Source organism: Trachypithecus francoisi, unplaced genomic scaffold (assembly GCF_009764315.1).
Source record: "Trachypithecus francoisi isolate TF-2019V2 unplaced genomic scaffold, Tfra_2.0 Lachesis_group15, whole genome shotgun sequence".
Taxonomy (NCBI): Eukaryota; Metazoa; Chordata; class Mammalia; order Primates; family Cercopithecidae; genus Trachypithecus; species Trachypithecus francoisi.
This window is the reverse complement of record NW_022681460.1, coordinates 106,400,892-106,545,070: the sequence shown is the minus strand read 5'-3', so window position 1 is coordinate 106,545,070 and position 144,179 is coordinate 106,400,892. Positions and strand designations below refer to the sequence as shown.

Genomic DNA, 144,179 nt, shown 5'->3' with positions numbered 1-144,179 from the left:
AAATCTAAGACCTGAAACTATGAAAATCTAGACAATAACATTGGAAAACCCCTTCTAGACATTGGCTTAGGCAAGGATTTCATAAAAGCAATGCAATAAAAAGAAAGATAAATAGTTGGTACTTAATCAGACTAAAGAGCTTTTGCACAACAAAAGGAACAGTCAGCAGAGTAAACAGACAATCCACAGAGTGGGAGAAAATCTTCACAGTCTGTAAATCTGACAAAGGACTCATATCCAGAATCTACAACAAACTCAAACAAATTAGCAAGAAAAAAACAAACAGTCTCATCAAAAAAGTGGCCTAAGGACATGAATAGACAATTCTCAAAAGAAGATATACAAAGGGCTGACAAACATATGAAAAAATGTTCAGCTCTACTAATGATCAGGGAAATGCAAATCCAAACCACAATGTGATACCACCTTACTCCTGCAAGAATGGCCATAATCAAAAACTCAAAAAATGATAGATGTTGGCATGGATATGGTGAACAGGGAACACTTCTACACTGCTGGTGGGAATGTAAACTAGTACCACCACATGAAAAGCAGTATGGAGATGCCTTAAAGAATTAAAAGTAGATCTACCATTTGATTCAGCAATCCCACTACTGGGCATCTACCCAGCAGAAAAGAAGTCATTATATGAAAAAAGACACTTGCACATGTGTGTTTATAGCAGAACAATTAGCAATTGCAAAATCATGGCAACAACCCATCACTCAATGAGTGGATAAAGCAACTGTGGTTTACATACTTACATACAATGGAATACCACTCAGCTATAAAAAGGAATGAATTAATGGTATTCACAGCAACCTGAATGCCTGAATGAACTTGGACACTATTTTTCTAAGTGAAGTAACTCAGGAATGGGAAACCAAACATCATGTGTTCTCACTCATAAGTGGGAGCTAAGCTATGAGGATGCAAAGACATAAGAATGACACAATGGACTTTGGGGACTCACGGGGAATGGATGGGAAGGGGGTGAGGGGTAAAAGACTACAAACTGTGTGCAGTGTACGCTGCTAAGGTGATGGGTGCACCAAAATCTCACAGATCACCACTAAAGAACTTACTCATGTAACCAAACACCACCTGTTCCCCAATAACCTATGGAAATAAGTAATTTTAAAAATAAATAAATAAATAAACACAAATAAAAGGAGGGTCACCAATAAATAACAGTAGTTAACTTAAGGATTCCAGTGAATTTGTACTTATTCACATACTTTTATATATTATTCAAATATTTTAGAATGAGCATGAACTATTTATATCACTGAATGAAAGTAAAGTATTATTTAGCCCCACTCAATCAGACCAGTAGCTAATTTATTCACTTATCAAGTACGTGTTATGTGCCTACTACATGCCAATCAGAGTGCTGAGAAGTTTGCATACATAGTCTCATACAACCTGCCCACTATTTCTGAACTGTCCTATTATCTACATTTTACAGATGTGGAAATGAATGCTTAGAGCTTGCTCAAATCCCCAAAAAAAGGTTGTGGTGAAGAAGGAAATAAATCCATGAGTCTCTGGACCAGTATCACACAATAGAAATATTATGTGTGCTAAATGTGTAATTTTACATTTTCTAGTAGCCACATTTAAAATTAAAAGTAGGTGAAATTAATATTAATACTATCTTTTATTTACTCCAATATATCCAACTTATTATTTCAACATGTAATCAGTATTTTAAAAACTGTTAATGAAATCGTTTACAGTGTCTCTTTCACTAAGTCTTCAAAATGCAGTATTTCACACTTCAGAACACCTCATTTCAGACACTAAATTTTCACTGTAAACATCTGATCTATAGTTAGATTTCATAAAATGTATACTTGGAAAGATAGATTCACATGCTGAAGTTGTTTCCGGCATACACATTTTTGGTTGTCACAACTGAGGTATGAGGCGAGACTTGATTCCAGAAGCAAGGCTCAGACACTGGACCAAATTGAGGACTAGCTAAAACAGGGATGAGGTGGAAGCAGCTTTCCAGAAGACATGCCCATCCATGTCCCATGTCAGTTTACCATAGCCATGGCAACACTCAGGATTTACCACTCCTTTCTATGGCGACTACCCAATGACTCAAAAGCTCTCACCCTTTTCCTAGAAATTTCTGCATAAACTACCCCATAATTTGCACATAATTAAAAATAGGTATAAATATGACTGCAAAACTGTCCTCAGCTGCTACTCTCTGCCCTGCTCTGTAGCAGCAGTCACGGAGCTGTAACACTGAGGCTTCAATAAAGCTGTTTTCTTCTACCCTACCACCGGCTCACCCTTGAATTCTTTTCTGACAAAGCCAAGAACGCTTGTGGGCTAAGCCACATTTGGGAGCTTGCCTGCCCTGCATTACAAGAGGAAGAGGGGAGTGCTACTGTCAACTGGGGGATAAAGGCCAGGGGAGCTGCTAACATCCTACAATGCACAGGACACCCCCCTCCCCACAATGCAGAATTATTGGGCCCAAAACATCAATAGTGCTGAGGTTGAGAAACCCTGCTTTAGACCAATTCACTCTTCTTTCGTTTTGCTAAATAAAGCACCAAATAACCTGAGTCCACCAGTCACAGACCCACATCATCAGCAGGGAAATTGCACAGAGGATGTAGCATCTCACATACCCACAAGGGCCACACGGCTCAGGGAACGACCACCAGGCAGCCACCCTAGTGATCCATAATCTCCACTGAAATAAACTGGGCTGGGAGTGGCCATGAACAGCCCAGACCCCTTTCCCACCTCTGAGCCCAGAGCTACAGCTCAGCAGGAAGCCAAGTCTGTTTGACAAGTGTAAGCTCCTTGTCAATACTGCTAAAGGTTTCAAAGCCTCTCTCTCCAAGATGGAGGTGTCCTCTGAAGGAGAAACTTACTAGCAGTCCCGGCCAGCACAATTCAAACGGCAGTAGCTTCCTGGAGCAGAGCCTGACCTTGTGCGGGCGGGAGCTCAGTAGAGCGGGGAGCAACGTTGATTTCTGAAGACTGTCAAGTGAGAGCTACTTTGGGCTGAGTTGCAGGGAACTGGAGATCTATAAACCTTTTTATGTGCAGAGAGAAAGGAGCCAGCATGGTTTCCAATGACTTTCCCAGGCGAGAGGAGACAACCAGAAGCTGAGTGACAGTCGGACAAGGAGCAAGTATCCCTTTTATTAACAGGCTCATAAAGCTACTTTAAAAAATAAATTAAAGCTAGAAAAATATCCTTGGATTTCCCGCTGGAAGGGAAGGAGGATGGGGGCTGTGCTGGTCAGCCTGGCAGTGACATTGCAGGGACAGGCTCTTGCAAGATCAGCTGAATGTTCGGAGGCTACAAAGCATACCCTAGGGCAAGTAGCTCCTGAGCTTTGACCCCAGGTAATTGGCACTTTGAAGCCTCAGGTGAGTCCTGAGACAAAAAGCCCATCCCCAAGCCCTGACTCTACAGTCTGGAGGAGGGGACCTCTGAGAGTTCCTTCTGTACAATTCAGTCAGGCCCTGAGATGGAGACCTGTAAATCACCATCAAGCCTGTCCTGAGACTCCTCACTCATCTAGAGGCAAGCCCTGGAGCCTGGTGTCAAATGGATGCTCCAGCCATTTTTCTTGCCTGTCCTCTGCTCCTCCTTTCCCCAACTCCAGTTTCCTTTCGGTCTCCTTTCTGTTCCTTTCCCTCCTTCCTTCTGTTCTTTTTTCCCTTCTCAAAGGATTCCAATTGCCACTGTGTAAAGTGAGGCATACCTCATTTCTCATGTGAGCAGATAGAACCATGACATGTCACTCCACCGTATATAATTCTCAGTGGCTTCCCCTGGGGTCAAGCAAGCTCCCTAGCATGGAACACAAAAACATCATAGCTGATTCCAGACAGCTTTCCAATCTCACCCCCAATACCACTGCACACAAACACACACACACACACACACACACAGATACATCACTTTCTGCCCTTCCCAAGCACAGCATATCATTTTAAGCCTCTACTCACAATTATAATAAGCTAACATTTAATAAATGGTTTCCTCTATGCCGGAAGATTTCTATTGATTCATTCATTGAATTTTCACAGGAATTGGATGAGGTTAATTCTGTCGTTCTCATTTTTCAGATGCAGAAACAGGGGTTTAATGAGGCTAAAATGACCATCGGAGATGACGTAGTGCTACAGATGGGATTTGATCCCAGCCAGGTCCAACAGCACAACCACAGTGACCCTTGCTGCCTCCACACCTATGTCCCTGGACCTGCCCGTCTCCCCATTGGAAACCCTGACTCTTTTTCTAGGTGAAAGAAAACCATTTGCTTTTTTTTTTTTTTTTTCTGTATAAACTGACTCTGATATGTATGTGCCCTGAAACTGTCTTTTTTTAATTTCGCTTAACATATGTATTGAATGCCAAAAACCACGAGAGACACTGGCACTACGGTAATGAATAGAAAGCAACCTTCAAAATGAGGCCACTGGATTTTAGATTTTATGAAGCCAGGCACCAGATCTGCATTGTTTGCTAGGTCCCTGAGACCTAGCACGGGACTTGCTATGGAGGAGGCATTCAAAATCCATTGAACCTGCACATTGTGCACATGTACCCTAGAACTTAAAGTGTAATTAAAAAAAAAAATCCATTGAACACAGACAGTGGAAGATTGAATAAATGAAGGCAAATTCAGAGGGAGGTGGCACCTCCTTGCTGAGATTCCATTTTGAAAATAACCCTGAGGCAGTGTCCTTAGAGGGACGGTCCCATAGCCATAGCCCATCAGCACTGCGGATGCCATCCTTCATTCATTCAATGAATGTTAATCGGACTCCTGTTAAACGCTGTGCCCTAGGTTAGGTGCTGGAGATGACAAAGAACAAAACACAGTCCCTGCTCTTGAGGGCGTTAACTGGCAAGAGAGCAAAAGACAATTACAGTGTGGTGTCCTGAGTCTGCTACCACAGGAGTCAACTATGAAGTGAGGATTTTGAGAGTACAGGGATGAGCTCCTAATCATATGTGAGAGATCATGGGAGGCTTCCTGGAGAAAATGACATCTGAGCAGAGACTTGACAGATGAGAAGGAATTAGCCAGATGAGAGAGAGAGAGAGAGAGAGAGAGAGAGAGAGAGAACACCTGGGGATGGTATTGAGAAACGTGCTCCAGGTGGAGGTGTCAAGATACATGGGATGCAGAGGCGAGAGAAAAGAGAAACTGTTCATTATGGCTTGTGCATGTGTGGAACATAAAAAACTGGTAGGCAATGGTCAGGTACAGTGGCTCACGCCTATAATATAAATGCTTTGGGAGGCTGAGGTGGGAGAATCGTTTGAGACTCGAGTTCAAGATCAGCCTGGGCAACATAGCAAGACCCTGTCTCTACAAAAAGCCTTTTTTAAAAAATTAGCCAGGCTTGGTGGTGTGTACCTGTAGTTCCAGCTACTTGGAAGGCTGAGGCAGAAGGATCCCTTGAGCCCGGGAATTCAAGGCTGCAATAAGCTGTGATCATGCCACTGCGCTCCTGTCTGGGGAACAGAGCAAAACCCGCACCTCTAAAATTAAAAAAAAGAAGAAAAAGAAAAAAAAAAGATGTTGGGCACTAACACTAAAGAAAGAGTTCCTCTCACGCTATGTGAAAGGCTTGAATTTTATTCAGAAGGATTATTGATCTCATTCACACAAGGTAAAGAAAGAAATAAAATAAAATAAAGAAAGACCTTGGTTTGATACTCCGGAAGGAGAATGGGATTCCCAGTCTGCCAAATCAAAAAAAAAAAGAAAGAAAAAGAAAAAAACTCCAAAAAATATGGCAGCAGCACCACAGCGGGTGGCCCTTTCCCTATGTTTCTGCCTCTGAAAATTTTCCTGGGACCCCAGTTCCCTTCCTGGTACGCCCACACAGAGGCAGGGGTGTGGTGGTCAGTAACTCATCTGCCTCAGAGATTCCTATCCATCAGCCTCCCTTTGACGATATTTTGCTACTTGTCACCTTTGTCAAACAAATTCCTATTTTTAAAATTTTTTATTTATTGGATTTTATAATATTGATCAGATTAAAGCAAAATTTTAAAAAGGGGCAAGTAGGGTGAGGAGAGAAGGTAGGAGATTAAGAGAAGGTACAGTGTCAGTCCTCATATATCGCGGCTGAGTGGCAGCCTTGTCTCATCTTTGCACTCCTAGGAGCAATAAACGCCAGAAATGCTTGGGCGAGGAAAGAGCAAGTTGAAGAAAATGATGTTAAGTTTGACTCGGTTATTGCTAGAGAAGCTGAGACTGTTATCACCACTTTGTGACTGGGCCTTCACTCTGCTTGGAATATTTTTCCTCCTCTCTCCTCTACTGCACTTTTCAAAACTCAACACAGTTATCTTCAATTCCGTTGACATTAATTAAGTACCAACTGCATGCCAAGTCCTGGGAAATCAGAGAAACATGCCCCATTCACTGTCATTGAGGATCTCAAAATCTTAAGCCATAATCAACTAGAATGGGATTACAGGAAATTTGCTTTCAATAGTCATTACCCTTGATAATACCCTTTGCAGCATGCTTTAAACATGTGTTATCGCTTCTAATCCTCACAGCAACCCCAGGAGGTAGGTTTCCACTGAGCCTCGCTTTATGAATGAGGAAACAAGCTCTTAGAGGCTTAAAGACTTGCCCAAGATCACCCAACCAGGAAAGGGTGAAGGTGGGATTCTTAGTCTAAAGGTTCGGTCACCACAGTATACATTTTGTAAGTGGCAGGGCTAAGTCTTGAGTCATTGTCTGCAGGAATCCAAACTCCCTGTAACTAATCATCAAGTAATAGCACTATTTGGAAACTAGGTTTAATGCTGGTATGTGGTTTGAACTCCAATACCGCATTCTTCCCACACAACATGAAGATATACTCTGTGTTGTGAGACTATCAAAGGAGACTTCAGTCATTCCATCCAGGACTGGAGAAGGCTTCAAAAACAAGGGGACACTGAAAATCAATCCCGGTAACAGTCTCTACCATTTAGTGGGCACTTACTGTGAGCTTGATGCTGTACCAGGCTTTAATACATCATCTCATTTCATCCTTAAAACAACAGTCTATCAGCTCCATTCTGACTGCCATAGCACAATACCATAGACTGGGTGGCTTACAGATAACGGAAATGTATTTCTTACAGTTCTGGAAGCTGGAAGTCCAAGATTCGGTATGCCAGCATGATCTGGTTCTGGTAAGGGTCTTTTTCCACGCTGCAGACAATGATTTTCTCATTGTCTCCGTACCCAGAAAAAAGAGAGTGAGAGAGTTATTTGAGGTGCCTTTTATTAGATCACTAATACCATTCACGTGGGCTCTATACTTATGACCTAATCACTTTCCAAAGGCCCCACCTGCTGATACCATCACCTTGGGCTTTAGAATTTTAAAATATGAGTTTGCAGGGGACACAAACATTCAATGCATAATACTCTCTAAGCTAAATTCCTGTGATGAAGACTTGGTTTCCCACCCAACCACTATGTACCCTCTTCCTCCTTGCTAAAAGAGCCGGCATCTTCTTCACTATCCTCCATGCAGCCAGTGAACTTTAGATTCCCTCCCAACCCATGAATCTCGACTTCTCTAAACCAAGCAATCTTCAAAGCACAAGCACGTGACTCTGCTCTGGTCGTTGAAATATGATGGAAATTCTGCCATAGAGCTTCTGGGAAAGGTTTGCTCGCTGTGAAGAGAAAAAAAAAAAAAAAAAAAAACATGGCGTGGATGTTTTCTTTGCTCTATCTGGGTATTGTCACCTGTACATACTATTTAGATAAGCAGCCTTCATCTTAGATGATGCAGGATCCAGCCTAAGAAGAAAAGCCAATATTGTGTAGATGTCAGCACAGAAAAACAGAGAACAAAATCAACAAAATAAAAACCTGATGACTTGACAACACGGCTGACCTGCTGACTTAGTCACCTCTGGGACCACTGGACCCCAGTCTTTTTGTATAAGCCACTTTTAAATATGTTTTCAGTGGCCAAGAGCATCCTAAATGAAAACAGGATCACTGACCCCAATGTATAGATGACCACACTGAGACTCACAGAGACTGATAAGTGTCAGAACCAGGATTCAAACTCAGGATTTCTGGCTTCTCATCTTGTGGTCCTTCTGTTGCACACCACAAATGAGATGAAAGTTAAGAGGCAGAAAATGGGGTGGGAGGGAGTTGAACAGCCCAGGCTGGGGAAATAGTATCAGAAAGGTTTGGAAATCAAAATGAGAGGAGAGTGTGCTTGTGTCGAAAGAAGGCTGGTTGGGCTAATGGATGCTGAAAGGTTGGGAAGGTGGATTCACCCCCAGTGGGGCTGAAATACCAAGACAGAGTGGATTCCATTCATTGTCACTGATGAAAGGGGTAGAGAGAGGCTTGCTTGCTTGCTTTTTCTTTTTTTTTTTTTTTTTTTTGACATAGAGTCTCGTTCTGTCACCCAGGCTGTAGTGCAGTGGCATGATTTTGGCTCACTGCAACCTCTGCCTCCCACATTCAAGCAATTCTCCTGCCTCAGCCTCCCCAGTAGCTGAGATTACAGGCACCCGCCACCACGCCCAGCTAATTTTTGTATTTTTAGTAGAGAAGGGCTTTCTCCATGTTAGCCAGGCTGATCTTGAACTCCTGACCTTAGGTAATCCACCTGCCTCGGCCTCCCAAAGTGCTGGGATTACAGCCATGAGCCATTGTGCCTGGCCTATAGAGAGGCTTTCATCTCATCTGGTGGTGTACAATGGAAGGAACACAAGATTAAAAGCCAGAAATCCTGAGTTTGGACCTGGTTCTGACACTGCTGCTTAAGCAATGTGAATACTTTATAGTTATAGGCTGAAAGAGATTGGGGGCACCATAGGGAGCCACTGTCACAGCCCCAGTTTGAGGGACTGGCTCTAGGGCAGTGGGGGTGGGTATGGAAAGAAGGGAACAAGAGTAGGAATCACTATTGATACCCGCCAATGAATTTGGTAAGTGGCTGACAGCAGCAAATAGGAAAAGGTCAAAGTGACCTTCCATCAACACCCATCCACCCTACCGAAGAAAAGCTTTCTTCAGCTACGCTGATATGTGTTCCCTCATCAGCAGGAAGGATGACTTGTGTATGCATGTCTGTTTCAGATAATGATTTCTCCAAGTCTCTATGTTCCAGGAATCTATATCAAAAGTTCTTCTTGGCACAGTGGAATGGCTCATATCTGTAATCCCATCACTTTGGGAGGCCAAGGTAGGCAGATTGCCTGAGCCCAGGAGTTTCAGACTAGACTGGGCAATAAGGTGAGAAATCCTGTCTCTACAAAAAACACAAAACAAAATTAGCCAGGCATGGTGACATGCACCTTTAGTCCCAGCTACTTAGGAGGCTGAGATGGGGGGATCACCTGAGCTCAGGAGGTCGAGGCTGCAATGAGCTGAGATTGTGCCACTGCACTCCAGCCTGGGTGACAGAAGGAGATCCTGTCTCAAAAACAAAAAAGTTCTTGTGCTTGCAATGGCCTGCACATCTGCCTTGTTTATGTGTCTGATGGAGGGTTCTATCACTCCCCTGCTCTCTCACTATGTCCAGCCCAACCCACCTTCTTTCTGCTACTCAAATATAGCAAGAGGGTTCCCAGCTCATGGATCTTACCCTTGTTCTTCTTTCTGCCTTAAATTCAACTTCCAGGTTCCTTTTTTTCTCATCATGCAGGTCTCAGCTAGAATTTCACCTCCATAGAGAAGCTTCCCTTGAGCACCTACCCACCTCCCCCAGAGAACTGCAGAGAGAGAAAAAGAGAAAGAGAGAGACTGACTTTGTCTTCTGCATTTGACATTATGAGAAAATCCTGGATGCTTTAAGAATAAACATTGTAGACAATAGAAGTAACAAGTGCAGAATGCCATTTCCATGTAAATGACCCAGACAAGCAAAGCACTGACTCACCCCAAGAAGAATCTACCTGGGGGGAAAAAAATGTTGTTTACAAGAACAATACCAGATGTTGGACTTGGAAGGCCGCGTCTTGACATTTGAAGGCTACCAAGGGAGATACAGGGACTCGAGGGCAGGCAAAGAAAAAGCAGCAGAACAGAGTTCATTTAGAAGTGACTTTACATATTAAGTTAATTCCCAGTATAATTCAAGAGTCTGATGGGGGATGGAGGAATAATGGAAAAAAAGGAGTCCTTTAAAAGTGCTGAAGAGGGAGCAAGACCCATAACTCCATCTACAAGTAATGGTAGTTGAAATTGGTTGTCCCTGATTTGAATAATCTTGATGGCATCGTTATTTTTAATTGTGATTAGTGGTCGTAATGTGCTAATAAATAAGACGAGAGACAAGGTACAACCTTGCCTTGTCCCACAAATGAGTTGGAATTGAGACTGCTGGAGGCGGTCAGGCTCCGGACTGGAGGAGCCCCAACCAAGACAGGTGCCTAAGAACTAAAGGATGATTTTCGTGAGCTTTTGACACAGAACACTTATGAGTAAATTTCCTCTACTCCGAGATCAAGCCATTCCACCAAAAAATAAGGAAGCACTGGGTTTGTTTTTCCTTACAGTAGCTCTTCTCTGGAAGAAAGTCACTCATGTGTCCCACGCACCTCACTAGAAAGAAGCACTCAGAAAGCTGTTTTCCCAGCTTGTTAACAATATCATCCATCCCAGAGCAAGGCATGGGCACAGTGACCCACTGGAAGGTTCTCCTCTAAATGCTTTGAAGATATTATCAGTGATAGGAAATTTTTGAAGTGGTTAAGTAGGTAGGTGAGAGGTTAACTCCAGAACCAAGATGGCCAACAATCCAGGACTCCAGTACTGGCATTATATGTGTCCCCAGTAAAACCCTAAGGGAAACATATTCATTTCCTAGGACCCCATGACAAAGGAGTGCAAAGTAGGAGACTTAACACAACAGAAATTTATTCTCTCAAAGATCTAGAGGCCAGGAGTCTGAAATCAAGGTGTGCACAGGACCACCCTCTCTTCCAGATTCTTGTGGTTGCTGACAACCCTTGCGTTCATGGCTGGAAGCTGCCTAACGGATGTCTGCCTCCACGGTCACAAGGCCATCCTCCCTCTGTGTCTCTGTCTCCACACAGCACTCTCCTCTTCATGTGTCTGTCTCTGTGTCTCTTCCCCTCTTCAATGACATCTGTCATATTGGATTAAGGGCTCATTCTATACCAAGATGACCTCAGCTTAGCTTACATCTTAATTACTCTGCAAAGACCTTGTTTCTAAATAAGGTCACACTCACAGGTACCAGCGGCTAAGACTTCAGCATGTCTTTTGGAAGAATGTGATTCAACCCATAAGAGGAAGTGAATTGGTGTGATAAGGGGAAAAGCTGATGGGAAAGACAGACAAAGACAATGAGAAAGAAAAGAAAAGAAAAGGAAGGAAGGAAGGAAGGAAGGAAGGGAGAAAGAGAGGAAGGAAGGAAGGAGGGAGGGAGGGAAGAAGGGAGGGAGGGAGGGAGGGAAGGAAGGAAGGAAGGAAAGAAAAGAGAAGAAAAGAGGAAAGAGGAGGGAAAGAGACAGGGAAGGAAGGAAAAGGGGAGGGAGAGAAAGAAAAAGAAGGAAATAAAGCTGGTGGGAAAGAAAGAAGAGGAAGGAAGGAAGGAAGGAAGGAGATACTGCAACATGGAAAGGAGTTTAATTTATGTAAAATTTCGTGTGGACATTTACAGCTTTTTGATGACATATCTATTTCCATCAAGCAGATCAAGTCAATAACATTTCCTGAAGTTTGGCAAGTCATATGAGCCTCTGTCTACTTAGCACTGCCCTAGGATCCCTGATCAGAGTCATCAGGGGGATACACAGCAGCAGTGGATTCAGGCCACCCTAATTCACTCCACCTGAGGCTTAGGAAGGTTGTCACTTAACCCAGCTCTCAATGCTGGCAAATGGCAGATAAGATTTTAATCCAAAGACATGCTCTTTTCATTGTGCTGCAATGCTTTCCTGAATGTTAATTTTAGTTGAATGAATCTGTAAATAAATTAAGGAATGAACGAGTGAAGAAACTATTCAGTCACACATGTAGTGGCCTCCAGTGCTTCTGGAGATGTCTTGGGGTCTGGAATAACACAGGAAGGGTTATCTCACTCACCCATGTGATCCAGAGCTTGGTGGAAGTGCAATCAGTATTCTCTGCGAGGATCCAATCTCTTCCAACGCCAAGCCACTGATTAAAAATAACCCTTCTGTCCCATCTTCTTCTTCTCCCTGAAACAGATGCTGGGCTCAGCCTTGCCCTGCAACTCATCCTAATTTGCCTCTTGTCATTCATCCACTGTGACTGGTCCACAGTAATGTTCTACTTTTAGGACCAGAAGAACTTGGGCTGCTGTCAAGGGAAGAGACTATTAATATCAAGTTAATGTGTGTAATAGGCTGGTCACCATGTTCCTCAATAAAAGATAGCTGCTATGAATAGTAGTAGAAATATTGGTATTCACATCAGCAAGATCATGACCATTTATTTGGTTGATTGTACTACTTTGCTAGGGCCGTTGTAACAAAGTTCAACAAGCTAGCTGGTTTAAACTACAGAAATTTATGTGCTTACAACTCTTGAAGGCTAGAAACCTGAGACTGAGGTGTCACCACGGTTGGTTCATTTTTAGGGCCATCAGAGATCTGTCCTGTGCCTCTCTCCTGAGCTTGCAGTTGTCTGTCTTCTCCCTATGTCTCCCCTCTGTTTCTCTGGGCAAATTTCCTCTTTTTATGAGGACATCACCATGTTAAATTAGTTCACCCTAATGACCTCATTTTAAATCACCTCTTTAAAGAAACTACCTCCAAATACAGTCATATTCAAAAGTCCTGAGGATTAGGACTTAATGGTACTAGTTTGGGTAGGGATTCAACTTATCCCACAGCACTGTTTCTACTTGCAATATGGAGACCTAAGGCAAAGTCTTTTTAAAAAGGTTTTGTTTTCAGACAGAGATTCACTCTGTTGCCCAGGCTGGAGTACAGTGGTACGATCTCAGCTCACTGCAACCTCCATCTCCCAGGTTCAAGTGATTCTCCTGCCTCAGCCTCCCAGGTAGCTGGAATTACAGGCACCTTGCACCACACCTGGCTAATTTTTGTATTTTGGTAGAGATAGGGTTTTGCCATGTTGGCTAGGCTGGTCTTGAACTCCTGACCTCAAGTGATCCGCCCGCCTCAGCCCAGCCTCACAAAGGCGTGGGATTATAGGCATGTGTAATCCCACCGCACCCAGCCTAAAATCAAAGTAGAAATTACAGATCCCTACTTTCAAACTACCCATAGTCACGGACAAACTCTAAACTCCGTGTTCCTACCTCCAAGTACAGACTGAAGTCAGGAGATGTGAGAATGAAGTGGAAGGAAAGCGGCTTTGGAAGAATTATCTGGGCTTTGAAGAGTGGGTAAAGTTGAGGTGAATGGAGGAGAGGAAAAAAGTGTGTGCTAGACAAGGGCTAGAACACAAATAACAGATCAGAGGTAGAAAGCCCATTTTACCTCTGTTTCTGAGATTCTAGTAGTAACATTCTCCGCTCCTAGATTTGCCAAAGGAAGTACTCAGTTTGGGGTGCGCCATTCAGACTATACTTTGGAATTCAGAGCCCTTAGAGACACTAGCTCTGTCCCATTTTGTAGCACCTCTCCGTCTTTCAAGAGTGAGCCTCCTCTTTCCGTGTGTCTGCTCTGGGGGATTATCAGACCCAGCTAATGGAGGGGAGTTAACAGAAAGTGTCAGGGAGTTTTATAAAATTATCGTGTCAACTCTCTTCCTGTCAGTGTGCATAAGGGAAGAAGACAAGAAAAATGATATTGTCGTTTAATAGTTCACTTTAGATCTTCATCTCTTATCACTCATCATTGCTCCATATTAATTACTCTGTATTGGCAATCTCTGGCTGTCAGTTGTTCCATAAAAGATCTTACTGAGCTCATGGCTGGGCAGCTTTCATTAGGAAGCAATTTGAACCACATTTAACTGGAGAAGATTAACAGATTGACTGGGACCATTACCCCACCTGCCTCTCTGCCTCCAGTGAAGGTGCAACATGGTCTTGAATCCTGGCATAGCCACCTCCTGGTTGCATTGCACTGAACGTGTCACCTCACCTCTTTGATCTCAGTATCCCAATATGCAAAATGGGGCAGCACGATCCTCTTTGGAGGACTATTGTAAGGTTTCTGTTTTGTTTTAAGACAGGGTCTCCCTCTGTCACCCAGGCTGAAGTGCAGTGGCACAAATACGGCTCACTGCAGCCTCAATCTTCTGGACTCAAGCAATCCTCCCACCTTGGCATCCCAAGCAGCTGGGACAACAGACACAAACCACCATACCCAGCTAATTTTTTTTATTTTTAGTAGAGACAGGGGCTCACTATATTGCTCAGACTGGTCTCGAACTCCTGAGCTCAAGCAATCCTCTCACCTCAGCCTCCCAAAGTGCTGGGATTATAGGCATGAGCCACTGTGCCCAACCAAGGCTTTAAATAAATGTAAAAATATGTGACAGTCATTGGTACGGAGCTGGTGCCAGCAAATGACACTTGTTAGTATTTATACTTAGTATAAATGGAATGAGAGAAGGTTCAATGGACTTACTCCAAAATGAGGCTACCTCCCCTTTCAAAATATTACACCTGCTCTCATTTTTCCCATCAAGAAGGGTTCAATTCAGCTCAGCAATCATTTGCCAGGTGCCTGCTAAGTGCCAGATGCGATGTCCACTCTAGGGATAGAGAGAATAACCTGGGATATCCCTAAGTCTTTGAACCTGCCAGCCACAGAACTACACAGTTTCCTCTGCCTGGAACATCCTTTCCTGTTGATCCACCAGAAGGGGTCGCTCTCTCTGAATTCAGTCTACATGTGCCTTTGTCTGGGAAGCCTGTGTGATGCTCCGGAGTAGCACCTGCCCTGCCTCTTTACAGCTGTTATCACAGTGGTGCTCATATACCTGTGATGTGACTGTGGGATTGCTAGCCTCTCCTGCGGATTTGCAGCTCCCAGAGGGCAGGACCACATTTGTTCTGTGCATTGTTGAATCCCTAGTGCCTGGTGCACTGAAAGGAGGGAGGATTCAAAGAGTTCACGAAGAAGAGTCAAATACAAAAACGGGGCAAAAAGATGCAATTACACCTGAGCGGAATCAACCTAGATACCGCTAAGACATCAGCTTGTCCTCCTCTGGGCCATCAGCTTAGCAAAACGCAGCTCCAGGCCAGGTGCGGTGGCTCACACCTGTAATCACTGCACTTTGGGAGGCTGAGGCGGGCGGATCACCTGAGATCGGGAGTTTGAGACCAGCCTGACCAACATGGAGAAACCCCGTCTCTACTAAAAATACAAAATTAGCCAAGCATGGTGGTGCATGCCTGTAATCTCAGCTACTTGAGAGGCTGAGGCAGGAGAATCACTTGAACTCAGGAGGCAGAGGTTGGGGTGAGCTGAGATTATGCCATTGCACTCCAGCCTGGGCAACACGAGCAAAACTCTGTCAAAAAAAAAAAAGAAGAAAGAAAGAAAAGAAGAAAAGAAAAGAAAAGAAAAAAGGGAAGAGAAGGGAAGGGAGCTCTACCTTCTATTTCTCAATTGTTCTTTTTTGGGAGAAGGTGCAAGCAGCCCCAGAGTCCCATGGAAGCAGCTTCCTCTCAATACTCGACCCACTACTTCCCCACCAGGAGAGAAACTCCAAAGAGAGAGGGCCCTTTATTTCTCTTGCTCATTGCCATAGCAGATGAGGCACCTGAGGCTCGATCCAGAGCCAAATAAGGAAGGAAAAGCAGTACAAAATTAAGATTCTGAAGACCTGGGTAGAGGCCTTGGCTTAATCACTTAGTCATGGTGTGATCTTGGGCAAATCACTTCATTTCTCTGAGCCTCGGATTCCTAAGCTAGAAAATGGAAAAAAAAATAAAATAACACATACCTTAAAGGATGGTGGTGAGAATGAAATACAACGAGGCGTGTAAAAATATTTCAAACCTCGGCCAGGCACGGTGGCTCACGCCTGTAATCCCAGCACTTTGGGAGGCCAAGATGGGCAGATGACTTGAAGTGAGGAGTTCGAGACCAGCCTGGCCAACATGGTGAAATCCTGTCTCTACTGAAAATACAAAAATGAGCCGAGCATTGTGGCACATGCCTATAGTCCCAGCTACTTGGGAGGCTGAGGCAGGAAAATGGCTTGAACCCAGGAGGTGAAGGTTGCAGAGAGCCAGGATTGTGCCATTGCACTCCAGCCTAGACAACAGAGCAAGACTCCGGCTCAAAAAAAAAAAAAAAAAAGAACCTCTAAAGTCTAGACATCTAGGGGAAATCTTTTTTCATCATTATTGCATCAGTGCATGGGTCTTTGGAAGGGATTTTGAATGTGATTTCAACTCATTTTGCTTCAACAAACATATAGGAGACTCCTGCACGTTTCCAAGCTCTAGGCTTTGCCACAGTGGCCACAAACAACAATAACAATAGTAAGAGAGAGGGGGCGGAGCAAGATGGCCGAATAGGAACAGCTCCAGTCTCCAACTCCCAGCGCGAGTGACACAGAAGACCGTGATTTCTGCATTTTCCACTGAGGTACTGGGGTCATCTCTCTAGGGAGTGCCGGACAATCGGTGCTGGTCAGCTGCTGCAGCCTGACCAGCGTGAGCTGAAGCAGGGCGAGGCATCGCCTCACCTGGAAGCGCAAGGGGGAAGGGAATCCCTTTTCCTAGCCAGGGGAACTGAGACACACAACACCTGGAAAATCGGGTAACTCCCACCCCAATACTGCGCTTTAAGGAAACAGGCACACCAGGAGAATATATCTCATACCTGGCCGGGAGGGTCCCACGCCCACGGAGCCTCCCTCACTGCTAACACAGCCGTCTGCGGCGATCTATACGCAAGGCAGCAGCGAGGCTGGGGGAGGGGCGCCCGCCATTGCTGAGGCTTAAGTAGGTAAACAAAGCCGCTGGGAAGCTCCAACTGGGTGGAGCTCACAGCAGCTCAAGGAAGCCTGCCTGTCTCTGTAGACTCTACCTCTGCGGACAGTGCACAGCTGCAGTCCATTAGGGGAAAGAGCGGGCCGTTGCAGACGCGAATGACTCTGTCTGACAGCTTTGGGGAGAGCCGTGGATCTCCTAACACGGAGGTTGAGATCTGAGAACGGACAGACTGCCTGCTCAGGTGGGTCCCTGACCCCTGAGTAGCCTAGCTGGGAGACATCCCCCACTAGGGGCAGTCTGACACCCCACACCTCACAGGGTGGAGTCACCCCTGAGAGGAAACTTCCAAAGAAAGAATCAGACAGGTACACTCGCTGTTCAGCAATATTCTATCTTCGGCAACCTCTGCTGCTGACACCCAGGAAAACAGGGTCTGGAGTGGACCTCAAGCAATCTCCAACAGACCAACAGACAGTCCTTCTGACTGTCAGACGGAAAACTATCAAACAGGAAGGACACCTATACCAAAACCCCATCAGTACGTCACCATCATCAAAGACCAGAGACAGATAAAACCACAAAGATGGGGAAGAAACGGCAGAAAAGCTGGAAATTCAAAAAATAAGAGCGCATCTCCCCCTGCAAAGGAGCGCAGCCCATCGCCAGCAACAGATCAAAGCTGGTCAGAGAATGACTTTGACGAGATGAGAGAAGAAGGCTTCAGTCCATCAAACCTCTCAGAGCTAAAGGAGGAATTACGTACCCAGCGCAAAGAAACTAAAAATCTTGAAAAAAAAGTGGAAGAATTGACAGCTAGACTAATTAATGCAGAGAAGATCATAAACGAAATGACAGAGATGAAAACCATGACACGAGAAATACGTGACAAATGCACAAGCTTCAGTAACCGACTCGATCAACTGGAAGAAAGAGTATCAGCGATTGAGGATCAAATGAATGAAATGAAGCGAGAAGAGAAACCAAAAGAAAAAAGAAGAAAAAGAAATGAACAAAGCCTGCAAGAAGTATGGGATTATGTAAAAAGACCAAATCTACGTCTGATTGGGGTGCCTGAAAGTGAGGGGGAAAATGGAACCAAGTTGGAAAACACTCTTCAGGATATCATCCAGGAGAACTTCCCCAACCTAGTAGGGCAGGCCAACATTCAAATTCAGGAAATACAGAGAACGCCACAAAGATACTCCTCCAGAAGAGCAACTCCAAGACACATAATTGCCAGATTCACCAAAGTTGAAATGAAGGAAAAAATCTTAAGGGCAGCCAGAGAGAAAGGTCGGGTTACCCACAAAGGGAAGCCCATCAGAATAACAGCAGACCTCTCGTCAGAAACTCTACAAGCCAGAAGAGAGTGGGGGCCAATATTCAACGTTCTTAAAGAAAAGAATTTTCAACCGAGAATTTCATATCCAGCCAAACTAAGCTTCATCAGTGAAGGAGAAATAAAATCCTTTACAGATAAGCAAATGCTTAGAGATTTTGTCACCATCAGGCCTGCCTTACAAGAGACCCTGAAGGAAGCCCTAAACATGGAAAGGAACAACCGGTACCAGCCATTGCAAAAACATGCCAAAATGTAAAGAACATCGAGGCTAGGAAGAAATTGCATCAACTAACGAGCAAAATAACCAGTTAATATCATAATGACAGGATCAAGTTCACACATAACAATATTAACCTTAAATGTCAATGGACTAAATGCTCCAATTAAAAGACACAGACTGGCAAACTGGATAAAGAGTCAAGACCCATCAGTCTGCTGTATTCAGGAGACCCATCTCACATGCAGAGACATACATAGGCTCAAAATAAAGGGATGGAGGAAGATCTACCAAGCAAATGGAGAACAAAAAAAAGCAGGGGTTGCAATCCTAGTCTCTGATAAAACAGACTTTAAACCATCAAAGATCAAAAGAGACAAAGAAGGCCATTACATAATGGTAAAGGGATCAATTCAACAGGAAGAGCTAACTCTCCTAAATATATATGCACCCAATACAGGAGCACCCAGATTCATAAAGCAAGTCCTTAGAGACCTACAAAGAGACTTAGACTCCCATACAATAATAATGGGAGACTTCAACACTCCACTGTCAACATTAGACAGATCAATGAGACAGAAAGTTAACAAGGATATCCAGGAATTGAACTCATCTCTGCACCAAGCGGACCTAATAGACATCTATAGAACTCTCCACCCCAAATCAACAGAATATACATTCTTCTCAGCACCACATCACACTTATTCCAAAATTGACCACATAATTGGAAGTAAAGCACTCCTCAGCAAATGTACAAGAACAGAAATTATAACAAACTGTCTCTCAGACCACAGTGCAATCAAACTAGAACTCAGGACTAAGAAACTCAATCAAAACCGCTCAACTACATGGAAACTGAACAACCTGCTCCTGAATGACTACTGGGTACATAACGAAATGAAAGCAGAAATAAAGATGTTCTTCGAAACCAATGAGAACAAAGATACAACATACCAGAATCTCTGGGACACATTTAAAGCAGTGTGTAGAGGGAAATTTATAGCACTAAATGCCCACAAGAGAAAGCAGGAGAGATCTAAAATTGACACTCTAACATCACAATTAAAAGAACTAGAGAGGCAAGAGCAAACACATTCAAAAGCTAGCAGAAGGCAAGAAATAACTAAGATCAGAGCAGAACTGAAGGAGATAGAGACACAAAAAACCCTCCAAAAAATCAATGAATCCAGGAGTTGGTTTTTTGAAAAGATCAACAAAATTGACAGACCGCTAGCAAGACTAATAAAGAAGAAAAGAGAGAGGAATCAAATAGTCGCAATAAAAAATGATAAAGGGGATATCACCACCGACCCCACAGAAATACAAACAACCATCAGAGAATACTATAAATGCCTCTACGCAAATCAACTAGAAAATCTAGAAGAAATGGATAATTTCCTGGACACTTACACTCTCCCAAGACTAAACCAGGAAGAAGTTGAATCCCTGAATAGACCAATAGCAGGCTCTGAAATTGAGGCAACAATTAATAGCCTACCCACCAAAAAAAGTCCAGGACCAGATGGATTCACAGCTGAATTCTACCAGAGGTACAAGGAGGAGCTGGTACCATTCCTCTGAAACTATTTCAATCAATAGAAAAAGAGGGAATCCTCCCTAACTCTTTTTATGAGGCCAACATCATCCTGATACCAAAGCCTGGCAGAGACACAACAAAAAAAGAGAATTTTAGACCAATATCCCTGATGAACATCGATGCAAAAATCCTCAATAAAATACTGGCAAACCGGATTCAGCAGCACATCAAAAAGCTTATCCACCATGATCAAGTGGGCTTCATCCCTGGGATGCAAGGCTGGTTCAACATTCGCAAACCAATAAACGTAATCCAGCATATAAACAGAACCAAAGACAAGAACCACATGATTATCTCAATAGATGCAGAAAAGGCTTTTGACAAAATTCAACAGCCCTTTATGCTAAAAACTCTCAATAAATTCAGTATTGATGGAACGTACCTCAAAATAATAAGAGCTATTTATGACAAACCCACAGCTAATATCATACTGAATGGGCAAAAACTGGAAAAATTCCCTTTGAAAACTGGCACAAGACAGGGATGCCCTCTCTCACCACTCCTATTCAACATAGTGTTGGAAGTTCTGGCTAGGGCAATCAGGCAAGAGAAAGAAATCAAGGGTATCCAGTTAGGAAAAGAAGAAGTCAAATTGTCCCTGTTTGCAGATGACATGATTGTATATTTAGAAAACCCCATTGTCTCAGCCCAAAATCTCCTTAAGCTGATAAGCAACTTCAGCAAAGTCTCAGGATACAAAATTAATGTGCAAAAATCACAAGCATTCTTATACACCAGTCACAGACAAGCAGAGAGCCAAATCAGGAATGAACTTCCATTCACAATTGCTTCAAAGAGAATAAAATACCTAGGAATCCAGCTTACAAGGGATGTAAAGGACCTCTTCAAGGAGAACTACAAACCACTGCTCAGTGAAATCAAAGAGGACACAAACAAATGGAAGAACATACCATGCTCATGGATAGGAAGAATCAATATCGTGAAAATGGCCATACTGCCCAAGGTTATTTATAGATTCAATGCCATCCCCATCAAGCTACCAATGACTTTCTTCACAGAATTGGAAAAAACGGCTTTAAAGTTCATATGGAACCAAAAAAGAGCCCGCATTGCCAAGACAATCCTAAGTCAAAAGGACAAAGCTGGAGGCGTCACGCTACCTGACTTCAAACTATACTACAAGGCTACAGTAACCAAAACAGCATGGTACTGGTACCACAACAGAGATATAGACCAATGGAACAGAACAGAGTCCTCAGAAATAATACCACACATCTACAGCCATCTGATCTTTGACAAACCTGACAAAAACAAGAAATGGGGAAAGGATTCCCTATTTAATAAATGGTGCTGGGAAAATTGGCTAGCCATAAGTAGAAAGCTGAAACTGGATCCTTTCCTTACCCCTTATACGAAAATTAATTCAAGATGGATCAGAGACTTAAATGTTAGACCTAATACCATAAAAACCCTAGAAGAAAATCTAGGTAGTACCATTCAGGACATAGGCATGGGCAAGGACTTCATGTCTAAAACACCAAAAGCAATGGCAGCAAAAGCAAAAATTGACAAATGGGATCTAATTAAACTAAAGAGCTTTTGCACAGCAAAAGAAACTACCATCAGAGTGAACAGGCAACCTACAGAATGGGAGAAAATTTTTGCAACCTACTCATCTGACAAAGGGCTAATATCCAGTATCTACAAAGAACTCAAACAAATATACAAGAAAAAAACAAACAACCCCATCCAAAAGTGGGGAAAGGATATGAACAGACATTTCTCAAAAGAAGACATCCATACAGCCAACAGACACATGAAAAAATGCTCATCATCACTCGCCATCAGAGAAATGCAAATCAAAACTACAATGAGATACCATCTCACACCAGTTAGAATGGCAATCATTAAGAAGTCAGCAAACAACAGGTGTTGGAGAGGATGTGGAGAAATAGGAACACTTTTACACTGTTGGTGGGATTGTAAACTAGTTCAACCATTATGGAAAACAGTATGGCGATTCCTCAAGGATCTAGAACTAGATGTACCATATGACCCAGCCATCCCACTACTGGGGATATACCCAAAGGATTATAAATTACTCTACTACAAAGACACATGCACACATATGTTTATTGCGGCACTATTCACAATAGCAAAGACTTGGAATCAACCCAAATGTCCATCTGTGACAGACTGGATTAAGAAAATGTGGCACATATACACCATGGAATACTATGCAGCCATAAAAAAGGATGAGTTTGCGTCCTTTGTAGGGACATGGATGCAGCTGGAATCCATCATTCTTAACAAACTATCACAAGAAGAGAAACCAAACACCGCATGTTCTCACTCATAGGTGGGAACTGAACAATGAGATCACTTGGACTCGGGAAGGGGAACATCACACACTGGGGCCTATCATGGGGAGGGGGGAGGAGGGAGGGATTGCATTGGGGAGTTATACATGATATAAACGTCATGCACATGTACCCTAGAACTTAAAGTATAATAAAAAAAAATAAATAAATAAATAAAAAATAAATAAATAAATAAATAAATAAATGCAGTAGATCTATCATTCAAAAAAAAAAAAAAAAAAACAATAGTAAGAGCTACCATTTGTTGATCACTCAAGGGTTCCAGGCACTATGCCTTGTGCTTTCAATGCATTGCTTCATTTATCCTCACAACCCTATTAAATGTGTTCAATTATTAATCCTGTCTTTGCAGATGAGAAAATTATACCCCAGAGAGTTAAAGTGACTCTTCTAGGGCAACACGGATAAGTGGAAGGACCAGAATTTGACCTCTGAACTCACTGAATCCAGAATCCATGCTTTTATTCAGTACCCAGAATAGACAAGCAACCCAGTGTAAAAAAGGGTCCGTGATTTTAAAACACACTCTCCAAAAAAAAAGAAAAAGACAAAGTGCTCAACACGATTAGTCATCAGGAAAACAAAAATTAAAACTAAACAAAATATCACTTTACATCCACCAGAAAAACACATTTTTTTTAAAAAAGAAGAAGAAAATGAATGAGACCAAATGTTCATGAAATTGTGGAGCAACTGGAACTCTTATAAGTTGCTTTAGAAATACACTGCTTACATAACTCTTTCCAAAAATGTTAGCAGTTTTTCATAGAACCAAATATATACTTATTCTATGACTCAACAATTTGACTTCTGGTCGGGCACAGTGACTTACCAGGCCTGTTATCCCAGCAGTGAGCTGTGATCATGCCACTGCACTCCAGCCTAAGTAACAGAGTGAGATCCTGTCAAAAAAGAAAAAAAAAAAAAAAAAAAGAGGCTGAGGTAGGAGGATCGTTTGAGTTCAGGAGTTTGAGACCAGCCTGGGAACATAATGAGACCACTTCTCTACAAAACAAATTTAAAAATTAGCCAGACGTGGTGGCATGCACCTATAGTTTCAGCTACTTGGTAGACTGAGGCAAAAGGAATGCCTGAGCCCAGGAGATCAAGGCTGCAATGAGCGGTAATCTGCACCAAACTCCAGCCTGGATGACAGAGCAAGACCCTGTTTCAAAAATAAAACAAAACAAACAAACAAACAAAAAAAAAAAAAAATATATATATATATATATTTACCCAAGATAAATGAAAATACATGCTCACAAAAAGATTTGTACAATGTTCATAGCAGCTTTATTCATAATAGTTGATGACTAGAAACATCCCAGGTGTCTAGGTAAATAGGAGAATGAATAAGCAAACTGTGGTATATCCATACAACAGAATACTATTCAGCAATAAAAGGAAATAACCTCCTAATACATGCAACATAAATGAACCTCAAAAACATTATGTTGAGTGAGCGAAGTGTTAGACAAAACAATATACACGCCATGATTTCATTTATGTGAAATCCTAGAACAGTGCTCTATTCCACTACGGGAAGAAAAATCGCAACAACACTTACCTCTAGAGGGTAGCTTAGGAACCCACTGAGAAAGAGCTTGAGGAAACTCTCTGGGGTGATGATAATGTTCTATACCAAGATAAGGGCTTGTAGGCTGGGCACAGTGGCTCATGCCTATGATGCCAGCACTTTGGGAGGCCAAGGTGGGCGGATCAGTTGAGGTCAGGAGTTCGAGACCATCCTGGCCAACATGGTGAAACCCCATTTCTACTAAAAAAAAAAAAAAAAGCCAGGCCTGGTGGCATGCATCCGTAGTCCCAGCCACTCAGGAAGCTGGGGCAGCAGAATCATTTGAACCCGGGAGGCAGAGGCTGCAGTGAGCCAAGATTGCACCACTGTACTCCAGGTTGGGAGACAGAGCGAGACTTCATATCAAAAAACAGAAAAGAAAAGAAAAGTAAAAGATAAGGGCTTGCATTTATCAAAAATTGGCTAATATACATTTAAGATTTTACTGTTTGTAAATTTTATACCAAAAGAAAAATCTTTAAAAAATATGGAAATAAATAATATAAGCAATATCATTAATGACTGATTACTCAGAAAAGGGTCAATATTTTTACAGTACCTTCCATAGTGTGATGATAGACATCAAAGATCTATCCCAAGATGTCTCCCCCAACAGACCTGCAAGAAGGACTACAGCTCCAGGAAAAAAGATCCATCCATTTGCAATAGCAAGCTGTAAATACCTGTACAGGAATAAAACTCTCTGCAGACAGAGATCTCTTTCCTGAACAGCACATCTTAGGGGCCCTGGGGGTTGCCCATCAACCCCCAGCCACCTTGTTTCTCTTCCTGAGCTCTGGGTATGGCTCACGAGAGCTTCCCTGGCAGAGGCAGTCGCCTTGCCCTCTGGGTGCCCAGCCCACACTCCCAGCACCTGCTAATTGCAAGACACAACATATGGCAGGCAGCCTGGTTGCAGACCCCGCGGCTCCCCTGACTTGCAGCCCAACCGTGGAGGCAGGCTGCATGCTGAGCTGCTGGGATCGAAGAGGTGTCATTAGAAAATGATTCATAGCCCTTTGCCTTAATGAGGACTCACACCCGAGGGCTTCCAATTACCCAATCGATGGCTAGAGTGCGGCTCCCAGCCAGCGGCCTCTTGTTTTCCTTTCTCTTCTTTAAAAATATTTGCAAGAGGGTTCATTGAACTCTTTCTCTCCTCTCCTTGGCCGACCCAAGCCCAGGGAGGAAACCAACCCAGACAACCATCCCAGGAAGTTCCCTGGGGCAGGCTGATGAATCCTGCATGGCTCAGCCTAGAAGACAGAAAACTCCAGGTGAATTCCCCACCTAGACAGGGCCAGATCTGGGAGGTGACATGTGAGCTCAAAGACTGGGAAAACAGCAATGTGCAAGGGATCAAATGCCCTGGTGTTGAAAATAGCTTGGCACATTTGATGAGAGGCCTGTTGTGAGCCAGGAGAGAGTGGAGGGAAATGATGCTGGAGACATGGACATTAGCTAAGAGTGAGCTGAAGGAAGAAAACACAAGAGCTTTGGACTCAGTCTGGGCATAGATCCCTGTTCCCCAACTCCCTGTGTGCATAATATAGGCATGGTGAAAATTATTAGGTATCCACCAAAATTCATCATTCCCTTCTGTAATAACGATATATTTATAGCTGTGATATAGCTGCCCAGCCTGAAACTCACTATTTTCTAGTCTTTCCTGAAAATAGATGGAAGATCTTGCCCAAAGGATGTTAAGTGAAAGTGTGTGCGTGTGTGTGTCCATGTGTGTGTGCATGTACATGTACAGCTTCCAAGCCTGGCCCATAAAATCTTGCATGTGTGATCAACCTGTATTTATAATTTACCACTTACTGGGAATAGCAGTATGACCCTAGTGGATGCCAGAACCACTGGTAAATGTAAAGAACTGAGACCAAGAATGACTGAGTGGAGCCCAGTACCTACCTTCCTGGACTCTATCAGCAGAGAGAATCAAACTTCTTTGTTCTTTAAGCCTCTTAATTTGGCATTCTCTCCGTTATACCAGCTTAGCCTAATCTGGGTAACACTATTTGGTGAACATTTTATTTTCTGTATATTTCAATTCCTCCTCTGCAAAGAATAATTTCTTCCTCTCAAGACTTTTATGAAAAGTAGATGAGCAGACATCAAGATGCCCAGATACCAAAGGGGCTCGGTTAGGACGTCTTCCTGTCCACCCTTCTGTCTACAGCAATTTCTACACAGGACTCTGGTGTCTGCTACAACCTCTTCTCCACCTTCCCACCCCAATACCTGTTCCATAGCTGCTTCTTCTAGCTGATTACAACGAAGGCAGGGCCTGTCATCTCGCACAGAATTCTGCATCTTTCTGTCACCTGTTTTTCGGCTGTCCACAGTGACAGCCAGACGATGGATCTCTTTGTTCTAGCACTGCTGTCTCTCAAAGGCTCAGAAGTCTTTGTTGATTTCTTTTTACTGCTGCGTTCTGGAAGTCAAGTGGAAGTCACACAACTTTGGAGGACTTCCTCACAGGTCACTTTGGGAACTCACCTCTAGCTCAGCCTAATGCGCTAAAAATTAAAATGTGTGGAGAGGATAGAATTGTTGACAGTTGACGCCGAAAGATTCCTATTAGAACATCTCTTCCAACCCTTTGGCAATACAGATGAGGAAACTAAGAAGCAAATATGAGAAAACTAGCCCAAGGTCACACAGAAAATTAAGCAATGTAAGTGCAAAATCAGTCAAAATCAGATGTCACCAACATTTTCATTTTTAGGGCTTCAACAAATGCTGATTCACACAAAATACCTCTATAAGACAAGTAAGAGTTGGGCTGATGAGATCAACTCCCCCAATTTAAAGAGAGAATAAGCCCTACTTCTTTTGTGATGAGTGTTATTTCTGGTGTACCTGTGTATCTAAAATCCAGTTTCAATAATTTCTAGAAATCAGCCCTGGATGTTTACATAATAAACATTTTTTAGTCCCTCCCTCCTATGTGCCAGGCACTGTGCACAATACTTGAGATTCACTGGAGAAAAGAACCAGAAATCATCTCAGCCTTGAAGGACTCGTGGCTAAGAGGAAGGCAAAGCATAGAATCACACAATTATTAATAGAAAGTACTCCTAGGGGTAAGTATACAGAACAATGAGAATTTACAAAAAAAGGAACTGAGCAGGTGTTGGAGGCAGAGAAGCCTTTCTTAAAGAAGAGGTCTTTTGAGCTGGGAGGGCACTGCATGGTCCATTTCTTATCCTCACATTCACTCATTTATCCACTCAGTCATTCAACAAGCACTGATCAACTGCTTACTGAATACAAGGCCCCATGCAAGGCATAGGAGATACTGCATTGAACAAGACAAATCAACATCCTGCCATGATGGTTTTACACTCTTGCCATATCTGACTCTTAATTTCTAGCCTGCCTCCGACTGCTATGGCCAGGTTCTTCTATCATCTCATCTGTCAGGACTAGGCAACATCTGATTACATTCCTAACCATTATCTGCTTGTCTCGGCATCAGATATGCGTGCTGCATTAGGCCAGCTCCCCGGTGTAAATATCCTAAGAAAAGGCAACTTTGCACTACAGTGTGAATGACTGATACCCAGATTGTGTGAAGCATGGCTGGAGGAACTGGGAGTGCATTTCCTCAAGAAGGGAAAACTCAGCTATGTGGGGTCAATGACTTCAAATATGTTAATGACTGTTTGGGAAAACAGAGCTCAAATGTAGTCAATAGGGTAAAAGGAACATGGAGAGATTTCAACATCACACCACTTAGAGCTGTCTGACAATGAAAAGGGCTTCTTCCAAAGGAAGTGAGCTCCTCCTCACTGATGATATTTAGGCAGAAGCTAGATGGCCACTTACTGAGACCAGTTGGCAAGACAGTTTCTAGGTACCCTTCAGTCTCTTAGAATTTATTATTCTATCATTGCATTCTGAACATAAGTTCAAAATTAGAATCTTTAAAAAAAAGAAAGAAAAGAAAAGAAAACAGAGTCTTGTCACTTCCAAGATCAGGTTTTAGAAAATTAAAATATTTAAAAATTAAAGGAAGCAAAAAACAGGGTCTTGCTCTATCACCCAGGCTGGAGCGCAGTGGCATGATGGCGGCTCACAGCAGCCTAGACCGCCTGGGCTCAAGTGATCCTCCCACCGCAGTCTCCCGAGTAGCTGGGACTACAGCTGCATGCCACCATACCCAGATCATTGTTGGATCATTTATAGAGACAAGGTTTTATCATGTTCCCCAGGCCTCAAGCAATCCACCCACCTTGGGCCTCCCAAAGTGCTGGGATTACAGGCAAGAGCCACCACGCCCAGTCCACAACTAGATTCATAATCTTCTTTCCAAAACCTGTTCCTCCCACAGCCTTTCCCATCTCACTTAACAAAACTTCGAGTTGCTCAAGACCAAATCCTTGGAGTTCTCCTTGAAGACTCTCTGTCTTTCCCACCTCATATTCAACATGCAAGGAAGTCCGATGGGCTCCACCTGAACTTACATCAGCATCTGACCACATCTTGCCATCTCCATGGTTATCACACTGATGGAAGCCATCAATAACCACTTACCCCTATTTATCATAATACCATGTGTGAGGCCCCAAACGTTCACAGACCTAGACCTCAAGCTTACTGTGTGATAGAAGAAAAAGATACAAATTAAATGATCACAGATATAAATTTGTAATTATAAATAGTTCAGAGGGGAGGACTCTAGTGCTATGAGAAGGTAACTTCATTAACTCAGTAGCATCAATTGTATTTTAACTGCACCCAATAATCTTTCATATCGTTATAGAACTATAAAGTTTTTATTGGCTTTTACTAGCTGATGTAATTCTCCCAGAAACCTGGTGAGGTGGAAAAATGGATCTGGATCTCCATTTTACAGATGAGGAAACTTGGGCTTAGAGTGGTAAACTGAGTCACTGAAGGCCACATAACAAGAATGGAACTGACAGTCAAGCAAACCACCAGGCTCTCTCACGGCCTCTAATGCAGTTGTATAAACACCTTTAATACCAGGGCTCTCTCACGGCCTCTAAGGCAGGTGTATAAACACCTTTAATTCAAACGTTTCCCAGTCCCACTAGGGAATGGTTAACAACTTTGGGAGAAGAGAGCTAAGAATAACCATTAAATACATGGGAAGGCATAATGCATGTTCCAGAGGTTCAGATCAACACGGCAAGCCTCAGCCACACACCTGTGTACTCTCCTCTCCCTGTGAATATAAACATGGAAGAGCTGCTTGTCACTTTAGAAGAGTGAATAGGTCATAAGAGCAAAGACATGGAATCAACCTAAATGCCCATCAATGGTAGACTGGGTAAAGAAAATGTGGTAAATATACACCATGGAATACTATGCAGCCATAACAAAGAATGAGATCATGTCCTTTGCAGGAACATGGATGCAGCTGGAGGCCATTATCCCTAGCAGACTAATGAAGGAATAGAAAACCAAATACCACATGTTCTCATTTATAAGTGGGAGCTAAATGATGAAAACACATGCACACTAAAAGGGGAGCAACAGACATGGGGCCTACCGGAGAGTGGAGGGTGTGAGGAGGGAGAGGATCAGGAAAAATAACTCACAGGTACTGGACTTAACACCTGGGTGATGAAATAATCTGTACAACAAACCCTGAAGACACGAGTTTACCTATGTAACAAGCCTGCACATGTACCCCTGAACTTGAAAGTTGAAAAAAAAAAAAAAAAAGGAAAACAGTAGGCTGGGCGCGGTGCCTCACGCCTATAATCCCAGCCCTTTGGGAGGCCGAGGTGGGCAGATCACTAGGTCAAGAGATCGAGATCATCCTGGCCAACATGGTGAAACCCTGTATCTACTGAAAACACAAAAACTAGCCAGGCGTGGTGGCATGTATCTGTAATCCCAGCTACTCAGGAGGCTGAGGCAAGAGAATCACTTGAACCAGCAGATGGAGGTTGCATTGAGCCGAGATCACACCACTGCACTCCAGCCTAGTGACAGAGCAAGACTCTGTCTCAAAAATAAATAAATAAATAAATGAGTGAATAGGGAGAAAAGAGAAAGGCGGCAACATTTACAATGGTCAAGGGTTATATCCCTGCTAGTATGTAAACCAATAGTACAGTTTAATGATTCCAAAATGCATTCAGGTCATCAGGCTGCTCCAGGGATGGGAGAAATGATTTGGGATAGTCTCCATGTCATTGTCAAGAATTTTGGAGGAGTTATTTCAGTTTGGATCAGAGATATAAATTCCTGATGCTCCAGGTGTCTGAACGTTACCTCCTAAAGTCAGACTCTTGCAGAAGAGATGTGAGCCACTGCCTCCAAGGTAAAAGATAAAAATGTCCAAAGGCCTGGACTCCAAGTACATGATGTACCCATCGCCATGGAGCTTGAAGGTGCCAGTGCTCTAACCATTTTGTTTGCACTTTATGCACTTTATGCAATGAATGATAAGTATCATCAGGTCAAATTTCTTCTTCTTGAACATCATGGTATGATATGCGAAATAATTAAACTTACTTACTTGCTCTTTCCTTCTTTTTTTTTTTTTCCTTTATTTTCTAGGCCCCATTCCAGAAAGATTTAAGATGAACGCACCTAAGTCATAAAGTAGAAAATTATGAACTCTAATTAACATATTATTAATTCATAAGATGTGAGAGGGAAAAGATCTTATACATCAAGTTCAGAGAGGTTAATCAAGTCACCAAAAGCTATAGAAAGTCACTATTCAATAACGATTTTATTGAATGCCTACTCGGTACACAGTCTTGTATTTTTATAATAGATTTTTATTTTCTTCAATGCATATTTAATTGAGCATATATTGTACAGACCAAAATCAAGATTAGACCTTGAGATAGAGGGGAAATAAACACATTTTGAATACTTACTATGTGCCAACAACGGTACCTTATGTCCAATTTTATGTACATAATGTCATTGCATCCTCACTGAAACCCTTGGGAGGGGTAATATTGGTTACTGGTTTTAGTTCCTAACCCTCCTGTGGCTGTGGTCCTAGGGTTCTGCAAATGAGGATGGAAATGATTTTGCAGTGAAATTTACCTGTTAGTGACCAGCTCACCAATGCACTGGAGGTAGGCAACATTCTAAACCAAGCTTGATGCAGAGAGGGAGCTTTTCACAATGATTTCGTCAACTCTAAAATTACAGTAACTTCCTACACTAATTCAACAACCTTTCCCACCCTCCCCAGTAACTACCCACATCTCTATAGAACTGCATGGCGAGGAGATGGAAAGAACCTTAGCAGTAAAGAGGTAATTAATCTCTCTTCATTCTTTCCTGAAAGGTGTTATCTTATTCCTTGAACAACCAAATAAACTATTACGTTGGTGCAAAAGTAATTGTGGTTTTTGTCATTATTTTTAATGTACTCCCAGCCTACTTTTGCAACAACAGAATTGTTCTAAATTCTATGTTTTATATACCAAATTGGAAAAGCCAAATATTTCTCACCCTTCTTACCTGTAGCCTTACTATAAAAAGACTGCCTGTTTTCACAGCTACTCGGGAGGCTGAGGTAGGAGGATTGCTTGAGCCCAGGAGGTTTAGACTAAAGTGATTTGTGACTGTATCACTGCACTCCAGTCTAAGCAACAGAGGGAGACCCTGTCTCAAAAGAAAAACAAATCTAAAAATGAATCTAAAATAGGTATTAGGATTACGGCTTGAGTCAGATAACCCCTTTTAAGCTGGTGTGCGGACGCCAGGCCCAGGTCTAGGGGGCTATTAGCTAACAAGAGTACTCTAACTCAATTCATCGGACAGCGAAGAAACAAAGAGAAAATCATCATGCAGACGTCCAGTCACTCAAAGTCAAACGGCCTTAAGATAATGTCAGTTCTCTAGCAGCGAATGGGGAATAGAGCTAGGTTTGGACAGTTGACATTCAAAACTCTTTGTCTTTATTGCTCATCCTCATTTAATATGAGAGCATTGCGTGATCCATAATATTTTCTTCGTCCATGTGTTCTCCATGTTACAATGGACACTCAGGGAGCTTAGGCAACTCTGAGGACTGACAAGAAGTAAAATTTGATTCCAATTTGGGTTTCCATGTCTTTTTTTGCTACAGTAGGTTTCTCCCTTCACTAAGGTCTCCACCTGACACTATGGAGACAGTGAAATCCAAGGAAGCTAAATGATCCCATTGTTCCACAGAGCTAGAATGCAGGTCAAGCAATGCGATTGCAAGTGATTTTTCCAGGATGTAACGCCACCACATTCTTTTTTTTTTTTGAGATGGAGTCTCACTCTGTCACCCAGGCTGAAGTGCAGTGGTGTGATCTCGGCTCACTGCAACCTCTGCCTCCTGCTTCAAGTGATTCTTCTGCCTCAGCCTCCTGGCCTCCTGAGTAGCTGATACTACAGGCGCCCGCCACCATGCTCAGCTAATTTTTGTACTTTCAGTAGGGACGGGGTTTCACCATACTGGCCAGGCTGATCTCGAACTCTTGACCTTGTGATCTGCCTGCCTCAGCCTCCCAAAGTTCTGGGCTTACAGGCATGAGCAACCGCACCTGGCACCAGCACATTCTTAATTGTTTAAAAGGAGTTGCCTGACTCAAACCATGATCCTAATGGCTATTTTAGATTCATTTTTAGATTTGTTTTTTGAGATAGGGCTTCCCTCTGTTGCTCAGGTTGGTATGCAGTGGTACAATCACAGCTCACTTTAGCCTCAACCTCCTGGGCTCAAGCAATCCACCCACCTCAGCCTCCCGAGTAGCTGTGAGTACGCACACGTGCCACCATATCTGGCTAATTTTTGTTTTGTTTTGTTTGTAGAGACAGGGTTTCACCATGTTGCCCAGGCTGGTCTCAAACTCCTGGGCTCAAGGGATCCATCCTCCTCAGCCCCGCAAAGTGCTGGGATTACAGGCAAGGACCACTGTGCCTGGCCACATTTTTGTATTCTTGTTCTTGGGCATTCTTATCTTGCTCTAATTGGTGCCTCTCTGGTAGTCCTAAAAAATAAACGTCTGACTCCAGCTTGATTCTATTGAGTCCCATTGGCCAGGTCAGTCGGCCTCTTCTCTCCCATTAAGGGGAAATTGGAGCGTGGGTCCACTCTTAGAAGTTAATTCATTTCTTCACCTTGGAGTAAACTCAGCATTTAGCAGTACACACTCAACAAATGAGCCTCTGAGCTCAGGGATAAAAATAAATAAGTAAAAGTCTTGCCCTTAAACCGGACAGTATGAATCGTAATTAAAAACCCCCATTATGCCATTTCAACAGGAACACTCCCGCCGTCATTAAGCTAAAACAGAATTCCTTCAGGGAGAAATTATTTCTCGTTTGATTTCTGTCAGAATGGCTTTGACTTTGAGGAAACATCTACAGAATGGTGTCTCTAGGCTCCACCTCTGAGGCTCTGCTCAGACAAAGGAGACGTTTGCTTCAAACAGATGAAACCTGATTAAAGATTCATTTCAAATTAACTTTCCCTGATTATTTCTCTTTTGTAATCTTTATTATAACTTTAGGAGGAGGGAAAATAGAAAGACGAAAAGCAACCCTCCCTAGATCCACACATAAATCTTCATAGTAGCCATTCAAGAGTATCATTAATTCCCCTGGAATATTCCCACAATGCAAAGTAGCAGAGACTTATGCAATGGTGATTTATTGGGAAATCAAGCCCTCATCCATTCTTTGATGTTATGTTATTAAACTGAAAAGGCAACAGCACTGGCAAGATGGATGAAGGCGAGGAAGAATACAGCATGGACTAGTCCTGATGCTCTGAAGTCCCATCTTGAAGGTCATGATGGAAACAAGGTAGGTGGAAAATAAATTAACCTCTGAGGGCCCAGGTGGTGCCCAGCTCTGGGCTTTGTGGCGGGGCTCTTGGCTGAGCAGAAGCTGGGCTTCAGATCACTTCCAGTGGGTGGAGATAGCAAACAGTCCTATCCATTTGCAGCTCCATAGAGGCTGAGGAACAACCTTGGAAGAGAGCCCAAACCCTGGCCAATATAAGGATCTGGGCATATTTCAGGCAGAACTGAGGGGTGACGGTGTCTCAACAGAAGTTGTCTTAGAGGAAGGAACAAGGAGCTCCTGAGGGAACAAAGTTAAAGAGAAAGCAGAGTCTGTCATTGTAAGTTAGATGCAGGGGCAAGACATAAGCATCTAAGTGAAGGAGGATTCTAAGACAAGAGGGAAGAGGCTGTGTACTCTCCATGCACTTCAAGAAGTGACTTAAAAAATGGGCATCACTAAAGGCTGTAATATCTCGAGTCTCCGGCAGCTTAATAGTGTGATGCCCCAACCAAGCGTAACACAAAAGGTGTATTTGTCATATTTCATGTGAGATATCACCTCGGTCTCAGATGCTGGTATTTCCAGCCCGCTGACATTGGATGTGTCTGCATTCTCATGCCCCTGCACGGGAACACCAGTGATGGTACGAGAACAGAACCCCAGCCTTACTGTGTCAACCCCATGGGATTGGTGGGCCCAAAGCAGGGGATTTGTAACCCATCAAGAAACAGAAAAGAGTGTGAGACTTTGATTATAAAACCTCAATGAATCAAATCGTGGGGCTCCCTCACTGGACATAGCACAGAAGCAGCATGGCCTTCTCACTTTTCAAGCATTACAACTTAAATCTTTGGTACCCAGAATTCAAAAAAAAAGCATCTCCTGGCCAGGTGTGGTGGCTCACATCTGTAGTCCCAGCACTTTGGGAGGCTGAGGTGGGAGAATCACTTGAGGATGGGAGTTCAATACCAGCTTAGGCAACATAGCAAAACTCCATCTCTACAAACAAATTAATTTAATTAAATTTAATTAGCCGGACATGGTGACAAGCACCTATGTTTCCTGCCCCTCTGGAGGCTGAAGTGGGAGGATTGCTTGAGCCCAGGAGATTGAGGCTGCAGTGAACTATGATTGCACCACTGAATTCCAGCCTGGGCAAAAGAGCAAGACCCTGTCTCAAAAAAAAAAAAAAGGCTTCTCCAGTTTCTGCAGTTTTGAGGAGGGACAGAGCTCCAACTCTCTGAAACCTAGACGGTGGAAAGCTATAACTGAGAACACAGGTCGTGCTGCCACACTTTGCCTAGGCTTGCATAGAAAAGAAGTAAGTCTGATTTTTGGACATTCATGGGCACCATGAGGATTCTTGAAAACATTGGGGTAAGGGGGTTTCCCTATTGTCAAGAACTCCGATTATAACTGTGATATAATTTTATTTTGTACTCACAGATAAGTAAAGCCCAAAGCATATGCATCTCGTCCCACTTAATACTTAGAAACATACTGAGAAAAGGGAATCACTGATCTTTTATTGAAAATAGGGAACAGGTTCAACCAGGTTACATAATCTGCTCAAGGTCATACAGCTGGTAGCAGAGCCTGGACTCACATTCCACATTCTATGCACTTTCTCTGCTTCCATATTTCCATGCTGTCTTTCAAACTATAAAAAGGTTCATGCTATTGGAGCAATATTCAGAAGGGAAGGTCACAGGTAACAGATATAACTAGGGTAGGAGTCGGGGAAAAGGGTACCCAGACTGCTTGAGAGTTGCAGCAGCCTTCAATGAAGAGGTGAAAACTTTTCCTGGAGAACGATTGCTATTGCAAATGATGGGGACTAGGACTGATGTTGAGCTAAAGAGCTGTGATGACAACACTGAGGCCCAGACAGGTAACCTAACTTTCCCAAAGTCACACAGCTAGTATGTGGTGCAGCGAGGATCTAAACCCAGACCACATGGATTTCCAAAGCCCATGTTCTTGAATGTTATGGTGCACAGTCTTTCAGGTGGCTGCCTGTGGTTCTTTGACCTAAGACGGAAGGCAGGAAAGGAGATAGGAATGTCATAGAGAAAGGAGGGCCAGAGCTTAGAGGTGGAAATCTCTGTGGCTTTATTTACATCGAACCCAGAACAAGCCTCGCCCTGACATCTTTCTTGGCACTTCTCAGTCCCTTCATCTGGTCACATGGCTTTCACCTTCATCGTGACCTCCACAGGGAGACTGGCACACAAGATTCAGCAAGGGACAGTAGAGGGGTTGAAGCCAAAACCAGAAACCAGGTCATGAGGAGCCTCAAATACCACCCTGACTTGGGACTGGTGGGTTGATGGAGCACGATTGAAGAGTTATAATCAAAGAACCTAAAAAACTACCTTCCAAGGTGATCCTGAAATTTGTCAATATTTGCAACCAGCCAGTGTAGTCGGCTTCTTAAGGTGAGGAAGAGATGGCTACTCAGAGGATGCTAGAGATTCTGTGGACAATTTCAATTCCAGCTGTGATTTCTTTGTGGTTATTCCATAGCCACTAGGTTGTTGAAACTGACTAATCCCTCATTTATCCGTTGTAGCATATTATCTCTGCCCCCTCTCTTATCTTTTAGGGAAGGCAGCTAAGTTATGCTCCATGGGCCTTAAGCTTACTATCTCCCATTATTTACTCCAATCCCATTAAAGTGCCACCTTATAACTTCCATCCTGACCCCAGAAACTGTATCTGCATGTTAACTTGGGAGGGGTTGCAGGATTCAGAGTACATTTGAGCACTATCTGAATATCTGCTCCAGTCTATGGTAAGAAGAGAGAAACAGAAAACCCTAAGAGATCCCTGGAGATCCCTGGATCCAACTCATTCAACTTTTCAATGGACAGAGGCCTGTATGGGTGAAAGGATTTTCCCAAAATCACCCAGACAAGTTTGAGCCCTCAGAGAGCAACAGCTCAACACACACGAACCCTCCTTTCTCAAGGCAGATTCTCTTCTCTTGCCCAGTAATTCTTTTCTTATCTTTCAGAAAGGAAATAAAAGCAGGTTGATCTACTGGACAACTGGAGTTTACCCTTGACTCCTTCTCTTATTCATCCTCTGGGGGAGGAGGGAATATAAGAGAAATAACCTGATTTAGGTATGGAGATTCTGAAGAGAAGGACGGGTTGGCTTGGATGCTTAGAAAAATGATGTCACCAACTACAAGAAAAAAAAAAAAAGGAAAAAAATGTTTTGGAAGAAGGTGATGGTGTGGACAAATACACAGACATTCTCTGGAGATGAGGAGTAGACAGTTGGCTATGTTATTCCTAGGTCTTTAGGAAGGTATCTAGACTGAAGAAATAATCTAAACTATAAATCGAATAAATGTGGAGTACATGAGGATGCTGGCGTGCTGAGAAACACCAATAATAATACATGTAGAAGTTGTAGGAGAAAAATATTCAAGGAAGATCCAGAAAGGAACTGGCCAGAGAGGCATTCAAATATCCAGGGGAGTTAGGTGTAATACAAGTCAAGAGTCATGGTATTTCAAGAAGGAGCCAAAATCAACAGGAGCAGACGTATCAACAAGGACCAGCATGGTAGGCTGGACCTAACCAAGCAGATGAAACTGAGTACCACAGAGAGCTTCACTGGAGTATTGGGAGGAGAAGCCTAATCATAATAAACTGGGGCGGGGGGGGAGGGCAATGGAGGTGAGAAATGGAAGAAAGTAACAGTAGACAAGTCTTTCAGAAAATACTAGATGAGAAATGGGAAGGAGAATGGATGAAAGCTTCAGAGGGGGAGCCAATGGAAGGATATTTAGAGGCGAGAGAGACTTGTGCATATTGACACCTTGACAAGGCAGACACAAAAGGAAGGCGGAAATGGAAACTCCAGGAGAAAATGATGTGTCCTGTGGAAGAGAAGAGATATCTCATTTACTCAGCCTGGAGGAAATGAGATGATGATGGACCAGCTGTAAGTACATCTGCAGGAAGCTGGGAAAGGAAGAGTCTCACGACCTCCATTTCTTTTCTAATGAATTTAGGAGTCAGCATAGGCTAAGTTTTGCTGCAGGAAAAAAAAAATGCCCCAGCATCTCAGAGGCTTAACACACTGTGTGGTAACTTGGGTCCACAGGGTGTCCTCCTCATTGCAGTCACTCGAGGACCTGGGCTGCTGGCGATGCACTCCACCATACTTAATTGCCACTGCAATGGGAAGGAAATTCAGTAAATTGCATATCTGTCTTTAAAGCTCCTGCCCATATTTCATTGACCAAAGCAAGCCACGTGGGTAAGCCTAACCTCAAGGTTAACATTTGACCAGAAGGTAGAGAGCTAGAAATATTTCGTAAATGGCACAGATGGTTATTGCAAGGAAGTGAGAGATATGTTGTCTACAGTCAGGGAAATTGAGTGGGAGTGTGGAAAAGTCTTTAAGGGAATTGAAAAAGGGAGATGATTTCAAACAAATGAAAGGACTGATGGGTGGCCTCGACAACCTGACTGAGTTTGGCATCCATAATTTATAGTGCTGCTAGTTTCACTAGTTGCGGGACTTTTAGAAATACCCATTTCCTCTCTGAGGCTCTGTCTTCTGATCTGTAAAACGAAAGAGTTGGATCGGATGGCCTGTAAGTTTATCTACCAAATTCCAAGATTCATCATTTGGACAGTGAATCTGATGATAGTGAAACACCGCGCCACTTAACACCCCTATGCCGAACACAGGTCTTAGAAGGGAATAGAATGTCTGAGATGCCTGCTGTGATATACACATTCTACATCAGCATTGACATCATGGGGCCCTGATGCATTAGATGAGTAAAGCAGAGCCCATTCTTTCCCATCTTAACAGACGCTACATGGATATAGAGGTCAATGGATTTGATTTTCTTTTTCTTTGTCCTATTCACCACCACCACTCCAGTTCTCTGCCTCCAATTCACTGCTGGTGAAGAGACTCACACCACTGGGGTGGGTGGAGGAGGAAGGGAGAGGGGGAGGCTGAGGGAGGAAGGAGGGAAGGAATAAGGGGGAAAGGCATTAATAGAACAGAAGCAGGCAATGATGAATTAAGGGAGCAGCCATTAATTTTTCATTTTGACAGATTATCGTCCATCAGAAGGCAGAAGAGATGGCTCTTGTGCCCAGAGAGGAGACACTTGCTCTTTGTAATACAGGCTTCTCTTTTTTTCTGGAATTTGGTGGTGGGCACCCAAAGAATAAAATGTTTATGATAATCTATAATTTACATGTTAGAAGATACATAATGGACTAAATCCTGTCATTAAATTGGTCCTTCATTTTTCTTAATTCCTCGGGTGATAAATCTGATTTTGCAACAGCATTTAGTATAAATTAATTTTTTTGTAAAGTTGAGGGAAAGTAAACTGTTTTAAACACTTCAGATATAGATTGTCCTGGACATTGCATTCCTTGGGGTCTTAAGATACAAGAGTCCTACCAATGTGGCTTTACATGAAGACTGGCATAAATTAAGGGACGATGTTCACGGGGTATTTTGCAAACCAACACTGAATCTGTAAAGCTTTGGAGTTTCATGAGTGGAAACATGAAGTCCCAGGACAGAGTTGGGGCTAGCTTGCACAGGAGGACAGCTGGAGAGGATGACTTTGTTGAGCACCATGAAGATGTCTTCCCTGGATGCTGACTAATGACATGACAGAAAAAAGCACTGCCTTTTAACCTCTCCATTTCCCCAACTGTAACGTGAGGGCAATCATTGTTTAAAGGCATTAGTTAGATGATATACGTAAAACAAACATTGGCACAGTGGGCAGTCATCAGGGGACAGCTGCCATCAATAAAGCACTGGCATGCAATGGATTACATGATAGTAGTTAATGATTATTCAGAGCCCAGTGTGTTCTTGACCCTGTTTCAAGACCTTCAGAGGCATTAACCCTTACATTCCTTGAACCTAACCTATGACGTGAGTGTTGCCATTTTCCCGATTTTGCTCTTGAGGAAACGGAATTATTATAGACATGGCTACCTTGGGCCAGACATATATTGATATATTCCAGGAGCAAGAGATATAGTAGTGGATAAAATAGAAAAAAAAATCCCTACATTCACAGAGCTTACATTCTTGTGAAGGGGATGAAGGCAATAACAAAATAAATCAGTACAATATGCAACCTGGAAGAAAGTGATAAGTATTTGGGGAGAAAAATAAAGCAGAGGTGGGGCACAGTGGCTCCCACCTATAATCCCAGAACTTTGGGAACCAGAGGTAGGTGGATCACTTGGGCCCAGGAGTTTGAGACCAGCCTGGTCAACATGGCGAAACCCTGTCTCTGCTAAAAATACAAAGTAATTAGCTGAGCATGGTGGCACACACCTGTAATCCCAGCTACTCTGGAGGCTGAGGCACCGGAGAACCCACTTGAATCCGAGAGGCAGGGGCTGCAGTGAACTGACACTGTGCTGCACTCCAGGCTGGGCGACAAAGTGAGACTCTGTCTCAAAATACATAAACAAGTAAAATTTTAAAAATAAGGCAGAGAAGGCCCATAGAGAATAGAAGAGGGGTGCTACAATTTTAAGGGGTTGTCATTTGTAATAGATAAGTACAGCACGCCTGTTTCCAGAACTGGAATTCTGAATCATTCTGCTACCTTGTTTAAGGGCAAGAGTATGGGTTCCCGAATCAGACAGACGAATGTATGCTTTGAATGAGATCTCTGCCTTGTATTCGCCTTGAAACCTGGGGCAATTTGCTTACTCTCTCCAAGCCTCAGATTTCCTGACTGCAAAATGAAAATATCGCTTCAGCAGGGTTGTCATGAAGATGGAGAACGATGGAGATGAAGGTGAGGCCACGTGGCCTTTTAATACATTCCTTTTCTTATCTGTACCTTGGAGGTAATAGTGACACCTACCACTTAGGTGTGCTGTACAGAATAAATGAGATAATCTGTATTGGCACAAATAAAAAAGAATTTATAGGTGGCCCCAAGGGCCTACCTGAGTTTGGCATCCATTAATTTTTGTGGCCAAATATCAAGAGTTGTATGACCTGAAGCAAGATCATTTTCTCATCTGTCAAATAGCAGCAGTGGACCAGATGGCCATGAGGTAAGTAAACATAACACTATGGTATAAGCAAAGCATCAAACCTACCTGGCACAAGGTAATAAGTAATAGTAACAGCCAGTTACAAATGCCCTCAGAGCTGTGCTAACACTTTGTACGCATTGCCTTCCCTAAAGCTCACCATAACCTTAAGAGAGAGCGATAATGCTACTATCACCACTTTACAGACATGCAAACAGGGTCAACGAGCTTAAGAAATTTTCCCCAAGCTCACCCAGTAACCAAGTGGCAAAATTGGATCTAGGGACTTAGTCTTCTATCCCAGGATGATTTTCTTGCCTGAATGGACTAGCATCATGAAGACAGATCTCAGGACATAATAGGTGCTCATTAAATGTTTGTTTAGTAAAAAGAATGATGAGTAAGCCATCGTGTCTTCCATGAACCAGGACACTGAAAAAGAGGATTGGATCCAGTGTCCCCAAGGGAATGAATGAGTCTTTTATCAACAACCCCCTTCCAAAGGTCTTCACATTCCATTATATTGCCTGACATAAAATATTCCAGTGGAATTTACGTGATAGGTTCCCTTAATGTCTGAACATAGTCCCTCCTCTTTCTCAACCTTTCATGACAAACGCAGTCTAATGGCCCACCTTGATGGTTTAGTGAGGGAGGATGACAGAATTCAAAGCCACCCTTGCTTTCTAGGTACAAAGAGATGATAGAGAGAGGTCACTGGAAGCCTCTATAAAATTACTAAAGATTTGGTCCAGATGGTATTTGGCATAATTTTTTAGGACTCAGCCATAGCAGTCAGGCACATCTCCAATGTGCTAGCTTTCAACCTACTGGAACTGATAGAAGAAGAATATCAGTGGGATAGGTCTATAGGATCACCTGGTGGAGCTAATTATTGTGTAGATGGAAAACTGAAGCTCACAGACAAAAAGTGGCTTACCCCCGGTCACACAGCAAGATAATCTCAGAACCCTGACTATTAACACAGGAATCTTACCTCCCTGAACAGCATTTTCCAACAAGACTGCTCTGAAGACCTAAGTTCTCCTTTAGGAAAAATTTAATGCAGTCATGGAAAAAAAATGTCGCCATTCAATTCCTCAAGGACAGAAATTCCTAGAACCAGAAATACCATTTGACCCATCAATCCCTTTACTGGGTATATACCCAAAAGAATATAAATCATTCCACTATAAAGACACATGCACACATGTCTCTCTGTTTTTATTTTTATTTTCTAATGTGCCTCATCTCTTTCTTCCACAGCTCCTCACTTTGAGACACACTCGCTTGCAAGAGTCACAAGCACAACAGAAGTCGGGAGACCAGAACAATCTCCCGGGTAACCCAAGAATAAAAGCTCGTCAATCCCCACAGGGCATCCTGGGATTCTGTTCAGCTCACCTGCCAAAAGAAAGAGGTGCCTACGAAGTGGGGTGGGAGGCAAACTTCCCTTCCCTTTTTATTCACGTCCAGTGCCGTGGTTTCCTATGGCTTCCACGTACTATAACTCCCAAATGTATACACCCAGCCACACTCTCCCTTGAGTTACAGACTCGCCCAGCCAATTGCTACTTGATACTGCAACTTGCACGTATTTTAGGTGTCTCAAGTTCAACATGTCCAAAATTAAACTCCTAGTTTCCTCAATTAAAAAAAAAAAATCTGTACATAAATAAGCCTTTTCTAAATTCCAAGGAGGGAATTTAGAGTTGGATTATTTTATAAGTCAGTGTCTTTCTGGCAATCTGCCATTACCCCTCCTGGCCACCCAGGAGGAAAACATCAGTACCCAAAAGTTGGGAGAATCACTAAGGGTTTCTAGGGGACTCCCAGGATATCTGGGAGATAGGAGTGCTTTCCTCCCCACCCATCCATGGCGACGCTTTTGCTTCCAGGACAGGGATGGATAAAAGAACTCACTGTGTGATCTGCCTTCAAGTCTCATTCTTCAAAGGTAATCAGCCCTGAGCACTCTCTAGAGTAAAAAGGACCTATTTTTGTTGCAACATTGAGAGGTTTTACCTAAAGGGCCAATTAAACTATGAGAGATCATCTGCAGATAGATTTTGGAGGAGGGATTTCTGTTGTTGTGTTTGTTTCTTTGCAAAGACGTCAATAATCACTAGAATTTAGTTCCATGAAAAGTAAAATAAATATCAAAGAGCTTTTCTGGAAATTACTGTTCTGAGGGTCAGATTTGAAGGTTTCTCTCTATGGCTTCAGGACCACTAGAAATTCTGCCCCACTCCAGAAGCCTTCTCCCCTCCCAGAGACTATGTAAATCTCAGAAAAAAACTCTTATTGGTCTTTTGGGGTCAACATTCGTCCCTTGGACCCACCATTGTTGCTAAAGGATGGGGCTCTCTGATTGGCCAGTTATTTGCACACAATTGTAGTGACTGTTAATGGAGGAAGAAAAATAGGAAAGATCTCTGGATGGATTTTTTAAAAAAACAGCTACTGGTTTCCATCCCTCTATTACTGGATTTCTTTGATGAACACCATAATGATGATGATGATGACAATTTAATGTTCATATCCCAAACATGTGTCAACACTTTTCACGCATGATCTCATTTAGATATGACAACAATCCTATGATGTAGGGACCATTGACAGAAGACAAAACCAAGGCTTAGAGAAAGTAAAACACTTACCCAAAGTCACTCTGCTAGGAAGGAAAACTGTTTGAAAGTTACTGCCTTAATAGATGCATTAGTTATCTATTGCTTTATGGCAAATTACCCCAAAACTTAGCAGCTTCAGACAACAAACATTTGTTATCTCATAGTTCCTGTGGGCCAGGAATCCAGGCATGCTGAGCTGGATGCCTCTGCCTCTGGGTCCCTCAGAGTCTATACAACGAAGCAGTCCACCAGGGCTGCAGTCTGATCTGAAGGCTTGACTGCAGGAAAATCTGTTTCTAGGCTCATTCATGGGGTGATTGGCAGAACTCAGTTCCACATAAGCTGTTGGACCACGGGCCTCAGTTTCTCACTGGTCATTCATCACAGGCCTTCCTTAGTTCCTCGTCATGGGGGCTTCTCCATTTAGCAGCTTACGACTTGGCACTGGGCTTAATCACAGCAGCAGGCTAGAGAGTATGCAAGATGGAATTTACCATCTTTTTGGAACCTTCTCTCCAAGGTGAATTCCATCACTTTTGCCTGATCCTATTGGCTAGAAGTAAGTCACTAGGCTGAGTCACATTTAAGGGAAGATGACTGCACAAGGAAATGGGAACTTTTAGTGCTATCATAGAGCCTGCAGTACTTTTCTTTTTGGATAAACAGACTGCATTCATATACAAACCATTTAGTATTGCGGAGGGGCCTTCTCCTTCAACCCTCCAAATTCATTCACTGGATTTGTTTGGACCAAATCCTCACGGGATCACCTGACATGTCCATTTCTGAGTCTAACCACACTTTTCCTTGGCTGCCTTTTTGTTCCCTCCTCACGTCTGCACCACTCCTGAAACATTTGAACCTGTGAAGCATCATATACTGTGATGAGCTTGGGAGCAGCTAATCTCATCCCCTCATTTTGCAGATAAGAGCACTGAGGCACAGCTAAGGAAAGGAACCTTCCTGAAACCCCACAGGAAGCCAGAGGCAGAGTTGGGACTCTCAATCTCATCTGCTCCCAGTATGCAGCACTTCCTAACACACCGGGATCCTTGCTGGGAAATCAATCCAAACCAGGCACTTGAACTCTAGGGAGATCAACATTTCATCAACATACAAATGAGGGAAACATTGAGGCAGTGCTTCTCCCCTCGTCCCCATCCCTTTCTTCACAGGGAGCTGACTTCGTTCCCTCCTGGGAGCAGGACGGACTCACTTGTTAACTGAGCAGTGAACAAGCCTTTTTGTATGAAAATCTAAGGAGCTCTTGCACTGTGTCTGATGTGGTTTCAAGGTACACAATGCCCTCTAGTCTTGAGTCAGGGTAATTCCAAGAGAAAAGGTTCTGAAAACAATGGGGAATTATAAAATACACAAAATCTAACACTGGATGTAATTATTCACAACAAAGCGGCCCAACTTGGCACTCCAAGGGTTCCAGGGACTCCCAAAATTCCATATCAGTCAGTCTATAATGTAAAACATTTTGTGGAAAGCGTCTGTGGCTTTCATTGAATTTTTTTTTTTTTTTTTTTTTTTTTTGAGACAAGCTCTCTCAGTAGCCCAGGCTGGAGTGCAGTGGCGCAATCTTGGCTCACTGCAACCTCTACCTCCCAGATTCAAGCCATTCTTATGCCTCAGCCTCCCGAGTTGCTGAGATTACAGGCATGTGCCACCATACCCGGCTAATTCTTGTATTTTTAGTAGAGATGGGTTTTCACCATGTTAGCCAGGCTGCTCTCACAGTCTGGGCCTCAACTGATCCTCCTACCTCAACCTCCCAAACTGCTGAGACTACAAACATGAGCCACCAGGCCCCACCAGCTTTCACTGAATTTTAAAAGAGTAACCATAGCTATGTCACTAAACAAAAAGGTTGAGACCCCTAATTTGGACTCTCAAAACTGTTTGGAACATCTTCACTAGTGTAAAAGAAATGTCCAAAATGAGCATCAGAGCATGTGCTTTTTAGATACAAAAGTACTTTGGGAGTTTAATATCATATATCTTCTATGTTTGGCCCAACTTTCAAAGCTTTTCATTCCTTCCTATAGACTGTCATTTGGAAGCCAATATTTGTATTTCAGCGTTCAATTTAATTCAGTAGGTGTTTGCTAAATGCCTGTTCCATTCTAAGTGCTGGGGGTTCAAAAAGGAACCACAGTGCGCAGTAGTTCATTTCTGCCATTCCGTGTTCCTCTCCCATTCTTTTGGCAACACCATCCCAATTTCCTCCTGAAACCACTCACTTTTCTATTCCTGTTCCTGAGCCAAGGCCTCTGATCAGGCTGAGTCCCCAGCACCGGAGACGGAGACGGAGAGGTGACCAGCCATTCAGGCAGCCATCATCACTATCTAATTCCAGAACATTTTCATCATCCTTAAGAAGAAGCCCGGTACCCATCATCATCACTCCCCCACTGCCCCTTTTTTCAACAGTAATCTTCTTTCCTTTTTTGGAAACAGAGTCTTACTCTGTCACCCAGGCTGCAGTGTAGTGCTGCTATCACCACTCACCACAGCCTCAACCTCCTGGGCTCAGGTAATTCTCCCACCTCAGCCTCCTGAGTAGCTGGGACTACAGGCACATGCCACCATGCCCAGCTAATTTTTGCATTTTTTTGTAGATACAGGGTCTTACTATGTTGCCAGGGCCAGTCTAGAAATCCTGGGTTCAAGCAATTTTCCTTTCTTGGCCTCCCCAGAGTGCTGGGATTACAAGCGTGAGCCACAGTGCCAGGCCCTAATCTGCCTTCTATTTCTGTGGATTTAATTCTTCCGGACATTTCTAACAAATGCAATCATATAACTTGTGTCTTTTTGTGTCTGGCTTCCTTCACTTAGCATATCATGTTCAAAGTTCCTCCATGTTGTGGCGTGTATCAAAACTTCATTCCTTTTTAATGGCTGAATAATATTCCTTCATGTGTATAGACCACATTGTATTCATCGAATCATCAGTTAACGGACATAGGGAATGTTTCTACCTTTTGGCTATTATGAATAATGCTGCTACGAACACTGGTGTGCAGATTTTTCTGTGGACATACTTTCCATTCTCTTAGATATATACCTAGGGATAGAATTGCAGGGTGATATGGTAACTCTATATTTAACTTTTTGAGCAATGGCCAGACTGTTTTCCAAAGGCAATGCACTGTTTCACATTTATACCAGCAGTGTAGGAGGGTTCCAGTTTGTCCACACTTGCTATTGTCTGTCTTTTTTACTATGGCCATCCTAATGGGGGTGAAGTGGTATCTCATTGCGGTGATTTGCATTTCCTTAATAACTAACATATTTCCTTCTAATGACCAAATCATGATGCTTGTGTCCCTTCTAGCCTGATGACTACACATTAGCCTTTCAAAAAGTGATCTCCAGGCCGGGCGCGGTGGCTCACGCCTGTAATCCCGACACTTTGGGAGGCTGAGGTGGGCGGATCACGAGGTCAGGAGATCGAGACCATCCTGGCTAACACGGTGAAACCCCGTCTCTACTAAAAATACAAAAACTAGCCGGGCGAGGTGGCGGGCGCCTGTAGTCCCAGCTACTCGGGAGGCTGAGGCAGGAGAATGGCGGAAACCTGGGAGGCGGAGCTTGCAGTGAGCTGAGATCTGGCCACTGCACTCCAGCCCGGGCGACAGAGCGAGACTCCGCCTCAAAAAAAAAAAAAAGTGATCTCCAATGATTAATTTCTCCTTGCGCCTCCTGTCAGCCTCTTTGCTGCAATTACCAAGTCAAATAATCCCATTCTCGCTCCTCTTCTGTAGACCATGCTGGAGTACACCTGCTGCTCATAAACCCACAAAGGCAGACTTTACTGTGGCTATTACTCAAAGGCCATGCCAAGAACTCCTTCTCCTGCAGCCTCCCTGGCTTGCAATCTTGCTAAGTTCAGGACAAAGGCTACAGAGTGATGTTGGATTCCATCAGGAGACAGAAAATTACGTTTTTTCCAACTCTGGGGTCAAAATCAGCCTGCACAGAGTCTGAAAATTCTTTAAAGAAATTTTCTCCAACCTTCTGACCATCTCTCCTCTAATCAAAGGCATTCAAACCCAGCTTATAGAGCCAGGTAAGAAATGGAATCCACAGAACCCACCCATCCACCAGTAGTCTTCTAAGCCCCTTCCCCAAACTCCTTCCTCTTCTAGTTCAATGATTATCAGCATTATCGACATTTGGAGCCAGATTAATTCTTTTTCTTGGGAGGATGTCCTGTGTAAGGTGGATATTTAGCAGCACCCCTGGTCTCTGTTTAACCACCCTCACTTGTGACAACCAAAAATGTTTCCAAATACTGTTAAATGTTCCCCCAAAAAGGGAGGTTGCAAAATTGCCCCTGGTTGAGAACCACTGTATTAATTTGGAGTAGGCAGAACTCCAAGAGGAACCTCGAGACCCTAGCCCCCTGATGCAGGTCCTCTGTGGGTGGTAGGACCTAGGAATATCATGGGCTGTCACTTCCATGATTAGGTTGCACCTTCAAGCAAGAACCATCTAGTAGCTGAGTTAAAGCAACTCCAGAACTGTGAGAGATTATAATAAAATTATTGTTATTTCAAGCCACTCTTTTGGAGTATTCTATTATACAGCAACTCCTTAAATAACATCATTTCATTCAATGTCATTTCATTATAACGTTGGTGAGAAAAAGAATCCATTCTCAGCCAGGGGCATTGTCTGTATGGAGTCTGCACCTTCTCCCCATGTCTGTTACAGATTTTCCCTGGGTACGCCAGTTTACTTCAACATCCCAAAGATGTACCCATTAGGCTTATTGGCGTGTCTGCGTGGTCCCAGTCTGAGTGGCTGTCCGCAAGTGTGTGAGTGCACCTGGCAATGATGGGATTGGTCCTGTCCAGGACTGGTTTCTGCCTTGAACTGTGAGCTGCCAGGGGAGGCTCCAGCCACTAGAGACCCTGAACTGGAATGAGCAGTTTAGAAAAATGAATGAATATAAATTATTGTTAAAAATTCATAAAGTATATGATAATCATACAAATGCATGACAACAAACGATGCAGTAAAATAGCACTCTGCAAGCCCGCCATACTTGTAATTTTATTTTTTTTAATTGAGACGGAGTTTCGCTCTTGTTTCCCAGGCTGGAGTGCAATGGCAAGATCTCGGCTCACCTCAACCTCTGCTTCCCAGGTTCAAGCGATTCTCCTGCCTCAGCCTCCCGAGTAGCTACGATGACAGGCATGTGCAACCATGCCTGGCTAATTTTCTATTTTTAGTAGAGACAAGGTTTCTCCGTGATGATCAGGCTAGTCTTGAACTCCTGACCTCAGGTGATCTGCCTGTCTTGGCCTCCCAAAGTGCTGGGATTACAGGCGTGAGCCACTGCGCCCGGCTTGTGATTGTTTTTTAACTGCGTGGTGGTGGCAAGAGGTGCTCCTTTCAATTTTCACTTGTAAACACTTATTCCTTGATTTCTCGATTTAACCACAACACTACAACAGTTATCACTCACCGATTAACCAAAAATTGAATGAATAGGCTCATGGTGACTCATGCCTGTAATCCCAGCACTTTGGGAGGCCAGGGTGGACAGAACACTTGAAACCAGTAGTTCGAGACCAGCCTGGCCAACATGGTGAAATCCCGTCTCTACTAAAAATACAAAAATTAGCCTGGCTTGGTCCCAGCTAGTCAGGAGGAGTGAGCCAAGATCACACCACTGTACTCCAGCCTGGGAGACAGTGAGACTCCATCTCAAAAAACAACAACAACAACAACAAATGGATAAATAATTCTCTCGCTTGTTTTTATTAATCTTTCTTAAACACATATATAGCTAACACTTATGTCAAGATTTTAGCAGTGTTCTGGGTCTTTACTTAGGAGTTTGGTGATGTTTTTGTGACCAGAAATATGCTGCAGTAATTTAACTCTTGTTTCTATCAATTAGCCTACGGTAAAATTGGTTTCTTTATATGTCATTTCACTTGAGGGTGCTGTTTACAAGAACCTGTCAATGACATTAAGTGAGAAGTTACCATTTAGTAACAGATAACAAAAATAGACTTTGCTCTCTGCAAGTGGGAGGTTGCCATAACAAAACCTAAACTGCAGTAATGGCTTTGAGACGGGGGTGTGTACACATTACAAAGGCTTGGAGAAATCTGTCAGCCGAGGTTTGATGGCCCTTGAGGAGGCCGCTGGTGAGGACTTAGTATAAGTTAGAAAAATGTCATGATCCTTGTTATGTAATTATGAAAGGTTTAGCAGCACTGTCACCTGTTCTGAAGTAGAGAATAGAAAATATACAGAATTAACTGTTTAATTTGGATGAAGAGATTAGAATTCCAAACAGAATGTTAATACTAGTTTCTTTTAGCAGATAAGGATGGAGGCCAGGCATGGGGGCTAACAGCTGTAATCTCAGAACTTTGGGAGTCCAAGGTGGGCAGATCGTTTGAGGTCAGGAGTTCGAGACCAGCCTGGCCAACATGGTGAAACCCTGTCTCTACTAAAAATACAAAAAAGTTAGCCGCGTGGTGGCACGCACCTGTAATCCCAGCTACTTAGGAGTCTGAGGCAGGAGAATCACTCAAACCCAGGAGGTGGAGGTTGCAGTGAGCCAAGATTGTGCTGTTACATTCCAGCCTGGGCAACAGAGTGAGAGCCTGTCTCAATCAGTCAATCAATCAATCAATAAAAGTATGGAGAAACATGACTTGAAAAAGGAACTGTTTGATTTTCAACCAAATTTAAAGCAAGTTGTGAAGGATCCTGGACTGATGGGTTTGAAAATAAAGTTGTTTCTCATTTCTAGCTTCTCTACATGAAAAAAAAAATCTTATATTAAACACCGCATGTTCTCACTCATAGGTGGGAACTGAACAATGAGATCACTTGGACTCGGGAAGGGGAACATCACACACTGGGGCCTATCATGGGGAGGGGGGAGGAGGGAGGGATTGCATTGGGGAGTTATACATGATATAAACGTCATGCACATGTACCCTAGAACTTAAAGTATAATAAAAAAAAAAAAAAAAAAAAAAAAAAAAAAAAAAAAAAAAAAAGAGCCTATCAGTAATATAGGTAAATAACATATTTCAAAAAAAAAAAAAAAAAGAAATGACCTTAGAACAAAAATCAAATCCAGAGGAGAACTATGAGATCCTTTCTTCAGGCTTTAGAAAAATTTAAGGTGGTGCCTCACAGACCCTTTCAGCAAACAAAAGGTCCTCTAAGGATCTTACAGGCATGCCTCTCAGACATCCCTCAATGAACTTCATTAACGTTAAACTCATAACAATAAGGGCAACATTTCACAGCAGCTTTCCAGGGAGCCCAAGGTAGAGAGTCACTTTTATCAACAAGATTTGTGGGTATTGATTCTAGCTAATTGAGTGAACTCAAATGAGAGTCACAAAAAAATCCTAAAAGTTTTTAAGAAAATAATGCTGGCTTTCAACTACGAAGCTGGTGATGTTCTGCCAACCTATTTTTCTGGACAGAACTCATACAAAGCAAAAAGGAGTCTTTAGACACTCCCTCCAAAAAGTACTATGGATAGGAATCAGGCTGGGGGAAAAAAAAAAAAAACTATTCGGCTGCAAACACCAGCTGTTTTATAGAGAAGGAAGGATAATTCAGAAGGTGAACCAGGATTCCATTGCATAGAGAATTATTCCCAGGAAATAGAGCTAAATAGTAATTAAAGAACTAGCAACGTGTACTCAGCTGTATTTCAAAATGTCTATGGACCAATGAATGCTGTGTGACTGCTATTTTCCCATGTTTTGAATGCGAGTGTCTATAATGATCTATGCCTGTCTCACCATGGTATGTTGGTGAGACACTCAGGAAGCTCCATTCACACCTGAACTTCACTTAGATAACAAGATCCTGGACCTCAAGCACAAGGTTAATAGCATAAAATGATATGGCATCGAGGTGTTTTAGAGGAGGGGTTGAGTGTATTTTGCAAGCAGAAGGGCTGAGAATGATCATGACCAGAAGGCAGACTATGATTGCATTTCCAAAATCCGTCATCGGCAACGATGCTTCTGGCCCCACATGCTACTACAGAACTTTGTTACTCTCCCATCAAGAGATGGAGTCTATGCCCCCTTTCCTTGAATTGAGGCCTTTGGGATCACCACAATAAATAGAATGTGATAGAGCGAGGCTGCATGACTTCTGAAGCTTGGTCACAAAAGGTGATATAGCCCTGCACCCCTCCCTCCACCCACACTTCTTTGGAGCCCTGGGCTGCCCTGTAAGAAGCCTTGTTGCCCTGGATCCACTATGCTGAAGAGTCCACAGGGAGATACACAAAGAGAAAGAAAGTGATTCCCAAGGAGCCTGTATCAGTCAGGAATCTCCAGAGGGAAAGAACTAATAAGATATATGTCTCTCTGAAAGGGAATTTCTTAGGGAGAATTGACTCACACAATCATAAGGCAAAGTCCCATGATAGGCTGCCTGCAAGCTGGGGAAGAAAGAAGCCAGTAGTACTCAATCCAAGTCCAAAAGCCTCAAAACCAGGGAAGCCGACAGTGCAGCCTTCAGTCTGTGGCTAAAGACTGTTTGTTGTTTAAGTGGTTGTTTAGAAGTGTGTAGCACCTCCCGACCAGGCGCGGTGGCTCATGCCTATAATCCCAGCACTTTGGGAGGCTGAGGTGGCCAGATCACGAGGTCAAGAGATCGATACCATCCTGGCTAACACAGTGAAACCCCATCTCTGCTAAAAATACAAAACATTAGCAGGGCGTGGTGGCGGGCGCCTATAGTCCTAGCTACTAGGGAGGCTGAGGCAGGAGAATGGCATGAACCTGGGAGGCAGAGGTTGCAGTGAGCCAAGATCACTCCACCGCACTCCAGCCTGGGCAACAGAACAAGACTCTGTCAAAAAAAAAAAAAAAGAGACGTGTGTAGCACCTCCCCTGCCCCTTTCTGCCTGCTCCAGGCTTGTAAGACATTCCTGCTTCCTCTTCACCATCCACCATGACTGTAAGCTTCCTCAGGCCTTCCCAGCTATGCTTCCTGCACAGTCTGTGGGACCATGAGTCAATTAAACCTCTTTTCTTTATAAATTACCTAGTCTCAGGTATTTCTTTAGAGGAATGCGAGAACAGACTAATACAGCAAGGAACTACCTCTGCACAATCTGGGAAGACTTGGTAAAGCCGATGAAATTTTAGCCTGATCTTGGAGAATATTTTCCAGGTGAAAGAAGGGCAAAATACACTGAAGACAGAAATGATACCACATGATTAACGCACACATAAAAGAGAAAGATTTTTTCTCTGGAATTTAGATATTTTAGGACAGACGCTTGCACACACACACACACACACACACACACACACACACGAGGGCTTCAAAAGTTCATGTAAAAGTGGAATTAAAAGAATTAAAAGCCAGTGGGCATGTTGGCTCACACCTGTAATCCCAGCACTTTGGGAGGCCAAGGGAAGAGGACTGCTTGAGGCCCGGAGTTCAAGACCAGCCTGGCCAACATGGTGAAACCCTGTCTCTACTAAAAATATAAAAATTAGCCAGGTGGGGTGGCAGGCAGCTGTAATCCCAGCTACTTGGGAGACTGAGGCAGGAGAATCACTTAAACCTAGGAGGCAGAGGTTGCAATGAGCCTAGATGATGCCACTGCACTCCAGTCTGGGTGACAGAGTGAGACTCTATCTCAAAAAAAAAAAAAAAAAAAGATAAAAATGAAAATGTAAACTTTATTTCTCAACATAATTTCCATCAAGTTCAGGACACTTTTGTAAGCAATGATACCAGCCACTAGTCCATCCCTAAAGAACCAAGAGTCCTGGGAATTCAACCATCTCAATGTAGTCTTTTTTATACTATTAACGGGGGAAAAAAAATGAGTGCCCTTTAAAGATTTCTTAAGATTAGGAAATACAAAGAAGTCAGAAGCAGCCAAATCAGGACTATAAGGGAGATGTCTAATGATTTCCAATCGAAACACTTGCAAAATTGCCTTTGTTTGATGAGAAGAATGAGCAGCAGCATTGTCATGATAGAGAAGAAATTTCTGGTGAAGCTTTCTCAGGTGATTTTCTGCTAAAGCTTTGGCTAACTTTCTCAAAACACTCTCATAATAAGCAGATATTATCATTCATAGGCCCTCCAAAAAGTCAACAAGCAAAACGTCTTGAGCATCTCAAAAAAGTATTGCCTTGACCTTTGCTCTTGACCAGTCCATTTTACTTTGACTGGACCACTCCCACCTCTTGGTAGCCATTGTTTTGATTGTGTTTTGTCTTCAGGATCATACTGATAAAGTCGTGTTTCATGTCCTATTACAGTTCTTTGAGAAATGCTTTAGCATCTTGATCCCATTTGTTTAAAATTTTCATTGAAATCTCTTCTCTTATCTGCAGCTAATCTGGGCACAACAGTTTTGGCACCCATCAAGCAGAAAGTTTGCTCGATTTTTTTTCTTTTTTTTTGCTATGGAGTCTCAGTCTGTCGCCAGGGTGGAGTACAATGGCACAACCCCTGCCTCCCTAGTTCAAGAGATTCTCCTGCCTCAGCCTCCCGAGTAGTTGGAACTACACGTGCACACCACCACACCCAGCTAATTTCTGTATTTTTAGTAGAGACGGGGTTTCACCATGTTGGTCAGGATGGTCTTGATCTCTTGACCTCATGATCTGCCCACCTCGGCTTCCCAAAGTGCTGGGATTAGAGGCGTAAGCCATGGTGCCCGGTCTCCAATTTTAATTTTTTTTTTTTTTTTTTTTTTTTGAGATGGAATCTTCTCTGTTGCCCAGACTGGAGTGCAGTGGTGCGATCTCGGCTCAAGTGCAAGCTCTGCCTCCCAGGTTCACGCCATTCTCCTGCCTCAGCCTCCCGAGTAACTGGGACAATTTTAATTTTTGAGTCCAAATTGTGTAAGCTGAACCAGTTGAGATGCCTATGGTGTTGGCTATTATTTCTGTGGTTAACGACTGATTCTCTTCAATTAGGACATGAACAAGATTAATTTTTTCCTCGCAGATCGATGTGGATGGTCTGCCACTGTGGGCTTCATCTTCAACATCATCTCATATCTTCTTACAACCAGTTATCCATTTGTAAACTGCTGATTTCCTTGGGGGCATTGTCCCCATAAACTTTTCACGAAGCATCAGTGATCTCACCATTCCTCCACTCAAGTCTCACCATAAATTTGATGTTTGTTCTTGCTTCAATGTTAGCAGAATTTATGTTGCTCAGAGAGGGGCTCTTTTCAAACGAATATCTTGTTCTTCTGAACGTCTAAAACTAGACTGAGTTTAAACATACCGTAACAAGTTAAAACAAGTTTATTTTGGTGGAAAAAAAAAAAAAGAAATCCAAGCATAGTTTTTACGCTATGCATGGAAAATATACATTTCCTTGAACTTTCTGAAGACCCCTCATGTATATATAAAAGTTAATTGGCTGAAACACAGAGTATATCAGGACAAACGGCAGGAAGCAAAGCTACGAAGGTCAAGTGGGTGCTAAGACCTATCCTACCACATAGTTATAGTCATCAGGGTCCTGGTCAGACATAAAGCAAGGCAGAGACCATTCAACTGTCAAAATCTTAGAAGATTTTATTGGCTGCCTATTACCTTTCCATAAACGTGAATCACAGACCAAACATAATTGTGAGATTATGCAATAACTTCCTCAATCCACTCCCCTCCAATCACAATGATAACCTTAAAAAGAAACACAACTTGCTTCTTTGAACTTCACCTTTGTCCTGAGAGATGTGAATTCCCAAGTTGACCATGGCTTTAAACATCTAAATGTGTATTTTTAACACTGGAAGCATGCATGCTTCACATTTTTCCATGGAAAGCTTAGCAAACAGAGGTGCTGTAACTGGCTCCACTGCCTGAAGGCACATTTGTTTCATCAAGGTACTCTAATACAATTAACAGAGAACAAAGGAGAGCCATTCTGCAAACAACAAACAATTCAAAGCGATCCAGACTCGGATCCCCCTCCAAGACGGCAGTGGAGTGGCAGATCTAATGTCCTTGTAATATCTGGTCTCTGTATGAGCATTCAAGAAATGCCATAGAAACCAAATATTAAAACACCTACAACTTAAGAGACAAGATAGGTGATGGAAGCCACCAAGAAGCAAGGAGCTCTCTAGTGAAGTGGCAAGAAAGGAGAGAGCCATTTAGAAACCGTGCAGGCCTGTTAAGGAGCTAAGTAGTTGGAATGTCTGAGTGACTCCCTAAATAAGCACTGAAACGCTTTAAATTTGTACATAAATAAAACTAAATCACAGTAGTCAACATAGGAAAGCCAACTATTGTGTTTTGTTTTTTCTGTTTAGCATCTTGAAGACATCGTTTCATTCATGTATTCTACAAATATCCGTTAAGCATCAACTATGTGCCAGGCACCCTTTTACGTATTGAGGATACAGCAGTGAACACCCCAGGCAAGATCTCTGTCCTTATGGAACTTATGTGATAGAAGGAGATGGTAAACCCATAAACAGATGGATCTGTTAATGATGACAACAATGAAGAAAATAAAACTGAGTAACTAGAGAAGGAAATCGACTACAACAGGAGAAGGGGTCAACTTTAGCCTGGTCAGGCAAGAGGTGACATTTAAACTGAAGAGGAGACACTTGACCTGACACCAGATAAAAAGCTAATTTTACAAAGATCTAGGGAATGTGGATTCTACGCAGGAGCGACACCCTGAGGTTAGAAGCAGGCTCAAAGCTTTAAAGAACAGAAAGAAGGTCAATGCAGCTGGGACATCATGGTGAAGAAGAGTCAGGAAATATGGTTGGAGAGAAGGGCACGGGCCAGATGACAAAGGGCCTGGCAGGCCAAGGTAAAGAGCTTGGATATTATTTAAATACAACGGGGACTGGGTGCAGTTACTCATGCCTCTAATCCCAGCACTTTGGGAGGCCAAGGCAGAAGGATCACTTGAGACCGGGAGTTCAAGACCAGCCTGGGCAACATAGTGAGACCCTGTCTCTTAAAAAAAGCAATGTTCTTTACTTAACCAGGCATGGTGGCGCATGCCTGTGGTCCCAGATACTCAGGAGGCTGAGCTGGCAGGATCACTTGAGCCCAGGAGGTCAAGTCTACAGTGACCTGTGATTGCACCACTGCATTTCAGCCTGGGTGGCAGAGTGAGACCCTGTCTGTCAATCAATCAATCAATCAGTCAATTGATGTGATGGGAAGTCACTGGAAGTTTTTGAGAAGAAAGATGGGATCTGATCTACATTACTAATCATTGCTATAAATACCTTATGGGCAATAGACTGATAATAAAGCACAAAGGAGGAAGCATAAAAACCATGGTAGTTGCCCCAGCAAAAGATAATAGAAGCTTGGACTTGAGTAGCTAGCCACAGTGGAAATTATTTCACTTATCCTTGACAATGACCCATACAGTAAGTACCAGCCTGCTTATTTCGCAGGTGAAAAAACTGAGGATGGGCATGGATTATGTATTAATAACATGATGAGTCACACAACTGATGAGTAGCAGAGACAAGATTCACTCAGGTCTGCAAGAACCAAAGACCACACATACTCTCTCCTACCTCTCTGCCACCAGGTGGAGTCGAGAGCTGTTAGAAGGGTCACCAGAGTTCAGAGGCATGGATTCCCAGGTCCTCAAATCCAAGACCAGCAGCACTCTCCCTGAGAAAGGAAGGAATAGTATTTGGCAATAAAAAGTTCGATACATGTAATGCATATCACATAACACAGAGAAGCATCAAAGATATCTTGCTGGGGATCAGCCTTTCTCAAAAGAAGACACACTCCATGATCCCATTTACATTCAATTCTAAAAGAGGCAAAATTAATACATGGTGAAAGAAACCAGAACAGCAGTTAACTGGGGGGAGTGGAAGTTTTATACTTTAAGTATGATAATAATCAGTTTTGTCACATCATCACAAGGAAGTTTTCTCAGTATCAATGCATAAATATACTTAAAAAACAAAAAACCAAGATCAGCGATGCAAGCATTGGTATATAAGGAAATTCTGAATGCTGAACACTGCCCGCCCCATGAACTCGAGATTCTCAGAAAACTGCCGACTAAGACATTCGCCAGTTCTAGCTCACCCTTGTCAATGTGGAGCATTTGCGAACTGTCAGTCTTAAAAACCAGCAAGTGGGATATGACATGTAGAAATGGCACCTTGAAAGGGAAAGAAAAAAAGGAAGAGCAAATCATCAGCCCTGGACCTCAGGTGGGTGTAGGAGAGAATGTGTTTGGTGTCTGTCAAATTTTTGCATCCTTCATTGACACTTTGGTCCATGTCACTTTTGTCCATGGCTGGAAGATGCAGCCTCCAGTTGCATCCATTTGCTGCAAAGGGCATGATTTTTGTTCTTTTAGATCTTTCTGGCAAAGAAACCCTTTGCCTTGTTACTGGTGGGATGAAGGTGAAGGCAGGCCCAGATGAATCCTCGCCATATGCTGCCACGCTAGCCACCCAGGACGTGGCCCAGAGGTGCAAGGGCTGGGCATCTCTACCCTACACATCAAACTCCGGGCCACAGGAGGAAATAAGAACAAGACCCCTGGACCTGGGGCCCAGATGTCCCTCAGAGCCCCTTGCCTGTTCAGGTATGAAGATCTGGCAGAATGAATACGTCACTCCAATCCCCTCTGACAGCACTCACAGGAAGGGGGGTCACCGTGGTTGCCATCTGTGGACAGGAATCCTCAAAATATTTTTCTGTTAATAAATTGCTTTCCTGTAAGAAAATAAAAAGCCAACCAATATGCCCTGAGCACTAATTATATGCCAGAGCCTCTTCTAAAAGCTTGTCACGTTGAATCCACCAACAACCCTACGAAACTGGTTCCAGGATTATTCCCATTTTAGAAATGAGAACACTGCAGCACTGAAGGACTGAGATCCTCTGATGGCTTGCTTATATCCCCAGTGAGACCGGAAACTCCTTGAGTCAGGTTCCATGTCCTGTGGCTTCATGGATCCTCAGGTACCGTGATAATGCCAGCCATGGAGTGTGGCAAAAAATCAAAACCACAATGAAATATCAACTGACACCAATCGTAATGGCTATTACTAAAAAGTCAAAAAAAACAGATGCTGGTGGGGCTGTGGAGAAAAGGGAAGACTTAACCTCTGTTGATGAAAATGTAAATTAGTTCATTGCGGAAAGCACTTTGGAGAGTTCTCAAGGGACTTAGAACAACCATTCAGCCCAGCAACCCCATTATTGGGTATATACCCAAAGGAAAATAAATCTTTCTACCAAACAGACACATACACTCACACAGTCATCAAAGCACTATTCACAATAGCAAAGACAATACACAGTAGCAATGAAATCAACCTAGGGGCCCATCCATGATGGCTGGATAAAGAAAATGTGCACCATGGAATACTATGCAGCCCCCCCCCAAAAAAAAGCAAAAATCATGTCCTTTGCAGAAATATGAATGTAGGTGGAGGCAATTATCCTAAGCAAATTAACACAAGAACAGAAAACCAAATACCAGATGTTTTGACTTATAAGTGGGAGCTAAATATTGGGTACCCATGGACATAAAAATGGGAACAATAGCCACTGCACACCACTAGAGTAGGGAGAACAGGAGGGGGACAAGGTTTGAAAAAATTACTATTGGATGCTGTGCTTACTACCTGGGTTATGGATTCAATCACACACCAAACCTCAGCATCACACAATATACCAGGCTAAAAACAAACAAACAAAACCTGCATATATACCCCCTGAATCTAAAATAAAAGTTGAAAAAAAAATAAAAATGTGTAGCAAAAGAATGGATGCTGCGTGCGTTCTTAGTTCTCCCTCCTGCTCTCCCTTCTCTCTCTCTCTCTCTCTCCCTCCCCCCCCACCAACTCACCACTTCAGTCTTATTGGCCAAGTGCCTAATATCACCACTATCCCATGTAATTCTCACAACAACCCTACAAATTCCTTCTCTTTCTGCCTATTTTGTACATGAGAAACTGAGACTCTCAGAGATTTCAAGTTTTAGAACTAATGTTTTGACTCAGGGATTTTCAACAACTATCTTACATGTTCAGCCCAAGGATGGGTCTCCTCCTGAGAACCCTAGGTCTGGGGAAAACTTGCAAATGGAAACGAATAAATCCTGAGGTCGTCTCTAAAGGTGTAACTACAGGGCTCCATAAATGATATTAACAGCTGTGTCTTTATGGCTCTACTAAAGTCAAAAGTGATGCTGTTGATTAAAAACAAATAAATTAAAATAAATAAAGAAGAATGACTGCTCCACCATCGGCTGAAGCCATGTTGTCCCGTGCCAAGTGTCAGCTTCAGGATAGGTTTTGATGTGGGAAGAGTTAAGCCTTGAGTTATTATCAGAATTAGGGTGCTTTATTGGTTCACATCGTCCAATCTTCCCCAGCCATTATGGTTTTGCTGAAACATTAAACTACTTTAAACTTTCATTTTCCTCTTAAAACTAAATTAGTTTGGAGGAAATTGTATTTTCCGAGCTCCAGCACCAGCCTCAGGCAGAGGGAGTTACAGTACAGCGCACAGATAAACAACAATCACGGCCTAATTACTAAGTGGTAAGTGCAGTGTTTCTCAACTTACATTTGTTTTGGAGTTTCTGGGGTCGTGCAGGGAGGCAGCTCTCAAGCACATTTCCTTCAGAAGCTTTGGGTATTTTTTCTTTTTCACTTTTTAATTTAGTTTCGGGGGTACATGTGTAGGTTTGTTACCTGGGTATATTGTATGATGCTGAGGTTTGGGGTATGGCTGAACTCATCACCCAGGTAATGAGCATAGATAGTACCCAACCTAGTTTGTCAGCATTTACCCCCTCCATCCCTCCCCACTCTGGTAGTCCCCAGTGCCTGTCGTTCTCATCTTTATGTCCATGTGCACCCAATGTGTAGCTTCCACTTATAAGTGAGAGCATGTGGTATTTGATGTTCTGTTTCTGCATTGATTTGCTTGGGGGAATGACCTCCAGCTGCATCCATGTTGCCACAAAACGCATGATTTCGTTCTTTTTCATGGCTGCATGGTATTCCATGGTGTATATCCACCACATTTTCTTTATCCAGCCCACCATTGATGGACATCTAGGTTGATTCCACATCTTTGCCGGTGTGAATAATGCTGTGATGAACATACAAGAATATATGTCTTTTTGGCAGGATGATTTGTGATCCTGTGAGTATATACCCAGTAATAGGATTCTTGAATCCAAAGGTAGTTCTATTTTTAGTTCTTTGAGAAATCTCCAAACTGCCTTCCACAGCAGCCGAACTAATTTACATGCCCATCAGCAGTGTATAATTTGAGTTATTCATATGGTGGTCTTCCTACATCTCTGGCTATAGAAAGGGGGAAGGACAAAGAAATTCACAAAGCATCTAATACGTTTCTGCACTACTAAGTACTAAAGTATGTTATTTCATCCTCACTAGTAGTAATAGGAGATGCCCATTTTATAGAGAAGGACCCTTGAGGCTGGGACTAACAGATGAAGGCTGATCTGCTGAGGTCCTGCTGCATGCTAGAAAATATGCTGGGCTCTTCTTTTACTATAGCAGACATCCATTCCTCTGTCTGTCCCGCATGTCCCTTCTTTGGGGAAATGCCCTTTCTTTCATATCAACCATACATGGAATCCCTGAGAAAAGTCATGCAACTGAATCTGAGCCCATCATGGGATCTTAGTCATGTGATTAAAACTGAGCCAATCATAAGACGTCCAACAGTCATGTGATTAAAACTCATCCAATCATAGGACCTCACCACCCTGGCCACAGTGATTGGTCTAAGAGGCAGGAACATGATAAAAGCCAACCCAATCATTCCTCTTCCCCAGGATTTTTCCACCTGGGCCTGGAAGTGGGATACTGCCCTCTCTGGTGGAAAACCTAGGAGAAGTCTAACTTTTACCTATTGGTGGCCATGGGGGCTAATGAAAGCCATTCTCAGAAAGACAAAATAAATTCTTGGCAGGAATATAGAAGAAAGCTGAGAGGTAGGAGGAGAAAGAGAACCTCTCTCTTGCTGTGTTTCCATCCTGCCTGTAGTTGGGTTACTATGCCCATAACCCACACACCATCTTCTGCCCTAGCTGAATCCAGTCAGGTTGGCCATTTGCAAACAAGAGTACCGATGACAATCTAATAACCATATCTAATTTATTGGGCACATACTGTATGTCAGGCACTAATCTAAGTGTTTCATTTGTCTTGACTCATTAAATCCACATAATTTTTTTTTTAGACGGAACCTTGCTCTGTCGACCAGGCTGGAGTGCAATAGTGCCCAATCTCAGCTCACTGCAACCTCTGCCTCCTGGGTTCAAGCGATTCTCCTGCCTCAGCCTCCCCAGTAGCTAGGATTAGAGGCACATGCCACCATGCCCGGCTAATTGTATTTTTAGTAGAGACAGGGTTTCACCATGTTGGTCAGATGGTTTCGATATCCTGACCTCATGATCCGCCCGCCTCGGCCTCCCAAAGTTCTGGGATTACAGACGTGAACCACCGTGCCCGGCCAAATCCACACAATTCTATGAGGTAAGCACCAGTAACTTCCATTTTACGTTTAAGAAAAGTGAGGCATGGAGATATTAAAGCGATTTGCACAAGGTCACAAACCCAGAGTTTCTTCAACTGAAAGATGTGGAATATATAGGTCTTTTCAAAATCAGTGCCTACTTACAAACATTGTGAGTTTCTTTGCAGCAAATATTGACAAAGTCTATACTGATACGGTGCCTCCAGCAGCTTCACTCAAGGATTCACCCTCCTCCAGCCTCTCACCCCATGAGGGCCATAAAACCATTCTCAGAAATAGATTCCTCTCTGCTATGGGCTAAGGACCGAATAACCCATTTCACAGATGAGAAAAACAAGTATTAGAGTTTCAGTAAGAGTCTCAATGTGGTGGAGCTAGGATTCTCACCCAACTTCAGAGCTAATACTCTAAATATCTTCCCTCTATTCCTTCAAGATGAACTCATCTTGTTAGATTTGCTCAGATGCTGCACCAGTTCACAGCCCCAAGCTGATCTCTTTTTATTTCTGCAAATGAAAATATCTTTATTGTGTTTTCTTTTTCTGCTGAATCTGAAGATGGCACAGGCTGCCTGACATTATTCTCAACAGCAGTGCCCCAGCCCACAGATGGTGAGGCCTGAAACTTCCTGTTAGACAACTGTTTCGAACTTTCAGGGCTGATAGCCCCTGGCAGAAGCAGCCCCAAACCAACCAGAGTGTTTGATGCTGCAAGAGTGTGTCAAGGCTGCCTAGCCATTTGCTAGTCCCTTTTAATTTTAAGAGCGAACGGGAGAGGCTGGTTCTGCAGAACAGAGGGGAAGGCAGAAAGACAAGGAGAGAGAAGGACAAGGTGAGATGAAATGGTGATTTTGCAAAGCAGCAGTCAAGAGTAAAACTGATACCATTATTGCTTATTCCCTCGCTGGGAGCCTGATAAGACAGGACATTTGCGGTTGCTCATGAAAATGAGGGTTTGACCAGGGTGACCTTGTACACAAGCATGATTCATTCATTGAAGAACCCAAGGCGCTTCCTGATCCAGGCACTGCAGTGGGCATGGTCTGAGAAGAGTCCCTCATGTCCCCATCAAAACCTTATCTCATGAGTGGACTCTGAAAACTGACTATTTATGCATGTCTGCAAGTGGCATCTTTGGAGTGGAAGGAGGTGGCATCAATATCAATTAACAGGACAGACACAGTGGCTCACACCTCTAATTCCAGCACTTTGGGAGGCCAAGGCAGGCAGATCACTTGAGGTCAGGAGTTCAAGACCAGCCTGGCCAACATGATGAAACCCCGTCTTTACTACGAATACAAAAATTAGCTGAATGTGGCGGGGGGCACATGTAATCCCAGCACTCTAGAGGCTGAGGCAGGAGAATTGCTTGAGCCCAGGTGGCAGAGGTTGCAGTGAACTGAGATTGTGCAACTGCACTCCAGCCTGGATGACAAAGACAGACTCCATCCATTTGGTAAGAACCATCACTATTTTTATTTTATATTATTTTATTTTTTTTTTTTTTTGAGACGGAGTCTGGCTCTGTCGCCCAGGCTGGAGTGCAGTGGCGCGATCTCGGCTCACTGCAAGCTCTGCCTCCCGGGTTTACGCCATTCTTCTGCCTCAGCCTCCCGAGTAGCTGGGACTACAGGCGCCCGCCATCTCGCCCGGCTAATTTTTTGTATTTTTTAGTAGAGACGGGGTTTCACCGTGTTAGCCAGGATGGTCTCGATCTCCTGACCTCGTGATCCACCCGTCTCAGCCTCCCAAAGTGCTGGGATTACAGGCTTGAGCCACCGCGCCCGGCCCATCACTATTTTTAAATAGGCTGCAATGTTACCAGTGACAAAAGTCTTCGATTCTTCTCCAGAAAAGCAGAGATTACCAGTTTCTCAGCATCCCCATATGCTGAGAAATATACAGTGCTCTGTACCCACTTACAGTCAGCAGTTTTATTGTTAACTTTCTCCATAAGGAAACTCTTTCACTCCAGAACTGTTTGAGAAAGAAACTGGGAGAGAGGGGAAAAAATAATAATTATGTATCCAACTCTTGTCAGTTGCAGATTTTTTTCTTCCCATTTTATATATCTAGTCATCATCTTGCATACATAAAATTTAAGCACCACTGCATCGCTAGCATTTTGCAGAGAGAGATTTTCTAATACAGCACTACCAATTTACTTGAAAGAATAGCTGGTCTGTATTTACAGCTAACAGGCCCACGCTTGTTTATAATGCTCCCGGTGAGCCAGGTGACAGGCGCTGTTGGCTTTCCTTCACTCTTTTCCTCATCCGTGTAAGATGCAGGCTTATTATAAACGTGCTTTTTCTATGACAAGGACCAGAGCCGGCACTCTTGGCCTCTTCTTAGGGAAGACAGCAATGGTATTGGTGGGGTAAATGGATTGAACTTCCAGAGCTGGGTTTATATCCTAGATCCGTCACTTTCTATCTGCGTTACTTTGAGCAAATCACTTAACCCTCTTCAGCTCTATTGCTGATGATTTCTTATGTGCAATATAGAAATAACAATTCTATTTCTTCGGGCTGCTGGAAGGATGGCATGAAATATGGTATGCAGGTACCCACAGCACACACACTGAGCATGTGCTATACAATGGAACACATGTCCATTCTTCCCTTCCTTCTAGGTCAAGCCACGGGGCCTGGCAAATACTACGCACTCAATAAATGGTTGAAAGAATATATAGGACTTGAGTCGGGGCAGGGGATAGGTGGACAAGATCAGCCTCCCTGCTTCTGGCCAATGGGAAAGTTCAGTGGAGGCCTCTGAACTGAGATTTTGAAAAGTCCTTCTCCTCTTCCTGCTTGGTTGTTGATGGGCCTTTCCAGTTCATTGTACAATTTTAAGACTCCCAGAGCAGATGGCTGGAGAGGTCCCTAGGAGCCAGGACTCTCTTTAATGAAAGAACCCATATCAAATTACTACCAGCAGTAAAAGATCATGTTGGGTGACATCACTGGCTTGTCCAAGGGGCAGCTGCCTTCAGGCATGGCTAAATCCAGGAGTCAGCGACTGTTGTCCAAGCTCATTCTCTCTTAATTTTTCCCCTGAGTTCATTTCAAGGTGGCTCTCTTCATGAGGTGGGTCCTAGATTCCTACATTCCAATGGTTTAGTTTAAGACAAGGATTGCCAATAGGTCAAATGAGGCCCATTGCTCATTTTTGTAAATAAAGTTTTATTAGAATACAGCCACACCCATTCATTGAAGTATCTATAGTCTATGGATACTTTTGCACTAAAGGCAGCAGCATTGAGTAGCTGCAACAGAGACTGAATAGCCCAAAAAGTCTAAAATATTTACCATCCGGCCCTTTACAGAAAAAAAAGTTTGCCAATCCCTGATCTAAGTGAAAGACCTCTACTTTTGCCATGTGTGAATATAAACTCTCAAAGGACACGTTTGGGACATGATTCTCTCCCTGAATCACTCTCTGGGGCCAGGGATGTAAAAAACGCTGACTGGCCAGTCTTCATCCTGGAACCATCTTTGTGGCTGGGAGCTGGAACTGGGCAGGACACCTTGACGGAAAGCCCCACTGAGGCCAGAGGGAATAGAAGAGTAGCACTTCCCCTGGGGAAAAGCAAAGCACTGTCACCACAGAAAAAGAGAGAAGAATTGCTAGAAAAATCGGAGAAGCCCATTACAAACGAACGAATGAATCAACATAGCTTGGGGTGACAGGCACAAATGAAAACTACCTGCTTTTCAAAAGCATCCCGTCCCAGAAAGTTCACAACGGTACAAGTTTTGGGTCCAACAGCAGATGCTTATTTTCTGGAAGAAGAACTCACCCGGATTCCTGTGATCAAGAATCCCAGCACTGTTTCATTCTCACCACTGATGATTCAGCAGAGGAAAGAGAAAACAAAATAAAAAAAACTATTGATCCTTCAGTTCGAGATATTGCCAAGGGCGGAGGCTGAATTGTTCATGCCTCTTAAGCCAGAGCTATAATCTGAAGCTGGAAATGACCCTTCAGAGACTGCCAACATCCTCCCTTGTCTCTGGTTAAAGGGTTAGAGATGCTACCTCTTTCCCCAGTGGGGTTATGAAGGTAACCCAAGTTCAAACAATTTAGACCAGGAATGCAAATACCTGGCAGGTGTCACTCCTCCCTCCATGAGTGTGGAAGGCATAGCTAATCAATCACGGGGATTTTTCAACACAGCAGCCATGCACTCGTTACCAGCTGACATTTATCTCTTTTGGTTAGCCAGAGCCCAGAGTCCTCGTCTGGATACAAAGAAGACCTTGCAGTACCTTTCTCATGCTAAATACCTACCCGCTTGGGAGGATCGCTTGAGCTCATGAGTTCAAGACCAGCCTGGGAGATATTGTGAAAGCCTGTCTCTATGAAAAAAAAAATACATATTTTTTTTGAATTAGCCAGGAGTGATGGGGCACACCTGTAGTCCCTGCTACTCAGGAGGATGAGGTGGGAGGATTGCTTGAGCCCAGGAGGTGGAGGGTGCAGTGAGCTGAGATGGCTCCACTGCGCTCTAGCATGGACAAGAGTGAGACCCTGTCTCAAAAAAACAAGCCAAAACAAAACCAAAAAACCTGCCTAATACCTATTTCTCCATCAGTTCCCAGATGTTAACAGTGCTTGTTTCAAACACATTAAATGAGAAACCAAATGTCTGTCAATGGATGAGTGGATTTAAAAAATGTTTTGTATGCATCTACAAAGGAATACCATTTAGCCTTAAAAATAAAGGGAAGTTGGGCCGGGCGCGGCAGCTCACGCCTGTAATCCCAGCACTCTGGGAGGCCGAGGCGGGCGGATCATGAGGTCAAGAGATTGAGACCATCCTGGCTAACACGATGAAACCCCGTCTCTACTAAAAATACAGAAAAAGATTAGCTGGGTATGGTGGTACATGCCTGTAGTCCCAGCTACTCAGGAGACTGAGACAGGAGGCAAAAGTTGCAGTGAGCTGAGATTGCGCCACTGCACTCTAGCCTGGGCAACAGAGCGAGATTCCATCTCAAACATAAAAATAAAAAATCAAATAAATAAAGTCAGATACTTGCTACATGAATGAAACTTCCCAAGACATTATGCTAAATGAAATAAGCCAGACACAAAAGGACAAATATTGTATAATTTGCTTATATGCGGTATCTAGAATAGTCAAATTCGTGGAGACAGAAGGTAAAATAAAGGTTACCAGGGCCTGGGAGGAGAGAGAATGGGGAGTACATGTTGAATGGGTGCAGAGTTTTAGATGGATGGTGGTGATGGTTGTACAACAATCTGAATTTGCTTAATGCCACTCAGCTGGACACTTAAAAGTGGTTAAAATGGCAAATTTGATGTTATGTATTTAACAAATAGCTTTCCATTGCCAGCATGATGTTCAGGATCTTTACTGTTCCTGTCCACAATTCCAGCTTTATCCCTCTGTTCTTGATATTTGCAATACTCCTGCCACAGGTTCGATTCCCAAAACATACTCCACGTTTGTCTGTTTTTATCATCGTCCCTTCCTCACGCTATTTCTGCAGCCTGTGGAGCAGACTGTGGTGTTACACATTCCTTTTTGCCCAGGTCTTATAACCCATTCCTCCTTTTTCTTTCCTTTGGGGACTCCTTTTCCACACCACATGACCTCAGTATCCTGCAAATCTCACTGTAAACCCACCTTTCTTCTTTAATCCTCAGTAAAGTCCTTTGAGGCAGAATTCATCTCACTTTTTTTTTTTTTTTTTTTTTTTTTTGAGACGGAGTCTCGCTCTGTCGCCCAGGCTGGAGTGCTGTGGCCGGATCTCAGCTCACTGCAGGCTCCGCCTCCTGGGTTTAGGCCATTCTCCTGCCTCAGCCTCCCGAGTAGCTGGGACTACAGGCGCCCGCCACCTCACCCGGCTAATTTTTTTTTGTATTTTTAGTAGAGACGGGGTTTCACCGTGTTAGCCAGGATGGTCTCGATCTCCTGACCTCGTGATCCGCCCGTCTCGGCCTCCCAAAGTGTCATCTCACTTTTCATGCTTTCCCATAGCACCTTGCTTTATGAGCTCATCTGTTTGCCTTGTTCTAAGAGAGGTTGTGTTTGTCTTTCTCCTCCACCATTTCTTCTTGAGAATACAGAATCACACTGAGTTCAGATACGCATGGCCATGAGAAACATGCACCATAATGCCCGTTCAGGAATGAATTCAGAACACTGTTCCCAGGGACTCTCGTGCATAAGCTCACCTAGGAGTGTCTTTCAAACGCAGGTTCTTGCCTCACCCCAGAGATCCCAGTTCAGTTTGTTCCGTGCAGGTGGTTCATGGACCACCCTTTGAGAAACATGGTCCTGGAACCTAAGTCAAGCTAAGTTTTAAACTCCAGTCTGTGACAGTACAAGCCAGAGACTGGGGTAAATAGCAATGGGTATTAAGAAGAAAGCTGCAATATGTACCTAAATGTAATATTTCTTTAAATTTCACTGCATTTTTTATTTCATGACCAATCTATTTCTTTGTTTCATGCAAATAATACTAAATATTGTCATTTCCATAACTAGTTTCTGTCTTTTTTTTTTTTTTTCTTGGCAAGGTCTCACTCTGTCACCCAGGCTGGAGTGTAATGGTGCTATCATGGCTCACTACAGCTTCTGCCTCCGGGGCTCAAGCAATCCTCCTACCTCACTCAACCTCCCAGTAGCTGAGATTACAGACACAGGCTACGTCCATGCTAATCTGTGTACTTTTTGTAGAGCTGGGGTTTCATCAAGTTGTCCAGGCTGGTCTCAAACTCCTGGCCTCAAGTAATCCACCTCAGTGTCCCAAAGTGCTGGTATTACAGGCATGAGTCACAATGCCTGGCCTTGTTTTTCTATAATAGCAGAATTGTGAAATTTTCCCTGAGGTTGCTGCTGGGTGATAGAGTGAGACTCTGTCTCAAAAAAATAAAAGAAAAGAAAAGCTAGCAAGAAAGGCTCCTAATTTCATGGAACTCCTATTCTTGTGATGATAGACAACCCATAAGGCAGCAAACAACGAATACAATAATTTCAGACCATGATAAATGTTATAAAGACAATAAAGAGGGCATGGGAACACAGTTTATTGGGGAGTGGAGGCAGGTTGTTACTTTAGAAAGGGTGTTCAGTATCAAGTATCTATAATAAACAATAATTTATTGTATATTTTCAAATAGCTAGAAAAGTGGGTTTTGAATATTCTAAACATGATCCTGATGTTTTCTCTACATATATGGAAATACCACACTGTGCCCCATAAATATGTACAATTATCTGTCAGTTAAAAATAATAATAATTTTTTAAGTAAGCAAAAAAAAAAAAAAGATCTGGAAAAAGGAAAAAAGAAAGGGTGTTCAGGAAAGACCTATTTATAAGGATGATACCAGGCCTGGAGAAGCCAGCCACACAATGGGCCGGGGTAAGAGAAGTCTAGACAGAGGGGAACAGACCATGCACAGGCCTAAGGTATGGCGTTTTCAAGGAGCGTGACGAAGGCCAGAGTGCCTGGGATAGGGCAATTGCTGGACGGAGGAAGATGAGGACCTGATGTCAGAGAGACAGGCCTGGGTCAGCTCACAGACAGCCGATCAGCCTGCCCAGGCATTTGGGGTGATGGATGTCCTAAATACTCCAACTTGATCATCACACATTTTATGCTTGCATCAAAATATCACGTGAACCCCTTAAATATGTACAATTATCATGTATCCATTTTTAAAGAGCAAAGAGAAGTCATTGTTGGGTTGAAACAAGGCAGTGACAAGTAACCTAATTTTTACTTCCAATGGATTGTCCAGAATTAAGAAACCATCATGGTGATCTGGACAAGGGGTGGCTGTGGCTTGGACTAAGGCACATCAGAGATAGAGGAAAATTATCTAATTCAGTGTATCTGTTTAGGGCAGAGCTGATAAAGCTTGCTGCTGGAGCAGGACTTGAATAAGAAAGAAAAGAGAAGAAGCAGAGATGGTTCCTGGGTATGGTGGATGGAGAAGGAGCCACAGTTATTATCTTAATGACTACATTAGCCAGTTTGGGTGGGGACGAGGGAAGGGGGAAAATGGCTGAAGGAGGTGGGGGAAGACATGCTTATCCTCATCTCAAGCCTGTTTTGAAGACACGTGAAAAATAACTTTGAGGGCAGAGCACGGTGGCTCATGCCTGTAATCCCAACACTTTAGGAGGCCAAGGCAGGAGAATCGCTTGAGGCCAGGAGTTCGAGAGCAGCCCGCACAACATAGGGAGACCCCCGTATCTATAAAGAATTTTTAAAAATAGCTGGGCATGCTAATGTGCACGGGTAATCCCAGCTACTCAGGAGGCTGAGATGGGAGGATTGCTTGAGCCTGGGAGGTTGAGGCTGCAGTGAGCTATCATTATACCACTACACGCCAGCCTGGACAACAGAGCAAAACTTGTCGCTAAAAAAATAAAATAACTTTGTGGTCCAGAGCTCCATGAATGCACATGGACAAACTCTTGTTTTTCTGTCTTCTCTCTTCTTATTTGACTCGCAGCACTCAGTGCAGGCAGCTGCCTAGAAAAGCCACCCCCATTCCTCTCAGAGCCCCTCCCTTCCCTTCCATGGCAGGAGGGGGAGAGAGGTTGCCACAGCCAAACTTTCCTAATTACCTTCACAGCAGCTTGCAGGTCCCTGGCTGACTCTCCTGAGAAAGAGAAATCGCCTTTAGATGTGGGACCCAAGCAGGGAGCTGGCCTTTGATTGGCCAGAGATAATTGGGCTCTTGTCTGGGTCTGGGAATGGTCTGTTCAGGAACATTAGCGAAGGCCACTGGCATCTTGCTGGGACTGGGCATGCAGAGAGACAGAATGAACCAAGCAAGGGGCCTTGTGGTCATCAGAAATGCCGCTGGGGCCCTGGGCTGCCTCGGATCCCCTGGGGGTGAAGGAGGACCGGCCCACAGGCATTTTCAGGAGCTATGGTGGGTGTCCTCTCTGATTGCTTCTCCCAAAAGTCCCCTTTTGGAACAAAGTGGATACAGCACCAAGTTCCAAGAAGCTGAGAGATTTGGGTTCAATCACCTACTCTACCCTTGATCCAGTTCACTTTCATGAACCTCCATTTTCACATCTGTAAAATGGAGATAATGATACTACCCTGTTGGTTTTGTTCAAGGGTTAAGGGAAGTCTTATATACGAAAGTGTCTCAAAGAGTCCATAGAACGTAACTGATCAATATGGTTCCTTTCATCCCCAACTTTTGATGGGGCCATTCTTGAAATGTTTTCCTGGTCCTGGCACCCAACTCAAACCACACGAGCCCCCAGACTCTTCCTGGACTCCTCCAGTGGGGAATGTTCTCCCCTGCCCCACATTCCAACCCGCCTTCCTCTTCCCCACCCTCACTGCCTCTTGGCTCCTAATGAAGCCACTTGATGGACTACTGACAAGGTCCCTGTTACAATAGTTGTTGCCATTTACTAAATGTTTGCTACACACCAGGCCCTGTGTTGAGCATTTTCCATGCATTATCCCATGTCATCCTCACATCTACCCTATAAGGCAGTGTCATTAACATCTCTCTTTTAGACATAAGGAAACAGAGGCTCAGAAAAGCTAAAACAGGCTAGACACAGTGGCTCACACCTGTAATCCTAGCATTTTGGGAGGCCAAGGTGGGAAAATAACTTGAGGCCAGGAATTTGAAACCAGCCTGGATAACATAGCTAGACCCCATCTTTAGGAAAACAAAAACTAAATTAGCCAGGTATCAAAAATAAATTAGCTGAGTAATCTGTAGTCCCAGCTACTCAGAAGGCTGAAGTGGGAGGACTCCTTGAGTCCAGGAGTTCGAAGCTACAATGAGCTATGATTGTGCTCTAGCCTGGGCAACAGAGTAAGACCCTGTCTCAAAAAAGAGAGAGGAAGGAAGGAAGGAGAGAAAGGAGAGAAAGGAAGAGAGAAAGAGAGTGACAGAGGCAGGGAAGGAGGGAGGGAAGGAGGAAGGGAGGGGAGGGAAGGAGGAAGGGAGGGGAGAATGGAGAGAAAGGAAGAGAGAAAGAGAGGGATGGAGGGAAGGAAGGAAGGAAGGAGGGAAAGAAGGAAGGAAAGAAGGAAGGAAGGAAGGAAGGGAGGGAGGGAGGAAAAGAAAGGCTAAAACGCTTCTCCAAAGTTGTTCCATTAGTAAATGGCAGAGCTGGCCTTCAGACCCTTGGCCTGTCAGACACCAGCATCTACATCCTAACTACCACACTGTACCGGGGTGACATCACCATTTAACATGCTCTCTGCACATGCTCACCTTACTTTCTCACTCAAGGTTCATAATAACCCAGAAAACGAGGAATTATTTTCTCTATTCTCTTTCAAACTTACTTCATACATGAAAAAAAAAAAAAAATCAAGGCGCAGCAGGATAAAGTAACTTACGCAAATCTCACCTCGGTTGATGGATTTTAACCTATGAGGCGTCTGGGTGAGGAATAAGGACATAGCATTGCAATACAGCCTTTTCCCATCAACATAGCCTCTTTCTTAGGAAACAAAAATGCAGTTATCCTAGGACCTCATTGCTGGTTGTAAATGTGAAGTTAGAGCCTTATTTCTAACTCTGGAATTAAATCGTTCACCCTTGCGTTTAGACTGTGAGAATTAACAACTGTCGGTTATTTTCTGATTCTTCTCACATTTTCTCTAAAGGGCAAAGATGAAGGCATTTTCTCTGTGTCAGCAGGAAAATCCCCAGGAAAAGACCAAAAAACAAAAAAAGAGCTTCCTAGGCTGTCAATTAAACAAGAGTCTGTCCATGTGCATCCATGGAGCTCTGAACCACAAAGTTATTTTATTTTTTTTAGCAACAAGCTCTTGCTCTGTTGCCCAGGCTAGAGTGCAGTGGCGAAATCATAGCTCACTGCAGCCTCGACCTCCCAGGCTCAAGCAATCCTCTCGCCACAGCCTGCCAGGACCAGGAAAACATTGAAAGAATGGCCCCATCAGGCCGGGCGTGGTGGCTCATGCCTGTAATCCCAGCACTTTGGGAGGCCGAGGCAGGAGGATCACAAGGTCGGGAGATCGAGACCATCCTGGCTAACACGGTGAAACCCCGTCTCTACTAAAAATACAAAAAAAAAGTTGGCCGGGCGTGGAAGCGGGCGCCTGTAGTCCCAGCTACTCGGGAGGCTGAGGCAGGAGAATGGCGTAAACCCGGAGGCGGAGCTTGCAGTGAGCCGAGATCGCGCCACTGCACTCCAGCCTGGACGACAGAGCAAGGCTCTGTGTCAAAAAAAAAAAAAAAAAAAGAATGGCCCCATCAAACAGTACTCTTCTCTTGCACAAATGCTGTTTCCTAGATAAGGTCTTGAAATGTGTTATACCCAATTTTAATTACACTCAAAGGAAGGGGCAGGTTTTTCAGAAATGTCTAGAAAAAGGATGGCAACTTCCCGTCATTGCTATGAAAAAGGGTGGTAACTTTTGAGTGTTGCCATGGCAATGGTCAACTGACCTGCCCCTGGTGGGCATGTCTTCTGGAGAAGTGCTTTTGCGTCTTCCTTGTTTCAGCCACTCTTCAGTCTGGTCCAGAGTAAAGTCCCACCTCCTATCTCACTTGCCTAACTCTTCCTTATTTCTCAGCATCACATCAGTAGCTTGAAATTAACTGTGGTGGGAGTATTTACACCACAATAATAAATGCTACAAATCAGAGTTTTGTTGTTTTTGTTTGTGTTTTCAGAAAGCTGGTTGTTAAACATTTACCAGCACACTACTGGTAGACTAGCAGAACAGGAGGGTGGTTAAGGGCACCGGCATTGTAAGCAGACAGACTGGGAAGGCTGCACATATTTACCTTGCACATCAGAAGAGTAGCAGGCAAGATGCCATCACGGTTCGTAGCTCAGCTCTGCCATATATTGACAGGGTGACCTTGGACAAGTGATTCTACCCCTCTACGGATAAGAATTCTCATTGGGAAAAATGGTGGTAGGAAGAGCGAGCACTCACCTCACTGCATTGTTGTGTGTATTTAATGAAACATTGGGTGCAGACCCTTCAGTCAGGTGCTTTAGCTTATTAAGAACTCAAGAAATAGTAGCTTCTTCAAGATGGATTAGAGACTTAAATGTTAGACCTAATACCATAAAAACCCTAGAAGAAAATCTAGGTAGTACCATTCAGGACATAGGCATGGGCAAGGACTTCATGTCTAAAACACCAAAAGCAACGGCAGCAAAAGCCAAAATTGACAAATGGGATCTAATTAAACTAAAGAGCTTTTGCACAGCAAAAGAAACTACCATCAGAGTGAACAGGCATCCTACAGAATGGGAGAAAATTTTTGCAACCTACTCATCTGACAAAGGGCTAATATCCAGTATCTACAAAGAACTCAAACAAATATACAAGAAAAAAACAAACAACCCCATCCAAAAGTGGGGAAAGGATATGAACAGACATTTCTCAAAAGAAGACATTCATACAGCCAACAGACACATGAAAAAATGCTCATCATCACTCGCCATCAGAGAAATGCAAATCAAAACCACAATGAGATACCATCTCACACCAGTTAGAATGGCAATCATTCAAAAGTCAGGAAACAACAGGTGTTGGAGAGGATGTGGAGAAATAGGAACACTTTTACACTGTTGGTGGGATTGTAAACTAGTTCAACCATTATGGAAAACAGTATGGCAATTCCTCAAGGATCTAGAACTAGATGTACCATATGACCCAGCCATCCCACTACTGGGTATATACCCAAAGGATTATAAATTACTCTACTACAAAGACACATGCACACGTATGTTTATTGCGGCACTATTCACAATAGCAAAGACTTGGAATCAACCCAAATGTCCATCTGTGACAGACTGGATTAAGAAAATGTGGCACATATACACCATGGAATACTATGCAGCCATCAAAAGGATGAGTTTGCGTCCTTTGTAGGGACATGGATGCAGCTGGAAACCATCATTCTTAGCAAACTATCACAAGAACAGAAAACCAAACACCGCATGTTCTCACTCATAGGTGGGAACTGAACAATGAGATCACTTGGACTCGGGAAGGGGAACATCACACACCGGGGCCTATCATGGGGTGGGGGGAGGAGGGAGGGATTGCATTGGGGAGTTATACATGATATAAATGATAAATTGATGGGTGCTGACGAGTTGATGGGTGCAGCACACCAACATGGCATAAGTATACATATGTAACAAACCTGCACGTTATGCACATGTACCCTAGAACTTAAAGTATAGTTTTAAAAAAAAGAAATAAAAGAAAGAAATTCCAATTATTTGCATTTAGAAGGCTTGTCTCCCAAGAAAATCAGGAGAAACAGAAAAATTGATCAATAAATCAATCAATAGAATAAAGCTCATTGGATTAAAAAAAGAATATACTGAATTTTTATGAAAATAAAAGCAATAATTAATTGATAAAAAAAAAAAAAAAAATAGTAGCTTCAAAAGCCAGGAGCTTGAAAACAGAGAAGAAATAGCCCAGCAAGGAAAGAATGGGAGGGCTTGGAGGAAAGCGTTGCCTTCTACACGGTGAGACCAGACAGCAATGAAGGAGGAATCAGAAAATCCTGGCTTGACTGCAAACCACACCAGTTATATAACTGGGTGCCCAATCGGAACTGTTCTCAGCTTAATTGTCACGAAAGGACTCTTAGAGGATGAAATAGAGCACCACCTATAAAGTATCCAGCCTAATGCAGGGTGTTCAATAAGCCTTGAGTACCATCCTTCTCTCAACCCGCCACATCAACTGCCTGGTGTTCAGCAGTGGATACACATTTGCCATCGCTTGCCACAGCCAGAGCTGTTTCATCCTTGATGGTTTCTCTCCCCACAGCAGCACTCCCCCTCCTCCACTGTCCCTGGGCACTGCCCACACCCCAGTCCTGGCCACCATCGTCTCCCACCGAACTCATGAGCCTCCCTTGAGATTCAGGTTTCACCCTTTCTCATTGGTTCATTTCCTCATTATATATTCAACTCTGCCACCTTCTCCCAAGAGCTGTCTTCAGGATGCAGATGAGAATGTTTTCTATATGGTTTAATTGCACTCCAGGGAGTCTTACCCGGAGTCTCATCCCTCACTGATGAACAGAAACTCCTCAATGTCTTCCGGAGCCTCCGTTCCTGTTGAGCCTGGAGAGGGGCTCCTTCTCCACCCCGGAACTCGGACAGCTCCTCTAAGTCGTTTCTCGCCCACTTTAAAAACCCTTGGTGCATTCTCCACCCACTCGTGTTGGTTCCAACGTGGGAGTGTTGGAGTGAGCTTAAAAGTTCACCTCTCGACTCGCCAGCACACTTAGTTACTGAAAATGTCCCCACACACCATCATGATTGAACACCTCACCCTCAAACACTGCAGCTGGCTGAGGCGTTGTTGTCTTTCTGAAATAGGTTCTGTGAAAGTCCAGTTCTCAGAGTGAAGGTCATTCCAGCAGGGGTGCCGGACAAAAGACTAGTAAGATGTTTATACTCTGGGAATGAATCAGAAGACAGGGCCATAGTGGTAGCATCCAACAAAGTGAGGCTACAAGGAAAAGCTATCTGAGCTGCAATACTGGGCACATATCAGAAAATGGAGTGCAAGATGAGTTTATTAATAGATAAATGGTTCGTAGGAAACTTTATGGGGTTGATATCACACCAGCATGAGAGCTGATCTTGTAATGCAGGGCAGGTGAGCCCCAAAACTGGGGCTTAGCCCACAGAGATTCTTGCCTTCACTCAGGAAAGAATTCAAGAGCAAGCTGGTGGTAGAAGAAAGCTTAGCTTTAATGAGGCAGCAGCCGTGTTACAGCCTCATGATCGCTCCTGCAGAGCAGGGCTACCCCATAAGCAGTGTGTTGAAAGTAGCAGCCTAGGGTCAGGTCTGCAGTCACAGTTATACCCAATTTTAATTACATGCAAATGAAGGAGCAGGTTTTTCAGAAATGTCTAGAAAAAGGATGGCAACTTCCCGGTCGTTGCTATGAAAAAGGGTGGTAAAGTCTGGGTGTTGCCATGGCAATGATCAACTGACCTGGCACTGGTGGGCACGTCTTCTGGAGAGGTGCTTTTGCCTCTTCCCTGTTTCAGCCACTCTTCAGTCTGGTCCAGAGTAAAGTCCCACCTCCTACCTCACTTGCATAACTCTTCCTTAGTTCTCAGCATCACATCAGTAGCTTGAAATTAACCGTGGTGGGAGTATTCATACCACAATAATAAACAAACGCTACAAACGAGAGTTCTGTTGTTTTTGTTTGTGTTTTCAGAAAGCTGGTTGTTAAACATTTACCAGCACACTACTGGTAGACTAGCAGAGCAGGAGGGTGGTTAAGGGCACAGGCATTGTAACCAGACAGACTGGGAAGCCTGAACATATTTACCTTGCTGAGCCTCAATTTTACAATCTGTAAAATGGGTTGAGCCGCCGGAAAGGGATTCATTCCGCTTCAGTGCTGTCACTGTACAAAGTGCTTAGCACAGTCTCAGGGATGTAGAAAACACTCCTTAAAAATGGCAATAACCATGCTGCTGGTGCCACTACAACAGGGCTCCAGGTTTCTCCTCCTGACCTCGTCTTCACAGTCAGGCCTAACCAGCTTAAAAGAGATACTCAGGGCCAAAGTGAAGCTGAATATATATAGTTTCAGAAGTGCCAAAGTCGAGAAGAAAATTTTTACAACTTCTCATCTTTGCCAACTTACTTTTTGGGTGTTTGTTAAAGAAATTGAATTCAAAAAGCCAAGTCATTCTAGGAGGATTTTTCAATAATTGCCTTTTTTCCCTTCAGATGTTCAGAGATGATTTCCGCCACCATCGAGATACAGATAAAAAGGAAGTCGAGTGTTTCAGTGCCAAGCCCAGCCTGCCTCATGAGCAGGGAGGTTATAACAAGAAGATAGCTGTCTCCGAGAAAAGCTAATCCGTCGTTTTCATGTCCAACCTTTACAAATTGTGCCCGTGTGGCAGACTTTGAATCACTCTCTCTAATAGCCTCTGAAAACAAATGCAAAACCTTTCAAGTTCATTCAAAGTCATTACAGCACTTTCTAGAACTGAATCAATTACTGTAACCTCTGTGGGTGTGTAAAATATGAAATTACCAGCACCCTCACAGAGCCACAGAATTGGTAAATTAGCAAAAATTGATTATGGGAGCTTTGGGAGCAGCCCCTGGTGTATTAAGTGTCTTGATGACAAACAGCAATATATTATTTGTGAGATTTTGCTTGATGAAATTGTCTTGTCTGTTAACGGTGCTTTGCCTCGGTTACTGCTGATTTTACCATGTCAGAAATTGACATGGGGGTTGAGCTTACCATGTTGTGACTGACAAAAACAAGACAATCCAATTGTTCTGATAGAGCCAATATTTATTTTGTATCACAATCAAGATGAAAGTTCGGGCTTTCCAAATGAGCTCACCACGGTTTCTCCTCTCTGGACACCGTGGGTCATACGTCGAGAACAGACTATTATTTAAACACTTTCGATGTGGGAGAGCTGTTTGTCCTTCTCATCACTCCCTTCTCATAATCCATTCTTTACCCTCCTTCCCCTATGTTATCCTATGGATCCACTTTCTGAGCCAGGTTGATTAAGGGCAGGATCACTGTACCCTAAAAGGTCAGTGTCTCTAATTCCAGCACTTTGGGAGGCCAAGGTGGGCAGATCACGAAGTCAGGTTATCAAGACCATCCTGGCTAACAAAGTGAAACCCCATCTCTACTGAAAATACAAAAAAAAAGCTGGGCATGGTGGCACATGCCTGTAGTCCCAGCTACTCTGGAGGCTGAGGCAGGAGAATCACTTGAACCCAGGCGACGGAGGTTGCAGTGAGCCAAGATCACGCCACTGCACTCCAGCCTGCGTGACAGAGCGAGACTCTGTCTCAAAAAAAAAAAAAAAAAAGTCTGTGTTCCCCATGTAGCATTCTTCTTGTTCCTGCTGCTTTCTTGGTTTATGTGTTGATTTGTCTCAAAGCAAAAAGATAAGCTTCAGATTGTCTTTTCTCGGAAAGGAGACAGACAAACAAAGGAATGTGGACGATACCTCCCAGCACTGGCACTCTGAGACCTCATGGGATGTCTATCTGGCTCCAATAATGACCCCACTATATATAGGAACCCCTTCCTCTGCCAACCCAATCATAGCTGAATGATCCCAGGCATGAGTACCTGGTTGGACCTGGGAAAATTGGATTCCCTACTGGGAATTTGATATTTGGAAGACCAAGATTTAGAAACTGCATGTCATTGGATCTAACGCACTCCAATGAGAAGCATCATGGATTATTTGAGCTCATGTCCCAGAGCAGACTTGGTTTTTGCCTTTATTGATTCTTGGTTATCCAGTACTTTCTAGGGCTCCTTACACTACTCTGGTACCAGAGTACTAAAGCCCCATCTTGTTTCCCCTTCACCTTCCACCATGATTGTAAGTTTCCTGAGGCCTCCCCAGAAGCAGAAGCTGCTATGCTTCAAAGTCATTACAGGACTTTCTAGAACTGAATCAATTACTGTAACCTCTGTGGGTGTGTAAAATATGAAATTACCAGAACCCTCACAGAGCCACAGAATTGATAAATTAGCAAAAATTGATTATGGGAGCTTTGGGAGCAGCCCCTAGTGTATTAAGTGTCTTGATGACAAACAGCAATATATTATTTGTGAGATTTTACTTGATGACATTGTCTTGTCCATTAACGGTGCTTTGCCTCAGTTATTGCTGATTTTGCAATCTCAGAAATTGACATGGGGGTTGAACTTACCATGTTATGACTGACAAAAACAAGACTATCCAATTGTTCTGATATAGCCAATATTTATTTTGTATCATGATCAAGATGAGAGTTCATGTTTTCACCTTCTGGCATAATCGTAAGTTTCCTGAGGCCTCCCCAGAAGCAGAAGCTGCTCTGCTTCCTATACAGCCTATACAGCCTGCAGAACTGTGAGACAATTAAACGTCTTTTTTTATAAATTACCCAGTCTCAAGTATTTCTTTACAGCAATGCAAGAGCAGATGGTTACACCCTCCAATCTAGCCACAGCAAAATAATGCCCACCCATCCCCTGGTCTACCAGAAAAGTTAATGAGTATGAGTTAAGTTGGTAGTTTCTCTCCAACCCATGAACATTTTCCTGCCACCAACACTTTAAACTTTGAACATGAAAACATGCTAAGTAGGCCAGGCACAGTGGCTCATGCCTGTAATCGCAGCACTTTGGGAGGCCAAGACTGGTGGATTATCTGAGGTCAGGAGTTCAAGACCAGCCTGGCCAACATGGTGAAACCCCAACTCTACTAAACATACCAAAATTAGCCCAGTATGGTGGTCATACCTGTAGTCCCAGGTACTCCAGAGGTTGAGGCAGGAGAATCCCTTGAACTGGAAGGTGGGGGTTGAAGTGAGCCAAGATCACGCCACTGCACTCCATCCAGCCTAGGCAACAGAATGAAACTATGTCTCAGTAAATAAATAAATAAATATTCCCTCACTGCTCAACTCATGGGCCCTCACAGCTCCTAAGCTCATAAAGCCATGAGATCTTCTCTCCAGGGAAGGGAGACAGCAGGGGAAAGTGGAAAAGCCCCAGCTTTGGTGTCAGGGACACCCAAATTCAAATCCTGCCTCTGCCTGTTAGTGTCTGTGTGCTTTGAGGCTCATTGCTTACCTGAGCCCCAGTCCTCTTGTCTGTGAGATGAGCATAACATGGACAGTTCCCCGTGGGTTTGCTGTGAGCACAAAATAAGATAACAACTGCAAAGCCCAAACAAGATTTCTAGTTGTAAGATTTTTTTTTTTAATCATGGAATTTTGCGTGTTTTTAGCCAGACTGCATTGAGACTGTACTCTGTGCCTGTACTAAGCCCCTTTCTTGTGCTGTTTCTTTTTATTGTCACATGGGACCACTGAGGGTGGTAGTTTTGGGCCCCACTTTACAGAAAAGGAAACTATGCTCGGGGAGGTTTAGTAACGTGTCCAAAACCACACAGCTGCAAACACCTAACTAAACAGCATCTGATTGTAAATCCACACCATGACTCTGTCTCCCCTCCAATACGAGGTGCGGAGTGTGGGCTCTGTGAGCTATTTGCAAGTTATTATTTCCCCCTCCTCATCACCTAGACTGGGTCTCCAGTTTCCTGATAGTTTGTCCTTGTTTGTTTGTTTTTTGTTTGTTTGTTTATTTGTTTTAGACAAGGTCTCCCTGTATTGCCCAGGCTGGAGTGCAGTGGCGTGATAGCTCACTGCAACCTCTGCCTCCCAGGCTCAACTTTATTCTCCCATCTCAGCTTCCTGAGTAGCTGGGATCACAGGCACATGGCACCATGCCCAGCTAAGTTTTGGTAGAGATGGGGTTTCGCCATGTTGCCCAGGCTAGCCTTGAACTCCTGGGCTCAAGCGATCTGCCTGTCTTGGCCTCCCAAAGTGCTAGAACTCATGGTTTGAGCCACCATTCCAGAACTAGTTTCCTGATAGTTTCTGATATGAATTTGTTCACCCAAAATGCATGCACACACACACACACACACACACACACTCTTTCTCTTTTGAAGGAATTCATAAGTTCTGATAAAGGAGGAAGATGCATCTCACGTCACCCCGCTGCCCCACTCTGCTATAGAAGACGTAACCTGGCTCATGCACCATGCTGTTCTAGTTAATAGGCACGAACACTCTGTCACCCCTTCTGACCTGCTCCCCCAAACACAGACAGTTCTCTCAAAGCATCCAATCACACCCTTCCTCAACCTCTCACACCAAGGGGGAGCATCTCCTGGAAGCCAGAGTTGAGGAGGTGGGCATGCTTTCACCAAGAGGAGCGCAACAGGCTTTTGACAGATCAGAGAGAATGACTCTCTCTTTCTCTTCACTCTGTTAACATAATGAGACGATAACCTGGTATTTAAATCGCAGCCGTGGTGGTAAATCTGCATTGTCAGCCTTCAACATGATTTACAAAATAATTTAAAATGCATGAACTTTCTTCTTTATAAAGCATGAGGGTGCTAAGTTAACTTCTAAATATTTCATAGCCCAAGGTGAGCTCTTTGCCTTCTGGCCATCACTCACTGAGCACAGTCTCTGTGTGTGCTTCTGAAGACACTCCATTACAGAATGTGCGAATCTGCAAGGCACTCTTGGTAGGGGGGATATTTTGCCTCTGGTCATTTGAATAATGCTATTGTTTGCCATTTTCCTGGAAAATGGCTGCTGCAGGAATCCCTGGCAGACTCTAGATCTTGTCTGTTTCGTTACAGCTAACACAGGACTATTGACTTTGAAGGTCTTTCCTGCAAAGTGGGAAAGGCACTCTCGGAAGCTTTAGAGAATTGTTTGGAGAAGACAGCAAAATCCTCAGCATCTTGGTTACCTGGAAGAGACTGCAGCTGGCTAGGGTGAGAAGCAAGGATAACCAAAAATCCTCCATCAATATGGGAAGAGAACAGCTAGACTTGGATGAAGGTTATTTCTCTCTTATCGCTAGCTTTCCACTCAAGGCTAGGATTATGTGTGCATCCCTGGAGCTAAAAGTTGAGTACGTCTATTCCAAAATGATTCTGACCAGGACTCCCCAAAGCCATCTGAGACTATTGGCCTTGAGTCAGAGCTCTCTCACGTGCAGTTAACCCATTAGTGGAATTGGCTCCTCCTTGTTTCTGGAAGCAGCAAAGTGGCAGGTGTATAACTAGCAGGGACATTTGTTGAAGAGAATTGAATATCACATGAAGAAGTAGACAGGGAGTGTTTCTATGACTGTGGTCCTCAGATTAGCAGCATCAGTGTCATCTGGGTTGTTTGTTCAAATGCTGATTCCCAGGTCCCCCTTTGGATGAACTGAATTGGAATAGGTAGGCAGAGGCACCCATGAACCTACATTCATAATTAGCTTCATTGGTGTTTCTCATGCACACTAAAATTTGAGAACCACTGGGCTTACCAGTAGTTCTGAATCCTAGCTGAACACTGGAATTCTTAAAAGAAAACTTAAAAAAAAAAAAAGTCCTGATGTCTCAAGTAGCACCCCCAGAAAGTCTGATTTCCTTGACAGTGTTTCTCGGGCATGGAGAGAGTTTTCAAATCTCCCCTAGGTGATTCTGAGGTGCAGCCAAGGTTGACCACCACTAAGCTAGAAGAATTTTAGGCTCTTGGATTTCTACGTATTAGTATTTGCACTCAACCTGAAATTCTCTAAGTGATGGAATGCGCACCACTTCACTAGGTAGTTCCTTCTTTGACTGATGGTTCTAATTGCGAAATCTTATTTCTTCAACTGAACTGAAATTTTACTCCATACCAATGCTATTTCATGGTCCCAGTTGCCTTGAGATCAAGTCATCCCAATTAATAAACTGTACAGTTGAAATTTGCATTAGCTTTTTCCTGCTACATCCTTTTTTCACCTCCAGTTTCTCACCTCCTTCCCACCCTCTAATTTCACCTGATAGCCAGTGCCCTAATCTCTCTGCTTCCATGAAAACCCACTCTCAGCAAAGTATCTGAGATGAGTCGATTGCTCGCTGCCATGATGGAGTCATTTGAGGGGGTGAGTATTGCAGAGACCTGGCTCCACCTGGATCTATCCCTGTGGGTCCTTGGACATGACCTTTCACTCTCTGGGTCTCAGGGTTCACATCTCTAGAACTAGTGGGACTAGTCTAGATTCGTTCTTAAAACTCTTTCAGTTCCCATAATCTAATCTGGGAAGGACTAGACTGGGAAGCATAAGAGTAATAGCTAATGTAGCCAATAGAAAGAGAATGAGAGAGAGGAAAGAAAGGAAGGAGAGAGAAAGGAGGACAGCGAGGGAGAGAGGAAGGAGAGAAAGAAAGCAGGAAGGAAGGAAGAAGGGAAGGTGGGAGGGATGAAGAAAGGGAGGGGAATGTAGTTAACCAATAAAGGAGGATGTGAGGGAGGGAGGGAGAGAATTGGGATTGGGGAGGAAGTTTGGAAAAGAAGGAGGGGCCGGGCATGGTGGCTCACGCCTATAATCCCAGCACTTTGGGAGGCCGAGTCAGATGGATTGCTTGAAGCCGGGAGTTCAAGACCAACCTTGTCAACATGGAGAAACACCCATCTCTACTAAAAATGCAAATATTAGCAGGGTGTGGTGGCATACACCTATAATCCCAGCTACTCAGGAGGCTGAGGCAGGAGAATGGCTTGAACTGGGAGGTGGAGCTTGCAGTGAGCTGAGATCGTGCCACTGCACTGCAGCCTGGGCAGCAGAGCGAGGCTGTCTCAAAAGAAAAGGACAGAAGGAAGACGGAAGGCGGGGAGGGAGGAGTGAGGAAGGAAGGGCAGCCCATTGCAGCCTTTTGAAAACTTTCTAATGCATTAAGCAAAATATTTTGAAAATGTAGACAACAACACTACTCTTTATATAGTTACTTATTACACAGTGCTAGTGTGCTGTTTGAATCACAAATTGCATGCTAATGGCCTAATTCATAAACCATTGACATTCTTTATGAGTCCTTAGCATTCAGAAATGAAGAATTTCTGTTCAAAATATAATTTGCATTGCAAAATTCAATAATTTAGTTTCTCATATTCATTAATGCCTAAAACCACAACACATAACTTATCCCATTCCAACCCCCTCCTTGGGACACTGGAAAAAGAAGTGTTTCAGCTGGGAAGTCAAGTACTGCTTTTTATGGCCACGTTTGAAACTGCTGTGAGAGTCATCACAAGGGAAGCCATGTTGGTTTTTCTCAAGGAGTGGGCACTGAAGGATTCTGCCACAACAAGATAACAGAGGTAGAAGGGCCCCTTGCACCCATGCAGAAGTTTATTTAACCTTCCCAGTCTCAGGAACTCCATCTGAGACCAAAGTTCCTGCTGAAAGAGATGTGTGATTTTTGGTGCACTCATCCATAGAAAACTCAATGAAGTGACCAGTGTAACAATCAAGGTAACCATTGAATAATTCATGGGACACCCAGTTGAATAGTCTGTGGAATCCTCAATGAAATGACCAATGTAACAGTCAACAGAATAGTCCATGGAAAAGGTGAATAGTCTGTGAAGCACTCAGAGGGATTGTCAATCAGATATTTAATGGAAAGGGCTGTAGAATTCTTTGTGAACTAGAAATGAGGAACATTCCCCTGGCAGATACCTCTATTATGAGATAGGGAACCTATCTCATGTAGATGAGAAGTAAAGTTGAATTCATAGCAGCTCTAGCTGTTTTTGTGTCTAGCTGTTTTGTGGCTCAGGTGCCCCTAGTAAGGTCTTTTGTGTTTCTACCTGGGGTTCAGCTCCAACACACCAATCTTGATTTGATGGGTTTTAATTAGAATGTGCTAGTATAAATTTTTCTTTTGAAACAATGCATAGGCTGCTCAGAACCCAGATCCTAGTATTGAGACAATAAAATTGAAGGAACATAACTCCTGGAGTCAAAAGTCCTGCATTTTAATTTTCGCTCTGCCACTGGCCCTCTGTGTAAACTTGTCTAAGCCACATCCTCTCTCTGGGACTTATAAATAGGAAGTTTGGATGCCGTGATCTCTAAAAACTCTTTTGACACTAAAACCTCTAGGAGTTCTGAATCTGACCCTAGTATCATAATCAAAATTGGACACCAGTCACTCCTATCTGGGTGTGTTTGCCTCCCAGAGCTGCTGTCCAAGGCCATGAAAGGTGAAAGGACAAACACCTTACTAGAATGTAAAGGGATCCATTAAAAAGAACCACGTGTGTCATTTAGTGCTATATTCCAGGTGCTCAACATACAATCTGCATATCATTAGTGCTCAAGAAATATTCATTCATTCAACAGATGTCTTCTGTGCACTGACATGGTGATGAGCTACATTCTAAGCAGTAGGGATACCATGATGAACAACATAAAGTCCCTACCTTCATGGAACTTACATTGGACTGGAAGAGACAGATAACCAATAAGTAAAGCACACATACACAAAGCAAACAAGTTTGAATAGTGATGAGAGCTGATAAAATAAACTAATTGATGGAGAATGGTTGAGATGAAGGGATTACCTTAGATTAGTTCAAGAATATATCCTGGCCGGGCGCGGTGGCTCAAGCCTGTAATCCCAGCACTTTGGGAGGCCGAGACGGGCGGATCACGAGGTCAGGAGATCGAGACCATCCTGGCTAACACGGTGAAACCCCGTCTCTACTAAAAAATACGAAAAACTAGCTGGGCGAGGTGGCGGGCACCTGTAGTCCCAGCTACTTGGGAGGCTGAGGTAGGAGAATGGCGTGAACCCGGGAGGCGGAGCTTGCAGTGAGCTGAGATCCGGCCACTGCACTCCAGCCCGGGCGACAGAGCGAGACTCCGTCTCAAAAAAAAAAAAAAAAAAAAGAATATATCCTCAGACATTTGATAGAACGTTTGAGTTGAGACCTGGATGACATCAAGAAGCCAGCCCTGGGAAGATCCCAAGGCAGAGTGTTCTGGGAAGAGAGAGGAGCAAGTGTCAAGGTTCTGGAGCAGAAACATGCTCTGTGAGTTCAGGGAAGATGCGCCAAGGCCTGTGTGGATGGAGTATTGTGAGGGGTGATGAATGCGTGAGGTGGTTATGGTTCATGTCAGAGCCTTAGGTACATGGTCAGGAGTTAGTATATTATTGTAAGTGTAATAGGAAACCATGGAATCTTTTTAAAAGGTAAATGGCATGATCTGGTCCAGAGCTTTAAAGGACCAAGTGGATGCTTTATGGAAAATTGAATTGTTGAATAAATGGAGTACAAAGTACCAATTGAATGTTACATTGATTATTTCACTGAGGGTTCCACAGACTATTCAACTGAGTGTACCATTAACTATTCACTTGTTACCTTGAATGTTACATTGATCACTTCATTGAGTTTTCCATGGACCAGTTTACCGAAAATCACACATCTCTTTCAGCAGGAACTTTGGTCTCATATAGGGTTCCTAAGATTGGGAAGGTTAAATGTGCTCCTTGGAAGAGAGTCATCCTGGGAAAGTGATACCTGTCCAGGAGAAGGACACAGTCAGGCATTTCAGAAAGCAACTCCAGCGTGACTCCTGCTGCTGTGGCATCTGACCACAAAAGCCACCCCTTCTGCCTGGCACCCAGTACCTCTTTGTGAAGCCTGAAAGTGATTCTCGTTTTGAGATTTGCTTCGCTTCTCCCTCCTTCTGTCCCTGCAAAACTCTATCCCTGCAGCCTTGCCATGAGAGCAAGTCATTCATCAGAAAATCTGAAATATTTATTGTGCATATTTTAAAGGCCAAAGTGCTACATCATTGAGCTCTGCCCAGATGGGGACAAGGTTTCGCAGTGTGATGACTGGGATAAGGATGTGCCGGACAAAATTGCAGACAATTAATCTGTGCAAATGTAATTCTTCAAAGGGGACTGGAGGACTCGCTTAAGCACCAAAGACAAACCAGTCCATAACAGCCATCATTAAAATTTAATGCAATTTGCTTATTTGAAAAAAAAAAAAAAGGAATTCTTCATGTCCTTTATAGCTATCACCTATCGTACTCCTATAGGGATGATGTGAGAAGGGGCAGCAGGTGGAGGGTGTAGAATTGCTTTGAGGGCTAATCATGAGCCAAATTCTGGTGGGAGGGTCTCTCCAAGGCAACCACATCCATAGACATCCCTCTTTCCTGTTACCATCACTACTTTTCCTTTGGCAGTTAAAGCAAAAATAGTAATGAGGTGATACATCAGATGGGATGACACACACAAGTGCTTGGTGGGGGTGCTGAAGGAGGGTGCTGGTGGAGAGGTGAGCAACATGGTGGTTGTTACTGACTTTGAGCAAGTCGTTTGATCCTCAGGACTCTCATTTATAAAATCTACAAATGTACTTGGCCCATGGTCAACATTGAATTCACGCAACTATAATCAGGGTTATCATCACTATGGTTGTACTCCTAGATACTGGCTGTGGGCCTTTGGGCAAATCTCCTAAGATTTCCATAAAGCGGAATTATTACTGTATCTTCCCCATTGGGATCTTGGGAAGATTAGACAAAGTAACATGTGCCCAGCACTTAGGTCCCTGTGCAAGTTCAGAGAACAGCTACTCCTGTCATCATCACCTTCTCCATCAGTCTCAGTGATTGACTTTCTCTTTAGGTCAAGACTCGCCTTGGAACTGGGGCTGGTGCTGAGACACTATGATGGGGAGTGGTGGTGGAGGGGTGTGAGTGGTGGGAAGTCTCACCGTCTGAGTGTCCTCTGTCACTAGTCTCTGAGTCTCTATGTGTCTCTGTGTCCCCCTTCAATAAACAGGGGCATATATTGGAACCACATACTTCATGAGCCTAGTTTTGAAATAAAATGCAGTCATAGATACTAAGGCACCAGAAAGAGTTAAAAAGCTCTATATAAATATAAGGTGTTGATGGTTATTGTTTATTAAGTAGCGAGGACTTTTTTATTACTATTTTGATTCCTATAGCCCTGAGATAGCAGATAAATCAGAAAAATGTCAAGTCAGAGTGAAACATAGATCTCCAGGAACCAGGGTACAGAGCTTCATCGGGATTTTTTTTTCTTCTTACAATCTTCGCTGAAAGACATTTGAAGGGAAGTTAATAATTGAAACGTAATGAATAATTGCAGTTTGGGGTCCATAGCACAATCATAATTGCCAGTTTATTACTTTTTTAATATATTTGCCAAGTATTAATAATACTGAAATAATGCAAGAAGATCATGGGAAATAAATGAAATATATCATTTGTCAAGGAAAAAGGATTTCCAAACTGTAGGCACTGCTCTTATGAGTTCTGTGATGAATGTGGCATTGCAGCCAATCCTTCATCGTGGGAACGTCACCTGCGAATTTTGGTTCCTGCATAATTCTCATCAAGTCAAGTAAAGGCGAAGATATGGAAGACTCACTGCGTAGGGAGCCCTGCCATCTTTCATGTGCTGCCTGGGGTGTATGGAACACAATGTTGAAGAAAGTCCCAGGGCTGAGAATCATAATATCCAGGTTTTAGCCCTGGCTCTTTGGTTTGATCCTGAACAAGTGTTTTCTCAAGTCCTCATGGTCAAAGTGAGAGACAAAAGCATCAAAAATGAAGGGGTTGGACAGGGCGCAGTGGCTCATGCCTCAAAGTCCCAGGACTTTGAGAGGGCAAGGCGGGCAGATCACCTGTGGTCAGGAGTTGGAGACTAGCCTGGCCAACATGGCGAAACCCCATCTCTCCTAAAATTACAAAAATCAGCTGGGTGTGGTGGCGTGCACCTGTAATCCCAGCTACTTGGGAGGCTGTGCCAGGAGAATCACTTGAACCCAGGAGGCGGAGGTTGTAGTGAGCCAAGATTGTGCCACTGCACTCTAGCTTGGGTGACCAAGCGATACTATCTCAAAAAAAAAAAAAAAAAGAAGGGGTTGAAACAGGTCCTGAATCCCAACTCTTTCATCTCTAACAACCCATTTTATTATTTTTAGCCCCCAGGTACTCGTATGTTTTGAAAGGTCTTCATATAATAACTTGTACATAGCTAACTTCACCACACCTTGACGTCTTCTTCGGGAACTTTGAGGGACTGAACATCCTCGTCTCTAAAATAAGAAGGTTGACTTGGATGAAGGCTTGCAACCTCAGTATCTCAACATTAGGGAATAATGACTAGCAATGGGGAGAGTCACAACCAATTCATTACTAAAATCAGCTCAAGTAATGAAGTCTTCAAAGACTTGCTAAAGCAAATTAAAGTGAATTCAAAGGTCCCTTGACAAAGCCATTCTTGCTCCCTTAAGTTCAGATACTTATTCTTTTTCTTTTTTGTTGTTGTTTTTTGTTTGTTTTTGTTTGTTTTGGGTTTTTTGCTTCCATGTTTTAATCATGTGCCAGGCATTGAGCTAAGAAAAAGGGGAGGACTCACAGTTGAGGCCCTGGGAATCAGCGCTGTGCATGGTCTAATTATCCACCCTCAGCAGTAGTAAAAGGCAGAGCAGGTGTGAAGGGCACTTGTTTGTTTCAAAACAAAGATAATATTTCCTTTGTCATGGCTGTAGGAATCACACATTTTTACTTTTATTAAAAATACAGGCCAAGTGTGGTGGGTCATACCTGTAATCCCATCATTTTGGGAGGCTAAGGTGAGAGGATCATTTGAGCCCAGGAGTTGGAGACCAGCCTGGACAACAAGATGAAACCCCATGTCTACAAACAATGTAAGAATTAGCTGGCCGTGGTGGTGCATGCCTGTAGTCCCAGCTTCTTGGGAGGCTGAGGCTGGAAGATCGCATGTGCTCAGAAGTTGAAGCTGCAGTGAGCTGTGATTGCATCACTGCACTCCATCCTGGGCAACAAAGTGAGATCCTGTCTCAAAAAACAAAAACAGGCCAGGCATGGTGGCTCACACCTGTAACCCCAGCACTTTGGGAGGCCGAGGTAGGCAGATGACCTGAGGTCAGGAGTTCAAGACCAGCCTGGCCAACATGATAAAACCCCGTCTCTACTAAAAGTACAAAAATTAGCCAGGCATGATGGCACATGCCTGTAGTCCCAGCTACTTGGGAGGCTGAGGGAGGAGAATGGCTTGAACCCAGGAGGCAGAGGTTGCAGTGAGCCAAGACTGCACTATTACACTCCTGCCTGGATGACAGAGCGAGACTCCATCTCAAAAAAAAAAACAAAACACCATATATATATATATATATACACATACACACACACACACATATATATGGTGTTAATATTTTAATATTTTATATTTTAATAAACATTAATATGTTAATATTTTAATAAACTTTCTTCCCAATCCATATAGCTATTCACATATATGTGTAGATTCTATTTTTCATAACCATGATAATATCATATGATACCATAAGGTGTGAAACTACAATCTGGTTTTCTCCCCCATTCTGTTTTATACCAGGAACTTCTTTCCATAACAGGAAAGCCCTGCAGAAGTTTTCCATTCTATTGATTTCCTGTTAATAATTCACCATTGACATCCGTGGAGCTATCAAAAAGCAGCTATAAAAAAGAACAAGAAAGCTTTCTGTGTACTGACATGAACCACCTCCAAGATATGTATAGGCATAAAAGACAAGGTTAGAACACTGTTTACTTTGCTCCCATTTGTGTAAAACAAGAGAGAAAACAAAAAGAAAGGTGTCGTGGCAGGGGCGGCGGGGGGCCATATGTAAACATTTTTGCCCTGAGACTGGGTGTGGTGACTTACACCTGTAATCCCAGCACTTTGAGAGGCCAGGGCAGGTAGATTTCTTGAGCCCAAGAGTTCGAGACCAGCCTGGGCAGCATGGTGAGATTCTGTATCTACAAAAAAAAAAAAAAAAAAACTTAGCTGGATATGGTGTCGCCTGCCTGTAGTCCCAGCTACTCAGGAGGCTGAGATGGGAGGTTCACTGGAGCCCAGGAAACCGAGGCTGCAGTGAGCCATGATCTTTCCACTGCACTGTAGCCTGGGTGACAGAATAAAATCATATCTCAAAAAAAAAAAAAAAAAAAAAGATAAACATATTTGCTCTGGAGGGGAAACCAAAGAATTGATGGTGCTGGTTGTACTGGGAGACAGTGGGCAAACAGAGACCCAAGGGAGGAGAGAGAAGTGTCATCATGTACTCTATTGTACACGATGTACTCTATTGTAGCTCCCATGGAATTTTAGACCACATGACTGTCTGAATCTAGACAAAGAATGAGTGTGCTGTGGGTTTTTTTTTATTTGTTGTTCTTTATTTTTTGTTTTTTTGAGACAGAGTCTTGCTCTGTCCCCAGGCTGGAGTGCAGTGGCGCGATCTCGGCTCAAGCTCTGCCTCTCGGGTTCATGCCATTCTCCTGCCTCAGCCTCCGAGTAACTGGGACTACAGGAGCCCGCCGCCGCGCCCGGCTAATTTTTTTGTATTTTTAGTTGAGATGGGGTTTCACCGTGTTAGCCAGGATGGTCTCGATCTCCTGACCTCGTGATCCGCCCGGCTTGGCCTCCCAAAGTGCTGGGATTACAGGTGTGAGCCACTGCGCCCGGCCATTCTGTGTTTTCAAGTTGTATATACTTCACTGGATATGTGTGTGTATGTATGTATTTTATTTGTATACAGTAGATAAATTTGTGAGATATTTAAATTATATCGTTTATAGTGTACCTATCTGTGTCTTTGAGAAAACAGTTTATCACTGTATCCTCCACCTCTAGTCAAATGCCTGGAATATAAGGAGCTCGATAACTATGTACTCAATAACTTGACGTTTGAATGAATAAATGCATTCTGATTATTAAATAGCATACTTGCTAGCTGCGATTTTTTTTAGTTACTTCCACTTTTTTCAGTTTGGGTGTTCGGTCACAATCTGGGCATTGCCATGGAACATGTGATCCACATGAACAACGTCTGCCTTGTGGGCGGTGCTGAATACATGTTTGAGGATCCCTGGGCCAACTCCCCTCAGGGTGCTTCCGGCTGATATGATCTGGAATTCCAGGATGGGATCTGGAAGACGCAAGATTCAGTGGTCCTTTTCCTCTGAGAATGGAATTGAGGGGTGCGAGGTAGGGAAGCTAAAAGCAGAATCCCAACCCAAGACCCACTTACCCAGAACATTTGCCCCTGGCCCGAGTGAGGGCTTCAGCTCCGCAAAGCCTCCTTCTCTCTCTGACCCTCATCGGACCCGAAGGAGGGCTCTGCCTCCTGCAAGCAGGCTCAGATGCCTGGGCAGATCTTCCCCGCAGCCTCACACCACCCTCTCCTTCCATCCTCCTACGCCCCGACTCCCTTCAGAGGAAAATTACCCCTGAATCTTCACTCTTTCAGATCCCAACCTGGGATTCCAGGTTACACCAGCTGGAAGCACCCTGCGTGCAATTGGCCTGGGGATCCTTAAATATTTATTCCCCACCGCAAACAAGACAGACATTGTTCATATAGGTCACATGTTCCATGGCGATCCCAGATTGTGACAGGAAACCTAAACTAAAAAAGAAAAAAACACGAAAGTAACTTTAAAAAAAATTACAACTCACAAATATGCCATTTATTTTATCATTTTAGTTTTTTAGACAGAGTCTCGCTCTGTTACCCAGGATGGAATGCAGTGGCACAATCTCGGCTCATTGCAACCTCTACCACTCTACCTCTCAGATTCAATCAATTCTCCTGCCTCAGACTCCAGAGTAGCTGGGATGACAGGCAGGTGCCACCATGCCTAGTTGATTTTTGTATTTTTGGTAGAGATGGGGTTTCACAATGTTGGCCAGGCTGGTCTTGAACTCTTGACCTCAGCCTGAAGTGATCTACCGTCCTCAGCCTCCCAAAGTTCTGGGATTACAGGCTTGAGCCGCCACGCTGGGCCACAAATATGGCATTTAATAATCAGAATTTATTTATTCATTCAAACATCAAGTTATTGAGTGCATATTTATGGCACTCCTTATATTCCAGACACTTGGCTGGAGATTAAGGATACAGTGATGAACTATTTTCTCATAAAATAGTTTACAGGAGGAACAGAACAGTCTCAGCTAGAGACAGGAGCTCTGGAGTCCAGCCATCTGTGCGGGAATCCCAGCTAGTCACTCACCTGCTGGGTATCATTACCTCAGCCTCAGTTTCCTCATCTGTGAAATGAGAGTGATGATGATTGCATTGAACTCATCAGATTGTCGTAAGTCTCCAAAAAAATAATGCAAGTAAAATATCTGGTATACAGCAAGCACTCCAAAAATCTCAGCTATTATTACTGTTATAATAGCACCCATTTTATCCAAGGTTGGATAGTCAGTGAAAGATACAGAAAAAGACGGGGAGACTTGGGCGTTAATAGGAACAGATGAAGTAGAACTGATGAGTCAGGAAGCAGTGAAATTCAATTCACTCATTGAACCAATTTTTATTGACCACTCACTATAGCTCAGCATTCCACTAGGTACTGGGAACCAGTGGTAAGCACAGACGGACATACTTCCTATCTTCTTCGAAATTACAGACTGGAGGTAGAGATGGACATAAACCAAGGAATCACAGAAATAACTGCTAACTTTTGACAATGACAATTGTTACAGAAGGGAGATGTAGGATGTTTCAAGAACTGACGACAGGATTTGATCTAATGAGAGAGATCAGGGCAGGCTTCCCTGGGGGATAATGTTTGAGCTGAGAAAGGACTCAGGTTAAAAGATCAAGCAGCAGGTGCAAAGTCCCTGTGGCAAAGACATACACATGGAACTGAAAGAAGTCCAGAGTTGCCAGAGAGAGGCCGCAATGGGGAGTGTAGAGTGAGTTCGGGCTGAGAGCAAAGTCGGGATCAGCCCTATGCAGGGTCTAATAATAATAATGGCCACAAATACGGTAGCAGCAATCATATATTGATCTCTTGCTGTATGCCAGGCATATTATATCATATCATCTAAACTCATGACAATACCATGAAGTTGGTGCTATTATTTTCTGCATTTTACAAATGGGGAAACAGGCTTGAGGTCATGTGGCTACCAAGGACATGAACCAGTTATGTCTAAGTCAAGACCTCTTGCAGTCTTGGATTCAGAACATCATACAATTTGTCATACAAAGGAGGACAGTCCAGGGGTACATTATTAATAATACTAAGACCACAGACATACCCCAGGACCGCCCCAAGCACTACTGGATAATATCTCAGGATTTTTTAAAAAATGAAAGTACTTTGTAAACAGTGATATCTGTTAAGAACTCTAATACTATGCAGCCATAAAAAAGGATAGGTTGGCGTCCTTTGTAGGGACGTGGATGCAGCTGGAAACCATCATTCTTAGCAAACTATCACAAGAACAGAAAACCAAACACCGCATGTTCTCACTCATAGGTGGGAACTGAACAATGAGATCACTTGGACTCGGGAAGGGGAACATCACACACTGGGGCCTATCATGGGGAGGGGGGACGGGGAAGGGATTGCATTGGGAGTTATACATGATATAAATGATGAATTGATGGGTGCTGACGAGTTGATGGGTGCAGCACACCAACATGGCACAAGTATACATATGTAACAAACCTGCACGTTATGCACATGTACCCTAGAACTTAAAGTGTAATTAAAAAAAAAAAAAAAAAAATTCTAGAACTTTACTCCAAAAAAAAAAGAACTCAGAGACAATTTATCTGACCATAAGGTTCAGGAAGGGGAAGGATCTCAGTGTAACCAGGAGATCATTTTCTTGAACCAATGCCTCCTTCTGCTACAACACGAAGCTTCGTTCCAGTCCCATATCTTCGATATATTTGACATTTTGAAAAATAATTGTGTCAGTTTTATTAATGTTTTAAAATACAAATTAAAAATGCAACAAATGAGTGAGAAACAGCAGTCTGTTTTAATGAAAATTTCATATTCTCCATCAATAAATCATAAACTAAAGAGAACTCAACATAAGCCACAATATTCTTTGCCTGTCTGTGTAAGGGGTTACTTGGCAGAGGGTTCCACTTGGGAACTGGGAAGATTCTGGAATGCTGCAGGGCCCAAGAGGTCAGGCTGGTGAGGACCAAAGGGGTCCGGCCGCAGTGGGAATGGCTTAGAGAGATGTAACACAGAGGCCCCATATGAACTTTACCTCTAAGGGATCCACCACCCTGCGAGGCAGCTTTCAGAAACCGGAACAGTGTGGTGATCAAGAAAAAGCACCCCGGCCAGGCGCGGTGGCTCACACCCGTAATCCCAGCACTTTGGGAGGCCGAGCTGGGCAGATCACGAAGTCTGGAGATCGAGACCATCCTGGCTAACGAGGTGAAACCTCGCCTCTACTAAAAATACAAAAAATTAGCCGGGTGTGGTGGCGGGAGCCTGTAGTCCCAGCTACTCGGGAGGCTGAGGCAGGAGAATGGCGTGAACCCGGGAGGTGGAGGTTGCAGTGAGCTGAGATCGCACCACTGCACTCCAGCCTGGGTGACACAGCGAGACCCGACTCAAAAAGAAGCACCCCAGCGTTAGGTTGAAATGCAGCAGAAGCACAGCACTGTGTGCCTGGAGAAGTCATCTGCTATCACCTTCTCTGGTTGAGATGTTGAGGATGATTCAGGGCGGGGGGTCCCTTGACCAAGGAGGATGTGAAACCAGGCACCCCTCTACTTTCCCTGCCAAGATTTCTCCTGCTTCAGACTGTGTTCCAACTGTAGGGCTCATTCCCAAACTTTGTGTCTAGAACCTCTACTGAAATGTTCTTTTCCCTGTTCTAACATCTTGCAAGAGATGCCTTATCCTACCTCTGGGTAACAATAAACCAGTTCCATCTATTTCACATTTTTAAAGAAACCCAGACAAGGAGATGCAAAGGTCTCCCTGGGTCATCCCAGGTCATTCTAAATTCCCAAGTCTGCTCCTCCAGCACCATCGTGGAAAACTTTCATATCCGATTTCAGGTTTGCAAAGGGTTGAGTCTGACAGAGCTAGACCTGCTTTTCAAAAATTCTAAACATGTAAGAACGATTTGGCAGGGAGTGGTAGGAAATGCAAATTACTTGGCTTTATAACATTCTAAATATTGATTCTGTGGGTTTGGGTTGGGGGAGGCCAGCAAAGGGGGTAGGAGTGTGCTTTGTACACAATCAAGCCAGGTGCACTTTCAGAAGCACTACGCTTAATGAGCCTTGGAAGGAACAGGAAAATTGGAGCCTGGGGTTGCTGGGTTCTTTGAGGGAACTGGGATATTTCCAACCAGAATCTCCTCAGTCTCAACTCGCCAATCCTCCCGGCTCTTCCCCACATCCTCCCTCTGCACCAGAATTTAGCAAATGTAGTCTTCTTAGACCAGATTGAAATGCCAGAATGTATGGAGATTAATCACAGAATAATACAAACTGCCGCTTATCATCTCCCATATATTTGACATAATTACCCTACAAGCAACATGAAAATGTTATACTGTAATAACTCCCAGCCAGGAGAAAAGGCAGCGTTGCTGATAACACGAAAATAGAGAATAATACAGAACACAGCCCTTCGAAAACTTTTAATTAATTTTTCCCCCTTTCAGCATAATTGATGTCAGTTCAGGCTTCGGTGTTTCCGAAGTGCTTGGCCTCGTAGCAAAGAAACTTAGGATCAGGCAGATTGCCTACAGAGCAAAGCTGGGCCCCAGTGGGGGACTAAGGAGCGACGGCATCAGGAACATTTGTTCATCTTTAAACACATAACTTAGACTATGTCACTTTTTTATTTAAATTATTTTTATAGCTCTCCCTTGCCCTGCCCTGCAGAACCCAAAGACCAAGGTCCTTTGGTGTCACTGGGGATAATTCATGGTGTGGCACTTGCTTGTTACCTTGTCAGTTTCACCTGCTTCCCCTCCCCACCAAGTGCTCTAGTGTGACTGAGTCGATTGCACCATGCAATGCTGCACCTTGCACCATGCTTCATTCCTCCAAAACTTTACACTTGATGTTCTATCTACCAGGACACCCCTCCACCAAAACTTCATCTGGCCAACCCAACTCATTCTTTAAAACTCAGCTCAGATGTCTTCTCTTCCCCAGAGCCTTCCTTTCTCAATGACAGCCAAGGTTTCTGCCTTGGGCTCCCAGACCCTCCTGACCTTCCTTCTAACATGGACTGTATCACCCTATATCGCATGAATCCACCTGTCTCTCTCCTCCTGTAGAATGTGAATGTATCACTCATTTCTGTAGTCCAAGATCCACACAATGTCTAGGACAGAACATGTGCTGAAAGAATATTTGAAGAATGAACAAATAAATATTCTCTATAGCTACTGGAGTAACCTAACATTTTGTCAATAACATAGGAACCTACACAGTAAATTCCTTGTGTAAAAAACCATGCATTGGCCGGGCGCGGTGGCTCAAGCCTGTAATCCCAGCACTTTGGGAGGCCGAGACGGGTGGATCACAAGGTCAGGAGATCAAGACCATCCGGGCTAACACGGTGAAACCCCGTCTCTACTAAAAAATACAAAAAAAAAACTAGCCAGGCGAGGTGGCGGGCGCCTGTGGTCCCAGCTGCTCGGGAGGCTGAGGCAGGAGAATGGCGTAAACCCGGGAGGCGGAGCTTGTAGTGAGCTGAGATCCGGCCACTGCACTCCAGCCTGGGAGACAGAGCAAGACTCTGTCTCAAAAAAAAAAAAAAAAAACCCATGCATCTGTCTTCATAAACCACTGTGATTCATTGGTCAAACTGGCTTATGTAATCCAATATTTTCCTTTTGCATAGACTGCCAGGAAGCTCAAAGCTAAATGCCATGATAAACAATAACAACAGTATTAGCCTAGGTTTTGTTTTGGTTGACTGATTTTCTTTTTCCTTCAGTGTGATTTTGTTGCTGTTTTTGTTTTCTATTTCCCATTTACTGACTCATCAGTAGCAAACAACTTTATATAGGCAAACTGCAAAGACCAAGTAAAGGATATATGCAGGCCCTCTCATGCTTGCTTTATGTCTTATTTAACAGAAAAGCACACCTTTTGGATAAGTAACAGGTATACTTTGTCTAAGTGGTAAATGAATACTCAACAAATATGTGTTGAGCATTAACTGAGCCAGGCATTAAGCTGGGTCCTGTGCATATACAGAAGAAAACACATGGTCTCCTCACTCAAGGAGTACATTGTTGACTGGGAAGTAAAGGGGGTGATATTTGAGCAGAGTCTTAATGGATATGTAGGAGTTCACTAGTAGAAGAAACAAAACCTGCTGAATTTTAAGAATGTCAAGTGACTTGATATTGCTACAAGATACATGTGAATGAACAGTCAGCAGACAACCAACCTGTTGAGACAAGGAAGGATAGCTCATAAGACACTTAGGAACAGACCTTGCTGATAAGTTTAGACTTTACCCTACAGGCCACTGGTCTATAACTGTTTTATATAGGGGGACCCCTTTTCAGTGTTCACAGATTTCATGGTAGTAGTCTCAGTGCAAATCGACTGAGAAAAACACATGACAGCAAAAGTCATAGTAAGTTCAGTGACGCATTTAAATTAATTTGTACTTTGTTCAACCCAATCAAATTTACAGACATTTGAAAAATAGCTGCACCCAGCAAAACATACACTGTTCCCCTCAGAGATATGAATAAAATATGAATGTGTCTATTCCAAGTGGTTACTCTTCTCTCCTCAACATCTTTCCTTTCTCTCTCTCTCTCTCTCTCTCTCTCTCTCTCTCTCTCTGTCTCTCTCCCTAATATCTTATCTTGTGAGGCTTGGCATTGAAATGCAGTTTCCCCAGTGCGTGTTTCCATTGTGGTTATAACTCGTGGACCTGTTTTATCGGATGCTCCTGTCTTTTGTTTAATCAGGCCTATGTTGCACCCTTTCTCTTTTCTTTCTAGTTGTTCTTCTCTTTCTCCTATGTTCTTGATCACTAATCTATTGTTGGCCAGGCTCAGTGGCTCACACGTGTAATCCCAACACTTTGGGAGGCCAAGGTGGGAAGATTACTTGCATCCAGGAGTTCAAGACCAACCTGGACAACATAGCAAGAGCCCTTATCTACCAAAAATAAAAAATAACCAGACATAGTGGCACATGCCTGTAGTCGTCCCAGCTACTCGGGAGGCTGAGGTAGGAGGATTGCTTGAGCCCAGGAGGTTGAGGCTGCAGTGAGCTGTAATTATACCACTGCACTCACCCTGTGCAACAGAGTTACACTCTGTATTAAAAAAAAAAAAATCATCATCATCATCACCATCATCATCATCTATTGCTGTCAAGTTACATTTTGATGTGTTAATCTAATTTTGTGGTCCTTAAATATTCATGTGTATCAGAACCGCCCAGAGGGCTACTCAAATACAGATTGCTGGGCATCATTCTCAGAGTTTCTAATTCAGTAGATCATTAGTGGGGCCTGAGAATTTGCTTTTCTAACAAATTCCCAAATGAGGCTGATGCCCCTGATCCAGGGGCCACACTTTGAGAAGCAGTGAGCTACCTTATCTCCCTTCTTCTACTATATGACCATTTCGTCTACGGTTTCATCGGTTTCTTACATATTTTACCCTTCTTAAAATTCTGAAACCTTTGATTTCATAAATAAATGCTCAGCCAGGCATGGTGGCTCATGCCTGTAATCCCACCACTTTGGGAGGCTGAGGGAGAAGGATTACTTGAGCCTAAGAGTTTGAGACCAGCCTAGGCAACATAGCAAGACCCTATCTCTACAGAAAATTTAAAAATTAGCTGGGTGTGGTGGTGTGTGCCTGTAGTCCCAGCTGCCTTGGAGGCTGAGGTGGGAGGATCACTTGAGCCCAGCAGATGGAGGCTATAGTGAGCTATGATCATGCTACTGCACTCCAGCCTGGGAACAGAGCAAGACCCTGTCTCAAAACAAAAAAGAAATGTTCAAAATGAATAAAACAATTATATTAAGAGCATAAATGTTCATAAATACATACAAACAATCCCGATGAACACTTTTAAATGCACCACGATGTTTAAGATTGATTGTGTATACATTAAAGAATCCCTTAACTCATTTCAAACTGTTAAGTAAATCAACACAGATAATTTGCATTCCTTCTCATTGTCACCTGTCAGTAATTGTAAACATTTATAAATGAGGAGCCAAGAATTTCATGTGATCTCTTTAGGTTTACATGTTTACCTGAGAGACTGAATGTACCGACAGTGACCAGACTCTATATAGAACCTTGAGCCAACTATCTGCAGTGACCAACCCGGACATTATCTGCAGGAACCAGCCCAGGGCACCAGCCTGCTCTCTGTAAGTCAGACTTGTAGAAAGTCTGCTCACTCTATGTAGCAACTGGTTTAGGAAGCCAGGCAACAACCCCAGTAACAATCAGTCCCAAATGCCCAGGATTCCTAAAATAACTGACAGCTTCCCTAAAATTTTTGTCCCTGCATCCAACTGGGGATAAACCCAAGAAAGCTAAACAGACACCCCTACCAGATCACAGCAGATGACCACTTCTATTTATTCCCACCTTCAGGTTCCCCATGACAACAGCTCCAATCAGAGCACACCGAGTCTTCTTTTTCTTCTGCAATAAAGGTTTCCCTCTCCTCTATCTACCTTTGAGTGTCTGCCAAAACGCAAGTGATGCTGGCTGACTCCCGTGCTACGGCAAGCTCTGAATAAATAGCTTTTGCTTGTTCTTATTTGGTTGGGCTGTGTTTATTTCTAAAGCTAGCTGGGAGGACAGGGGAAGGCCACAGCCAAGTGAGCCTTGGGTAAATGTATCTAAGCATTACATAAAATACCTCTATGTACAAGACCCATTAGAATGTTTATCCAGTCTGCATGTAATGGTTGCTGCAGGTACGTGTTCTCAGGCTCTTTTCTGGAATTCTGTTGAGGGATTGTGTGGTCTCATTGATGGCAAATATGGCTGGGGGAAAGGGGGAGTCATCAAGGAATTTTTGAGCTAAAAGGTGTCATGATTTTTACACCGTCCCAGCAGCTGTGTGGAGGATGAGGAGTAAGGAAGGGCAGAATGTATCAACCAGGATTTCTCCAAAGCGGTTAAGCAAGAACTCTAGACCAGATTCTGTCTCCATGGAGGAGCTTCCTTGTCCTGAAATGCATTCCCATTGCCCCTGCAGAGGCACGCTTTCTTTCCTTCTTTCCTTCTTTTTTTTTTTTTTTTTTTTTTTTTTGAGATGGAGTCTCGCTCTCTAGCCCAGGCTGGAGTACCGTGGTGCAATCTCGGCTCACTGCAACCTCCGCCTCCTGAGTTCTAGCTATTCTCCTGCCTCCGCCTCCTGAGTAGCTGGGATTACAGGTGCCTGCCACTACGCCTGGCTAATTTTTGTATTTTTACTAGAGACAGGGTTTCACCATCTTGGCCAGACTGGTCTTGAACTCCTGACCTTGTGATCCACCCGCCTCAGCCTCCCAAAGTGCTGGGATTACAGGCATGAGCTACCACAATCAGCTGGCACGCTTTCTTTACCGAACACAAAGGTTGGCAAGGTTGTCTTCTCAGGCAAAAAGAGGTCCTCGCGTGGCCTCTGAGCGAAGTCTCGGGGAAGTGCGGACCACGGTCATGGTTATTTAATTACCATGAGAGACTTTCATCAGGACGCCAACAGGCAAGTTCACAGCTGAGAAACCCCTCTTAATTGCTGGGCTTGGGAGGACCATCATTCCTTTGATGGGCCTGTGGCTTGCTCTTTTGACCTCCAACATCTGGATTTGCTGGGGCTGTGGCAATGATTCCCAGTCCAGGTGACAGAAATGTCAGGAACAAGACTCTGACCCAAACATTTGGCCAGACTTTGTTAATTTCATGAGGAAGGGGAAATGCAAGTTTCACGCTCCTGGAACGGCTGCAAGCAAGACCCCCTGAAAACCCTATTCTTCAAATAAGTTAGACACCGTGAGTTTGAATCTAAGCTCCAGCTCCTAGTAACGGTGGGACCCTAACTGAGCAAGTGGCTTAGTTAGCCTCTCCACCCCTGGATTTTCTTATTTGTGAAAAGGACACAATATGAGTTCCTGCCTCTCAGGGTTGCTGTGAAACGATGCATTTAAAGGGTTTGGCAGTGTGCCTGACCCATGGCAAACTCTGGCGATTATAACGCATGTTCCTTGAGTGCTGGGTGACACGTCTATAGTTTCCTACAGTCAAGGACAATGATTCTCAGATACTAGCCATGTACAGCATGGCTTTACAACCTTTTATTATTATTACCTCCCTGATGCGTCTTTCAAACTTTTTTTCCTAATCGTCACCCCACACACACCCTTGAAATAATAGCACAGGTGCACTGTGTATCTGTTTCTGTACTGTGACCCTTTGCAGGGCCACAAACCATTGTATTATCCAACACCTCTTCACCCCCCAAGAGCCAATTATCTGAACAAAGATGAAATCTTACATGCATTTTTTTGTCTTTTTCTTGCCCATAGAGAAGTGAGCTAAAAAATGCCGTGTATGTATGTATACAAAAAAAAAAAATACACCCACATATGGAAAATGCTTTGTTTTACTTTAACTGATGGGAATGACCATGTGAAATATTTCAATTTTATACAGTTGGTGGAGGAGCTAGTGTTCAAAAGAAATAAAGCATCTTCCAATTCAACAAAGAGAGAGAGAGAGATCCAGTTGTTGCCTGCATTAAGAATGCGTGATCCAGCTGGGCGCGGCGGCTCACACCTGCAATCCCAGCACTTTGGGAGGTGGAGGCGGGCGGATCACGAGGTCAGGAGATCGAGACCATCCTGGCTAACATGGTGAAACCCCATCTCTACTAAAAGTACAAAAAATTAGCCTGGCATAGTGGCAGGCACCTGTAGTCCCAGCTACTTGGGAGGCTGAGGCAGGAGAATGGTGTGAACCTAGGAGGCGGAGCTTGCAGTGAGCCGAGATCGTGCCACTGCACTCCAGTCTGGGCAACAGTGCAAGACTCTATCTCAAAAAAAAAAAAGAATGCATGATCTCAGGTCAAGGGTGGTGGCTCACACCTGTAATCCCAGCATTTTGGGAGGCCAAGGTGGGTGGATCACCTGAGGTCAGGAGTTCGAGACCAGCCTGGCCAACATGGCAAAACCCCATCTCACTAAAAATACAAAAATTAGCCCGAAGTGGTGGTTGGTACCTGTAGTCCCAGCTACTAGGGAGACTGAGGCAGGAGAATCACTTGAACCCAGAGGCAGAGGTTGCAGTGAGCCATGATCGAGCCACTTCACTCAAACCTGGGCAACAAGAGCAAAACTCAGTTTCGAAAAAAAAAAGAATGCATGATCTCAAAGTGAGATTTGTGTGAACTGAGAAAAATAAGAAAGTTCACATGCATTCTGTTTAAAATTCAACCTTGTATTCCAAGATATCATATTTTCCTTCGTGTGTGTACATGTGTGAGAGACAGTTGTAACAGGAAACGGTAGTGACTGTCTTTTTGTATGTGGGGGTTCTGTGTCTGTGTGCTCAGGTGGCGGCCTAATTGATGGACTTACTTGCCGTGATGAAAAGTGCGTAACAGAACTTCTACCTGTATTAGTCAGGGTTCTCTAGAGGGCAGAACTAATAGAATAGATGAATATATAAAAGGGAATTTATTCAGGAGAATCGGCTTACATGATCACAAGGTGAAGTCCCACCACAGTCCGTCCGCAAGCTGAGGAGTAAGGAAGCCAGTAGTGGCTCAGTTCGAGTCCCAAAACCTCAAAACCAGTGAAGCCAACTGTGCAGCCTTCAGTCTGTGGCCAAAGGCCCAAGAGCCCCTGGCAAACCACTGGTGTAAGCCTAAGAGTCCAAAAGCTAAAGAACTTGGAATCTGATGTTCCAGGGCAAGAAGCATCTAGCACGGGAGAAAATGAAGGCCAGAAGACTTAGCAAGTCAGCTTATTCCACCATCTTCTGCCTGCTTTTTCTAACCTTGCTGGCAGCCAATGGGATGGTGCCTACCCATGTTGTGGGTGGGTCTTCCTCTCCCAGTTCACTGACTCAAATGATAACCTCTTCTGGCAAGAGCCAGAAATACCCAGATACACCCAGAAACGATACTTTGCATCCTTCAAGCCAATCAAGTTGACACTTAATATGAACCATCACAGTATCCCAGAATTTTGTTTGTGTTCTCTGGAATCTCTAATCTGGTCCCTCCCGGCCGGGCGCGGTGGCTCACGCCTACAATTCCAGCACTTTGGGAGGCCAAGGCGGGCAGACCACAAAGTCAGGAGTTTGAGAGCACCCTGACCAACATGGTGAAACCCCGTCTCTACTGAAAATACAAAATTAGCCAGGCGTAGTAGTGCATGCCTGTAATCCCAGCTACTTGGGAGGATGAGGCAGAAGAATCACTTGAACCCTGGAGGTGGAGGTCGCAGTGAGCCGAGATCGCACCATTGCACTCCAGCCTGGGCAACAAGAGTGAAACTTCGTGTGAAAAAAAAAAACAAACAACAACAAAAAAAAAACTAGTCCCTCCTAACACTCCAGCGTTTGGGGGTCTGAAGGTCCACCTCCTGCCCACTCCCATATCCACACATGCTTGTGGCTGCTAGAGCAATTCATCCCCTTCCTCAACCTGTGCTCCTCCCTGAACCCATAGGATAGAACATCCACTGCTCTCCTCCTGAGAGAACCACAGTAGAAGAAGAGTGAGCAAAACATTACTGGGCACAGCTATTCTGCACCTCACCTTGTACTTGATTTGCAGAACTACAAAGATGAATGATACATGGTTCTGACCCTAAAGGAGTTCAAAGTCTAGCAAAGGTGACAGAGGTCTCCCACCATCCTGTTCGTTCACTCTTTCTTGTTCTACGGAGCTATGGGTCTCCTAGAAAACATGCTCTGGTCTCTAGCACTGGAGGACTTTTTTCTCCAAAGAAAGGATCCCCTAGAATTCTGGTTTTTACCAGAACCAAGAACCAGGAACAAGACTCTGGCCATAATATTTGGCCAGACTTTGTTAATTTCATGAGGCAGGGGAAATGCAAGTTTCACGCTCCTGGAATGGCTGCAAGCAAGACCCTCTGAAAAGCCTGTTCTTCAAATAAGTTCGTCAGACACCACGTGTTTGAATCCAAGCTCCAGCCCCTAGTAACGGTGGGACCCTGACTGAGCAAGTGGCTTAGCCTACACTGTGTAGCCTTCTCTACACTGTTATACTTAAAAATAATATTTAAGGTAAAAAAACAAAGATGAATATGTCAAGGCCAAATTAGGTGAGCACTGCATAAGAAGAGAATTCCACAAAGAAACAGTTGGCCCCAAACTCAACTTCCTGGTGGCCAAAGCAAAGAGATAAAGTCCATCAGTGACAACATTCCCAGTATCCTCAGATATGACCATAGTAAACACTGACTAGAAACATTGACTTTCTGTCTGTGAGGCAGGACAGAAATTTGTCTTTTCAAAACCTTTCATAGAATAGCACAATCGATGTTATGAGAGCATCTCAAACAATATTCTGAAATAAAATTTAACAGTGTATTCCTAGGGGTGTTTTATTAAACTTCTCCATTCAAGCTCACGTACCAAATGTAAAACCCATGGTCATAATTGTACAAAACTGAGAACCACCCAAATGTCCTTCACTAGGTTATTGGATACACAAACTGTACTACATCAGAACCACGGAATACTATGCAGCAATGAAAAGGAACAAATGCAACAATGTGGATGGATCTCAAAGGTATCCATCCAATATGCTGAGTGAAGAAAAGCCAGTCTCCAAAGATTCTATATTGTATGATTCCATTTATAGATAACATTCTCAAAATTACAGAGCTACAGAGGTAGAGGACAGATGAGTGATTGCCAGGGGTCAAGCAAGGACTACAAGGAGAACCAGGAACAGTGGCTCATACCTGTAATCCCAGCACTTTGGGAGGCTGAAGCAAGAGGATCTCTTGAAGCCAGGAATTTGAGACCAGCCTGGGCAACACAGCAAGACTCCATCTCTGCAAAAAAAACAATTTAAATATTAGCCGGGCATGGTTGTGTGTGCCTGTAGTCCCAGCTACTAGGGAGGCTAAGGTGGGAGCATCACTTGAATCCAGGAGGTTGAGGCTGTAGTGAGCTATGTTCACTCCACTGCACTCCAGCCTGGGCAACAGAGTGAGACTCTATTTCTTTAAAAGAAAAAAAAAAAAAAGACTACAAAGCATAGTTACATAGAGCTCCTTTGAGGTGATGGAAAAGTTCTGCTTCATGATTGTGCTGTGCACAAATCTATACATGGCAGAAATCTGCACAAAACTGTACACACACACACACAAAGATAAGATCTGTAGTTTAGCAGTATTGCAATGTGGATTTCCTAGCTTTGACATTGTACTGCAATTATGTAGGATGTCACCACTGGGGAAAGATAAGTGAAGGGTTCAAGGGATTCTCTGTACTATTTTTGCCACTTCCTGTGAGCCTATAATTATTTCAAAATAAATAGGAAAAAAAAATAAAAGACAATGGCTGTGCTCTAAGGTCCTACCTGCTCCTGAATTCTCTAACTCAGAGACCCTGGCCTTCCGCCCTGAAGGTGAAACCTTGCTGTTCCTACACAAACCCCTCCCCTCCCCTCCCAGCAGCCCTTGATTCTCGGGCTTAACAGCTCCCAGGGCCCGCCGAGCTGTGATTCTGAAGTCGTCTTTGATCACTCACTTTAGGTCTCTTACCACTTAAGCTGCCTGTATTTAAACTCTCCCCGAGTGATCTCCATCCTTTTATCCAGGTCCTTTGATGGCTTGATTCTGGTCACTTGCTAATCCAGCTGAGGTTTTTGCTTCCTGCCAGGTTTTTCTTCCGACTTCTCATCCTCCCCTTTGTTGCTCACCCTTTGCTTGGCGAAGAGGCCAGGATGGAGAGGGCAGGAGAGCACAGGAGTGCTGACCGCAGCTGTTTCATTCCACTGGTCTGAGAAACACTCAGCTGGCCCTGGGGCATCAGCTCAGTGCCCCTGCTTTCCAGACCAAGATCAAGACCTGTGATTTAATGGGCATTATCTCATATCACTTTGAAATTGAGGTTCTGAAAAATCTGGCCATGGGAGGTTCCTGTGGGTGTCTATGGCCGGAGAACTCTTTCAGGAGAATGAAAATAGCTGTAGAGTCCAAAGAATCGGGAGATGGAGATTCAAGGACTTGAACTTTTTTTTTTTTTTTTTTGAGATGGAGTCTTGCTCTGTCACCCAGGCTGGAGTGCAGTGGCACTATCTGGGCTCACTGCAATCTCAGCTTTTCAAGTTCATTATCCTCCCACCTTAGCCTCCCAAGTAGCTGGAATTACGGGCCCACACCACTATGGCTGCTAATTTTTTTTTTTTTTTTTTTTTTTTTTGAGACAGGGTCTGTCTGTCACCAAGGCTGGAGTGCAGTTATGCGATCTCAGCTCACTGCAACCCCTGCCTCCCAGGTTCAAGTGATTCTCATGCCTCAGCCTCCTCAATAGCTGGGATTACAGGCATGCACCACCACACCCAGTTAATTTTTGTGTTTTTTGTAGAGACAGGATTTCACCATGTTGCCCAGGCTGGTCTTGAACTCCTGAGCTCAAGTGATCCACCCACCTTGGCCTCCCTAACACTGCTTCACTGTAATACTTTCTTTCTCCAGAACAATAAGAGATGTATTTGAAAGGCCTTCCGTTCTTTTTCCCCTTTATTGACTGCCTGGGCCCTGCAAACAGATGAGGTCATGTGATTTAGGAGGAAAAATGGGTAGGGGCGAACAGAGTGGCTCCAGCCTGCAATTCCAGCCCTTTGGGAGGCCGAGGCAGGAACATTGCTTGAGACCAGGAGTTCGAGACTGCAGTGATCTATGATTGCACCAAACTCTGTCTCTAATAATAATAATAATAATAAAAACGAGGCACCATTGCTGACCAGAGAGAGGGTCTCCTTCTTGGCCTCTCATAGCCCCTTCATAACACTTGTCTCCGTTTGGAATCATACACGTGGCACTCGATTGATCCTCCACCCCCAACCATGCTTTCTGTGGGGTGGGCTCTGCTTCTCTTTTGCTCCCCACACACAGTGTCTGCTGGTGCATACTAAGTCTTCTAAAAATATTTGTTGAATGTAAGAATGATGAAGTTAATTTAAGCCCAAGGAGTGAGGCCAGGTTCAAAAGGCCTGGAAATGAGTCAAGTAAGAATCCGAAGAGCAGCTGACAATGGCTTAGCACTCACAGATGAGAAGTCCTGTTCTATGCACTTTGCCTGCTGTAACTTTTGCAACAACCCTGAGGGTAGGCACTGATGTTAGTGCTGTCTTAAGGATGAGGAAGTTGAGGGACGAGGAGCTTAAGCTGTTTGTCCTTGGTACCACAGCTGGGTATTCGAATGCCCATAGAGCCTGTGCCTTGAGCCCCCATGCTCTGCAGACCCCCAGAAGTAAACGTGGAAATGTGATCTCATAGATGGCTGGAAGTCAGAAGGTGAGGGAGCCTTCGGTACCAGGACCTGCCCACTCGTGGAGTTTCCCTCCCCTCGCCTCCCAGGTATCTCCTTCTCACTAACTTCTGTGGTCTCCTCTGGTTTCGCCCATGTGAGTTGCTGTTTATCATGCACATTTCCTGAGCTCTTCTCTCTTCGCATGTCACGCTGACTCTCTGAGCGCCTCATACATCCCGAAGGTTTGCACTACTGATGCAGGGCAGATTCTTGGCTTAGCCCAGGAAGGAATTCAAGAGCAAGCTCGTGGTACAAGAAAACAGCTGCACTGAGGATGCGGCAGGCTTGCAGCTCTGTGACTGCTCCTACAAGAGCAGGGACACCTCACAGGCAGTGTGGCGAGAGTAGCAGCTCAGGGCAGTTTTGCAGTCTTTATACCCACTTTTAATGATATGGTAATTAAAGAGCAGCCTTTCAGAATCAGCTAGAAAATGAGCAGTAACTTCCGGGTGGGGGAGGGGGTGTTGCCACGGCAAGGGGCAGTAACTTGCAGGTGTTGTCATGGCAATGGTAAACTGTCATAGCACTGCTGGATGCGTCTTTCGATGCCTCTTCCCAGCTTCCACCAGTCTTCCATCTGGTCTGGGGTCCAGTTGCACCTGCTCCCTATCTCACCATTGTTTTCATGTCGATGACTCCCCATGCCTCTGACCAGGTAATTCTCAACCAGGACAATCGTGTCCTCCAGGCACACGTGGCAATATCTGGAGATGTTTTTGGTTGTCATAATTGCAAAGAGGGGGTGCAGTGGGCATCTACTGGCTGGAATCCAGGGATTCTGCCAAACTGCCTACAATGCAGAAGGCAGCTCCCAAGAACAAAGAATATCTGGCCTCAAATGTTACTAGTACCAAAGCTGGGAAAGCCTGGTTGACCTAACCCTAAGAAGTATCTCCAGCTGCCTCTTGGACGTGTCCCTCTTGGATGTCCCCACAGTGTCTCAAGCGCTGTCTTCCAGAATGAATTTACTATCTACTCCCCTCCTTCAACACTACATGTCGACAGGCCTCCTGGCATTTTCCAGCTCTGTGAATCATAATACCATCCACACTCATATTTCATCTGGGAACCCGGTCTCTTCTTCCTGCATCCATCACTTACCCAGTCCATCAATTCTACCTTGTAAATGCCAAGTCTGAATTCTTCTCTCCTTCTCGTCAGCTCTGCCCACATTCTCTCATCTACACAAGTATCAGCCTCTCTGCCGGCCTTTGTTCCTGCAGTTATACCAGCCCCCGCTGTTCCAGCCCATCACTCAACTTCTAGACAGAGATCCTTCTAGGGCACAAAAGTATCGCCTCCTCCATAGAACTCCCCAGTGGGTTTCCTTTTGGGTTGAAAAGGGATGAAGACATTCATCGTTTTCATCCTTGGGTGATGAAAATACTCTAGAACTAGACGGTGGCAATGGTTGCATGACATTGTGCATGTACTAAATGCTACTGAGTTGTATGCACTTTAGCTTTTGTTGTTGTTTTGAGATGGAGTTTTGCTCTTGTTGCTCAGGCTGGAGGGCAATGGCATGATTTTGGCTCACTGCAACCTCCACCTCCCGGGTTCAAGCGATTCTCCTGCCCCAGACTCCTAAATAGCTGGGATTACAGGTGCCTGCCACCACACCCAGCTAATTTTTTTAGTAGAGACGGGATTTCACCATGTTGGCCAGGCTGGTCTCGAACTCCTGAGCTCAGGTGATCCGCCCGCCTCGGCCTCCCCAAGTGCTGGGATTATAGGCGTGAGCCACCATGCCTAATACGTGTGCACTTTAAAATGATTGAAATGTAAATTTTATGTCATGTGTATTTTATCACAATTTTTTAAAACCCTCCACATTGATCTCAATGCTCTTCCCTGTGGCCTTCCATAATGTGGCCCCTGCTGACCCCTCCAGCCTCTGTTCTGGGTAAGGATGCAAATAAATAGTTGGATTTTGCGGGGGACCAGAGCAAAATCTGAGGTGTCTGAGATCCCATGGTAGAAACAATGAGTCGGTGAGGCTTGAGAAAACAGGCTACACTCGGAGAGGGTAGCAGATTGTACTTTCTAAGGGTGGCTCTAGCAGCTCTCCAATCCCCCACGCCCTTGTTAGAATATAAGCTTGCTACTCCTCCCAGGGAGGTTGAGGTCTATGTTCCCTCCTTGTGAATCAGAACAGGCTGTGACTATGGCAGAAAGGATGCCATATGACTTCTGAGACTAGGTCACAAAAGGTAACGCAACTTCCACCTTGCCCATGAGAGCATTAGCCCTGGGCCCAGGAACTGCCATTAAGCCTCCCAACAGCCCTGATACTACCATATTGTCAGGAAGCCCAGTCTAGCCCATGTGGAGAGCCATATGGAAAGGCCCTGAGAAGATGTACAGAGAGAAGCGCTCAGCCTGCCCCTAGCTGCTCCACTGCCTGCTGTTCCAGCTCCAGCTACTGCATGAGAGAAGCCAAACCACAATTGCCCAGCTGAATCCTTCCGCAATTCCCAACTCTCAAAGACCACAAGTACTGTACAAGGGTCACTGGTTTTAGCCACTACATCTTGGGTGATTTGTTAGGCAGCTACAAAGAAATATGTGTGGTCCTTAAGAGCACAGGTGTTGGTCAGCAGCTTGCTCCCTTTTCCAGAACCAAGTTACCCAGGGCATGAACTCAGGTAATTACTTCCTGCCTCTGAGCCTCAATTTCCTCACTTTGGGAAAGATAGTAACAGCACCTACCTCACAGATATCGTGGGAAGACTAAAGAAGATAAAGCACCATCATCACTTGGTAATGTGAGCTGTTATTAACACTTTGATCTTTAAAACAATCTCGTGATATCGTGACTTTAGTGACTTCCTAGAGCTGCCCTAACAAACCACCACAAATTAGGTGGCGTAAAACAACAGCAATGTATTCTCTCACAATTCTGAAGGTCCAGAGTTCAAAATCAGCCCAGGCACGGTGGCTCACGCCTGTCATCCCAGCACTTTGGGAGGCTGAGGCAGGTGGATCACCTGAGGTCAGGAGTTTAAGACCAGCCTGATCAACATAGTGAAACCCCGTCTCTACTAAAAATACAGAAATTAGCCGGGTGTGTGGTGCGTGCCTGTAATCCCAGCTACTGGGGAGGCTGAGGCAGGAGAATCACTTGAACCTGAGAAGCAGAGGTTGCAGTGAGCATACGCCACTTCACTCCAGCCTGGGCAACAGAGACTCCGTCTCAAAAAGAAAAAGAAAAAACAACAAAGTTCAAAATCAAGCTGTCAGGCGGGCCGTGCACCCTCTGAGGACTCCAGTGGAGGATCCTTCATTGCCTATTCCAGCTCCTGGTGGCTCCAGGTGCTCCTTGGCTTGTGCCAGCATCACTCCAACCCCCGCCTCTGCCTGCACGTGACCTTTTCTCTGCGTATCTCTCCACCCTCACATGGTCTTCTTAAAAAGACACCAGCCATTGGATTTAGGGCCCACCCCAATCCAATATAACTTCATCTTAACTATAGCAATTACACCTGTAAAGACCCCTTTTCCTAAGTAAGGTCACATTTACAGGTACTGAAGTTACAATTTCAACATGATGTTTTGGGGGCACATGCTGGAACCCACAACAGTCCCCTCTTTAGGTAGGCAACTACAACACCCGCCCTGAGCATGTCACCCTGCCTCTCAGGGTCCCATTGACAGAAGGTGGAAGATCAGATGCTAATATGATTACACCCAGTTCTTTTTTTTTTTGGGCGGGGTGGGGGGATGGAGTTTACTCTGTCACCCAGGCTGGAGTGCAATGGCGTGATCTCAGCTCACTGCAACCTCTGCCTCCCGGGTTCAAGTGATTCTCCTGCCTTAGCCTCCCAAGTAGCTGGGACTACAGGCACGTGCCACCATGCCCAGCTAATTTTTTCTGTATTTTTAGTGGAGACACGGTTTCACCATGTTAGCCAGGATGGGCTTGATCTCCTGACCTCGTCTCAGCCTCCCAAAGTGCTGGGATCACAGGCATAAGCCACAGCGCCCGGCCTGTTTTTGTTTGTTTGTTTGTTTGTTTGTATTTTTGAGATGGAGCTCACTCTGTCACCAAGGCTAGAGTGCAGTGGTGCGATCTCGGCTCACTGCAACCTCCGCCTCCCAGGTTCAAGAGATTTTCCTGCCTCAGCCTCCCAGGTAGCTGGGACTACAGGCGTGCGCTACCATACCCAGATGATTTTTGTATTTTCAGTAGAGACGGGGTTTCACCGCGTTGGCCAGGCTCGTCCCTAAGTCCTGACCTCAAGTGACCCGCCCACCTTAGCCTCCCAAAACGCTAAGATTACAGGCGTGAGCCACCGAATCCGGCCTTAATTCCAACCAGTTCTGATACTAGCTGCTTCCATCACACACATCAGGACCAACGTCCCAGGTGTGGAGAAAAAACAATGGCTACCTCAAGCATTACAAGTGAATCCTCGGCCTGCCATGGGCTCCCTGAGCTGCTACTTCTAAGCAAGGACCCAGCAATCCAGTAGGTGCAGGAGGGAGCAAACTCCACCAAGGAACAAAGGTGGAAGGGGATGAGGAGTCAGCTTTTTCAATGCATGAATATTTTATCAGTCATCAAAGCGTTGTTCCTCTTGTGGGGCTCTGAGTACTCTGTTAAAAGAAGCATTTCATTGAGGAAATAGAAATGAATATGGGACAGACGCAGATGTTCTAACAGAAGCCCCATGCCACCCTCACAAGGAGAAGGTGCCTGAGCCCTGCAGTTGTGATGCTGCTGACTTCGTGCTGCTGATGATGGAGGAGCTGCATGTGCGTGAAGCCCAGGTTTCCATGACACAGAAGCTGCAGCACCAGGACAAGGACTGAGTTCCCTGTGGGGCTCTTTAGACCCCAAGGGTGGGAAGTTGGGAGCCTGGGGTGGCTGAATGGGAGGCAGAAGTGGGCGGCTTAGCTGGGCACTCAGAAGACCTGGCTTTGAGTCTCTGTTCTGCAAACTTCTGGCTAACGATCTTGTTGTGGTTATTGTTGTTGTTTGAGACAGGGTTTCACTCTGTTACCAAGGCTGGAGTGCAGTGGTGCCATCACAGCTCACTGCAGCCTCGACCTCCTAGGCTCAGTCCCCCCGCCTCAGCCTCCTGAGCAGCTGGGACTACAGGTGCATGCCACCAAATCCGGCTTTTTTTTTTTTTTTTTTTTTGTAGAGATGGGGTCTTGCTATGTTGCTTAGGCTGGTCTCAAACTCACGGGCTCACGCGATCCTCCTGTCCTGCCTGGCCTTCCAAATTGTTGGGACTACAGGTGTGAGCCACCATTCCTGACCTGGCCAATGATCTTGGATGCATCCTTGACCTCCCTGAGTTTCTGTTGGCTTGTCCATTAGTGGGAGCAATGGTGGGCATTCTCTCCTTGGAGGACAGTGGCAAGGGTGACATGAGCCTTGGAACTTGCCCTGGAAACTGTAAAGTGCTCTACCATGTAAACAAAGGTTTGCAAGCCAGGGTGGCCCATCCTCAGCGACTAGGGGCTGTGCACAGAGGAGGCACTTCCTGCAGGTTCCAAAAGGCAGGTTGTTTATTCTCAAGGGAGAAAGGGAGGGAGGCAGCCCGAGATGTCAAAGGGAGATTCTGGGGCCAGAGTTCGAGTCTCATCCCGGTTTCTCTCACTATCAGCCTCTACCAGAGCAAGTCTTCTCCTTCTGTGAACCTCAGGTTCCTGTCTGCCACTCAGGGCATGAGAACATGCTTGGCAAGTTTCCAGGGGGCCCTCACTATGTCTGGGATCCCCCATCAGTCCCAACGTTCACCTGCAGGAGAAAGGACCAAAGTCAGCATTGGGGACTGAGACTGGGTGTATTAGTCTGTTCTCACACTGCTGGTAAAGAGGTACCTGAGACTGGGTAAATTATTAAGAAAAAGAGGTTGAGGCCAGGCGTGGTGGCTCAAGCCTGTAATCCCAGCACTTTGGGAGGCCGAGACAGGCAGATCACGTGGTCAGGAGATCGAGACCATCCTGGCTAATACGGTGAAACCCCGTCTCTACTAAAAAATACAAAAAAGTAGCCAGGCGAGGTGGCGGGCGCCTGTAGTCCCAGCTACTCGGGAGGTTGAGGCAGGAGAATGGCGTAAACCCGGGGGGCGGAGCTTGCAGTGAGCTGAGATCCGGCCACTGCACTCCAGCCTGGGCGACAGAGTGAGACTTCATCTCAAAAAAAAAAAAAAAAAAGAAAAGAAAAAGAGGTTGAATGGACTCACAGTCCTACATGGCTGGAAAGGCTTCACGATCATGGCAGAAGTTGAAAGGCACGTCTTATGTCGCCACAGGCGAGAGAGAGAATGAGAGCCAAGCAAAAAGGGAAACTCTTAAAAAAACCGTCAGGTTTCATGAGACTTACTCGCTACCATGAGAACAGTATGGGGGAAACTGCCCCATGATTTGATGATCTCCCACAGGGTCCCTCCCACGACATGTGGGAATTCTGGGAGCTACAATTCAACATGAGATTTGGGTGGGAACACAGACAAACCATATCACTGGGTTTACACTCTGCCCCTGTATGTCCAGCCCTAGGGAGATTCCCCTTCCCTTGCCTACAGCACAGGCTTGGGCAACACTTATTGAGCTAATTAATCAAGGCAAAATTAGGAGGAAGAGTTGCTGGTCTCTCAAAAGACTGGACAGCACATTATATTCATTGTACAACACACCCTTCCCTGCTACTTTCTCCCTATCTGCTTTATAGAACTTCTTTTTTTTTTTTTCTTTTGAGACGGAGTCTCGCTCTGTGGCCCAGGTTGGAGTGCAGTGGCCGGATCTCAGCTCACTGCAAGCTCCACCTCTCGGGTTCCCGCCATTCTCCCGCCTCAGCCTCAGAGTAGCTGGGACTACAGGCGCCGCCACCAGGCCCGGCTAGTTTTTTCTGTATTTTTAGTAGAGACGGGGTTTCACCGTGTTAGCCAGGATGGTCTTGATCTCCTGACCTCGTGATCCACCCGCCTCGGCCTCCCAAAGTGCTGGGATTACAGGCTTGAGCCACCACGCCCGGCCTATAGAACTTCTTACCAGGAAGTATACCCCACATTCCACCAGCCATGTTTACTGTGTGTTATACCCGTGCACTCATACACACACACACACAGGCCCTGGAATGTCAGCTTCAAAAGGCAGGTTTTGAGTCACTTTTGTTCACTGTTAAATCCTTGGTGTTTCAAACAGCACTGGTCCCTCAGGCATCAAGTAAGTCACTGTTGAATGAATGAGTCAATGAACATATGAATGAGCAAGTGAATGAATAAATAATATATGAACAAGTGAGTGAGCAAGTGATGAGTGAGGGAGTGAATGAGTAAGTGAATAAACGAGTGAATAAATGAAGTAGTAATGAGAGAGTGAGTGAATGAATGAGTGAGGGAGGAATTAGTGAGGGAATGAATGAATGAGTGAGGGAATGAGTGAGTGAATACTGAATGAGTGAGTGAATGAGTAAATGACTGAATGAATGAGTGACGGAATGAGTGAGTGAATGAATGAGTGAATGAGTGAGTGAATGAGTAAATGAGTGAGGGAAGGAGGGAATGAGTGAGTGAATGAGTGAGGGAGGGAGGGAATGAGTGAGTGAATGAGGGAGGGAATAAGTAAATGAGTGAGTGAGTGAGTGAATGAGTGAGTAAATTACTGAGTGAGGGAGGGAGGGAAGGAGGGAATGAGTGAATGAATGAATAAATGAGTGAATGAATAAGGAAATGAAAGAGTGAATGAGTGAGTGAGTGAATGAGTGAGTGAGGGAGTGAATGAGTGAGTGAGGGAGGGAGGGATGGAATGAGTGAGTGAATGAAGGAGGGAATGAGTAAATGAGTGAGTGAGTGAATGAATGAGTGAGGGATGGGAGGGAGGCAATGAGTAAATGAGTGAGTGAGTGAATGAATGAGTGAGGGAATGAGTGAGTGAATGAGTGAGTGAATGAGTAAATGAGTGAGTGAGTGAACAAGTGAGTGAACAAATGAGTGAGGGAATGAGTGAGTGATGAGTGAGTGAGTGAATGAATCAGTGAGTGAGGGAGTGAATTAGTGAAGGAGTGAATGAGTGAGTAAATGAGTGAGTGAGGGAATGAGTGAGTGAGGGAACGGGTGAGTGAATGAGTGAGGGAGTGAATGAGTGAGGGAGTGAATGAGTGAGTGAATGAGTGACTGAGCAAATAAGTGAGTGAGTGAATGAGTGAGTGAGGGAGAGAATGAGTGAGTGAATGAGTGAGTGAGGGAGTGAGGGAGAGAATGAGTGAGTGAGGGAGAGAATGAGTGAGTGAATGAGTGAGGGAGTGAATGAGTGAGGGAGTGAATGAGTGAGGGAGTGAATGAGTAAATGAGTGAGTGAGTGAACAAGTGAGTGAACAAATGAGTAAGGGAATGAGTGAGTGAATGAGTGAGTGAGTGAATGAATCAGTGAGTGAGGGAGTGAATTAGTGAAGGAGTGAATGAGTGAGTAAATGAGTGAGTGAGGGAATGAGTGAGTGAGGGAATGGGTGAGTGAATGAGCGAGGGAGTGAATGAGTGAGGGAGTGAATGAGTAAGTGAATGAGTGACTGAGCAAATAAGTGAGTGAGTGAATGAGTGAGTGAGGGAGAGAATGAGTGAGTGAATGAGTGAGTGAGGGAGTGAGGGAGAGAATGAGTGAGTGAGGGAGTGAGGGAGAGAATGAGTGAGTGAATGAGTGAGGGAGTGAATGAGTGAGGGAGTGAGGGAGTGAATGAGTGAGTGAATGAGTGAGTGAATGAGTAAATGAATGACTGAGTGAATAAGTGAATGAGTGAGTGAGTTAGCAAATGGATGGATAATGATGGATGGGTGGATGGATGCGCAGTTGGAAAAGTGAATGGATTAATCGGAAAATGTATGAATAAATGAACGAATAAGTGAGTGAATGAATGAAGCATGGGACAGGTATAAGCGAGTGAACTTATGAATGAGCAAAGACTGAATGTGTGCATGAATATATAAATAAGTGAAGAAATGAGTGAGTAAATAAATGGATGGGTAGATGACGAGTGAATAAATGAGTGAGTGAATAAATGAATGGATCTTCTTTGCCAGATAGACCACCCTCTCTGAGAGAAAGAGAGCGGCCAGTTATTTGCCAGGGGTTCCAGTCAGGTCTGGACCTGAGGGGAGAAATCCGGGCTGAGCCTCCCCAGCAAAGGGACAGGCACCCTAGTCCCTCTTCCTCCTCCTTTTTACCTTCTCATGAGTATAAATCCCCTCCTCTAACCCCCTGGTTAGTCCAGCACACCTGGATCCGACCACACCTCCACCTGCTCCGAGTTCTCCCTCCTCTCATCTGGCCCTGGGAGGCACCTCCCTGGACTTCCTGTATCCACTCCCACCTCTGCAGGGCGGTCCATTCACACAACAGACCTAACGGTCTTACAGCTATGGTTCTCACCTCCCCTGCACAGCAGAATCACCTGGGGAACTTTGTGAAAATAACAGTGCCCAGGTCTGCCCTCGAGTGTCTGACTGCATTTGGCTCCATTAGGGCCCAAGTGTTAGCAACTGGTTGTTTTTTTAATAAGTCCCCCCACGTGATGCTAATATAAAGCCAGGTTTGAGAACCACTGTCTTAAAGGCACATCGCTCTCAAGATAGAGTCCAAGTGGAACGGAAAAATAGAAGAGGAGAGGACAAGACAGGATGGAACAGAACACATCAGAACAAAATGGATCAGAATAGAACAGAACCGATCCAAATGGATTAGAATAGAGCAGGACAGATCAAAACAGAATGGATCGGGCCGGGCACGGTGGCTCACGTCTGTAATCCCAGCACTTTGGGAAGCCGAGGTAGGTGGATCATGAGCTCAGGAGATTGAGACCATCCTGGCTAACACGGTGAAACCCCATCTCTACTAAAAATACAAAAAATTAGCCAGGCATGGTGCATGGTGGTGCGCACCTGTAGTCCCAGCTGCTCGGAGGGCTGAGGCAGGAGAATCACTTGAACCTGGGAAGTGGAGGCTGCAGTGAGCCGAGATTGCGCCACTGCACCCCAGCCTGGGTGACAGAGCTAGACTCAGTCTCAAAAAAAAAAAAAAAAAGGATCAGAATAGAACAGAACAGATCAGAATGGATAAGAATAGAATAGAACAGATCAGAACGGATCAGGATAGAACAGAACAGAACAGAACAGAACAGCATCCCAACCCCACTTAATCATCAGCGCCTCCTTACCACGGGCCATGGGCACCGCCCACTGCCTTCTCCCTTCCCGCCTCTACCTTCACTTCCTATTTCTTTCCTTCAACCCTCTCTGTTTCCCTCAAACACAGAAGCTTCCTCCCACCTCAGGGCCTCTGCGTGTGCTGTCACCTGCCTGGTCTACAGTTTCACTAACTGCAGGTAAGTTCTTCATGCGGGTCTCAGTACAATGCCACCTCCTCCAAGAGGCCCTTTCTGATTGTCCTCTCTGGAGGTGCATTTCTCCCAGACACCTTTCATCCCATCACCCTGTCTTTTGTTTCGTTTTATTTTTTGTTTTTTGTTTTTGAGACAGAGTCTTGCTTTGTTGCCCAGGCTGGAGTGAGCGCAGTGGTGTGATCTCGGCTCACTGTAACCTCCGCTTCCTGGGTTCAAGTGATTCTCCTGCCTCAGCCTCCCGAGTAGCTGGGATTACAGGCGCGTGCCGCCACAGCCGGCAATTTATTTTTTATTTATTTTTTTTTTTATTTTTAGTAGAGACGGAGTTTCACCATGTTGGCCAGGCTAGTTTCGAACTCCTGACGTCAGGTGACCTGCCTGCCTTGGCCTCCCAAAGTGCCGGGATCACAGGTGTGAGCCATGGCGCCCAGCCTCATTGCCCCGTTTTGTTTTCGTCACAACACTAATCACTGTCTGAATCTCTCAGATACATTATTGGTTCATGTGTTTATCGTCTGTTCCCATGTGAGCTACGAAGGGTGGAGATCTTCTTGGCCACCCCCATTCATGTGTCCCCAGGCCCTGGAACAGTCTCTGACACATAGTAGGTATCTGGCAGGCATTTATGGAAAGCATGAATGGATGGGGGAATGAATGAGATTCTTTGACGTTGTCAGATCCTGGAGTGCACATGTTTTGGTTTGTTATTGTTCATTGTTGCTTGCTTAGCAGAGTGTCTCAGCATGTCCCAAGGTGGACATGTGGGACCAGATGTTCTGAGCATCACAGGACATTGAGAAGCATCCCTGGCCTCTTCCCACTGGAGATGCCAGTAATACCACTCCCCACACGCACTAAGAACAACCAAAACTGTCTCCAAACATTGCCAAATGTCAGGTGGGGGAGAGAATCGCCCAGCTGAGGACCCTGGCGGTGCAGTCTTTAATCCAGCACTTGGGCGCTAGGAGGGCTGAACACGTGTTTTTTGAATTTGGGAATCAAATCTTGCCTCTGGAGCAGTTCCATAATATGACCAGCAGATGGAAGCAGAGACCGCCCTTTCGGTAGCATGGTTGCCCTCACTTTGCAAAAAGTTTCTTTTCCCCAGCCTAGCAACTGATTTTCCAATAGCGCTCGTTTAGGCCCATGCCGCCATGTGAGTAAGCCACTCATTTGCGCCTTTCCAGTTAGACAGGGACATCGCAGCAAAGTGCTGAACCCAGGAGCAGCCAGCCAGTGAAGAAGTACAGGTGTTGGTGGAAATCCAGGGAGGACCATCTTGGGATCAGGCAGTTCTGAATTTTACTTCCAGTTGCATCTCTTTCTCTCCTTATCCCCTTAGTCCAGCTATGTTAACCTGCTGATGCCTCAGTTTCCTCATCTGTACCCTGCTTTGCTTATCTCCTAGTCCTCATACCAGGCTTCATATTTCATATGTGTCTCTCTGCTCAACCATGTGGCACCCCAGATAGCAAGGGCTGGGTCTGGAGGAGTCACTGCCCCCTAGTTGCTGGTGTGTACTAGCCTTCCTTTAGGTGTTTGTTGAATGACTGACTGACCGACTGGCATTGAGAATACCACAGGTGCATAGAAAGTACTCAGTGGGTGTCAGCTATGATGATGGCAATGTTGATGTTATGGTGATGATGATGTCATGATGAAGATGATGATGTCATATTGTTGATAATGGTGTTGTCATCTTTTAATCCACATCAGTATTCCCCAAACCGTCAGCACCTCCCAGAGTTTCCTAAGCCAAAGGCTCCCCGGGCCCTTCCCTACATCTCATGACTTAGAATCTTACAGGAGCAGAATCTCAGCCATGGTTTCGGGTTAGAATAGCCTGGAGAGCTCTTAAAAAACACTGATGGCTGGACACTATCCCTAGAGAATATTAGATCAAGGATGTAGCCAGAGCAGCAGGATTTTGGGAAGATATTCAGGTGATTCTAAGAGCAGCAAGGTGACAACCCTTCTCTGTCACTTAACACCCCACCTCAGCATTTATGCAAAGTGTGGCTCTGGGCCAGAAGCCTCAGCCTCGCCTGGAAGCTAGTTAGAAATGTGAGTTCCTGCCGGGCGCGGTGGCTCACGCCTGTAATCCCGACACTTTGGGAGGCTGAGGTGGGCGGAACACGAGGTCAGAAAAATTCAGACCATCCTGGCTAACACAGTGAAACCCCCGTCTCTACTAAAAATACAAAAAATTAGCCGGACGTGGTGGCAGGCGCCTGTAGTCCCAGCTACTCCAGGAGGCTGAGACAGGAGAATGGCGTAAACCTGGGAGGCGGAGCTTGCAGTGAGCTGAGATTGCCCCGCTGCCCTCCAGCCTGGGTGACAGAGCGAGACTCCATCTCAAAAACAAAAAAAAAAAAAAGAAAGAAATGTGAGTTCTTGGGCTTCACCCCGTCCTCCTGGCTCAGACACCCTGGGGGTGGCATCAGCCTGTGAGTACCAACAAGCCCATAGAGACTCAGGCACGCTAAATGTGAACAGCACTGCCCCAGGGGACCTGGAGGTGGATCCCATTCCCGGGGGCAGAACACCAGGATGAAAGGAGGACTGCATTTTTCTGGGGGAGGATGGAAAAGGTATGATTAGCCTCAAAGAGCGCTCTATCAATTGGCCAGCCTCTTGGGAGTCTTGCAGCTTCATATTGCAGACCTAACCCGACCCTGCAGAAAGCCAATGTCATACCAGAGTTATTTTAGAGTAAAAGGAGCTCCAGGCCAAAGCTCCTCAGAAAGAGCTCAATGCAGTACAGGGCCCGGGAGGTAAGGTGCCCTCTCCCTTTCTCAGGTCCGCCAAGGAGCTGATCCAAGGGACACGGGTGAGAAGGAAATGAAGTCGGAGGGGGCGCAAGGACTTTGCAATCTGTAAGACTGTGTGTGTGATTAAAGGATCGTTTTTATTTCTTGTAAAGAGGTTTGGCACTCCCTCAGGCTCCTCCAGGCCACACAGACACACACGGACAGGAGCACACAGGCACTAGGATAACAGCCAGGCCCCGAGCTTAGTCCGCGGGGATTTTTTGGGGACGAGGGGGTGCCTGGCCTCCCCGAGTGGCCTTTGAGGAAGAGGAGGCCGCAGCCCATGAAGATGGGCCCATGAAGCTCCGGGGCCAAACCCCTCCCTCCCCTTCATGACCCAGCGCCCAGGCTCATATGGCCTGGTCCTGCCTCCGTCTCAGGCTGAGCTCACGGGCTGCTGCCAGGAAAGCCCCCCCGGTGAGCAGCTCCGCGATGAAGCTGATCCAACCCAGGGCCAGGGACCAGCCGAAGTGGATGTCCACCTGGTCCAGGAGGGCCTTCTCCTCCAGGAGACACAGAGCCTCCCGGAAGGCGGCGGCTGAATATGCTATGTAGACGCTGATCCCAGCGAGGGTCACCATGGCTGCAGGGAGGGCAAAGGGAGAGCAGATCAACCCCCACCCCGCCCCAGCACTCCCGTCCACCTCCTCGCCCTGCCCAGCCACGCTGCCCGACGTCCAGCGTCCTCGTTCCTTCCTGCCGCAGGACCTTTGCGCCTGCTGATCTCCCCACTAGATGCACTCACCCCTGCTTCTCTGCCTGTCATCAGCAACTCCTACTCAGCCTGCACATTGCAGCTCAGGCTTCGATTCCTGGACTTGCCTGAGCAGTGATTCCACAGCACCATACAGCTGCCCATCACTGCCTGGGTCACAATTGCAACTTTGCATTCGTTTGTGTAATTTTTTTTTTTTTTTTTGAGACGGAGTCTCACTCTATTGCCCAGTGCGGTGGTGCAGTAGTGCAATCTCAGCTTGCTGCAATCTCAGCTTGCTGCGCTGCAACCTCTGCCTCCCAGGTTCAAGCTATTCTCCTGCCTCAGCCTCCTGAGTAGCTGGGACTACAGGTGCCCACCACCACGCCTGGCCAATTTTTGTGTTTTTAGTAGGGACAGGGTTTCATGATATTGGCCAGGCTGGTCTCAAACTCCTGACCTCAAGTGATCCGCCTGTCTCAGCCTCCCGAAGTGCTGGGATTGCAGGCGTGTTTGTGTAATTATTTAACTAACATCTGTCTCCCATGAGTCTCCAGAGGGCAGACGCTCATGTTGGTTTTGCTCATTTTCAATTCCCCAGCACCTAGAATGGTGCCTGGCCCATGGCGGTTTTCCACAGATATTAGATTTGAGCCACATGGTCCAGTACAATAGCCACTGGCCAGTTACACATGGCTATTTAAATTTAAGTTAATTAATTTAAATAAAGTTAACAGCTCAGTCCCCCATCAGCACTCACTGCCCTGGCCTGGTTTGCAGCTCCCGATGCTCGGCACGGATTAGGGAACTTCTCCACCGTCACAGAAACTTCTACCAGGCAGTGCTGGTTTTGAGAATTTGTCATTGGGTGAACTATGAATGCTAGTATTAATAATAATAGTGAGTGGTTAGAGGAAATGAGAGCTTTGCAATATTTTCACCTCCAGACATCCCTTTTGCTTTTTTCCCTCTGTGGATTCCAGCATGTCATCACTGCTGTTTTTTTTTTTTTTTTAAGGAACATTTCAAATACACAGGGATACAGGGAGCCCTAAGGCAGCCAGCCACGTGCCAGGTCCTATTTTTCAAAACCTCTGGTCCACTGAACCAACCAATGGTGCGAACCTAGCCAATGTCTGTCCACCTGTTGTTTTGTTTCGTCTTGTTTTTATGTGTGCTGCTGTTTACTTGACAAGTAAAAATTGTATGTATTTACGGTGCACGGCACAAGGGTTTGATATGCGTGTGTACACTGTGGAATGGCTCAGTCAAGCTATTCAACACAGGCACGGCCTCACATACTTAGCATTGCTTTTGTGTGTGGTGAGCACTAAAATCTACTCTCAGCGATTTTCAGGAACACAATAGGCTGCTGTTAACTGCTGTGACTATGATGCCCAAGAGGTCACTGGACTTCCTCCTTTTGAACTGAAATTGTGTGTTCTTTGACCAACATCTCCCCACTACGCCCCGGCCCACCAGCCTGTTCCATTCTCTGTTTCTGTGAATTTGACTCTTCTGGATTCTACATAGAAAGGAGATCATGAGGTGTTTGTCTTTCTGAGCCTGGACATGCCCGTTTTTTAGTCAATCAAAGCAGTATCTATCACAATGGCTGATCAGCAGGGGAGCTTGAGGGTGGCTGGAGCAATGGTCTCTTGCCAGCTCACAGCCCTAAAGCTTGAAGCATCACGAGTTCGGGCAAAGGTAATATATGCGGCTTCTTTGGTGAAATAATAAAAACGATTCTTGGAAGCTGCTCCCTCTGCACTGCTCCTGTCTTGGAACCAGAGACAAAGTGATTCTGGACTGGAAACCACTCATCTCTTCCAACTGATATCCCAGAAGGGGAAAATGAACCCCATGAGGTCCTGGGATCCCCCTCCTTTCCTGAGGGCTCATACACAGTAGCCACTGCCCAACCCCCAGACCACAAGCCAGAGCCCCAGGCAGGGTGGGCACCTACCTCCAAAGAGGAAGAGAGTTCCAGTGAGCAGAAGGAGGAGGTAGGCTCGGAGGAGGAAGCTCAGAAACCCTGTCATCCCCCCAAAAACCATCAGGATCAGGCTGAGCGGCAGCAGAATCACAAACGTCCCATGCATGGCTTAGAAGAGACAGAGAGGATACCAGGCAGAGGAGAGTTACTAACATCCTTCATTCAATCAACAAACACTTCCCGAGCACCTACTGGAGCTGGGGAAAATCCACACTGTCACTGCCCCTGTGAGTATTACTTCTACTGTTTCTGATGATAATGATGACCATGGCAACAGTGGTTGAGGCTCATCGTGTGCAAGGCTGTGTGCTTTGTTGTTGTTGTTTGTTATTGTTTGTTTTGTTTTTGAGACAGGGTGTTGCTCTGTCACCCAGGCTGGAGTACAATGGCATGACCATGACTCACTGCAGCCTCAACCTCCTGGGCTTAAGGGAACCTTTCACCTCAGCTGCCCGAGTAGCTGGGATTGCAGGTGTGCACCACCACACCCGGCTAATTTTTTGATTTTTGGTAAAGATGAGGTCTTGATATGTCACCCAGACTGGTCTCAAACTCCTGGGCTCAAGCGATGCTCCTACCTTGGCCTCCCAAAGTGCTGGCATGACAGGTGTGAGCCACTGTGCCTGGCCAGAGCTGGTTTCTAACAAGGGGGGAGCCACAATGCAGATGCTCACACACATCATTAATTATTCATTACAAGAGCTGGGTGTTAGGGAGTACTTGGGATTGGGGGATGGCGGGCGTGGTTTGTGCTTGGCTCTGCCTCCACAGCCATGGGACCTTAAGAGATCTCAAAGCCACTGTGGTCTTTAGCATGGCATTTGGGGACAGCACTTGCTGATCATTTAGAAGTTATCCTTCTCCCAAGGCTGGCTTCACTGACCGGAGTGCCCGCCCCGTTCTCTACAAGAACGTATTTGTTGCCACAAGGAGGAGCCTCGTGCAAGCTTTTTGGGTTTTGTTTTGTTTAAAGTTTTTGCCAGCACCTTGATTGCATCATGCAAGCTTTTTGGATGGGATGGGGGAGCAGGGACTCTGTGGATGAAGGGCTTTGGACATTGAGAGAACTAAAGGGGACACTGTTATTCTCAGGGCATGAAGACCACATGATGTGTAGGATAACCAAAGTGAAGGGGAAGATGCTGTCCCTGGATTGCAAAGCCGAACGGATCCACCTGGAGAACAGTCCTGCATTGAATGTATTTCTCTTGCCTCCTCTTTAATAAGATCTGGGACCAATTCTAGAGAACTCCCAAGCCCAAACAGTCAAAGACAAATATTAATATAATCTATAAAATCAGCAAGTAGAAAAGAATGAATGACATGAAAGTCAAGACCCATGGTGGGGGCTGAATGGAGGAAGAGGAAGAGGAAAGGAGGAAGTCTAAGGTTTCAGGGTCTATACCTCTGCCACTACTTTGGCTCTGAGCTTCCCAGCAGCCAAAGAAAAAAGGGAAACAAGTGCAAAGTTATTTTTTTATCCATCCTTCATTTACCAAATGCGTATTGGTTGTTTACTATGAGCTGGGTGCCAAACATCTTTAAATCCTTTTGGCAGTAGGATAGGTATGAAAATAAATACTTTCTTCTCATCCTTCAGTATAAAAATAAATACTTTCTTTTCATCCTTTAGTACAGGCTAAGCATCGTTTGTTCCGGGAAGTCTTTCCTTACTCTATATTCACCACTGTCCATCCAGTCAAGTGCCCTTCCTCTGTGCCCCCTCAGCACCCCATAGGGACAGGCATTTATTACCTAGTGTTGAGGGCATCTGAGTCACTTTTATGTCTCACCTGACATTACATGAGTTCCTTGGCAAGGAGGATTTTATTTGATCTTATTTCCTTGTGCACAATTGTGTCCCTGAGTTTCTAGCAGAGGTTCTGTTCTGGGACATGGTAAGTGCTGAAGAGATGTGTGTTGACCAACGTACTGAATGAACGAGTGAGTGAATGAGTGAATTTTGAGCTAGACAGTGTGGCTCTCAGGCAGGAAAAATATGGCAGTTTCTAGGCAATAAGAAAAAAAATTGAGGAAGCCTAAGAGATGACCTCATGGCGATGAAAAATATAGACTTCAGAGCCAGATTATTTGCACTCGAATTCAGGCTGACTGTGGGGTCCTAGGCATGTCATGTATTTACTCAGAACCTCCATTTCCACTTCTTATGAAATGGAGGTAAAAGTATACGGCTCACAGAATTATCATGAGAATAATACTTGTAAAGACCACAGGGCAACATGGGGCGATGTAGTAAGATGTGCAGTCTTGTGTCCCATAGAGCAGGCACTAAATAAATCATAACTCTACCAATAATAAAGATGATGAGAATAATAATTTGGTCTGTGACCTCCACTGTGACCAAATCACTTTGTCTTCAGTCCCTCAAGTGGCACTAACTTTGGTGAGTCAAGAAAACAAGACTGAACTTCCTCCCAGGGCTGTCCTGGGATGAAATGTGATTACAGGGGATGAGACCTATGGACTTCCTTCCTTTCTTTTTCAGGGAAAAATCTTGGGCAGGAAAGTACCACAGCTCATGCAAACACCTAGTCCTTTAAAATCCACCCCCTGCACACCATCATCTAAGACTGTGGCCGAGAAAGGAAATCATTTCTCATTCAGAAATTAATGAGGTTTCCCAGAGCTGATGCAGCCATGGCGGCCCCATGTGAGTTCCGCAGTCATGCTGCAAGCTGCCTTGATGTCCACATTCAATTAAATGTCTGAGTAAGAACAAGTTACCCAGGAGAGACTTGTAAAATCTCCTGCTGAAATTTGGTTTAGCTTTCTTTGTGTGTGTGCCCTATTCTTCGCTATGTTTTTTTTTTTTTCCCCAGGATTGTGGTTTTAGAACATGAATATTGATTCCAAGTTCTGTTCTACTTGCAAATGTTCCCATCGCTAGCCACATCTCTGAATGCGCCTGGGGAAGATATTCCCCTTTGGAATGTGGATATGATAAAAATAATCATCATCACCAATTTTGTGGGGGCTGGGTTATATGGGACATAGTGGATATGTAGTTTCAGAGTGAGGGGTTACAGTCAAAAGACCACTGAATAAGAGTCTGTGCCATACAAGCTGTGTGACTTTGGACAAATGACTGGACCACTCTGAGCCTTGTCGGCAAAACAAGAGTAAAAATACCTGCCCACTGATCTCCTAGAACTTATTAAAGTCAGCAAACATATTAAGAGTGTCTGCTGTGAGTCTAGCTCCACACTGAGCATTGAAGACAAAGAAATAAGTCACAGGCAGTTCTTCTGTTGCAGGCATGTTGATGGAGTAACTGTATGACTGACCATCCAAACCACACTTTTGAGAATCAAACAGTCATCAATGGTATTAAATTATCTACCTTGACCATAGGTGTCTACAGGGACCAGGCAGGATACACCAGGACAACTGGGCCCCCCACTTCTCCATTTATTGTTTCGGTAAACACTGATGCAACACCTGCCACCTATGCTCACCAGGGTTTTCATGTCAGCCCTATCACTTCTAGCTGAGGGGCTGCAGGCAAGTTACTTTATAACTTTCAAGCCTCAGTTTTCTCATCAACTAAATGGGAATACTAAGAGTATGCACTTCGCAGGATTGTGTCCTGAGGATGAGATAAAATGGACAAACTTCTTAGAATAGTGCTTGTCACATCATAAACCTACTAAAAGTGTTCATTGTTATTCTCAGCTTGATATTGGGCTATCTGAATGAAATAATGTGCGTGAAATCTTGCACACCTTTTGGTAATATGGAAAACCTGTTACAAGCAAACACAGATCTAAGGTCATGAGACCTGCTTCCCATTCATCAGCCTCTCGTGAATCCCTGTGATGGAGACAAAGAAAGAAACAGTTTCCAGGCCGGGCGCGGTGGCTCACGCCTGTAATCCCAGCACTCTGGGAGGCCGAGCCAGGTGGATCACGAGGTCAGGAGTTGAAGACCACCCTGGCTAACACGGTGAAACCCCGTCTCTACTAAAAAATAAAAATAAATAAATAAATAAATAAAAATAAAGAAACAGTTTCCAGTTTCTGGGAACTGGCGTGGCGCTTATAGCTAGACTGCAGTATTCTGCTGGATATAATATCTTAGAACTCCGACATCAGATGAGGTCATCTGAGACCACAACACAATGAGGCCCAGCAAGGGCACACCACAGGCTGCCTAAGCAGAGGTGAAGACAAGGTCTCTGTGCCACCCACAAAATATCCACACCTCTTTCTCCCAGCCAATATGAGTGTCCCTACTTGCTCAACACAGCTAGTCTGCCTCCCTGTAGATAAGATTGAGATATTCGGTCACAGAATTGTCTCCGCTTCCTGATATTACCCGTCCAGAGCAAACCTCCAACTCCTCAGACCCTCCAAAGTCACTCGATCAAAGTCCGAATCCCGTAAGTCCTTCCTAGCAACCTCTTACTGAGACACCCCACGGCTCCCCATGGTGTGTGTTCTCCTTTGCTGCAATAAGTAATAAACCCCAACTTGAACTGCAGGGGTGTCCCCAGTGGTCTCTGGCTGGAGGGCATTGGCATGGGCCAGGGGCTCTCCCAGGCACTGGCGAGCAGGGAGGATATGATGGAGCAGGACAGAGGTGGCAGGAATCAAAGGCCAGCAGGACCTGGAAAATGTCTTTCTTGTGATGTATTCTTGCACATCCTGAATGCCCAATAACTTGCAACCCAGAACCTAGAAGGTAGTACATGCTCCCTGTGCAATGGATGGCTGAGTTAATGAATGAGAGAAGGAAAAAAGGAAGGAAGGGAGGGAGGGAGGGAGGGAGAGAGGGAGGAAGGAAGGAAACTGAGCATTTGCTGAGCATCTAATAGGTGCATTATTTTGGGATGGGTATTGTAGAGGTAAAAAGTTGAATCAGATATAAATCCCACCTCCTTGGAACTTATAATTCAGAAAGGAAGTTCAGATGTAGACATAAATTGCTATAATGTCAGGCGAAAGTGGTGTCTTAAGAGACTCAGACAGCCATGTGTTAGTTCAGAGATGCCAGGCTAAGTCCACATGATCACAGGCCCTCCATTTAAGGCGGTGAATTTTAGAGGAAAGTGTGGAGTATTTACAGTCAGACATGAGTGTGGTTCTTACTAGCCATGTGACTTCAGACAAGCTGCCTCATTGAGCTTCGATTTTCTCATCTGAAAAACGGAAATGGACCATATTCATCTTGACATAAGGACCATAGCAGATGACTGGGGCTCAAGCCCTCATCAAGAGCCACTTCCCTTCCCTCTACTCTGCAGATCTAACTGGCCTTTTCCTTCTCCCACAGACCCTGAAGCTGTCAAAGGTGTCTGCCTTCAACAGCTAGAGAGGAATGATGTGGGGGCAGCTACTGCATTGGACTCAAATGCAAACTTCCTGAACCTTGGATTTCCACCTCAGTTCTGTCATTCCCTGTTGATGGTCTTGGGAGAGAAGGATCTTGGGTCTGAAGCCAGCCAGATACTCTTACTGACCCTGTGACCTTAGGTAAGTCCCTTCACCTCCGTGAGCCCTCATTTCCTCATTCGTAAAAAATATTTAAGACCTGGCCGGGTGCGATGGCTCACACCTGTAACCCCAGCGCTTTGGGAGGCCGAGGCAGGCGGATCACGAGGTCAGGAGATCAAGACCATTCTGGCTAACACGGTGAAACCCCATCTCAACTAAAAATACAAAAAAAAAAAAAATTATCCAGGCGTGGTGGTGGCACCTGTAGTCCCAGCTACTCGGGAGGCTGAGGCAGGAGAATGGCGTGAACCCGGGAGGTGGAGTTTGTAGTGAGCTGAGATCCAGCCACTGCACTCCAGCCTGGGTGACAGAGCGAGACTCCGTCTCAAAAAAAAAAAAATTGAAGACCTAAGACCTCCCTGCAGGGTTGTTTTCCGGATTGGCAATGTTTTCTTTTTTTTCCTTCTTTTTTTTTTTTTTTTTTTTTTGAGATGGAGTCTTGCTCTGTCACCCAGGCTGGAATGCAGTGGTGCCATCTCAGATCACTGCAACCTCCACTTCCTGGGTTCAAGCAATTCTCCTGTCTCACCCTCCCGAGGAGCTGGGACTACAGGCGCCCGCCACCACTCCTGGATAATTTTTGTATTTTTAGTAGAGATGGCGTTTCACCATATTGGTCAGGCTGCTCTTGAACTCCTGACCTCAAGTGATCCACCCACCCCAGCCTCCCAAAGTGCTGGCATTATAGGCATGAGACACCAGCAGTGTTTTCAAAAGCACTGAACTCAACCCTGAGCACATGCATTCATTCAGAAATAAATGCCTCAGTGTCCCCAGTGAGGGCCAAGCCCTGTCCTAGGGCCTGGGGACACCACATTGAACGAGGCCACTGCCCTGATGAAGTTCACAGGTGGGCACAAGAGACAGAGTAGCCAGGAAGCAAGGAAACAAAGATCATTGCAGGTTGTGATGTCTCACAAAGGAAATAAGTGTGATGATGCAGAAAAACAGGTGGGCAGTGGCAGGAAGACCTTGTTCTTGGATCAGGTGGTGGTATTAGTTTCCTGTGGCCACTGTAACACATGAAGGCAAATTGGGTGGCTTCCAAGCAGCAAGAATTTGGTCTCTTACAGTTCTGGAGGCCAAAAGTACAAAATCAAGATATCAGCAGGACCATGTTCCCTTTGATGGTTCTAGGGGAGAATCCTTCCTTGCCTGTCTCATGTCCTGGGAGCCGTGGGCAATCTGTGATGATCGCTGGCTTGTGGCTACATCATTCCAATCCCTGCCTCCATCCACACATGGCCACCTTCTCCTCTTCTTATAAGGACATTTGTCATAAGATTTAGGGCCCACCAAGTTAGTCCAAGGTTATCTCATCTCGAGAGTCTGAATTACACCTGCAAAGATGCTCTTTCTGAATAAATCACATTCGCAGGTACTGGGGCTTAGTATATGAGTGTATCTTTTTAGGAGTGACACCACCCACACAGTGTCACGTCTTGGATGGCAAACAGTGGGTACTCAATAGATGATAGCTATGATTGTTACATGGAATTACTAGTAATATTAAAATGTTGGCTGGGCGTGGTGGCCCACACCTGTAACCCCAGCACTTTCAGAGGCTGAGACAGGCGGATCACCTAAGGTCAGAAGTTCAAGACCAGCCTGGGCAACATGGTGAAACCCCCTTTCTACTAAAAATACAAAAATTAGCTGGGCGTGGTGGCACAGGCCTGTAATCCCAGCTACTTGGGAGGCTGAAGCAGGAGAATCACTTGAACCTTGAAGGCAGAGGTCACAGTGAGCCGAGATTGTACCACTGCACTCTAACCTGGGTGACAGAGTGAGACTCCATCTCAAGAAAATAAATAAAATAAGATAAAATAAAATATTGCCAGGACATTGTTTCATCAATGGTAAACGTGTGTGCCCAAGTGCAGAGATATTTTAGATGCAAAATGTTTTGTTGCAAGTCAAGAGAAAACCAACCCCAGAAATCAGCAAAGATGTTCACACGAAAAACAAACAAAAGAAGTGTTTGTGACTGCTCCATGATCATGCTGCTCGAAGAACTGCTCAATGGGGAAAGCAGTCTTCCATGATGTTTGCGAGATCAGGAAGCCCCGGGGTGGTTAGTGCTCTTACGCAGACTGGAGGGATGTCTCTTAACCCCAGGAACATCCAAAGCTCTGGCAAAAGAAGAAGGTCTCAGGATCCACTTACTACAAGGAATATCACTGCCTTTATTTTCTAACCTTGTCTGTGTGACTCTGAGACTTCAGAAAGAGCTCAGAGCTATGTAGTCGTGTTATGCCTGCTAAGGAAGTGGCTTTTAAAATTTTATAGATATATATATGTCCTTGAGTCTGTCCTGGGGGATGGGGACTACCTCTTCATGGTCTCCAAGAGGTATTGTCAGGATATGGAAAGAGCAAGAGTCTCCAAGCAAAGACATAGGTTCAAATCCTGACTCTGCCTCTTACCCAAGCAAATCACATCATCGCTCAAAAGTCTCGTTTTCCTCACCTGTCAATTGGACTCTGGCCTTCTAGAGCCGTGGGCACCGAATATGAGAATAATTGTCTCTTTCTCATCTTCAACTTAGACTCTACCAGGTAGGAGTTTTTAATTCCCATTTCACAGGTGGGAAAACTGAGGTTCAGGGAACTTACATCAAATACCCCAAGATCTAATGGCCGTGAAGTGTCAGAGCTGGAATGAGATTACAAAGGAAGTGGACAAAGGGGTCATGGGACTGCAGACGTGGACACGTACTCCAGCTTGAGAAGTTAAGAAAGGCTTCCTGAGTGGGGAGAGGTCTCAGCTGAGACCTAGAGGCAAGACGGTGAGGTGTTAACTGGGCTGAGAGGGAGGAGAGGGATTCCCAAAAGTGGGGACAGAAAATGCCAACATCCAGAAGCAGGAGACATCCAAAGTAGCAATATCTCAGCTCTTGCAGCTGGAGAGGTGAGCTAGGATCAAAAATAACCCTACAAGCCACGCTAATGAGAAATCCAACCACAGAGGCAGCCCTCTTGGAGCTTGCTTTACATCAACACATGATAACATTCTTCTTAGAAAAAATTAAAACAAGGCCCAGCACGAGGCTGAGGCAGGAGAATCACTTGAACCTGGGAGGCAGAGGTTGCAGTGAGGCGAGATCACACCACTGCACTCCATGCTGGGCGACAGAGTGAGACTCCATCTCAAAAGAAATTAAAGAAAGAAAAAATTAAAACAAGACCCTTTTGGCCACCACTCCAAGCCCTGTGTCTTCCTCTCCTTTCCAGAGTGACCCTCTGTAAATGACTCAGTGTGCATCTTCCCAGTTTTTTTCTATACATTTATAATTTTTCTATATATTCACATATTCCTCAGACTCTACAATGCACACTTGATTATACTTTTTTTGTTGTTTGTTTCTGAGATAGGGTCTCACTCTGACACACAGGCTGAAGTGCCATGGGCCTTATCTCGGCTCATTGCAACCTCCATCTCCCAGGCTCAAGCAACCTCCGACTTCAGTCTCCCAAGCAGCTGGGACCACAGGCGCATGCCACCATGTCCGGCTAATTTTTTGTATTTCTGGTAGAGACAGGGTTTCACCATGTTGCCCAGACTGGTCTAGAACTCCGGAGCTCAAGTGATCCACCTGCCTCAGCCTCCCAAAGTGCTGGGATTACAGGCGTGAGCAACCACACCTAGCCTTTATCATACTTTAACGGATCTGAAAACAGAGTATGTTTGACCATCCACAGCACCTCACAATCATAATTGGCAGTATATTTGTCTATCTTAATGGCACATAAACGTGCATCTTACAATTTTGTTACATGCCCGCAGAAAAGGTGTAATATTGGGGAGTTTCTTTGAGGGGGGATAATAAATGACATCCTACTGCCCATAACACTCTGTAACTTGCTTTTTTCATTCCACAATACATCTTAATATTTTCTTTTTATAGGCTATATAGTATTAATACTAATATGCATTAGTAGATTCTTTTTACAGGCTATATAATATTCCATAACATGAATATACACCTATAAATGTTTAGCCATTTCTCCATCTGTGGGCACTGAGCTGTATATATCTTGTTGTTTTTCAGTTTCAAACTGGTATGGTGAACTTCCTAGAACCCTCACATGGCCGATACCAAGAAATGGACTTGTGTGTGTGTGAGAGAGACAGGGTCTCACTCTGTCGCCCAGGCTGGAATGCAATTGTGTGATCTCGGCCCACTGAAACCTCTGACTCTTGGGCTCAAGCAATTCTCGTGCCTCAGCCTCCCAAGTAGCTGGGACTACAGGCACACGCCACCATGCCTGGCTAATTTTTGTATTTTTAGTAGAGACAGGGTTTTGCCATGTTGGCCAGGCTGCTCTCAAACTCCTGGCCTCAAGTGATCCGCCACCTTGCTCTCCCAAAGTGCCGGGATTACAGGTGTGAGCCACCGGGCCCAGCCAGAAGTGGACTTGCTTTAAATATGAACTTTTGTTATTTTAAAATGTGGCCTTTACTTTTTAATGGGCACCTCAGAAAGGCAGCCTGAAGCCCAGTCCCTTGTGCCCAGAGGAGCAAAGATCCACAGGTACCTGCTCCCTCCTTGCCTGCCTGCAGCACAGATATGCATAAATCACACCGAGAGTTCCTCCCTCGTGGGCTCAGGCAGCCTCTTCATGCATTTATGTTCCCAATCCTTGCTCTGTCCCTTACCTCCTCCACTCTTGCAATTTGCACCGGGCATCGTGGGTGGGCTGGTTTTAATTTTCCATGTCACTGCAACAGCCCAGCACTCAGAAAAACTGGAAATCAAATCTTGTGATTTTCCAACCTGGTCGCCTCAGAGGACAGCCAGGCCAGACCACTTCCTCTCAGTTCAGCTTCCACCACTGGTGTGCTGTGTTGGACAAGGCGTCTGACCTCTCTGGGTCTGGTGTCCTCATCTGGCCAGCCTGGTGGCCTCTCTCATGGGCTCTTAGGAGACACCGCTGAGGTAAGACATAGAAAAAAAAAAAAAAAAAAACAGGAAGTGCCCTGAAGAAGCACTTTCCACATCAGCCTCCAGAAACACCAGTCTTCCTGCTATTTCTGGAACATACCAAGCTCAGTCCTGCCTCATGACTCTGAATCTGCTGTTCCTTCCCTTAATGCAGGTCTCTGGTTTCCTGTCTGAAAGAGGCAATGTTGGATAGCAGGACTCTGAACCCCAGAAACAGGCTAGCAGCTCCTCTGGGCTACCATGACCTCTAGTCTTAACATACACACATTACAGTGAAACTATAATCAGTGTTGCATTGCTTCAATGGAGTAGGAACAAACTGCTAGGTAGGCTGGGTGTGGTGGTTCATGCCTGTAATCCCAGCAATTTGGGAGGCCGAGGTGGCCAGACCACTTGAGGTTAGGAGTTGGAGACCAGCCTGGCCAACATGGTGAAACCCCATCTCTACTAGAATTACAAAAATACAAAAATTATCCGGGCATGGTGGTGCACATCTGTAGTCCCAGCTACTCAGAAGGCTGAGGCAGGAGACTCAGGATAATTGCTTGAATCCGGGAGGTGGAAGCTGCAGTGAGCCAAGATCTCAGCACTGCACTCCAGCCTGGGCAACAGAGCGAGACAGACAGACAAAAGAAAGAAAGAGAGAAAGAGAGAGAGAGAGAGAGAAAGAGAGAGAGGGAGAAAGGGAAAGAAAGAGAGAGAGAGAGAGAGAAACTGCTAGGGTTCAAATCCTAGAAGTTCCAGTTACTGTGCAAACTTAAATACCATACCTAACTTCTCTATATCTCATCTGCAAAGTGAGGATGATAATAATAGTGCCTCTTGGGCTGCTGTGAAGATTAAATGAGTAGATACAAACCAAGAGCTCAGAATAGTGTCCGGCACACAGCAACTGTCTCACCATGTTCTACACCAGGCAACTAGCCCAGTACTGGGGATGAAATCAGTATGTACTGAGCAAATAAATGTGTCTGGTGGGTCTGCAATGATTCGGTCTATTTCATAGATGAAAAGCTTGAGGCTCAGGATGGCAACATGAATTAGAGCAGGAAGAGGAGGCGTTAACTGAGCTCCTACTATGCGCAAGGCCAAGTGCTGGCTGCTTTGTTTATGTGATCTCATTTCATCTTAGAACAGCCCATTTGTGGATGAAGGTGACTCATCAGAAGTCACACAGCTGGCCGAGCACAGTGGTTCAGGCCTGTTATCCCAGCACTTTGGGAGGCCAAGGCAGGAGGATCGCTTGAGCCCAGGAGTTCCAGACCAGCCTGGGCAGCATAGTAAGACCCCCACCTCTACAAAAAAAAAATACAAAAATTAGTCGGGTGTAATGGTGAACATCTGTGGTTCCAGCTACTTGGGAGGCTGAGGCAGGAGAACTGCTTGAGCCTGGGAGGTGGAGTCTGCAGTGAGCTATGATCGTGCTACTGCACTCCAGCCTGGACAACAGAGCAAGACTCTGTCTCAAAAAAAAAAAAAGAAGTCCCACAGCCAGCAAGAAGTAGGGCCAGGATTTGAACCCCAGTGATATAGGCACATGCGGGTTTTGCCCACCCCTACACCTAACAACAGCACCATGATCTGCCTGTGACCATGTGACCACTCCTCCCCACCTTCCCACCCCTATCTATGGAGATGATCCCAACCCACCCGGGTTACAAGTGGGCACATGACTCAGCCTGGCCAATCAGCTTGGCTCCAGGGATTGGCTCAGGACTGAGCATGTGACCCAATGTGGTCCAGTGGAAAACCTAGCTGGAAGTTTGGTGGAATTCTTGAGAAACAAAACGTCTCTCTTACTATGGTTGCTAAGGTGGGAGAGGATTTAGCTGAAAGCAGAACTCAAACAGAAGAAAGCAAAGCCCAAAATGAAGAGGAAAGAAATTGAGTTTAACAGTGGGTTCAAGCAGACATGAGCTTTTCAGTTACCTGAACCAGTAATTTCTTTTCTTATTGAAGCCCGTAAGATTTGAGTTTCTGTCACTTGCCACCAAAAAGATCCTGGCTGATACAGCTAGCCTGGTTCATTCTAGACCATAGCTCTTTCATCTACACTGTGCTGAATTTGAAGACCTCTTTTTCACCAAAAATAATTCCAGTCCCTAGCCCAAGAAACAAACCCATGACTTCCCCAAAGCTAATGTGGAAGGCAAAACACTTCAGCAAAGTGGATTTTGCTGACAAGGAACCTATTCCATTGAAAACTTCTCTCTGTGGCTGAAAGAGTGGAGGTTATGGGATGTACCTGTTTATGGGCTTGATATTTCTGCTCAACTCCACTCTCCCAAGGTGCTAAGTAGAATTAAGGAGATGTATTACTCTGTTCTCATGCTGCTAATAAAGACATACCTGGCTGGGCATAGTGGCCCACCCTGTAATCCCAGTACTTTGGGAGGCCGAGGCAGGCAGATCACCTGAGGTCAGGAGTTCAAGACCAGCCTGGCCAACATGGTGAAACCTTGTCTCTACTAAAAATACAAAAAAAAAAGCCAGGTGTGGTGGTGGGCACCCGTAATCCCAGCTACTCAGGAGACTGAGGCAGGAGAATCACTTAAACCCAGGAGGTGGAGGTTGCAGTGAGCCAAGATTGCACCATTGCACTCCAGGCTAGGCAACAAGAGCAAAACCCCATCTCAAAAAACAAACAAACAAAAAAAGACATACCTGAGACTGGGTAATTTATAAAAGAAAGAGGCTTAATGAACCCACAGTTCCACACAGCTGGGGAGGCCTCACAATCCTGGCTGAAGGTGAATGAGGAGCAAAGTCACGTCTTACATGGTGGCAGGCAGGAGAGCTTGTGCAGGGGAACCCCCTTTATAAAACCATCAGATCTCGTGAGACTTATTCACTCTCAGGAGAACAGCAGGGGAAAGACCCGCTCCCATGGTTCAATTACCTCCCACCAGATCCCTCCCACAGCACATGGGAATTAAGGGAGCTACAATTCAAGATGAGATTTGGGTGGGGACACAGCCAAACCGTATCAGGAGGCAGGTTAGATCGTGGGACTTCCCTCACAGCTCTCCATCTGCCAGGTGATTTCAGTGAATTACTTAGCACTGAAGTGGTCTCTCTGTGAGGGTTTTCTTAGAGGAAAAATCAAGATTTCTTCCCATACATCCCCACAAGGATTTGTCTAGGAGACCGAACTTAGAGAACATGCTGCTTGTCGAACATGCTGCTTGTCAGCTGGCTTCTCCTCTATGGCCTCTGCAGCAGGTCCTTAAAGGAATGAAATGTCTTCATATAATAGAAGAGCTTGGACCAAACTCAAAATTCGTTTTGGAAGAAAAAGAGATTATGCAGAGGAAAAAAAATTTTTAAAAAGCTCTTTCTGGGGGTGATTTGCAAGGAGTACATGGTGTGAAGGGGCAGCTTGTCCCTTTTCCTGGATGATATAATGGAAATAATAGCAGCTACCACCTATGGCACACTTACGGAGGCCAGGCACCACATTAGGCTCTTTAAATACACTCTCCTGTTTTACCTCACAATAACCTTAGAAAAAGAGATGACAATTATCCTCATTTTGCACAGGAGGGAATTGAGGCTCAGAGAGGTATAACGAAATAAGGAAATGCCCATGGCCATGTGCCTACTTGGCGGTGAAACTGCCGGTTAGCCCTAGGACTGAGGGTGAACGAGTGAATAGACTGTGCATGTGAGTTCTGCTGTTTCTCAAAATCCTGGAACAAGCAGAGTTGTTGCATTGTCAAGTTTGAAGAGGAAGCCAGCCCAGTGCCTACTGTGGTTAGCTGTCCAATTGACCCACGGATGTAATAAGTCGGCTGAATGCGCACACCCAGCTTGGCAAAGGATCAGCACTCCATAGATGTTACTTCCTCTAGAAGGAGGCTGGAAGGAAGGGCAAAGGAAGAGTTCATGCTTACTAAGCACTTACCATATGTCTGGAACCTTGATGTCAAGTCATTCCTTGCTAACAAGTCTGGTCATTCCTTTATGACTGGTCCTAGGCAAGGTCCATTTTGTTCATCCATTTTTATCCCCTCTCATGGAATTCTAACCATATCCTTTGATGGTATCCACATCTCGGTTTGATGGATGTGAACACTGAGGCTCAGAGAGGTTAAGACACCTATCCCAGGATCACAGAAGGCCTCTATAAGGGTTTTAGCTGGGACGTGACCCCCATTTCCCTCACTTCCATGACAATAATTCTTATAATTCATTTTCTGTTGTTGTTGTTGCTGTTGTTTTGAGACAGAGTCTCACTCTGTTGCCCAGGCTGGAATGCAGTGGCACAATCTCAGCTCACTGCAATCTCTGCCTCCCAGGTTCAAGCGATTCTTGTGACTCAGCCTCCTGGGACTACAGGCATGTGCCACCAAACCAGGCTAATTTTTATATTTTTAGCAGAGACGGGGTTTCATCATGTTGGCCAGGCTAGTCTCGAACTCCTGACCTCAGGTTATCTGCCTGCCTCAGCCTCCCAAAGTGCTGGGATTACAGACATGAGCTGCCGCCACGCCTGGCCAAATTCTTATAATTCTTGAAACAGTGCTTCAAAGACACTCAAAGTTCCCCGTTGTGCAGTTTGGGGCTCAGGACAGAGCATGCAGTACCTTCACCTTTCCTCAACTCCCACACATTCCAGGTGTCTAGGGTATGTCTCCTTTGGTGGGACTTTACACAGCAGTATGCAGGAGCTGACTCACGAGAGCCAATTAAGATTTTGAGAATTTTGTGAGCCAGGTGACATCATGTTGGTATCTTGAAATTGGCCATGGTGGAAGTATTTGCACCACAGAAATTGGCAAATGCTACAAACCAGGGCTTTATTTCTTTTAATTTTGCAGAGATCCAGTTGTTCAATATTTCCCAGCATGCCTCTGGACTTCAGAGAAACAGTTTCAGTTCACCATAAACCCATACATTCATACAATAAATACATATACTGAGCTCAACCTACAGCATAATATAATTTGCACTCACTAACATGTTTGTTCAGCAAACTTTGACTCATGGGCTACTATGTGCCAGGTTCTATGCTAAATATTGGGAATTCAGCAGTGGCAAGATAGACATGGTCCTTGTCCCCATGAAGCTTTCAATCTAACGAAGGAGTCAGATTTAACCCCCCCCAAAAAAGTCATACAACCTGCACGATGAGTGGGAGTTAGCCAAGTCAAGGTGGTGGGATAAAAGCAGGGAGATTCCAGATAGAGGGAACAGCCTGTGCAAAATCTTTGTGACAGGAGGAAACTTGGCATGTTCCAAGAACTGACCAAGGCCAGCCCAGCTGGAGAGAAAGGAGTAAAAGGGAGAATGGGGCTGGAGAAGGACCTACCAGGCCTTGTGGGCCATGCTAGGCACTTGTCTTATTTTTTTATCCCCAGCCTCAGTAAGTCTATCAAAAACTGCTCATGCCTATAATCTCAGCACTTTGAGAGACTGAGGCAGGAAGATCACTTGAGCTTAGGAGTCTGAGGCTGCAGTGAGCTATGATCGTGCCACTGCATTCCAGCCTGGGCAACAGAACAAGACCCTGTCTCTGGGTAGGGTTGGGTGAAGGGAGAAAGTCAGGCACAGTGGCTCACACCTGAAATCCCAACACTTTGGGAAGCCAAGGCAGGAACATCACTTGAGGCCAGGAGTTCAAGACCAGCCTGCGAAACATAGTAAGACCCTATCACTATTTTAAATAAATAAATAAATAAATAAATATCTTTTTTAACTTAAAAAAAAAAAACAAAAACCTGATACCAATGCAGTGGCTCGCACCTGTAATCCTAGCACTTTGGAAGGCTGAGATGGGCAGATCACTTGAGGTCAGGAGTTCGAGACCAGCCTGGCCAACATGGTGAAACCCCATTTGTACTAGAAATACAAAAAATTAGCCGGGCGTGGTGGCAGGCACCTGTAGTTTCAGCTACTCGGGAGGCTGAGGCAGGAAAATCGCTTGAACCTGGGAGAAGGAGGTTGCAGTGAGTCAAGATTGTGCCACTGTACTCCACCTTAGGTGACAGAGCAAGACCCTGTCTCAAAAAAAACCTGCCCACATTTTCAAAGTCTACAAAACTCAGATCTTCATTTCCTCATCAGATCCTCCTACAGAACCTCTCTGGGCCTCCTCATTGGAAAAATGAAGGCAGAAATGAAGATACTGATAACTTCATAGGGTGTGGCTGTAGGAATCAAATGAAGACATAGATGAAAGGCAGTTCGCTCCATGTCTGGCTTATCCGAAGCCTCAATGAATTGAACTCTTACGTTTATTTCCCTCCCTCCACAAATGCTCATTCATCCCATTTCCTTAATTGCTTTCAGTCCTCACAACTTTTCTGAGTTCCAGGCCCTGAGCTACGGGGTACTAAGAACCAACTATGAATAACAGGGACACAATGGCCCTGGGAGGAGGGGCTGTTCCCACCTCCTAATTGCCTGGCTCCAATCACATATTTATATGCAAATTTTTATCGCACCCCACTACTGCAAAGCCCTTGTTCTAGGAAATGTGGATACAAACAACGCTGGCATGGAATCTGTGGAATGAGACCTCTCTTTCACCGTTCACCTCCGCAGGCTAATTTAGGTCTCTGCAGGGTCTTCCCACCTTCCCCTCCTCACGCTGCTCTTCACTCTGAACTCTAAACTGCGCATCTCCACATTTGTCCCCTGCACCACTGTGAGCTTCTTGAGGGGATGGCCTGTGTGTTAACCATTCAATCAAAACGGTGCAAAGAACGCCATTAGTCAACGTGAACTGAACGAACCCTAAACCCCAAAGCGTCACAGGTGGATCAGGAGAGACCCCGCCCCTGGGTCTTAAGCCCACTGCATTCTCAGGCCGGACTGTCAGAGGCCACCCCAGCCGCCCCCTCCGCAAGCTCCGAAGCCCAGCTGTTTGGGGAAAGGCTCCAGAACCCACGGCTAGGGCTGGGGCGCTTCCTCCATCCTCACCCTCCCCAGACTCACTGAGAAGTTGCCGGCTGGATTCGCTGACTGTCACGTTCTCCAGCCAGAAGGGGTTCATCAGCGGTGTGCACGGGCTCTGGACTGGATAGGACGGAGGAATCCATGGGCGCAGGACCCCGGAGTTCCGCGCAGAACCCCCGTCCTCGGCTTTGCCCCCATGCACACCCTAAGTGCGCCACCCAGGGAGGGCATGGGGAGAACTAGAGCAGTTGGGATCGCAGCCGGGCGCCTCTCGGAAGGGTTTTCACAGTCCCGGCCTTCTGCTCACCTTCCCCCCAAGTCTCTAGACATTGTATTCTAGGAACTTGGGGCAGGAGTGCGCGCCAAGCAACAGGTCCCAAGCGAGCAGGGCACCGCGCAGGGGGAGTCCGCAGCCACAGCTCCCAGCCCCGGGGTGCACCCTTACCCCGGCAGGTCCGCCAGAGGCCGGAGTGGGAGCTGAGAGGCTCCAGCTGGCTGCGATTGATGGACCCCAGCAGGTCCTGCGCCCCCGGGCCGCTCCTCTCCAGTCGCTCGGTGTCAATGATGTACCAGAAGTCCGTGCCGATGGCGGCCGCCAGAAGCACAAAGCTGAGCGCCCCGGTCAGCGCAGCCGCGCCGGCCAGCCCGCCCAGGTGCACCCGCATCTTCGAGCCCAGGACCAGCAGCCGCGGGTTCCTGCGGCCGAGGCGCGACCCCTCTGTGCCCGCCCCCGTCCCCAGTCGGCCACCGCGGGCTCCCAGCTCCACCGCCGGAGCCGCCGAGCTCAGATCTGAAAGCCTTTCCTTTGGACCCTTGGCCCTAGCTCAGACCCTGGATCCACCCTCAGACCCTCACCTGCCGGCTCCGACCTGCACGCGCGCCCACTCAGCCCCGGTCCACGCTCCCAGCCCTCCAATGCCAGCTCTACCTGCAGACCCCCTCACCTGTGCTGTCCGACCTCCACCTCCGCCTTCAGACCCTCCTGGAAGCCCTAGTCCTTCCCCACCAGCACCTTAACCCACCTTGTCCCTCAGCCCCACTCCACCCTCAGCCCTCCACGCCCAGCCCAAGCGGACTCTCTCACTTCAAAATCCTCACTTTCCCCAGACCCCTACTCCCTCCATTCCCCTGCCTCACTCTCCGGGAACCCTTCCCCCGACCCCAGATGCTTCCCTCTCTGCCTCTGACTCTGGCTTTCCGCCCTAACCCTTTTTCTTGGCCCCACACTGTCAGCTCCCCACTCCCAGCCCTGCTCTCCAGGGTCTTCCCGCAGCTCCTGCTCTGGCCAGGTCGCAGCTGACCCTCTGCGCCCTCCTTCTCGCCGCCGAGGACAAGCTCGGAGTGCGCACGCAGCACGGACGGGGGCGGTCCCCAGCCCTCGAGTGCTGGAGGCTACCGGTGTGGAAGGGAAGGCGGCCTTGGGACCACCTGGGGCAGTAGGAAAGAGGGGTGTGGCGGGCCTCACAGTCCCGCCAGGATTTGCAAATCATCTCCAAGAGTCCCTCCAGCTCCAAGCACCCTTCCTCCAAAATTCACCTTCAAGTGTAGTCTGGGCTGACCAGAATGGGAAAAGGCACATCAGTTTTTCATAAAAGTTATCTAAAGCACTGAGGTAGTCCAGGTCCTCAGGATCTATCATTTGTACCCGCAAAGTCTTTCTTCATTATCATATCCACCACCACTGCCACCATCACCACCACCATCACCATCACCACCACCACCACTATCACCATCATAACCACCATCACCAACACCATCACCACCACCATCACCATCATCACCACCACCAACACCATCACCACCACTGCCACCATCATCACCACCAACACTATCATCACCACCATCACCATCATCACCACCACCACCACCAGCAGCATCACCACCACCATCACCATCATCACCACCACCACCAACACCATCACCACCACATCACCATCATCACCACCACCATCACCACCTGCAGCATCACCAACACCACCATCATCATCACCACCACGGACAGCAACACCATCACCACCACCATCACCATCATCAGTACCACCACAACCACCATCACCCCTACCATCACCATCATCATCATCACCACCATCACCACCACCGCCATCACCATGGACAGCAACACCATCACCACCACCATCACCATCATCCCCACCAACGCCACCACCATCATCACTACCATCACCATCATCATCACCACCAGCAGCATC

At 44.9% G+C, this 144,179-nt stretch overlaps 1 protein-coding gene and 1 pseudogene across 5 annotated transcripts; one reads left to right on the top strand and one right to left on the bottom strand.

Annotated features, from left to right (window-relative positions):
- The first annotated feature begins 57,431 nt into the window (after positions 1-57,431).
- Positions 57,432-58,167, top strand: LOC117097426 (annotated as a pseudogene).
- Positions 58,168-79,748: 21,581 nt separating this feature from the next.
- Positions 79,749-143,315, bottom strand: TMEM114 (transmembrane protein 114). Of its 5 annotated transcripts, none has more exons than XM_033236572.1 (4): positions 142,418-143,007; positions 142,012-142,092; positions 106,186-106,278; positions 79,749-79,878 (listed from the first exon to the last, which is right to left on the bottom strand). In XM_033236572.1, exons 1-4 carry the CDS (start codon positions 142,635-142,637, stop codon positions 79,799-79,801), a joined length of 474 nt encoding a protein of 157 aa, XP_033092463.1. In that variant the 5' UTR covers positions 142,638-143,007; the 3' UTR covers positions 79,749-79,798. The 5 variants fall into 5 exon arrangements, with proteins under 5 accessions (XP_033092463.1, XP_033092465.1, XP_033092464.1 ...); XM_033236573.1 differs by lacking the exons at positions 79,749-79,878; positions 106,186-106,278 and adding exons at positions 122,004-122,507; positions 124,585-124,722 and having other exon boundaries at positions 142,828-143,315; XM_033236570.1 differs by lacking the exons at positions 79,749-79,878; positions 106,186-106,278 and adding exons at positions 122,004-122,507; positions 124,585-124,722.
- Between the last annotated feature and the right edge of the window lie 864 nt (positions 143,316-144,179).

What these genes read in the sequence shown, in the direction of transcription:
- TMEM114 (XM_033236570.1), bottom strand. Translation starts at nt 142,637, where the DNA reads ATGCGGGTGCACCTGGGCGGGCTGGCCGGCGCGGCTGCGCTGACCGGG. An exon ending in ATCCAGCCGGCAACTTCTCA is followed by an intron (nt 124,723 to 142,011) that starts GTGAGTCTGGGG and finishes GTCTCTTCTAAG; the next exon opens with CCATGCATGGGACGTTTGTG. An exon ending in AACTCTCTTCCTCTTTGGAG is followed by an intron (nt 122,508 to 124,584) that starts GTAGGTGCCCAC and finishes CCCTCCCTGCAG; the next exon opens with CCATGGTGACCCTCGCTGGG.